The sequence below is a fragment of the Staurois parvus genome, unplaced genomic scaffold, assembly GCF_062004578.1.
Source record: "Staurois parvus isolate SC_StPar_1 unplaced genomic scaffold, SC_StPar_1.0 ptg000299l, whole genome shotgun sequence".
In the NCBI taxonomy this organism is placed as follows: Eukaryota; Metazoa; Chordata; class Amphibia; order Anura; family Ranidae; genus Staurois; species Staurois parvus.
In genome coordinates, this window is record NW_028318095.1 from 18,714,324 (window position 1) to 18,858,502 (window position 144,179).

A 144,179-nucleotide genomic window follows, 5' to 3' on the forward strand; every position below is an offset into this window, starting at 1 on the left:
TGAACAGCAGTCCATTTAACATGATTTCCTATGAGACAAGTTCACATCTCTGCGTTTTCACCAGGTGCATTTTTTGGAAAGGGTCAGGGACTTTTTTAAATGCAAAATGTTGCATTTTTGGTTCTATAGACTTCAATGGAGACGCTGAAAAAAAGCATTTTATTTGTTTTTTATGTGCTTTTGATGCATTTTGCATTTTAATCTGCCCAGCAACAAGTCGGAAAAAGAAAATGCATCAAAAACGCAGCACAAATGCATGTGCAAAAATGCTAAACTCGTCACAAAAGGCACTGCGGAAACAGATCAAGCGCAAACTGCATAGTTGTGAACCTGGCCTTACTGCATATACAGACTAAATTTACGGTTGTGGTTTAGGAACATTATTATTATACAGTATTTATATAGCGCCAACAGTTCGCTCAGCGCTGTACATTACAATGGGAGACAATACATGAGACAGTACAATAACAATACAATGTGATACACGAGGGGTTCGGGAACATTAAGTCAAATGGCTTGGTCAGCTCACTGCATTTAGCTGCTGATTGGACAGTGAAGGAGCATCAGCGGATGGAAGAGGTCATCCCTCTTCTCTCTTCTTCTGCCAGCATGACCCTTCTCATACATGTGCATGAAACAAACCTGATTGGTCCAAGTCTGAGTTCTGCAATTTACGAGTACTTTCACTAACTGCGTTTAAGAATACACGGAAGCATTCTTAATGAATATATCATTGATTACTATTCTTTTATATGACTTGGGCTGCTGCAAGCTTACAGATAACACATGTGCACTAGATAACGTTTTTGTAATGAAAGATGTTGCACATGGTACCATTGTGTAGGGATGACACACCATGCACACCCAGCGCTCACAGTTTCCTTCTTCAGATACTTTCCTGGTCTGCAGAGGATGTTCCACACAGCCAGAGAGGAAGTCTATATTTGTTCAGGGTCCCCAGAGGAGAATCAGCAGTGGGAGAGTGACTGAATGAGCCTCTGAACTCCTGTAACATTCACATCTCACATGTTTCCCATGTCCTGGAACCAGTAACTTGGAGGAAGCCGTAAGCCCCATCAGCACAGAAAACCCCAGGATGTGGCTCCGGAAAAAATAGATAAATAATCAAACTGTTTAATCCTTCTTTCCAGTGGTTGGGGGTGCCTCATTTCCTGCTGCTCTGTTTTTGTACGGAAAGTGAAATCCATTTTCAAAGGCATCCTAAAAATAACGAATCAAATACATTTCTAGTTGGAGAAATCGGAGAGCCACATGGGACACGATGATTGTATGGAATATTCACAGAGAGCCATACTCAATCTTTTACAAGATGATCTATAACTGCAACTATAAATGGAAAAACTGATTTTAAAGTGAAAAAAGAAACAAAAAAGTTCAATTAAAAAAACAGAACACTTCGTAATGATTTTTCAAGTGAAACAATTTGCTTTGCATGTGCATTGAACTACACACTTAAAGGACAAGTTCACCTTTTGGACGAAAGTAATAAATAAAGATACTAACTTTCCAGCACCTCGAAGGGGTCAATGCCAGGAAGAAATCAGGGAATCAGATGTATTCATGGCCTTGGAATAAAATCTTGGTGATGCAGCCCTCCTTAGACTGGGAGATCAAACCAAAACTGGGAAAGAAGTACACAGGTGGTGCAAACACCTAGTGCATTATCCAAGGGTTACTTAAAATGTTACAAACAGAAAACATACAAAATGAGGTACATAAAAAAACCTATAAAGCCACTGGGATGGCCCAACGTGATGGCAGAGTGTCTGACTGGTGGTGAGGTTGGCCTGTTGATGCATTTCGGGGATGTGACCTTGAAACTCAGAGCTGACCTCTGACGAAGGGGACACGTCCCCAAAACGCATCAGCAGGCCGACCTCACCACAAGTCGGACACTCTGCCATCATGTTGAGCCAGCTCTAATGACTCACAGATACTGCAGTTTGACAGTGGGGCTGTGGTTTGAAACTGCTATTAATCAAGAGAAGAGGGATGGGCGGGGGGCGTGGCTCCAAACAGACTACGGCAAATATAGGCACACTCAAACTCAAGCAAACTGATGCTAGAACTCAACCTGCTCTCTTCCAATGATCAGACTTCTGCTCACACACCACCTTGCGCAGCCATTCACTGGGAAGTTCAGTGTGCTTGTGTTTCTCCTCCTCCATCTCTCTGTTTACAGTAACATACAGAGCTTAGAGGGTATGTATAAGGAAAGGCATACCAGCAGACAGGATGGCTCTTCTGGATGATGTCCTGTGCATAGGTACAAGCTAATTTGTGTTCCTTCACATGCACATAGGAAATGTGCACGTGCTCATGCACAAGCATAATTGTGCACACGTGCTCATATCTGATGCTCACATTGGTGCCAACCGGGCTATTTAAACTGAGCCTGTGCTATGCTTCAGTGCTGTCTTGTCTACAGCGTTCCTATACATACCTGCAACCTGTTACTCTGCATCTGGCTATTGTTACCGCCCCAGCTTGTCTTGACCAGGGGTGGATTGACCATTAAAGCACTCGGGAACTGCCCGAGGGCCCAGGGTTAGTAGGGGGCCCCATGAGATGCCCCTGGTACCTTTCAGAGGCTTTTTTGGGTGTGGTTTGAGTCTGTGGGAGGATATAGGGGCCCCAGGATCCCCTATTGCCCGGGGGCCCCATGATTTGTGAGTCCACCCTAGTCTTGACTACTCCTGAACTCTACTTGCAGTGATCCCAGATTGCCTCTGACCTTCTGCCTGTCCCCATTGCTGCTGCTCCACTGATCTGTTACCAACTCGGCCTGAATCCTGACTTTGCTCCTGCCTATGCATCTGCACCTGATCTGTCTGCCTGTGTATGACACTGTTCATCTGCCTCTGTCCTCTGTCCTCTGTGCTGCTGGACTGCCTGCTTCAAGCTTCTGTCTATATTCCACTGGAGTTGCGCACCACCTGTCTGCTACCAGCCTGTGCCTGTCTGCTGTCACCACTGCCAGCCTGCTCCTGTCTTCTGCTCACTAATGTCTATCCGGCACTCCTGCTCTGCTGTGCTCTACTGACGTTCTTCCCCTGCTTGATCCAGAGTCCATCCAGCCCTGCTGCTAGCAAGACCAACAGCCACTCGTACCACTCTGTAGTCCTGCGCCACCTGTCTGCTCTATCAGGGGCCCTAAATCAGAGGTGTGACAGAGGCTTTCTGCATCATGTCAGGCTCTATGACCAGGTACATGACAGTATGCGATCACTTATAAAACGGGAAAAAAGTATATATAATGGTTTTTATAGCTATACACAAATGTTTTGCCTTTCATTTCTATTTTAAACTGAATAGGTTGTTTTACAAGGTGAAGGTTTATATATATTTTAAAGTTAACAAATGCTTTATAAGTAAACTCTAGTTAACCGCTTTCCTGCACATCCATGTTTTAGGATCCAGGTGTAATCCAAAAAGCGTGATGACCTGTTGGGTCACTGATTGGAGGTGAGCAGGCATTTCAGCCGTTTCTGGGATCCCTTGGAGTGCACACCACATAACACCAGTTCCTTGTTTGGAGCGGAGCACTGTTTGTTTTTAGTGTGGAGGATTCCTACAGCACTCATAATTGGACTCAATTAGGACTTTTCGCTGTTTTTGTGATTTCACCATATTGTTTCACTGTATATTTGATGTGTGTTCACTATATCTAAGACTTTATTTGTCTCACTATTTATAAGATTGTGTTTGTTCTCTCACTGTGTGCATAGTATATACACTAATGTGTATTTTGATACTTGTCACTTTATATTTATCCCATTTGTAGGGATTCTATTTGTTTACACTATTGGTGTGTAGTACCCCTTATTTGTGATTTGGGTTCTGAGGTTCTTTCACAGTATTTGGGGTCTGTTTTCTATGACCTATGTTTTATTTTATTTATTTTATTTATTGTATTACACTTTATGGATTTTTTTGCACTTTTCTAGTTCCCTGTATTGGGACTTGTATGGTGATATTTGATTTATATATTCAGTACACTTTTTATATTGGCACGTAGCGCTGCACCATTTATATAACAGGAAGTAGAACTGCTTTATTTTAACACAAACACAAGATATATACATAGGGCGGGGAAACACAACCAGAAACAGGAAACACATCAGCAGGCCCTCCCATCCAGGGCAAGGGCTGCCGGAAACACCCCCCACCAAACCAAGACACACAATAGAACAAAGGGATACACCACGTGGCAGGAACACATACATCCCATAATAGTTTGCTGGCAAGCAAGACACAATAGAACAATGGGATGCAGCACTTGGAAGTGAACAATGGACAACCCCCCACCCCACCTATACATGTCTACACAATATCAGGACAGACCACCCTGTACCCCTAACAGGCACAGGGTGGGCTACACATAAGAGGAATCTGGGGAGCTGATACAGGGGTCCCCCCACCCCCAAAAGTCACTCCCGTCACAGGCTCCTTTTTAAATCATAATGATAACAGAAATCACCCAAATGGCTCTGATCAAAAGTTTACAAACCCTGGAATGTTTGGCCTTGGTACAGACACACAAGGTGACACACACGGGTTAAAATGCCAATTAGAGGTTAATGTCCCACATCTGTGGCTTTTAAAATTGCAATTAGTGTCAGTGTATAAATAGTCAATGAGTTTGTTAACTCTTACGTGGAAGCACTGACTAGGCTAGATACTGAGCCATGGGGATCAGAAAAGAACTGTCAAAAGTCCTGCGTAGAAAGGTAATGGAACTTTATAAAGATAGAAAAAGGACATAAAAAGATGCAGAAAATTCAGGGACCTCTTGATACCAAGCCAAGGTCAGGTAGACCAAGAAAGATTGCAGCCATAACTGACAGAAGAATTGTCCGGGATTCAAAATAAAACCCACAGGCAACTTCAAAAGAAATACAGGCTGCTCTGGAAAAGGATGGTGTGGTTGTTTTTAAGGAGTACAATACGGTGATACAAAAATGAGATGTTTAGTTGAGGTGCCAAAGACAAGCTTTTACTGCACCAATGCCACAAAAAAGCCTAGTTACAATATGCCTGACAACACCTTGACATGCCTAACCGGGCCTTTTTGTGTCATTGATGTAGTAAAGGCTTCTTTCTGGCACCTCAACCATGCAGCTCATTTTTGTTCAAGTGTCATATTGTGCTCCTTCAAAATAACCACACTGTCTTTTTCCAGAACAGCCTGTATTTTTCTTGAGGTTACCTATGGGTTTCCCTTTGTATCCCGAACAATTCTTCTGGCAGCTATGGCTGCAATCTTTCTTGGTCTACCTGTACTTGGCTTGGTTTCAAGAGGTCCCTGAATTTTCTACTTCTTAGTGGAAGTGATGACTGGCATATTCAAGGGTTTGGACATCTTTTTATGTCCTTTTTTATCTTTATAAAGTTCCATTACCTTGTCTTTTTTTGTTTGACCGTGCAATTGTCAGTTAAAGTAACGCAGCACCGTATCGCTAAAAATGGCCTGGTCAGGAAGGGGGTTAAATCCTCCGGAGAGCAAGTGGTTAACATGCACACTTGTATTTAGAGTGGTAGTAAAATCTGTTTTTTATTTTTACCTACAGGTAAGCTTATAATAAATCTTACCTGTAGGTAAAAGGAATATCTCCTACACGTGCACCTTTTAGGAGATATTCTCTCTTCATTTAATCTGGCTCATGCGCTCTGAAGGAATGGTAAACCCGTGCCATTCCTTCTGAGCTGTGTGCCGTGGCGCAAGAGTGATGCCATCATGGCCCGGCCTGTCAGAATGCCGGAGCTCGCGAATCCGGAAGGAAGACCAAGTGAAGATGGAAGCCTCTACAGCGGTGATAGCGCGCCTATAGAGGGCTTTGTTTTAAGGTAACTTTTACATAATGTGCTAGTATGCGATACGATGCGATGCACACTAACACATTATGACATTACCTTGCAGGGGACTTATTTTTTTATTGTCTGCAGTTTACTACTGCTTTAAAAAAACTTGTATTTTGCACATTCAGATCAAAGCCACAATTTTACTATAGCGAGAGACAGTAAGAAAATACATACTGGCACATTGCATGCACTGTTACTCTATCTCATATAAAAGTGCTGTGTAAGTGTGTAAGTGCTGTGCTGTCTAAGTTCAAAGCTTAGAAGGGGCTAAGGAAACCCACTGCCAACTGACAGTGCTTGGCCTGGTAAATGTGTGTTCAGGTATGGAAGAGTGGGAGACATCATATGCAGCTTACATTCCCATACCTACCAGGTTATAGAGCTGGAGTAATGCAAGTAGTGATGAGAAGGTGTGTATGTGCAAAGTACAGAGCTGCTATAGCCCCGGTTCACATATATGCGGCCGTGCGGGCTGCGTTCTCCGTGGGCACGAGAGCCCATTCATTTGAATGGACTCCCATGCCCCGTGACATGCAGAGAAGAAGTCCCTGCACTTCTTCTGACAATGCAGCCCGCATGGGAACCTCAGTTCCCAGTACGGTTGCGTTTTCCAGTGCTGGCGGCGTACCCACGGGTCTGCATTTCTCTGGGCGGGTGGTGTGGCTGCACATATTTTCGTGCGGATCCGCAGTGGAACCACCCTCACAAATGTGAACCTAGCCTGACAGCTGATATCCAGACAAATCATTAATCCTTTAAGAAAAAAACAAAAAAAACTGTGTACTTCTGTCAAGCGAGAACAGCTGTAGATGGATTGAAATTTGTCTGGTCGCTGATTGGGCAGCTTTAGTCACCTTTGGCAAAACCATCTCTCCATCTATTCTCAGCCAAGCTAATTCAGTAAATGACACATATGAAGAGCTACTTACATTGTATAGACAAACATAAAAAACAATTACTTCCAGCTTTATTTAAGTACTCCCTTAGAAATCTATTAAGAGAGGCTTTAGTTTGGATATACAGTACATCAGTCCCTTTATCTGTTAATGTTTTCAGCAGTAGACACGGGAATCTTGTGAAAGGTTGAAAAAATAAAGTGGATAACAAGGATGAAATGAAAATGTCTGACCTCATAACATTGTTGGAGAGTGTCTAACCTTTATGATCAGACTTGTTGCAGTTCTATGTCTATATCTAGTTTCTACTGACCTTTAACATGCTAATTATTTTCTCTGTATCCCAGATACTAAAAATAGGAATAAAAATCAGTATATTTCGGGTAAAAAAAAAGTGTCTGAATTAATTGCCCAGAACGATAGGAATTATACACTAATGTGAAATAAACATATGTTTACAGATTACAAAATCTAGTTTATGTATAATATATATAAACCCAGTTTCTAAAGTCACATAATGTACAACGTGGTAAAGACATTTTAAAAGTTAATATGAGTGGCAAATGAAAGGCAAACATTTGAGTATACATATAAAAAATATAAATACCTTTCTATTCCCTTTTTAAAAGTGATTACTACCCTCAGTTTTCAGCTGTTTAAGGAGCTCAGGCAGCTGGGGGGGGGGGGAAGCAGTACACTTGTCTTCCTAGTAATTGGCTGTGCTGGGGGGGGTTGGGTGCGTGTCGGCACAAGTCTAATAACTGGAGGAGAGCAGATTGAGCTCCCAGCACAGCCAAAAAACTAACCATACTGTGCTCTTGTGCGTAGTGTGGTAAGCTTTTAATAAGAGAACAAACAGAGGGAAGGGCAGGAACACCAGGGATTTCACACGAAGGAAGCAATGCAAAGAGAATAGGATACTCTTTCATACAAGTACATGGTACAGCAGGCACATGTCAGGATTATCAAATGTTAAGGTAACATATTCTTTAAAGTAGTACCTGGTGGTCCAGCCAAGAGGATCAGTTTTCAGGCACTTCCTGTTATAGGGTGACCCCTTCTCCCAGTTGTGCTCCTTTATTGTAACCTGTCACACAGGCTATAGAGGGGGAATACAATTGTTTGTTTCAGCACACATTACCTAGGCATGTGTGTAGGCAGGTTGCTTACTGTAGGTTAGTTAGTGTTGGCTGCTGTAGCCAGGGGGAAGGGGTTCATATTTTCCCTGGGCTTAGTTTGCAGGCTTTTCTGGGTCTTGTGTTATTATAAAAAGGACAGGGATTTGGATCCCCAAAGAGAAGGGGAGTAGAGAGCCGCCAGAGAGTCTGCATAATGATACCATGTGAAAGGGTCCACACTGAAGACATCAACTTTTCGGGACATCATCACCAAGGATCGCCGCCACTTTGGACTTACAAGTATTGGTCTTTACCCATGTAACTATGCTGGGGCAGCCATAGTTAGTATTAGTTAGGGAAACTGGTATACTGCGTTTCGTCAGTAAAGTCTTTTAAACCATTATTCTGCCTGGTCTGCAGTTATTCTAAAGGGGTGTAGGAAAGTAACCAGCAACCAACATACACGACAGACAACAACAACCAACAGACACTTGATGCTTAGGTCAGTTAAAGCACATTGGGGTATGAAGTCAGTCTCTTCAAGAGTCAACATGGTTTGGAAGAGAAGGAAGTGGTTGTCAAGAGTAACTAGGGGCTAGTTTCTAGTAGAAGCATCCTGTCATGAAGCATGGTACCTGCACTACGTAGCGTGTCGTTTTGTAGTGAGGGGGTTGCTTCTAATAGTATCACAGAAGCCCTTGGCTTAGCCATTGGGCATGGAAGAATAAGAGGAACTAAGTGCACGCATGAGGTCTGTGCGGTAGGACTCCATTCTGTTACTGGGAGTGAGGTAACAGAGGTACATTGGATGGGTGGAGTGTGCAAAAGCTCAGCATGTCCCTCCTAAATGCAACAGTTGCAGTCAAGTTTGCACTAGCTAGAGACCAGAAGGCTAGCTGAAATTCGGATTATCCACTCAATGTGCACAGTGTTCAGCCCATCTCTAAGTTGGAGGGACAGTTTAACAGATTGACTTTCCCTGAAAGCGGTCCCATCCTTGTCCTGGGACACTGATGAGTGTGACATGGCAAAGGTACCCCACATGCAGGGTGAGTAACCCCACCCACAGTGCTTAGCAAAGCCCAGAAGAACTCAATAACTCCCACCTTGCCCTCATGTTCCACTGTTGTCACCATCAGGAAGTCATCCTTAGGAAAGGCCATGCAACAAGCCCAGGAGTAGACAGTAGACCGTAAGGCTATGTTCACTTTCTGTGCATGTTCCAACACACAGACATGTATTGCCCTATAGAAGATGTGTGGCGGTGCCATTATTCTTCATTCTGCTCAGAGAAGACCAAGAACTGAGCGATCAGCAGGCATGTGATCTCTCAGTACTTGGTCTTAGAGCCATCAGGGTGAGTAAGTTTGTTTGTTTTGCCATACTTCTCCTTTAAATCTCTCACTACACTAATATAACTCGTACATCACAGTAATTGAAAGAGAATGGGCTCCCATCCCTCTGTGATTGGGCAGAGTCAACCAGGCTTGTTTCAAGGCTGCAGAAAACAGCAACAGATATGTGTCGGTTGCCAGTAATTCATCTAAGACCTAATTTTAATTTCATTTAGGGCCGTTTCACACAGGGATTGCACAGGAATGAGCATCCCATGGAGAACATTTTAACAGCACATTTGCATAGGCTGCAAAACGCACTGGACTGTGCAAAAAGTAGTCATTGCACTACTCTTAAAAAATGCACTATACCACAACGCATGGTACTGGGGTACCATTTGATTTGGTGCCCATAAACGCACTGCATTTGTGATCTGCTTCTGGGGTACCGACATGGAGATTACAAGGGTAATGCGTTTGCAAATGCAGTGTGGGAAATTCGCATGGAATGCCCTTTTCTGGCACCATATTCTGGTGTGAACAAACCCTTAGATTTTTATTCAGATTATTACAGTGAGGCGTTTTTGTTTGGAAACAAAGTTGAAATTCTCCATTAAATGAAGTAAAAATGTTACAAACTATCTTAACAACGTATAATGGTCACCAATAAAAAAAATAAGTGTGCACAGCAGGATGGCATGGGAGATCTTTGTCTTTGACACCTGGAACACATTGGAGCAGATTATATTCCTGACCACATCCTGAAATTTAGTCTTGGGATCAGTTTTCCTCTCCCATGCAGTAATTCAGACCCTCCATACACATTTTACTACCGCTGTTAAAAATCGAGGTTCGAAGCTGAACATGAGGAAGTGTCTAAAAAAACCTTTTATATGCCACTGCTGTCATAGTTAACATACAGGTATAAAGCAGTGCCCAACTACAAACAATGGAACTGGTCAAACTAAAAGGAAGTATATGTGTGTGAAAAAATTTAGCCGCTTCAGCATTTGTCAGTTAACTTAATGTAGAACTTTTTTTTCATTTTGGATAAAGCAAGATAAGGTTATAACCCGTCAGACTTTTTTCACCATCTGTGTCCTATTGCGGAGATTTCCCTTCACTTCCTGTCCCCATAGCCAAACAGGAAGGGAGAGGATATCCTTGCCAATTAAGGAAATTCCTTGGGGACCCCCAGGTCACCAGTACTAGTGTCTCCATTGGAAGATTTCCTCTCTATTAGTTTTCTTTGGACAACCCAAAATTTGGGATATTCTTTTACTTTCACTTTCAATGTGAACGGTACACTGGACAAATAAAGAGGGTGAAACGGGGGGCAGACATAGACATACACATACATCTACACTATATTGCCAAAAGTATTGGGACGACTACCTTTACACACACATGAACTTTAATGGCATCTCAGTATTGAATCCCATAGTGTTCAATATTGAGTTGGCCCACCCTTTGCAGCTATAACAGCTTCAACTCTTCTGGGAAGGCTGTCCACAAGGTTTAGGAGTGTGTCTATGGGAATGTTTGACCATTCTTCCAGAAGCACATTTGTGAAGTCAGGCACTGATGTCGGACGAGAAGGCCTGGCTCACAGTCTCCACTCTAATTCATCCCAAAGGTGTTCTATCAGGTTGAGATCACCCCAAACTTACTCATCCATGTCTTTATGGACTTTGCTTTGTGCACTGGTGCACAGTCATGTTGGAACAGGAAGGGGCCTGTCAGCACCTGTGGTAGTGAGCTCTTGATCCACAACTTGGGTTTCCCCAGGGCGCTGAGTCTAGGCCGGGAGAGCAGGAGAAGACACAGGGAATCCAGTAGGCAAGCTGAGGCCAGGACAGGAGGAAGACAAGCCGAGGTCAGGACAGGCGGAAGGCAAGTAGGGTCAGGAACAAAGCCGGGGTTGGTACACAGATAGACTATATAGGATTCACAGTAGTAACACAAGGGAGCTCCTACAACAAGACGTTGCTCAGGTAAAGTGTGACAGACTGAGCATGTCTTAAATAGACAAGCCAGCTAGGAGGCGGGCCAAGAAGTGATAGAAGGGAAGGCCATAAAACCCAGAGGATAGCAGACGACGCCCACAGGTGAGCAGAGACAAACACACATGTGAAGGAATCAAGAGCAGCAAAGAGGTAAGAATAAACACACAAGAGGCTGCAGGCTAACTTGTGACAGGGCCATCCCTAAACTGTTCCCACAAAGTTGGAAGCATGAAATTGTCCAAAATGTCTTGAAATAAGGGGCCAAGCACAACCTCTGAAAAACAACCCCACACCATAATCCCCCCTCCACCAAACTTTACACTTGGCACAATGCAGTCAGGCAAGTACTGTTCTCCTTTCAACCGCCAAACCCAGACATGGCTATTGGATTTCCAGACAGCGAAGCATGATTCATCACTCCAGAGAACACGTCTCCCCTGCTCTAGAGTCCAGTGGCAGCGTGCTTTACACCACTGCATCTGACGCTTTGCATTGCACTTGGTGATGTAAGGCTTGGATGCAGCTGCTCGGCCATGGAAACCCATTCCACGAAGCTCTCTACGCACTGTTGTTGTGCTAATCTGAAGGCCGCATGAAGCTTGGAGGTCTTTAGTTATTGACTCTGCAGACAGTTGGCGACTTCTGTGCACTGTGCGCTTCAGCATGCCCTGACATCGCTCTGTCATTTTACATGGCCTACCATTTCGTGGCTGAATTGCTGTTGTTCCCAGTTGCTTCCACTTTATTATAATGCCACAAACAGTTGACCGTGGAATATTTAGTAGCAAGGAAATTTGACAGATGGACTTATTGCTCAGGTGACAACCTATCATGGTAAAACGCTTGAATTCACTGAGCTTCTGAGAGCGACCCATTCTTTCACAAATGTTTGTAGAAGTAATCTGCATGCTTAGGTGCTTGATTGTATACACCTGTGACCATGGAAGTGATTGGAACACCTGAATCCAATGATTTGGAGGGGTGACCCAATAGTTTTGGCAATAGTAAATATTCTCAAGAATTTGCTGATTCTTGCCACTGGAATCCACTGCATGACCATAATTGCCTGTGTGAAAGAGACCCTAATGACAGTGACTTTACACAAAGGTGTTTACTTCTTCATCCCCCCACTCTTGGCTCATGCTCCTGCGTACTCCATCTTTGTATTTATACACTCACCGGCCTCTTTATTAGGTACACCTGTTCAATTGCTTGGTAACACAACTTGCTAGTCAGCCAATCTCATGGCAGCAACTAATGCATTTATGCATCTAGATGTCATGAAGACGACTTGCTGACGTTCAAACCAAGCAACAGAATAGGGACGAAAGGAGATTTAAGTGACTTTGAACATGGCACGGTTGTTGGTGCCACACGGGCTTGACTGAGTATTACAAAACTACTGATCTACTGGGATTTTCATGCACAACCATCTCTAGGGTTTACAGAGAATGGCCCAAAAAAGAAAAAATATCCAGTGAGTGGCAGCTGTGTGAATGAAAATGTTTTGTTGATGTCAGAGGTCAGAGGAGAAAGGGCAGACTAGTCTGAGATGATAGAGAGGCAACAGTAATTCATTACAACCAAGGTATGCAGAATACCATTTCTGAATGCACAACATGTCGAACCTTGAAGCAGATGGGCTACTGCAGCAGAAGACCACACCAGGTGCAATTCCTGTCAGGTAAGAACAGAAAACAGAGGCTACAATTCAAACAAGCTCACCAAAATGGGAGAATAAAAAATTTGGAAAAATGTTCCCTGGTCTGATGAGTCTCTATTTCTGCTGCACTATTCAAATGGTAGGGTCAGAATTTGGGGTAAACAACATGAAAGCATGGATCCATCCTTCCTTGAATAAATGGTTCAGGCTGGTGGTGGTGGTGTAATAGTGTGAGGGATATTTTCTTGGCACACTTTGAGCCCCTTAGTACCAATTGAGCATCGTTTAAATGCCACGGCCTACCTGAGTATTGTTGCTGACCATGTCTATCCCCTACAGTGTACCCATCTTCTGATGGCTACTTCCAGCAGGATAATACACCATGTCACAAAGCTCAAATCCTCTCAAAATGGTTCCTTGAACATGACAATGAGTTCACTGTACTCCAATGGCCTCCACAGTCACCAGATCTCAATCCAACAGAGCGCCTTTGGGATGTGATGTAACAGGAAATTCGCATCATGGATGAGCAGCCACCTAACTGCAGCAACTGTGTGATGCTGTCATGTCAATATGGACAAAAATCTCTGAAACCTTGTTGAATCTATTCCACAAATAATTAAGGCAGTTCTGTAGGCACAAGTGGGCCCAAACCGGAACTAGCAAGGTGTACCTAATAAAGTGGCTGGTGAGTGTACAGTATATGCACATTTAGGACAAAGAGTAAGATGCAAAACTGCTCCTTCCTATGCTGGCCATACACTAGGCAATATGAAGGCTTTCAATCAGCTTTAAACAGCTATTTCAAAGCTTTCACTAGCAGCAGATAATTACAATACAATGCAAATTGATATAAAAAAAATGAATGCTACTAAAAAGGCATTTTCCATTGGTTAGTTTGGTTTGGTCACTTTATTCCAGGACACATATGTGGTTCAAATGCAGCCACAGAGTAAATGTGAGCTGTGACACAGTAATGCCATAGAACACCATTGTTTTTCAGTAGTCAAAGCAGATGCCAGATTTTGCCTGGTGGTGCTCAAAGCTCTAGGCAAACTTTAATCCCTGTAGGGAAAACCTGTTAAATTATTGATTTTAGGGTTTTTTGCAAGCTTTACTTGATTTAGATCAGAGTAGTCAGATATTTCTTCTATAGAAAAAGTATTATTTTAGTTTTTTATGGAAAATAAGAAGTCTGTCTTGTTTCAAGCCTGTAAAGACTCTGGTGGTGGGTGGGTGATGTCACGACAAGGCAGAAGCAGGCTGAGTAATGAGACCTGAAAATCCCACAGCTGGTAACCTAATAATGTCTGACCTTGTGAATTTAACCTTGTAACCAATACGACCATTTGTTTCCCTGGTTTAACCATATGTGCTTTATAAGGTCCCAACTTCCCATAACGTACAAATGTGCCAGAAACTTCTTGATTTAATTTAAATTACATTTGTGTGTATCTTTCTGGAAAAGCTCCTTTCAAATAATACAAAATATAACAGACGTCCTATTTTATATATATATATATATATATATATATATATATATATATATATATATATAAAATCCATCCAGAACACTCTTACTGAACGCAGACATATCAAAGTGCTCTACGTCAAAGCAAACCTGTCCTAACAAAAATAATGGGCTGCCATTGCCTACAGCTCCTTCTGAAAATGCTAATTGCCTAGCTGTCATGCCAGCTTCTACAGTCCATACTTTCAGGATAGGTTCACATCTATGCAAATTGAATTTGAGGTGTTTCTGAATTGCATTTTTGATGCATTTTGTAGGGTTTTTTTTTTTGTTGTTGTTGCTAGGCATACTTAAAACGCAAAACGCATCAAAAGCGTTGCAAAAACAGCAAAAATGCAATACATTCTTTTCTGCAGCATTTCCATTGAAGTCTATAGAACCAAAAACACAACTTTTTGCATTCAAAAAAGTCCCTGACCCTTTCAAAAAACGTACCAGGTGAAAACGCTCAGATTTGAACATGTCCCATTGGAAATCATGTTAAATGGACTGTACTGCGTTTCTGCAAAACACTGCAGAAAACGCTTAGCTGTGAACCTAGGTTCAGAGTCACTGACCCCAAGAAAGCATGAATATTGCACCCCACAGACTACCACTCTGGGCCTCTTAGGACCTAATAGATTGCCACCTAATTCTTATGACAACACTTATCTGGCATCTACTACCCCACTACCCAACAACCTTTAATCTTAGCCTTTGGACAGGGTGAGCACCCTCTCTTTATCATTCAATGAAGAAAGCTTACTTCTGCAACTATGAAATATTTTTTAACATTATTGCTTTCAAAAGCAAATTTTGATGAGACTCTTAGACGCCTTGTCTTTATCTCTCTAATGTATGCTTTGTTAATATTCTCTAAAACTATTGCCCTTAGAACACACCAACAACACTGAGAAAGCAAACATAGTTATTTTTTTATTCTCAGAAGACTGGAGAATTGAATGGGAAGTTACCACCAAAAGCTCTAAGAACATTTAGCCCTACAAAATTCTGTTTCTGTAGAGGCAGTGCTACACTCTGGTCCAATTAGCACAGTTTATCTCAGCATACCCCCACCACTCCCAATCTGGTACAATGGTGCTTCCCTGTTGGTTTTGCCCAAGGTATGTAAATGCAACACATTACTATACATTAAGGCAGCCCATACATTTTGAATAATCTGGTAGTGTACACTAACACCAAACATGACTTTTTTACAGAAGAACTATAAGCAAAACTTTTTTATAAAATTGTGGATAGCAAAAAGGAAGGTTACAAGATTCACCTTCACTTCCTGTCCAATAGCCAAAACAGGAAATGAGAGGAAATCCTTTCAAATAAAGGGAATCTGTTGGGGCCCCCTCAGGTCACCAGAACTAGTGTCCTCATTGAATGATTTCTCCTCTATTACTGTTCTGGGGACAACCCAAAATGTGGGACTTTCTATTACTTTTGCTTTTGATGATAACGGTAAATAGGACAAATGAGAGGGTGAATCTCCCTAATAGGGGAAATAAAAACCAACAGGTGTTCTAGCCCATCTCCACTCTAGAGAAAACAAAAAAAAGTTTTGCCTATAGTTATACTATAACACAGTGCATTGATGTGCCATTAAAAATAAACAGGATGGAAATACTGCACTTTGCACCTTACCATGTGCTACCACATTGTATAAATGTGAATGTGCCCTTAACCTGAAATTTCTTTAAGTCATTTAACTGGCTTTCCCTAGTACTTATTGGTGGCACTGCAGCATCTTGACAAGGGTTTCTTTTCGACTTTTCTCTTTGAACTACAAGGGACAGTGCATATAGCCTGAAAACATTTGGCTGTTTTTTCTCATTTAGAGACACAAAAAAGGATTCAATTGACAGCTAACAATAGAAGATGAATGTCAAGAAGAAAATTAGAGCCACTTAGTGGTGGCTCCGACATTAAATACAAAAGCTTCCCAACTGACTGGAGGGTAATAAGAGGGTAATAATTAAATAACTAAAGTAGTTAGTATATTGTAAGTGCAGGAAAGTCTGTCTGCAGATTATCAACTTATGGCTGTCACTTGATAGAATCAGAAAGACATAGTCTGGCTGAAAAAATACAAAAGTCCATCCAGTTCATCCATAAAAAAAAAGTTATAATTCTTCACCCACATTTGATCCAGATGAAGGCAAAAAAACGAGCAAAGCATGATCCAATTTGCTCCTGCAGGGGAAAAAATTCCTTCCTGATCCCCCGAGAGGCAATATGATATTCCCTGGATCAACTTTACCTATAAATGTTAGTATCCAGTTATATTCTGTGTATCCAAGAAAGAATCCAGGCCTTTTTTAACCTCCCTGGCGGTATGATCATGTCAGGAATTTTGTGCTGAAAGCGGTACCATTTTTTTGCATGGAAATATGTAGTTTTTAATTGTAGGCTGTAATTTTTAGGAATAACTCACTGAAATCTGTCCGAACAAGAGTCTATTAAACATTCCGGATATGATAAAACTTGAAACACAAAATATTAAATTATAATTTAATTAATAATCATAAAAAATAATAATATAATAATAATCAATTTAATTCAATAATATAATCAAACCAAAAACACTGAAATTTGAAATACAGAGGCAAATTCGCACATCGCTGAGCAAAGTCGCAAAATCGTTTTCAGTGTCTGATGACGAATTTCCCCACAAATCATTATCACTCAATTCTGCAAGTGGTTCTGATTTACTATCGCTGTTCTAAAACCGCTTTTGATGTAAAGGGACGCTTTTTGGCCGCCATGGACTTTTCTAAGTTTCCAGGCAGAAAGTACAGTCAAAATGCAGGCAGGGCACAGGACAAAGCAGTGGGGACAAAATGTATGTGAAATGCAGTGAAAAAGCAATGACAGCAAAAATGTCATTTTTTAAAAATTTCAAATTTCCCGCCGGTTCCGCCGCCCGAACGTTCCGACGTCACGGGGACCGGAACACGGAAGTCAGATACCAGCATCCGCCGGAGGAGATGGACGGGGACGCTGCAGGGGACACATCGTGGGAGCGAAGGACAAGGTAAGTGCTGCAGGGACCCCCAGAGAACGCTGCATGGTAAGCCCGAGTGTAGCTCGGGGTTACCGTTCTTGGTATAGAAATTCTACCCCGAGCTACACTCGGGAAAACCGCCAAGGAGGTTAAAGAAATCCACTGAGCTGGACAGAACCAACTCTTGAGGGAGTCTATTCCATATTTTCACAGCTCTTACTGTGAAGAACCCGTTCCGTATTTGGAGATTAAATTTCTTTTCCTCCAGACGTAAAGAGTGCCCCCTTGTCCTCTGTGATGACCTCAGGATGAATAACTCTACACCGAGTTCACTATATGAACCACTGATGTATTTATACATGTTGATCATATCCCCCCTTTAATCTCCTCTTCTCAAGAGAGAATAAATTCAGTTCCTCTAATCTTTCCTCATAGCTGAGCTCCTCCATGCCTCTTATCAGTTTGGTTGCCCTTCTCTGTACTTTCTCCAGTTCCCCAATGTTCTTTTTGTGAACTGGTACCCAAAATTGAACTGCATATTCCAGATGAGGTTTTACTAATGATTTGTACAGGGGTAAAATTATATCTCTCTCTCTCTGGAGTCTATACCTCTTTAATACAAGAGAGGTTTTTGCTTGCTTTAGAAACCCCAGCTTGTCATTGCATGTCATTATTAAGCCTGTGATCTACCAGGACTCCCAGAACCTTTTCCACCATTGATTCCCCCAGTTGTACTCCCCCTAGTATGTATGATGCCCAATTAAACAGTGCATTGAGGTCGGCTTGTAAGCTGGAGACATCCTGTAAGGACGATATTCCACTGCACAGCTTGGTGTCATCTGCAAAGACTGAAATGGTATTTTTAATCCCAAACCCTATATCGTTTATAAATATATTAAAAATAAGGGTCCCAACACTGAACCTTGGGGTACACCACTAACAACCCTAGACCATTCAGAGTATGAATCATTAACCACTACTCGATCTTTAACCACTACTTGATCTTTTAGCCAGTTTTCTATCCATGTACATACAGATTTTTCCAAGCCTGTAGACTTTACCTTACACATAAGCCATGTGTGGGGAACTATGTGAAACGCTTTTACAAAATCCAAGTATACCACGTCCACCGCCACCCCTCTGTCCAAGGTTTTGCTCACCTCCTCATAAAAAGAAATCAGATTTGTTTGACAACTTCTGTCTTTCATGAATGCATGCTGTTTGTTGCTTAAAATATTTTTTACCAGCAAGAACTCATCTATGTGGTCTTTTATTAAACTCTCCAGTATCTTCCCAACTGTAGAAGTTAGACTAACAGATAATTACTTGGTAAAGATTTTGACCCCTTTTTAAATATTGGCACCACATTGGCCTTACGCCAATCCAGTGGTGCTATGCCAGTCATTAAAGACTCCCTAAAAATTAGAAACAATGGATTTGAATGACAGAGCTCAATTCTTTAAGGACCCGTGGGTGCATGCCATCCGGTCCAGGTGCTTTATTCACCTTGATTCTGTCTAAATATTTTTGGATCATATCAATTTTGAGCCAATGTGGATCATCTGGAGCTGTGTCAATATCATTCCCATTATGGACAAGAGCTCCCCCATGCTCCTTTGTATACACAGAGCTGAAGAAGGAATTTAATAAATTTGCCTTTTCTTTGTCCCCAGTCACCCACTCTAGATTATTTTGTAAAGGGCCTACATGCTTGGACCGGACCTTTTTATTATTAATATATCTGAAGAATTCTAGGTGGTAACATATACAGAATAAACAATAATCTCCAGTCATCCTAAAATAGCATAATACAATACATACAACTGACACTAAGCCTATGTTTTCATATGGAAGGAAAAGACATATCTCGAAAACTAACTTGAAATGGGAAAAGAACATATAGATATACTACTCATTGAGATTCCTAAAACTACTAAGTCCAAAAAAATAATTGGGGTATCAATCCACCTCTTCAGAGAGAAGTGGTTAAAAAAAATCCAGAAAAGGTGGGACTTTACAATGTGCCAAACAATGAGAAAGTACAAATTACAACAAATGTAAAAGCAAAGTTAGTTTATTTTACAAAAATATGGTTGAAAAGCCATCAATATCTTTAAAAAGATCAACATTTTCTTCCACCATATATTGTATTCTCCATGGATTGAACTTTCCACAACACATATATTAAATTTATAACATCAAAGTGATATACATCAAGGAAAATTACCTGAAAAGGACAAGGTTGTAAAGACATGATAGCATGATAGGGCAGTTGTACAGACATGATAACTCCTGTGCAGGGATTTCACCAGCAAAGTCCATGAGAGATATAAGAAACCCTCAAGTGGAAAAAAAATCCTATCTTCTCTAACTGAAAAAAAAATCTTTATATAAGAATATGTTCCTGTCCAAGGTTCCAAAATTTATAGATTCAAGGCATACAGCTAAAACATCCTGAAAAGGGTTTTAATTAGAGCCCTTTATCCCAGTTTTGGTGGGCTACTCTGCCTGTTGTCCTGTATAATGGTCTTCAATCTTGGGCTGGATGCCAATAACCTCTCTGTGTGATGGAGAGTCATGACATGGGCTGATCAAACTTCTCTGTAGTTTTATTACCAGGCAAGATGCTTATCCCTACTGCTGATACTAAGTGCATTGGAAGGTTCTACATGTCAGGCCCAATTAAAACTTCAAAGTACCCGCTGTGGGTCACAGCTGCAATTAAAAAATATATTCGGCCAGGCAGCCCTCTTTAAGTCTCCAGTATCGTCTCAGAAACATAAATATCGATTGTCCTGTAATCACTATAGTGCTTATTAGTAACTATTTTTGAATAAGATCTATCTCCCTTCCCCTCACTTCTCTGTCAAGATTGATGGCACAACTATTATCCCGTCCCCACAAGCCAGGGTGCTAGGTGTAATTCTAGACACAGGACTCTCCTTTAAGGTCCACATCCAATCACTGTCCACAGCTTGCCTCCTCAACCTCCACAACATCTCCAAAATATACCCCTTCCTAGCCAATTACACCACAGAGCTTCTAATTAACTCTCTGGTCATCTCTAGCTTTGACTACTACAACTCCCTCCTCGTTGGCAATCTTTAAATAGGCTATCCCCTCTTCAGTCCATCATGAATGCTGCTGCCAGACTCATCCACCTCACCAACTGTTCATTGTCTGTTATCCCTCTCTGCCAATTCCTTCACTGGCTTCTGCTCACCCAATGAATTAACTTCAAAATACTCACAACAATTTGCAAAGCCATTCACAACTCAGCTCCCAGCTACATCACTAACAAGGTTTCAAAATACCAGCCAGATTGTTCTCTTCATTACTCCCAAGACCTCCTGCTCTCTAGCTCCCTTGTCACCTTCTCTTATGCTCACCTCCAGGACTTCTCCCAAGCCATCCTATGGAGCTCCCTACAAATCTGCCAGACTATCTCCTACTCTGTTGTCACGTACCTGATTGGAGACTGAAATGACGAGGTTGGCCTCACTTGTGTCACTAGTCCTGACTCCACTGGAAGTGGAACAGAGGGTGTCTAGAGACCAGGGGGACAAGAGCGCCAGCAGATGTTGTTTGCAGCTCTTGCAGCTGGAGACTTTGAAAGACTGATGAACCTCCGATTCAGGAACAGAGTGATATGCAGAGCTGGTATGGTAGGTCACCAGGTGTGCACCAGAGTAAGACAGGAAGCTGGGATGGGAGACAGGAGCAATGTCATAGGAATAGCGGGGGGTCATCAACAGGCGGACAGCGAGGTACCAAATCATAAGCAAGCCAAAGTCAGGAACGAGTATCAAGCAGGAGAGTAATCAGAATCAGGTCAGGAACAAGCCGGGTCAGCAACAAGGAAATCACACAAGAACGAGCAGGAAACAGGGAACAGCTGAAGACCAGTTAGCATTCAGCACAGGCAGAGGCACCTTTTAAATAGTCCGTCTGGTGCCAATCTTCGCCGTGCGCGTGCAGGATCGCGCATTTCTGTGCACATGTGCACATCTATTCGCCAGCCGTCTCACGGGAATTCCCTTACATCTGTCCACTTTTAAGTGATCCCTAAAAACCCCACTCTTCAGAGAAACCTCTCTGGCCTCCACCTAACAACTGTACTTTCACTTTCTCCATCGGCTCATCCCCCACTGCTGTTACATTTTGTATCCCTTGACTCTCCCTTTTAGATTGTAAGCTCTAACAAGCAGAGCCCTCTGATTCCTACTGTATTGTATTGTACAGTACTGTCTGCCCTCGTGTTGTAAAGTGCTGTGCAGACTGTTGGTGCTATATACATCCTGTTTAGTAATAATAAATAATCACTAGCCGAGTGTGTGGGACCTACAATATACAAGAAACATGACTGTGGCTGTCACTTCTCCCCGAGCCCTTCCCCTTTGGGCTTACTAAGGTTCAGTAAGAATGCATAGCTGTGATATGAGATAACATCTCATCATTTTCTTCGGAATTACAAGCTCTCTTCACAAAGGTTTCTCTGATTGGATAAGTTTGATTACTTCAACTTTATTGTTCCCAAAAGAGAAGTAAAGCATATGCAGCATGAATCTATTAAAGTGACAAAGTCTGCTATACCTAAGCTGAGACCAGAGCCTCCATCATTTTGGTTTCATTCAGCTTTTCCCTAAACATCAGATATTCCTACAACGCTTGCACATGAACTAGTGACGTCGGCCATGCTATTTACAGCATTGCTGTTTCTTTTTATTGGGCTAACGATCAGAGTCTGTTCTTCATTCAACAGACTTACAGAATGCTGACTGTCAGACTAATAATGTAATTGTCTCTGAGGTGTGATTATATTTGACAGATCAAATACACAAGTGCCAGATGATCCTTTCTATTAAAGACAGTGACAGACAGATGAGAAGTGCCAAGTGACAAGATGAAAGAATGTCATGGAAGGGAAATGAAAAGAACAGAAAGGTCTCAGGATGTAGGAGAAGCAGGGGAGATTACAAGGGTATAGGAAGGGAAGTATAAAAAGGCAAAGAGAAGACCGTAAAAGGCAGTCAGGATTATGCATGGCGGTGTCACACAGCACCAGGGATTGTGAGGCTGCTTATGGAGGCTAAGATGACTTATTGAGAATGTTGGGTGATGACACATCTGTCCATCATCCAGTGACATCGGCTACAGGAACGCTGTGTGCTTTATGTACAGTTTAGTGGATGGATGCACTGCACGTGTGATGAGAAATTTTGCAAAAAAAAGAAAATATGTGGATATCACCTGAAAAGAGAATTTACAATCTAAATGGCCCAGTTATTGTAAGCGATCTTCAAATATTCGATGGCATGCTTTAACTGGGCCATGTATTGACAGTTTTTTAAAGCAGATCTAAACCTAATCTCTCTGAAGAGGTCTGACACACCCCATGCTGAGTCAGACCTATACATCTGCAGTCAGCACAGCTCACGACTACTGCTGATTACAGAACTATAGCTCTGACTCAGATGGGGGTGTGATGGGCATCTGCAGAGAGACCACTGCTTCCACACAAAGGGAAAAAGTCATTCTCTGCAGAATGACGGCAGGGGATAGACATTTTTATTAAGTTGTGGCTGCTTTCTAAAGACAACAAACTGTAAGACTTTGCACACCTTTTGTTTTAATGTTTTTATTCAGCTGATTTAAATTTAATGATCAGTTGGTCTGTAACTGCTTCCTGCCTGGCCTATAGACAAATGACAACTGGGCGGGAGCTCTGTTGTTCTGGGTGGGTGTCATATGACATCCTCCCCAGAACCCACCTCATGTGGGCCCCATGGGCCACGATGCAGCGTAATCTATCATCCAGATTGTGTCCATGACAGATTAGTGTACCATCCCACTACCGGTACCATGTGATCACTGGGACCAATCACAAAAGATCACAGGAGAGTTGTACACAATAGATGGCTTCCATTCATGCCACTCATTGTGTACATTTTTGTTGCTCGCTGTGTTCACAGCAATACACATTGAATGAATCTTTTTCGTTCAGTAAAAATGGTGTTTTATGCAAGTGATATTCACTGTTATGAGTGATCATAATAAAAAAAAATCCTGATCACCTCCCCAGAGTAGTACAGTGTTACTGTGGTACCACTGTATTGCTCTGGTCACAGGATGTACAAAAAAAATCATAAAAAAAAAAAAAAGATTTTAAAACATTTAAAAAAATTATTCATTTTTTACATACTGTCACCAGTCAGTGTCCCTGGTCGCCGTCACACCAGTTATATGATGACTCTGAACTGCACAGTTGTTTACATACTGACAGTATGTAAAAAAAATTTGAAAAATTTAAAAAAAATGTTTGTTATGACTTCATTTTCCAAATAATTGTGACAAAAAACTTGAAAAACTCAGCATGCCTCCTAATAAATACCTTGAACTGTCTACTTTCCAAAAATGGGTCATTTGGGTTATATTTGTCCTGTCCTGGCATTTTTGGGCCTCAAGAAATGATATAGACTAGCAGTACATCGGGATTGATCGATTTTCAGATATATATAGCATAGTTTGTGGACTCTATAACTTTCACACAAACTTAATAATATACACTGATTTGGGTTATTTTTACCAAAAAAAGTAGCAGGATACATTTTGGTCGTACTTTATGAAGAAAGATTACTTATTTGCAAAATTAACTAGTTGCCGATCGCAGATAGCCGAATGACGGCTGCACTGCGGCCGGCCAGTTCTGAGTGGACGTCATATGACGGCCTCCCAGAACGCGCTCTGCTGCGCGCCCCAGGGGGCGCGCACCCGGCGATCTCCGTGATCGCTGTGTCCTACGGACACAGCTGATCACGTGATGTGGTAAAAGGCTGATCCCAGCGGCCTTTTACCACGTGATCAGCGGTGTCCAATGACACGCTGATCAGAGGGAAATGCAAGTGCCGGTTCTCGGCTGCACTTTCCTCACGCTGTCAGATCGTGAGGAAAGTACTGCCGAGAACTGGCAGTTGTCAGAGCGGGGATCGGCACCGATCATCAGGGCACTGATGATCAGTGCCCTGATGATCGGTGCCCAGCAGTGCCACCCGCAAGTTCCGCCCACCTGTGCCCAGCAGTGCGCCCACTAGCTCCGCCCACCTGTGCCCAGCAGATCACCCACCTGTGCCCAGCAGTGCACCCACCTGTGCCACTCTGCAGTGTCACACACCTGTGCCCAGAAGTGCCACCTACCTGTGCCCAGCAGTGCCACCCACCTGTGCCCACCCACCTGTGCCCACCAGTGCCACCCACCAGTGCTGCCCACCAGTGCCACCCACCAGTGCAGCCCAGCAGTGCTGCCAGTCAGTGCCGCCAGTCAGTGCCCAGGGGTTGTGCCAGTCAGTGCCCAGCAGTGATGCCAGTCAGTGCCATCTATCAGTACCCATCATCAGTGTCACTTATCAGTGCCGCCTATCAGTGCTGTCTATCAGTGCCGCCTATCCGTGCCACCTCATTAGTACTGCCTATCAGTGCCCTTTAGTGCTGCCTATCAGTGCCGCCTATCAGTGCCCATCAGTGCTGCCTCATCAACGTACATCAGTGAAGGAGAAAAAAATACCTGTTTGAAAAATTTTATAATAGAAACAAACTTTTTTTTTTTTTTCAAATTTTTTGCACTTTTTTTATTTATAGCGCAAAAAGTAAAGCGCCCAGTGGCGATTAAATACCACCAAAAGAAAGCTCTATTTGTGAGAAAAAAATTATCAAAATTTCATATGGGTACAATGTTGCATGACCGCGCAATTGTCAATCAAAGTGTGGCAGCGCTGAAAGCTGAAAATTGGCCTGGTAAATAAGGGGGTATAAGTGCCTGGTAGGCAAGTGGTTAAAAAAAAAAGATGGGTTTTGTTTTTCAAAATGTTAGGTCTTTTTTCATTTATGTAGCAAAAAATAAAACCCCCAAGTGATTAAATACCACCAAACAAAAGCTCTATTTGTGTGAACAAAATGATAAAAATGTCATTTGTGTACAGTGTTCCATGACCGCACAATTGTCATTCAAAGTGTGACAGTGCTGAAAGCTGGCCTGGGCAGGAAGGGGGTAAAAATACCAGGTATTGAAGTGGTTAAAGGGTAACTTAAAGAGAAAAAAAGAGCAGTCCTCTATACCGACTTCCACCCAAATTAAAGAAATGGATGATGTGGTTTATGTCCAATGAAAAACTTGCTGCCATCCTTCACGATAAATCTCATACATTTGAGAAAATCTGGTCTCCTTGGATAGAATCCTATCTTCCAACAGATTTTGATAGGTCCTTGTTACGCATATAAAACAAAAAAAGTACTTATATTAGCATCCACATGCTCATTCCTCATGTCTCATGATTTGCCTCCCTAGATCCTTCCCCATTTATATTCTCTCTCTTTCCTACTTTTCCATTCTTCTCTTTTCTTTTCCATCTCCTTAATTTATCTCACATCAACAATTACACATTCATCTATACTAAAACAGTACTATAAAATGTATAATTCCACTGTTGATATTCACTTTGAAGACTTTATTACCAATTATACTGCACATTGATTTATGGTTGGTAACATGATAAGCATCTTATCTCTATTCATAGCTACTATTGTATAAATGTCCTCATATACATCCTTTTTTCCCTATATTATTGTTTAAAATTTTAACAAAAATGTATTGAACCCAAAAAATAAAAAAATAAAATTACCTTTTCTTTTCAATCTGAAGCACTGTAATTTTTTGTAACATTCAATGTAATATGGGCAACACGGAGGCGTTCTGTACACAGCTGTTATATGGAACACCCCCAGAAATGTAATTTCCTGCTTGTGTGATTGGCTCCCTGATTTTCCCAGAAGTCAGATTTTAGGCATCTTCTACAACAAAAATTTCATTTTTGGTTAGCTGCTACTAAAGGGTTAAGCACTTCTAAAGCTATGCAGGCCCTGCTAGTTTCCTCACTGAAGCCCTGCAAGTGCATCAGCTGATCAATAACAAAAAAGGTAATTCCCACAGAAAATCAGTATCCAAAAGACATAGAAGAACAAACAGCTATACCTTCAGGTAGCAACCCGCAACAAAGTTTGTTGAAATCCCTGCAATGTGCATTGATCACCCAACGGGAGTGTTTTTTCTCAACAAAAGTGGAGTTCCTCTTTAAAGAGAAAAATAGAGATTATAATGGTTTTCAGTCCATCCTGTAATTTTTTTAATACATACATTTTTAATTATGTTTTGTATGTTTGTCCTATGTGCAGTATATACAATTTTTATTTTAGAAAAAAAAAATAATAATACAGGGAGCATTCATATGTCCTTCAGCCATAAGCTTGAGATATTGTGCTCCATAAATACGTTTTATTTATTTTTTTTAGCAGAGCAGCTACAAAGGGGCAGGTAAATGTGAAAGTGAGCTTAGAATCCATACCCTAGCTGTGAATGTATGAGCTATTCATATGCAATATTTAATATTTCTCTGACTATAAAAAGTAAATAGATTTTTTGTATTGTGCGTTCTAAACCTAATAAAGAAAGAAAATTTAGAAAACACATAGCATGGCCTTTAAATGTAAGTGCACAAAAGTCCCATTGTAAATGCTGTGAATAGTAAATTGCAGGCTTGGTTTTCCCTGCGCTGCTCTTTGTCAAAGAAAAAAGGTTGATCTGTGTGTAGGAATCCACCAACTTTGAGTGCTAGATAACTGCTGCCAAGGAAGATTTAAACTGCCCTCAAGCACCTAATACTGGTTTAATTAAGCAATAAATTGAACCGGTTATCATAGAGGTCACCATGGACATAGACCTGCTGATTTCTCTTTATCATTTTACAGCCATGTCTGTCTCTGCTGGTAATAGCACAGAGCAAGCACTGATTGTTCCATGTCACAAAAGAAGACCTGAAATATTTCTGTGACATCACAAGCCATGCTGACCTCTCTGATTATGTGTTGTCTGTGACATTCAAAGGTCAGGGGTCGCAGAGGGCAAACTATGAAAAGGCTATTGTTGTAGAGTGGAAAGTCATTGCTGTCTCAAAATCTAAATCTTGAAGACGGAATAATTTATTTCAAAGGACTAACACATAGGATTGTATTACTACTTTTAGTCAGGATGTATCTATTATTACAGGTACTTATTTAGTGCCATTAATTTTTGCAGCACTTTACACATATTATCAAAAGTATTGGGACGCCTGCCTTTACACGCACATGAACTGTAATGGCATCCCAGTCTTAGTCCGTAGGGTTCAATATTGAGCTAGCCCACCCTTTGCAGCTATAACAACTTCAACTCTTCTGGGAAGGCTGTCCACAAGGTTTAGGAGTGTGTCTATGGGAATGTTTGACCATTTTTCTATTTGTGAGGTCAGGCACTGATGTCGGACGAGAAGGCCTGGCTCGGCAGTCTCCTCTCTAATTCATCCCAAAGGTGTTCTATCAGGTTGAGGTCAGGTCTCTGTGCAGGCCAGTCAAGTTCCTTCACCCCAAACTCACTCATCCATGTCTTTATGGACCATGCTTTGTGCACTGGTGCGCAGTCACGTGGGAACAGGAAGGGGCCATCACCAAACTGTTCCTACAAAGTTAGGAGCATGAAATTGTCGAAAATGTCTTGGATGCCTTAAGAGTTCCCTTCACTGGAACTAAGGGGCCAAGTGCAACCCGTAAAAAAAACAACCCCACACCATAATCCCCCCTCCACCAAACTTTACACTTGGTACAATACAGTCAGGCAAATACCGGTCTCCTGGCAACCGTCAATCCAAGACACATCCATCAGATTGCCAGACAGAGAAGTGTGATTCATCACTCCAGAGAACACGTCTCCACTGCTCTAGAGTCCAGTGGCAGCATGTTTTACACCACTGCATCCGACACTTTGCATTGCACTTTTTGATGTAAGGCTTGGATGCAGCTGCTCGGCCATGGAAACCCATTCCATGAAGCTCTCTATGCACTATTGGGCTAAATCGAAGGCCACACAAAGTTTGGAGGTCTTTAGTTATTAACTCTGCAGACAGTTGGTGACTTCTGCGTACTATGTGCTTCAGCATGCGCTGACCCCGCTCTGTCATTTTACGTGGCCTACCACTTCATGACTGAGTTACTGTTGCTCCCACTTGCTTCCACTTTGTTATAATACCACTAACAGTTGACCGTGGAATATTTAGTGGCAAGGAAATGTCACAGATGGACTTATTGCACAGGTGACAACCTATCACGGTACCACGCTTGAATTCATTTAGTTCCTAAGAGCGACCCATTCTTTCACAAATGTCTGTAGAAGCAGTCTGCATGACTAGGTGCTTGATTGTATACACCTGTGGCCATGGACGTGATTGGAACACCTGAATCCAATGATTTGGAGGAGTGTCCCAATACATTTGGCAATATAGTGTATATTGCCCATTCATATCAGTCCCTGCCCTCAAGAAACTTATAATCTAAGGTCCCTATCTTACATTCATACATACACATACTTGGAGTGTATGAGGAAACCGGAGTACCCCGAGGAAACCCACACAGGCACAGGGAGCACATTGCTCTCCTTGCCTGGCCTGTCAGTTTAGGTGGATGTCTTGGAAGGTTTGCAGTTGTGCCATACTCTTTCCATTTTCGGATGATGGATTGAGCAGTGTTGCATGAGGTGTTCAAAGCCTGGGATATTTTTTTATAACCTCACAAGCGGACTCTATTTACTGATTAGATGACTTCTGAAGGCAATTGGTTCCACTAGATTTTAGTTAGGGGTATCAGAGTAATGGGGGCTGAATACAAGTACATGCCACACTTTTTAGAAATGTATTTGTCAAAAAAATGTGAAAACCATTTATCATTTTCCTTCCACTTCACAATTATGTGTCACTTTGTGTTGGTTTATCACATAAAATCCCAATAAAATGCAATTATGTTTTTGGTTGTAGCATGACAAAATGTGGAAAATTTCAAGAGGTATGAATATTTTTCAGGACGCTATAAGTATCAGGTACATGACACGTCACAGGGAAATAAGAACATCTTTGGTAAACAACTCCTGAAATAACAAACAATGGCAAGAAAAGTCTTCTAGAGGGTTTATTGTTGTCAACAAGCCTGTTTTGACCCATAGACTTACAGTGGAGTAAAGATGGAACTTTGCAGGATTACTGGAGACATTTAAAAAAGTTTTATTTTTTCAGCAAGAGATATTTAAATAAGAAGTAAATAAATATACAAAATATATGAAAGAGTTGTCTTGCCCTTTTTTTTAAAAGCCACGAATGGCCACTCCAACTACACTAGAGCCTGCACAAGTGCTTCACACAGCCTAAAGACGTATAGTCAAGATGGCAGGACTCTGCTATGGGTCACAAACTGAAAACTCTAACTTGTACCTGTGAAATGCCGAAGTAAAAATACATTTCTTCTTTAATTAAAGCACATTTTTAATACCGTGTGATACAGATTAGTGTCACGGTACTGCTATTTATGTAACACAAATTGGGTTTTGAGCTTAGTGGCCAAGAGCAACACAGGTCCATGGATGTCAGAGAAGAGCTTGTTAGGTTATGATTGTCAGGAGCTCATGGTGTTGTCTAAATAATGTCAGGCTGTCTCTCCTTGTTAGAAACAAGAAGGATCCTGAATACTATCAGTACAAGACAGAAAAAACGGAAGAGCTTTTTCTTCTCATTGACCTAGATACTGGCAGCAGCTGAAGTAGTGGAACATGGGTGGCTCAAAGCGCCAAAGGCAGTGCGATAGCCTGTTTGTGTGCTTCGTGTCTTATATAAGCGCCAGAATCTCATGTTTGCTCCTCGTGTAACACTAGTCACTGCGTAATTCCAGGAGATGAATATTTACAGTCACATCAGAGAATTTTGATGTGAAATTGGATGTTATGGTGTTATAAGCACATATAAAAACCCAGATGTCATATCAGTGCACCTGAACATTTTGGACCTACATACAAGTGTGGAGTGTGCAGATGGTGCAATTGCTTTGGGGCCCAAGGAGTCAGGTGGTCCAAACATAACAGTTACCCACTTCTATTAGCTGTGTCTTCACATTATATGCTCTACAAAATAAAGCAGTGTTTTTTTATTTTCTTATCTACTATTGGAATTTCTAGTAGGGAACACAGACTGATAGAAGAAAAATTATACCCAAATGCATATTTTTATGGTAAAAGAACTAAAGCCACACTCAAAGCAGAGTTTCAAGGAAGCTCAAATAGAAATCAGATGATCATATAGAAAAGAAATCAATGGCGGGCAGCATCACCAGTACACCCAGCACAGCTGGTACTGAATGTCTTACGTTTATGGAGCACAGCCAATATTTATGGTTAGGAGATCGTTAACTGGTTGGATCAATGACCATATGAGCTGCTATGGCAGAAATATCGCCATTATTGGGCTAACATACAAGCTGCAAAATATGAAGATAGTTGGCTTTTCTTGTACACCATGCTTATTTATTTACCATATACTCAACTTACTGCTGGCCTACCTTGCTATGAAAATTATTTGATGTTGTGAGATGCTTTGAGTGGGCCGACCTCAGTCAAACTCATTATTAGAAAATAAGAAAGGCTTGTCTTAGCTTATACACTGGCTGGAAAGGATGCGGACTTCAAAAATCTCAAAGAAGGTATTGATCTTTAACCTTTTCATGACCGCCTGTCCACCACGTACTGCAGGTGCATGGCTGCTGTACGCAAAGTGACTTATGGGTTTGTCGCTGCCTACTTTCAGGTTTCGTGCGCACACATTCAGTTTTCTCATGGGATGAGAAATTGATAGATCTATTAGTTAAAACAGCACAGATTACCAATAGTTAGGCACACATTTAACACCTGATTGCCCTAGATTTGAACCCTTTCTCAGCCAGTGTCATTAGTGCAGTGACAGTGTATAGTATTATCACTGATCACTGTATTAATGTCACTGATGATGTCAGTTGCAGTTAATCAGTGTCAGTTAGTGTTAGATTGCCTGCCGCACTATCACAGTTCCATTAAAAATCCGCCGCCATTACTAGTATTAAAAAAAAATTCCAGTATATATCCAATAGTTTAATCGATATACACTTATTGGGAATTTCTTCTATCAAAGACATGTAGATTTTGCCCAAAATTTATGAAGAAACCTGATTTTTTTAATGTTTGTATTGGATATGTTTTACAGAAGAAAGTAAAAAAATTTTTTTTCAAAAGGTTCGGTCTTTTTTCGTTCATATCGCAAAAAAAAAAAGAAACCCAGCAGTGGGTGATCAAATATCACCAACAGAAAGCTCTATTCATGTGAAATAAATTATACAATTTTTGTTTTGGTACAGTCTTGCATGACCGCACAACTACCAGTTAAAATAGCACAGTGCGGTATAGCAAAAAATGGTGTGGTCATGGGGGTAAAATCTTCCAGAACTGAAGTGAATTAATTATGTGTAAACCATACCAGGGGTACAGGACTGTGATGACGGAAGAAACAATCATCATAACGGCAACCCAGTACAAGTTGCCTATGGGACACATAAGTAAATCACTCTACCGAATACAGAGATCCTGCACTGGGCCTGTGCACTGCACCTAGGGTTGCCACCTCATCCCTTTAAAACTGAACACATATTAATTGCACAGGTTCTGTGGCTGATTAAGGTAGTCATTAAATTCACCTGGTGCCTTATCTGCATTCAATTCGCCCCAGAACCTGTGTGATTAATATTGACATTGAGACAAAGACTCCAGATATGCTGTAGTATCTGGCACCAAGCTGTCAGTAGCAGGTCACTGCCTCCTCCTGCTCACCTTCTTCCCATACTGCATCTTGCTGTCATCTTTTCCCCAGGCAAGCGACACACACGCACCAGGCTGTCCGCATGCTGTAAAAGAAAAAGTGAACCAATCATCAGACCAGGCTACCTTTTACTATTGCTCCACGGTCCAGTTCTGATGCCTTTATTGGTGGTTTTGACTGCGGTCAGTGTGCTCTGACATCTTTCTATCAGAACCCACATTAGCTTTTTGGGCAACTTGAACTACAATTGCTTTTCCATCGGATTGGACTACATGGACCAGCCTTCACTTCCCAAATGCAACAGCGAGCCTTGGCTGCCCATAACTCTGTTGCCAGTTTCTCATTTTTCCTTCCATTGACCACTATTGGTAGGTCTTGACCAACTGGAACATCCTACAAAAGCTGCAAATTTGGAGTTGCTCTGACTCAGTCATCTAGCTATTAAAATTTTGCTCTCCAGGTCACAATTACACTTAGACCAGGAGCATCCCACAAGAGCTGCAGCTCTAGTGATGCTCTGACCCAGTTGTCTAGCCATTATAATTTGGCCCTTGTTAAAGTTGCCCAAATCCTTACACTTGTTCATTTTTTCTGCTTTCAAGACAACTGCAGAGACAACATGTTCACTTGCTGCTTAACCGCTTCTGCTACTGCTACAGGATAGAAGGGCTGCACAAAATAACGTCTATATATGTGATTTTGTATTTTTGGGTAGGAGGCGCACGCGCGCCGCTATTGGCAGCTACAGCTGTCAATCACTGTGTCCCGGCTGGAGATTCCCTGCCGACACCCGGCAATCACAGAGTAACAGTGACAGAGGAGAGGTCTGTATGTAAACAATACAGATCTCTCCCGTCAGCTTCAGCTTGCTGCTTTTTTATTGCTCTGCATAGCAGAGCAATACAAAGCAGGGAGCTTACAGAGTAAAGCACACACAGACAACACAGTAAAACAGCACACAGCACAGAGTTAACCCTTTGATTGCCCCAGATGTTAACCCTTTCCTGCCCAGTGTCATTAGTACAGTGTCAGTGCTTTTTATCAGCACTGATCACTGTATTAGTGTCACTGGGGATGTCAGTGGCAGTTAGTCAGTTCCCCCCCAGTGTCAGGATGCTTGCTGCAGTCCCACAATAAGTCGCTGATCACCACCATTACTAGTATAAAAGAAAAAAAAATCCCAGTAAATATACTGCCATTTGTAAACACTATAACGTTCACATAAACCATTTAATTTACACGTATTGGGATTTTTTTTAGCAAAGCATGTAGCAGAATACATTGTGGCCCAAATTCATGACAAAATTTGCTTTTACATTTTTTTGGGTGAATATGCTTCACACCAAAAAGTCAAAAATATTTATTTTTTCAAAATTTTCTGTCTTTTTTTGTTTATAGAGAAAAAAATAAAAACGCACAGGTGATCAAATACCACCAAAAGAAAGCTCTATTTGTGGGGGAAAAGGACATAAATTTCATTTAGGTGCAGTGTTGCATGACCACACAATTGTCAGTTAAAGTAATGCAGTATCACAAAAAATGGCCTGGTCAGGAAGGGGGGTAAATCTTTGGGGGGGCAAGTGGTTAATATATCGCACCCACTTTCAGATAACATTGTTAAAAGATAATCAATGTTATTCAATGTACCTGTCAGTTGTCATATGTAATGGCTGATCGGTGTATATCAGGAAGGCTTTTAGAACGTCACTCTCTCAATCAACATTGACTATTTTTAATCCTTATGCTGCTGACATTAGTAAATACTGTAGATAGAAAAGTATATCATATTTACTGGTTTTAAACTATTTTTGTTTTATGTTTCTTCTGTTACTTCCTGGTTTCCTGCCTAGGTAAATGATGTCCAGGGGCGGACTGACCATTTGGAAACTTGGGCAGTGCCCGAGGGCCCGGATCAGTAGGGGGCCTCATGAGATGCCCCTGGTACCCTTTTCATAGGTTTTTTTGAGTTTGGGCAGGGACACAGGGGCCCCATGATCCCCTATTGCCCAGGGGCCCCATGAGTTGTCAGTCTGCCCCTGATGATGTCATACATCCCAGGAGTCTTCTGGAGGGGAGGAGGGATTTTCTCAGCTAAGCATGTCCTCTTGCTTGTATACCTGAACTAAGGGCAGATGGATTCCAGGAAATCAATGCTATATAAATCATCTGCCTTTACTCAAGATGGCCACGGCCAGAAATGCTGTAGGGTGGCTTTCAGAGTGATTTCTCAGCCAAACAAAGCATGAAGACACGGATGGATGGGGGAAAAAATGAATTAAATAGCATTTTTGCTTTTTGGTGCTCAGATGCAGTGTAGTTCCGCTTTGAATTCTGCTGTCTCACAGCTGAGCATTAATTTGGTCTGTTCATTTTACAATATAGGCTGTACACATGGAATAACATTTGCCTAGGTGAACGGAGTATGTTCGGTATGTACTTGAATGAAGAAGACATAACTTTAGACTGCGGCCATCTAACACACGGAGCTGTGACTGATAGGATAGAAGTGACTTTTTCCTGCACGTCCATGTCGCCCCGAGGTCTAAACAAAGGAAAACACAGAGCTTTCACTGCTCAAGAGATCCTGAGAATAAATTCTACAACACACAAACTACACAGCTGTCCTTGTTTTTAATTATTGATATCTACCGACCTTTCACCCCTCCTCTACACCCACTCAGCTGCAGCCCATTTAAACAGATCAAACAGATCAGATTGCAGCAATGTTGTCTCCAGTTATAGATTAAAAATGGAAGTGAATGTTCATGTAAGAGAACACCAGGCATGACATGCATTAGACGGCTTTCACACTGATCCGCCTTTGCATTAAAAAAGAAGAAAAAAATGCATGACCATTAAATCCTACGGAACTCTTCACACTGGTCAGTTGTGGGCCCATTGCATGTTTCAAAGTTCTGCTTGCTACATTTTTGGTGCATGTTTGGTGTGATAAAAAACACTCACCTTCCCATTGAAATGAATGGAAAATTCCTCAAAAACGCACCCACAGGCTTTTTTTCACAGCTGCAAAACACGCCAGAAATGCAGCAAAAACAGTAAAAATGTGTCAAAAACACATATGCCTTTTTGCAACTAACCAGTGTGAAAGTAGCTTAAAGTGGAGTTCCACCCAAAAGAGGAAGTTCCGCTTTAAGCCTTTGTCTCCCCATTAAGGATTAAGGATTGGCACCTTTGGGGAGGGGGTACCCGAATCTGAAGGCAATCTGAAGCGGAAGTTGTCCTCCCTCTCTACCCGTAGTCTTCTGGGACACGTGACAGGTCCCAGAAGACTACAGGGCCATTCACAAAGCGCACATGCGCAGTAAGCACCCGGCTGTGAAGCCGCAAGCTGTCACAGCAGGGTGCCTACACTACAGATGTCGGCACCAGGGAGAGAAGACGGCCGGAGAAGCCAGCAGTGGTGAGGACACCGCTGGACCTAGGGACAGGTAAGTGGCTGTATTTTAAAAGTCAGCACCTACAGTTTTTGTAGCCGCTGACTTTTATTTATTTTTTTTTCAGCTGGAACTCCACTTTAAGGCCCCTTTCAGATGGGTGGACTCCGTCAAGTGGATCCGCCTACTCAGAAGGGGATCTCTCCGCTGATCCCCAGTGAGCAGGCATATGACAGGTCTGTGCCTGCTCCACTATGTAGAGCAGAGCGGAAATGATTTCTATGGGGTAGTCAGATGGAAACAGACTGCCTTTCTGTTTCCATCTGACTGTCATCCAATCTGATCTGCCGGATGGATGGGGAATGATCCCCATCTGTCCGTTTTTAGTGGGCAGGATCAGATTAGATGCCGGTGGGTGTCAGCAATAGGGTTGCCAACTCATCCTTTTAAAACCGAACACATAATAGTTACACAGGTTCTGTGGCTGATTAAGGTACTGATTAAACTCTCTTGGTGCCTCATCTGCATTAAATTAGCCCCAGAACCTGTGTCATTATTATGTGTTCGGGTTTATAGGGATGAGTTGGCAACCCTAGTCAGTGGACACATGTCCACTGATACCCACCGCTACAGAGAGCTATGGATGGTCCGATCAGGTCCACCTGAAAAACTGACAGGTGGACACGATCGGACTGTCAAGGTGTGAAAGGGGCCTTAGGGTGGCCATAGGGTGATACTTCCTATTTAGAACTTATTTTGGGACTATCAAGCCATTTCTGAACACACAGAGGTTGATACCAAGCAGTAAGAAAAGAGAAAAAGGCCTCTCTAAGTGTAAACTGTAAAACTTGCTTTATTGCCCATAAAGACAGCAACTTACAGGAGCATAGGTTAAAAAAAAGGCACTTCAATGTCTATGACCCGGTGACATCATCGCGCACATGCTGCGCTCCACGGTGCATTCCATGCCTCGGTGCCAGACCTCCTCTATCTTGCCGGCCGCTATGCCTGACACTGACAGATGACAGATCATCAGCAAGAACTTCACACCATGCCGTTCACTGTGGCGGATTCCCATTGATGGACATTGAAGTGCCTTTTTTAACCTACCCTCCTGTAAGTTGCTGTCTTTACGTGCAATAAATCAAGTTTTACCGTTTACACTTAGAGGAGCCTTTCTCCTCTCTTTTCTTACATGTCTTCCTCTGGACCAAAGCTTCAATCCAGTGAAAGGCTGCCATAAGTGAATAGAACTACATTTGTTTTGCTGGCTGTACACCTGTCATTGACTGTTTGACAGAACATTGCCTAATTCCTCACTTTTATAACCATATTTGGCTCCATCTGTATGGTATCTATATACTGTATATAGTGTTTTATTATACTTTGATGTGTTTTTATTTGCTCCCATTTTCGTTTTATGCCACTTTCTGATTATTTATAGGTTGCACTCTTCGTTTGTTTTTTTCAGATAACAAGCAGTACCTTATTTTTAATAACATCATGCAGGAATAGTACATTTGGGCACAAACATAATTCACACGCAAGACAGCCAAAGAGGACCCATAAAAGGTCAAATATCACAAACAAAATAAAAGTATGATTTAATATTACATTTGCATGAACCTAACCTAAATCTTAACCTTAATCAAAGTGGTATTAAGTGCAAAAAGAAAAAAATGCATTATAGCTTACCAATTCTTAGGCCTCATGTACACATGAACTCACCTAGTCATTAAACTCTTCTGGTAGCAGAAAAACGCTAAGAGCGGCAAAAACCTGTGTAAACGCGGTACCATGTTTAGCACTTGGACGTTTATTCATGTGATTGGCCAGAGTATTCTTCACTGACATGGCATCTAGCGTTTAACTGCGTTTAGACGTGTTTTTGCTGCAATTTTTTGGCCAAAATGTTCCTCTCCTAAACGCGATTATTCTGCATTCAGAAGAAGAAAATTTACCTGCCCGTAAACTCTGCTGCTCCTAAACTCTGGTAAAAGCCTATGTGTACATGGACACATAGGCTTTTATTGAGTTGAGTTCAGGGGTTTTGGCAAAAAAACACCAAAACCTCATAAACTCATGTTTAGGAGCAGCAATGTACATGAGGCCTTAGATGTGGTGGCTGCATTAGTTTTCTGGAAGACACAGGGGCAGTTGGAGGGAGACTTTACAAGTGGAAAGAGTGTGTGGGAGTTCGTGCCAAGCCGCCCTGTTCTGTACAAGATTGGGTTTGGCCGGAGTGTACAGGGCAGCCAGGGAAGCTGAGGAGAGTACTCTCAAGCCAAGCATGACGTGAAGAAGGCTGTTCTGGGGGGACCTTCCAGCCTCAGGAATAACCACATCTCCAGTTAAGGTTGGGGCCCCACCAGGGGCGGACTGACCATTTGGAAACTCGGGCACTGCCCGAGGGCCGGGGTCAGTAGGGGGCCCCATGAGCTGCCCCTGATACCTTTTTCATAGGCTTTTTTGAGTTTGGGCAAGGACACAGGGGCCCCATGATCCACTATTGCCCGGGGGCCCCATGAGTTGTCAGTCCGCCCCTGAACCCCACCGCAGGACACCCATCGCTTGTCTGATTGCTACATAAGAACAGGGCGAGAGGGTGACTGACCCACGCATCATTGTATCCAGTTACAGTTAGTTTGTTGCCAGCCAGGCTTTTCAAGGTTATAAACATTCTTCTGCATTGGCCTTTATCAATAACAAATAGTCCAGTGCCCTTTACTGTTGCAAACTGCCATCCCTCATCTGCCTTTGTGATCCTTGCCTGCAGGCTGCTGAACTGAGTTAACTCCTTGCTCCCTGCCTGGTAGAATCTTTTCCATGTGGCTGTATCCACTCTATTCTTTTAAAGTGACTTTTTCCAACAAAATTATATCTTAAAGCAAATTTTGCCTACAATTTTTTTTGTATGGTTGAACTAGATGGACTTTTGTCATTTTACAGCCAAACTAACTATATAACTATATGTAATTCCCTATCCTAAAGTGAATAGTGCCAACAACCTCATCTCCTTTAGTGATCTGTGCGGACAACAAAGAGAGCTATCCTGTTCATTCCACAGCTTAATAGGAACAGCACCTTGCATTGCATGCCAACATAAGGGCCCCAACTAAGCCAGCAGAGGAACCAATTTTTTGACTGTCTCACACTCAGGGTTTATCCTTTTAGTAATATTGGTTTACAAGCAGCCTAACAGATCCCTATGTTTAAACCTAGACTCTCTTGACTGAAGGCCTACAAGTGAGATAACCAGTTTGTTTCCTTGTTCCCCCTTACACGTCTCACTTGGGGAGATATCGCTTATTCAGAGGGCTACTGTTGATGCCCCTTGGTGCTACAGGCCATAAGTGGCCACATTTTAAAGGGTATTCACTGTACTGTACTGTTACTGTGTTGATGCACTCTGTCTATCGTATAACCTCTAAACGTTTGCATTGCCTTACCATTTTATTGCTACCAATACAACCTGATCATTTTTATTACAGTTGGTGTATATCATTCTTGTGTAACTGCTGGAAGACTCCCCAGCCAAGGTATTTTGGTGGTGTCAGCAGGAGTAGTTCTCCATGTAGGGTCAAGAAAAGAGCAGAGGGTCTAAATCTATCAGTGGCTCCTATGGGGGTACATACTACATATGCATGAAAACATAGAAACTGGGGTGCAGAAAAATGGCAGCAGGTGTTCTGCTCAAACTCTCAAAAACAAAACAAAAATTAAAAACAACTATAGATGCTTAGCTCAAGTGTGAATGGGGCCTGGCTGAGCTTCCTCTCATTATCATACAATAAAGAAGGCAAGTTTCTAAACATTTAATCCTTTGTTATTACAGTATTACAATTTAGTTTACAACTGATAATAAAATCTGCCAAAATAGTACAGAGTTTATCATATAAATTTTAACTATAGAATGTCAACAATGGCCTGAGATTAAAACATTTTTGGAACAAAAACTTTATACCCAAAATATCGAGTCAAAAACAAATTATTAAAATAAAGCTGGCCATAGATAGTAGAAAATCATTTGAATATGTGTTCGCATTTGATAAAGATCTATTGAATGAATGTGTAATAACGCCATCATTGATACAAATTGTTTTCCTCTCACTTGTTGACATATTGTCATTCATGCACAACATAAAATGTACATTTTTTTGTCAATCGATTACAGGATAAATACTTGTGCTCATGTACACTACAGTTTATTGTGTGATTCTCAATCTATTCCGCTACTCATGCTTTAAAAATTGTTTCTTCATACTAAAAAATTCCAACATGACTGTTTGTTTTTTTTGTCTTAAATCTTTGCGTTGCAAGAATCACTGTGAGCTCGCTAACATTTAGAAAGTTGAACGATTGGGCGTTTCAGTCGAAATTTTGAATAATTTTTGCACTCATCTGTGACCAGCTTAATAAGCCCCGGAGCAGTTGGAGGCCTTGTGTTCACTCAGGGAACGCCTCAGCCACAGGTTTGCTTTAAGTCAGACAGAAGGAACTCCAACCATGCCACAATGCTGATGCTAATGAAAAATGCATCATGTGCAAGATGGTTTAATTAGGGGCCTTCAGAATACATTTTTTTTTTCATAAAAAGCACAGATGTCTGGACAGCATAATGTAAAGGATATTGCGTAACTGGGGAAATCAGCTCCCATTTGTATCATGTCTGACTAATTGGTTTTTTTATAATCACCAAAGAAAGAAATTGCAAGAGTTGTATTATATTGAAATAAATGGTCACAGGAACTGCTGAGTGCTCATGATGTTTAGCAGCCATTATTATTAAGAATATACGTTTTAAAGTAATAAGGATTGTGCGTTGGAAAAGTAGATAGAAATTCCAAGCTGGTTCTGTCGCCTGAGCAAAATACTAGAGATGTGTTTCCCATTCTCTTTAATACAAAAGCTCCCTTTTCTGAGCACAAGGATATATACAGATAAAGCACCTTTATACATCTGCCCCCATAAAACCCCAAGTGACGGGAGTCAATTTGGGTGGGGGTCCCCTGGGACCAAGCTCACTTTAGAGAGGTGGAGAGACCCCTGTCTCAGCTCCCCATATCCCTATTATGTGTAAGTCACCCTGTGCCTGTTAGGGGTACAGGGTGATCTGCCCTAATATTGGGGTGGGGGGTTGTTGATTGTTTAATGCCATATGGTTGCATCCCATTGTTCTATTGTGTGTCTTGCTTGGGAGCAAACTATTATGGGATGTATGTGTTTATGTGTATTAGCTTAGTGGGGGGTGTCTCCAGCAGCCCTCCTGATGGGACTGTCTGCTGGTGTGAAGTTTGAATACCTGTGTGTCTCTTGTTACTAAATGTAGATTGCCCCGCCCTGTGTCATTATGCAGGGAGGGGGGACTGTCCCTTGAGTGTATAAAAAGCCAGTTTGAGTTTCAAATAAAGAGTTCCATGTTCAGACAGACTGGTGTCATCTAGTCTTGTATGGTCTGCTGTGGTGTCTGTTGTCATTGTTCGGACGGGGAAGCGGTATTATAACGGAAGTACCCAAGTGCAGACTGGGTCGGTTCCGTTACAATATATATATATTTATGTAGTGTGAAAATCTGATTTCAGGTCCCTATATATATATTACTGGTGTGAAAATCCGATCTCGGATCCCTGATACCCCTGGACACATAGTCTAAAGTATTCTGAGCCCAAACGAAGGTCTCTAGGAATGTCAAGGTTAAATGATCACATATAAAAGTACTTCATATTGGTCAGAATACACACTTTCCATTCAGATTGCTGCCCCAGATATTTATAGGGGTGTGAAAGCAGGGGATCCCTTTTGATTATATGGTGGGAGATAGCATTAGACCAAACATTTTGGAAGGAAATTTAGACCTTCATAAATCAAATGGTGGCATTATATTGGTCAGCCATACCATTATTACTATTACAGGTAAAGTGAATTGCTTATCTTGTTACTGCAGCACCCTCCAAGATAGGTGCTAGGATTTGTAGAGTTAGGATACTATAGCTTAACAGAGAGAGCTGCAATTGTTTAGTAGTGGCTGTTCAGTGTGTTCAAGTGCTTCTAGAACTGCCTCTGTTTGCCTCTGTATTCAAGCAACCTAAGAAGGTTCTGGATGTATAGGTGAAACGGATGCAGAAGATTGCATGAATATTAATGCCACTCCAGCCAATCACAAGGAATGCAGCCCTGAGGAATGCTGAGAGAAGGTATTTATTATTTGGGCATACTGACCCCTGTGTCTTTCCAGAACAGGGGAGTGCACTCTGCCTCCCCTGGCACCTGATGCCGTGTAGCCTCAGGTGGGTGACCTGAGAGCCTGAAGTAGGAGAGAGAGTGATCCTGGGTCTTCAGTATGCTGACTGAGGGGAGCTGTCTGGTATCACAGAAGGGCATCATCTGGAAGTTTGGAAGTGGGCTACCATTCTGTCCTTGGGCCTTGTGAGTACAGACACTGAGTGATCTTGGGGAATCTGTGTACTTGGCTACACCTCTGGTGCTTTATAGTCAGCGTGGATCTTTAAAAAGCGGATACTGGCTGGTGTTCTGAAGAGCTCTGTCTAGTTACTCTTTGCTGCATGGGACTTTGCTCTAACCTGAAGTTACTGTTACTGCGAAAGAGACGTCTTTAATTTGCTCCAGCAAGGACTTCACCTAAAGCTCAACCAGAAATCAGATAGTGTACAAATAACTCCTCAAATTCCTGTGTTTACCAGTGCTGCTGACACTTACATGCGTTTCCACACACAAAAGATATGTCATATAATAGTGCCGCGCATATATCTCTATAACCTCATATATGAATTAAAGCATCCAAACCATGTGATTATGCAACAATGGTGAATACATTGAATACAACTTTAAAAGTCCATAATGTGTGCTTGATCTGTGCCTTCATAATTTGTTCACAAAACAGGTGCTCTTTATTGCTTATATCCACATATATTCCTATAGGTGCTCCTCCACCAGAGACATACATATATGCTCTCACCTCCTTTTATGACCCAAATTGCATAGGTCAAATACCGCCTTTTCCTTTTAACCCGGGTAGGTATACTGTATGGATGGTTCCACTTCCATCTCCTCTTTATCCCACAAATCCTCCGCATATGTAAACAGAAATGCTTACCATAGTGTAGTATAAAAATATAGTGTGATTTATTGAAAAAACAAAGTGCACTCACATTCAAAAGTGTCCTGATGTGACATCACAGTAAAAAAAACCTTGTTATAATGTATTTTTAAAGTGTTCAGGAATTTCCAAGATGGCAGCTCGTAAACGTCCGGTTTAGCGGCTTGACGTCATCGGCCCACCCTATGCGTTATGTCACATCATGTGGCTTCCTCAGCAGCAGCTCCTATGGGGGTAGCACTACATTACAATGGCATCTGAAAGTGTGTGGGAGATGTTAAGCAGCAAATGAAGATAGTGTGTGTGAAAAGGATTTCCAATATCCCAGTCAGCCCATGAAGCTTGAAAGTTTGGAGTGGTTGCACCCTGCATTGCCAACCTGTCATTAAAGTGCTATCCATTCACAGATGCCAAATACCTGCCGCTGCCCTTCTCACTGGTGCTAGTTGCTTGTGCAAATGTAATCTTAAACAGGAGAAGCCAAACAAGGACCTTCATGGAAGGATCGCCAATATTATTTTAGTGTACATTTAATAAAAATTGAAAATGGTTTTTAAAATTGTATAAACATTATTAACCTCATGTGATATTTTAGTGATTGGGTTTACACCTATTTTAAATGTACTGATTTTTTTATTGAATAAAGTTTTTATTGTTGCACCTTATTATTGTATGTATTGTATTGGTGACTGCAGACCCACTTCATGAAAGGTCATTGGCTATCTTAAATCTTTAGAAGAAAAGTCTTTGAGATACCATTCTGTTCAGGAAATCTTGTGCCACTTTTTAAAATTTCCAGAACACCTTCTATCAGTACAACACTTTTGGGTGGAATTCAGTTAGAAGATAAATTATTAATCAGAAGATATATGAATGAGTGTAAAAGAAAAGAAAATCCCAAGAAGTTAAAAATCTCCAGCTATTTGAAGAACTGGGTGTGAAATATCCCTGCCCTGATGTTTTTGTAGCAGATGATGTTGGTTTGCCATTAGGATAGACTGAACTATGAAAATTATTCTGCTTACAAATATAAAGCGAACCTACAGCAAGGTTATGAGTTCAAGTGTTTACAAATTAGTAACAAGCTGTAGAGAGCTTTAAAACAAGTCCTCACTGGCCTCATTAGCTGCAGGCATTGTGGAGTAATTCATCCAGAAAATTTCACAGCAGAAACACTGAAGAAGTTTCCTCTCAAAAGCTTGGCTTCCCTTCCTAGTGCACATGCTGTTGTGTTTACATTTAGCGCTTGTTTACACCACATTTCTTGCTTTCACTGTGCAATTCTGTAAGTGCACTTACATGTGTGTTTTCAGTAAATTTTCATGAGTTTTCAGTGCATTTGCAGTTCTTTTTTAGAATCATTTTTAAAAATTAAAAACAAATAGCATTTACATGCATTCGTGTGTATTTGCAGTGCTTACAGTGTATTCTGGTGCAGGTAAATTCAGCATGCTGTACTTTTCCTAAACGCCCATGAAAACACTGCAATGGTGTAAACTAGGCTCACTGAAATGTATTCATTTTTCTTGAATTCATGTATTCATTTGTACTACATTTAAAAATGCACCTGACTGCATCTGGTGTAAATGCACCCTAAAGATTAGACTGGAAGGGGGGGGGGGGTCTACATTGTGGTGAGCTGCTGAGAGAACAAATTGTTTCTGTTGTGAACTTTGAGGATGAATATCTCCACAATGCCTGCAATCACACAAGTCAATAAGGGTTTTAAAGCTCATTTACTGCTTGTTTACTTGATAAGTAAAATTTGGTTGTTCATAGCCTGACCAAAAAATTAATTTATAATTGATTGCATTGGACCACATGTAGGATCTGGTATTCCTGCATTTTAGAGCTGCTCTCCAGCCATTTTCTCTCTCACTCTTTAGCACAACCTCAGCTAATTGCTGTGTTAGTTTTAACAAGTCCTAATTAAACAAGTGCGGTTCATTTAATTCCGAAATGAAATTCAGACAAATTTTTCGCTATTCAGAAATTCGGATGTATCAGAATTTGAATGCAAAAGAATTTAAAAGAATTCGAAATAGCGAAACAAAATTTCGGACAAAATTCGAATCAAATTCAAACTTCAATTTGAAAACAAAGTCAAAATATAAACATCGTTCAAAGACTGTGTGTAATAGTATTAGAATATAGCCGTCTTCAGAAATTTGAATGTAAAAAATAGTTGAATAAAACAAAATAGAATAAAGAAGAACAGAATAGAATATAAAATAATATAATAATAATAGAATAATAACAGAATAGAAAATAAAGGTATAGAATAGAAAAACAGAATAGAATAAAATAGAATGAATATAGCCATCTTCCGAAATTCAAATTTTGAAAAGAATAGCATAGAAGAACACAGAATAGAATAGAACAGCATAGACTAGAACAGACTAAAACAGAATAGAATAGAACAGGACAGAAAAACATAGAGTTAAATAGAATAGAATATAACAGAATAGAATTTAAAAAAATAAAGTAAAACAGATTAGAATTAAATAGAAAATAAAAGAACAGCAATTGAACAGAATATAAAAGAATAGAATAAAATAGAAAAGAATAGAACAGAATGGAAAAAATAGAATAGAATACAATATATCTGCCTTCCTGAAAAGCTGCCTATTCAAAAAGAATAGAATAGAATAAAACAGAATAGAAAAGAATACAGTAAAACAGAACATAATAGAATAGAAATTAGAAGAATAGAATAAAATAGTAAATAAAGGAATAGAATAGAAAAGAATAGAATAGACAATCAAATAATAGAATAAAATATAATAGAAAAAACAATAGAAAAGAATAGAGTAGAAAGAATATAACCGTCTTCCAAAAATCTAATAGAACAAATTCTAATTCTAATGCAAATTCGATACTTTTTCGAAAACGAATAAAGGAAATGAAGTTAAACGAATTCCGAAAACGAATTAAATGAATTTAATGAAATTAACTAAAATAAATTATTTAAATAGCGAATCGAAAAACAAAACACATTTTCTGGTTCTGTATATGTCTAGACCTAATTTAAAAGAAGCCCCCTTTGATTACCTAAATCCAGGGCTTTTTCTCAGAGAATAGGTGCAGGAACTCGGCCTTTCCAAGTCACCCCTTGTCTCTGTCTCTCACTGTCCCTGCGTTACACCCCTTACCTACCTCCCCGTAACACCCTTTTAGAGGAATTTGTAATAATAACAAGAAAAGCAGTAAAATTTTCCTCTGCAGCCAGCATCAATAGACTCCCCCAGCAACAATGGACCACCTGCAATAAAATAGCCCCCCAGCAGCAATAGTCCCCTGGCAGCATCAACAGACCCTCCAGCAGCTAGCAATGATAGACTCCTCCCTCAACAGTAGATCCCTCCAGGGGCATCCGTAGGCAGGTGCGGGGGGTGTGCGCCTACAGCACAGGGTGACACCGGACCCGCTCCACGAAAAGGTAAGTTGTAAAGCAAGCTGAAGATCCCCGCAGGATGGATAGGATCTGCGGACTGAGCATAATGGATCGGAGTCCGATCCATTATCCTCCCCAATCCACAGATCAGAACCATCCTGCATGGATCGCCGGCTTGCTTTACAACTTACCTTTTCCTGGAGCGGGTCAAGTGTCACCCTGTATAGGTTGCATGTCGACGATCCCCGCAGGATGGATCGGATCTGCGTATTGGGGAAGATAATGGATCAGACTCCGATCCATTATGCTCAATCCGCAGATTCGATCCATTCTGCGGGGATCGTCGGAGGGGGTGTCACCAAGTGTTATCACACCGGGTGACATCAACCCTAGGGACACCCCTGGATCCCTCCCAGCAATAGCTGACCCCCACAGCAACACAAGATCCCCCTAGCAACAATAGATCCCCCATGATCAACAATAGATCTTGCCAGCATCAATAGACACCCCCCTCCCCACAAAAATAGATCCCCGAAGGGACAATATATCCCCCAGCAGCCAGCATCAATGGACGCTGCAGTACACCCCACCACCCCTTGCCATTACATACATTCAGTGCTGGAGGTGCAGTAACTGCGTTCTGCCGCATTCCCGCTGATAACAAGCCTTGCTTAAATGACACAAAGGGCCCCTACTCTTCTCTCTTCCCCCCAGCAGAGTGGAAAGTGCCTTCTTTAGTGTCCACGTGTCAAAAGCCACTCCTGGAGGAGATGCCAGGAAAGTCACATAACGCTGGACATAGGTGATAAAAAAAGGGGTTTCCAGAGAATTTACTCCCCTTCCTGACCAGGCCATTTTTTTGCAATACGGTCCTGCATTACTTTAACTGACAATTACGCGGTCATGCAATGCTGCACCCAAATTAGATTTATGTCCTTTTTTCCCACAAATAGAGCTTTCTTTCGGTGGTATTTGATCACCTCTGTTTTTTTTTTTTTGTGCTATAAACAAAAAAAGACTGACAATTTTGAAGAAAAAAATATATATATATTTGCTATTAAACATGCCCAATAAAAAAGTTTTAAAAAATCAAATTGTGTCATAAATTTAGGCCAAAATGTACTCTGCTACATCTTTGCTAAAAAAAAAAAAAATCCCAATATGTGTAAATTAATTGGTTTACGTGAAAGTTATAGCATTTACAAATGGCGGTATAGATACTGGAATTTTTCTTTATATACTAGTAATAGCGCTGATCAGTGACTTATAGTTGGACCACGGGACTGCGGCGGGCATTCTGATACTGGATGGGAACTGACTAACGGCCACTAACATCCCCAGTGACACTAATAAAAAGCACTGACACTGTACTGATGACACTGGGCAGGAAGTAGTTAACATTTGGGTGATCAAAGGGTTAACTGTGTGCTGTGTGTGTTTTATCAGGGAGCATGTCCTTGCAGGCAGGAGAGAGACCTGTGTTGTTTACAAACTGGACTCAAGCCTGCCAGCTTTTCACCGTGATTTCCGAGTGCCAGCAAGGAATCTTCAGCCGGGACCTGGTGATTGACATGCCTAGCCGCCAATGGCAGTGCGAGTAGGGTGGCGTGCACGCATGCTCCCTACCTGGAAATGCAAATCACATATATATATATATGTGCTTTTTCGCTGCGCTGCCCTGCCACCCTATAGCAGTACTTCTACTATAGGGCAGTGGGGAAGTGGTTAAAGAAAAAGTACTGAAGGAGTTAGGGGGGGGGTAAAGAATGGGAGGCAAACTAATGCAGGCCATAGATGGGTCGAAAATCGGCCGATTTTTCGGCCGAAAATAAAATCGGCCGATTTTCGGATCGTTAGTGGGCGATTTGGTCGGCCGTTTTTCGGTATTTTGGCGGGTTTTTTTTTTTCGGTAAAGTTGGAAAAAAATCGGCCGATTTTGCCGATCGGCCGATTTTCGCGGCAATTAGTGGGCAAATTGGCCGATTTTTTACCGATAAAAAATCTGCGCATGAGCAGTGACCTGCAAGAGGAAGACAAAAAGAAGAAAAAGAAGAAGAGGAAGACGATGAAGAAGAGGATGAAGAAGAAGAAGAGGAAGAAGAAGAGGATGAAGAAGAAGAAGAGGATGAGGATGAAGAAGAAGAAGAGGATGAGGATGAAGAAGAAGAGGATGAGGATGAAGAAGAAGAAGAGGATGAGGATGATGATGAAGAAGAGGATGAGGATGAGGAAGAAGAGGATGAGGATGAGGAAGAAGAAGAGGATGAGGAAGAAGAAGAGGATGAGGATGAAGAAGAAGATGAAGAAGAGGATGAGGATGAAGAAGAAGAAGAAGAGGATGAGGATGATGATGATGAAGAAGAAGAGGATGAGGATGAAGAAGAGGATGAGGATGAAGAAGAGGATGAGGATGAAGAAGAAGAGGATGAGGATGAAGAAGAGGATGAGGATGAAGAAGAAGAAGAGGATGAGGATGAAGAAGAAGAAGAAGAAGAGGATGAGGATGAGGATGAAGAAGAAGAAGAAGAAGAAGAAGAGGATGAGGATGAAGAAGAGGATGAGGATGAAGAAGAAGAAGAAGAAGAAGAAGAAGAAGAAGAGGATGAGGAAGAAGAAGAAGAAGAGGATGAGGATGAAGAAGAAGAAGAAGAGGATGAGGATGAAGAAGAGGATGAGGATGAAGAAGAAGAAGAAGAAGAAGAAAAGGATGAGGATGAAGAAGAAGAAGAGGATGAGGATGAAGAAGAAGAAGAAGAGGATGAGGATGAAGAAGAGGATGAGGATGAAGAAGAAGAAGAAGAAGAAGAGGGTGAGGATGAGGATGAAGAAGAAGAAGAAGAAGAAGAGGATGAGGATGAAGAAGAAGAAGAAGAAGTAGGATGAAAATAAGAAGAATTCCAGTCCAGCAAAAAGTGTCTCTGCAGAGAGCTCCGCTATTTCTGACAGTTCTCTGACAGTTCCTTGACATTTACAGCGGTTGAAACATTGTATCTATTTGTTTCCGAATAAAAACATCTGTATCCTAAATGGAAACAAATAGATACATTGTTGCAACTTCTATAAATGTCAAGGAACTGTCAGAGAACTGTCAAAGAAATAGCAGAGCTCTCTGCAGGGACACTTTTTGCCGGCTCTAGACGGGTAGAAAATCGGCCAATTTTTTTTACCATTGATGGTAACGTCGGCCACTTGAACAACCGATTTTTCGTTTTTTAAAAGAAAAATCTGCAGTTTTTCTCCCCATCTATGGCCTGCATAAGTTTGCCCAGAGAAGCACTTCAACAACAAATGAGAAGGACCAAAATGCTCCAAAATAGGAATGAGCCTTAACAGAGTTTGTGGCTCTAAAAGGATGCAAGACATGCAACCTATTACAACGTCCTACCTTCACTATAGTCTGCAATACGTACAGTGAAGGAAATAAGTATTTGATCCTCTGCTGATTGAAGGTTTGCCCACTCACAAAGAAATGATCAGTCTAAAAATTGAATGGTAGGTGTATTGTATTAGACAGAATAGTAACAAAAAAATTCAAAAGACATGCATGTTTAACAAATTATGCACTGATTTGCATGTTTATGAGAGAAATATGTATTTGATCCCCTTCACAAAACATGACTTAGTACTTGGTGGCAAATCCCTTGTTGGCAATCACAGAGGTCAGACGTTTCCTGTAGTTGGCCACCAGGTTTGCACACATCTCAGGAGGGATTTCAGCCAACTCCTCTTGGCAGATCCTTTCCAAGTCATTAAGGTTTGGTGGCTGACATTTGGCAACTTGAACTTTCAGCTCCCTCCACAGATTTTCAATCAGATTAAGGTCTGGAAACTGGCTAGGCCACTCCAGGACCTTAATGTGCTTCTTCTTGAGCCACTCCTTTGTTGCCTTGGCTGTGTTTTGGGTCATTGTCATGCTGGAACACCCATCCATGACCATTTTCAATGCCCTGGCTGAGGGAAGAAGGTTCTTACCCAAGATTTGACAGTACATTGCCTCATCCATCGTCCCTTTGATGCGGTGCAGTTGTCCTGTCCCCTTAGCAGAAAAACACCCCCAAAGCAGAATGTTTCCACCACGTTTGACAGTTGGGATGGTGTTCTTGAGGTCATAGGCAACATTCCTTCTACTCTTTCAAACACGGCGAGTTGAGTTGATGCCAAAGAGCTCAATTTTGGTCTCATCTGACCACAACACTTTCAACCAGTCCTCCTCTGCATCATTGTCAGTGTAGTGTGTTACCAATAGTTTTCTTGGTGACTGTGGTCCCAGCTGCCTGGAGATCATTGACAAGATCCTTACGACGTGTAGTTCTGGGATGATTCCTCACTGTTATCATGATCATTGACACTCCACGAGGTGAAATCCTGCATGGTGCACCTTGAACTAGGGAGACTGGCAGTTGTTTTGTGTTTCTTCCATTTGCGAATGATTGCACCAACTGTTGTCACCTTCTCGCCAAGCTGCTTGGCGATAGTTTGGTAGCCAAGTCCAGCCTTGTGAAGGTCTACAATCTTGTCCCTGACATCCTTGGACAGCTCTTTGGTCTTTGCCATGGTGGAGAGTTTGGAATCTGATTGTTTGATTGCTCCTGTGGATAGGTGTCTTTTATACAAGTAACAAAATGAGATTAGCAACACTCCCTTTAAGAGACTGCTTCTAATCTCAGTTTGTTACCTGTATGAAAGACACCTGGTAGCCAGAAATCCTGCTGAATGATAGGGGATCAAATTCTTATTTCCCTCATGAACATGCAAATCAGTGCATATTTGTTGCTATTCTGTCTCTCGGTGTTACAATACACATACCATTCGATTTTTAGACCGATCATTTCTTTGTGAGTGGGCAAACATTCAAAATCAGCAGGGGATCAAATACGCATTTCCTTCACTGTACATCCTAGCTCCTCTGGCTGTCTGCTAGAGCGTTGACATTGCGTAAAACACGTCATTCATTTCTGTAATACTAGATTTCACCCTAGCCTTGAAAGACTGGCAAGACTTGGTATTTCGTTACACATAAGGACAGTAGGGTTGCCACCTCACCCATTAAGACCCTGGTCACACTGGGTGCGACTTGGCATGCGACTTTCAAATCGCATGCCAAGTCGCACCCTATTGTCCTCAATTACAGTGGTCAGAACAGCATTGATTTCTAAAGTAGTACATTTGGTGCGATTTGCATAGACATCTGTGTCAGATGTCTTGCAACTTGCACCTGAAATCGGCATGTCCCCTGACTTTGAAATCGTGCAACTTCACTGTTAGTCGCACGATTTCAAAGTCGGGCTTGATGTGAATGGGGTGTTAAACCCGGACACATATTAATGACACAGGTTCTGTGGCTAATTTAATGCAGATAAGGCACAAAATGAGTTTAATTAGCACCTTAATCAGCCACAGAATCTGTGTCATTAATATGTGTTTGGGTTTAAAGGGATGAGGTGGCAACTCCAAAGGACAGTTAGAGACCCTTTTTAACATCATGTTACCCCTTTCTGTGAAACAGAATGAAAGTCCAAGAAGTTGGTATCTATGAAGTTGTTATGGACTTTACAAATAACTTACATAGTTTTCTTTAATCTCTTTTAGTGGTCTTAGTGCTAGTTACAAGTTAATCCCTTAAACCCCCCTGCTATTCCATTCACTGACTTTCCTCTCTCTGAGTTATCCTGACCCAGTCCCTAACTGGTCCTCTAATTATTCTCCAATTAGCTGCAATACGGCGAGAAACTAATTCTGGGCGAGACTCTGAACTGTGAGTTAATTTGAGCATCTCCAAGGACTGAGAGTGAGTCTTCGTTGCTAGAATTTCCATACATATCATTATGCACAAATAAGGCAGTATAAAGAAATTCCTTTAGAGGAAACTTTTAATTAAGCACAGTGGGGTCGATTTACAAAGATAATCATTTCGGTTTCTACTCCTTAACCCTGTCACTGCCTGATACTGCTATCCATTTTGCACCTGGGGGGACCAAACCACTTCTGCTATTTTTCACATGCATATTAAACCCTTGAAAGTTTGCAAAACATCCCCCAATCTTTATAGTTGCTGAAACTGCATGGCCAGGGCTGCTGTGAGAAACCAAGGGGTCCCCTACAGCCATTGTGACAGGGCCCCCAAATAAACACTGTTTACTAAGCTTCAGTTATGATTGAACACAATGAGTGATCAGTACAAACCACTCATTGTATTCTTTCAGGAAAGGAAGGGCTTGATAAATGTGACATATTCATCCTAAGGATCCTATAGTGTGTTTGCAGCGGGGAAGGAGAGGAGAAAAGCCAGCAGCATTGTGGGGGGGCTTGGGCAGCATGGGGAAATGTATGGTGCTCTGGGAGGTGCTGCAAAGAGAGACATACAGAGGATCAGTTCCAGTAAATGCCCCCCTCCCCCCAATGTGCCGATCACCCTCCCTACCCACATCCGATTCACCCAGCTGCCTGGGCCCCCCTGCTGGTCTGGGCCAGGAGGACCAGTGGTACCCCCTTATCCACGGCCCTGTGCTTGGCCCACATAGTTTGTATGGATATGGATGGTTGTTTTGTATGGTCTCTAAGGCAGCGGTTATCAACTTGTGGGTCGTGACCCCTTTGGGGGTCAAATGACCCTTTCACAGGGGTCGCTTAAGACCATCGGAAAACACATATTTCCGATGGTCTTAGGAACCGAGATACCGCTCCTCTATCCGTCTCCAGGCGGGTCCCGTGTCTTCATTTCCCCAGACCACGATGTGTGGGCAGAATGACATGCCGTCCCTGTCATCTGGCCTCACCCCCAGGAACACTCAACAGCCCCACCTCCTCGCCGGTGATTGGCTGCCGGAACTGTAGCTCAGGAGAGGCACACAGGTGGCCAATCACCAGTGAGGAGGTGGAGCTTGGAGAGGAGGAGCGGCAGCACGAAGATCAAAGAAGATCAAGTGAGGGAGCTGCCGGAGTGAGTGAAGAGGAGGAGAGTGACCGGAGAAGGAAGACAGCTGACCGGTAAGTGTCTGTACCGTGCAGATGGTGCTGCTGCAGCCAGGTATGCTGGCTGTAGATGGGAGGGAGCGAGCCCAGGCTGGAGCAGGGGTCAGCAAGGTAAGTATCATTGGTATCAGTGGGAGGAATAGTGCCCCATCATTGGTGTCACTAATATCAAAGATGGGGCACTATTTCCCCCCCACTGACACCAACGATGCGGCACTATTCCTCCCCCACTGACACCAACGATTGGGCACTATTCCTCCCCCCACTGGCACCAACTATGGGGCACTATTCCCCCCCCACTGACACTAACAATGAGGCACTATTCCTCCCCTCACTGACACCAATGATGGGGCACTATTCCCCCCCAACACTGACATCAATGATGGGGCACTATTCCCCCCCCCACAACCGACACCAATGATGGGGCACTATTCCTCCCACTGATACCAATGATGGGGCACTATTCCTCCCACTGATACCAATGATGGGGCACTATTCCTCCCACTGATACCAATGATGGGGCACTATTCCTCCCACTAATACCAATGATGGGGCACTATTCCTCCCACTGATACCAATGATGGGGCACTATTCCTCCCACTGATACCAATGATGGGACACTATTCCTCCCACTGATACATGCTTTAATTATGTTCAATTTGTAACAATGAAAATACATCCTGCATATCAGATATTTACATTACAATTCCTAATAGTATTAGCAAAATTACAGTTATAAAGTAGTAACGAAAATAATTTTACGGTTGAGGGTCACCACAACATGAGGAACTGTGGGCAGCACAGTGGCTAAATGGTTAGCACTTCCGCCTGGCAGTACTAGGGTCATTGGTTCGAATCCCAGCCACGGCACCACCTGCCTGGAGTTTCCTCCCACACTCCAAAGACATGCTGGTAGGTTAATTGGATCCTGTCTAAATTGGCCCTAATATGTATCTGTATGTATGAATGTGAGTTAGGGACCTTAGATTGTACACCCCTTGAGGGTTAAGGACTGATGTGAATGTACAATATGTATGTAAAGCGCTGTGTAAATTGATGGCGATATATAAGTGCCTGAAATAAATAAAGGGTCGTGGCATTAGGAAGGTTGAGAACTACTGCTCTAAGGTCTTGTTCACAGACTTACTACAATGTAATCCGGTGCTAGAGCTGCGTTTGCCCAGACAGAGATAGTCATGTGTTCCATGCAGTCCCATTCATTTCAATTGGGACGCTGCATGGACCAACTGCTACTTTAGGGTTGCCATATCATCTCTTTAAAACCAAACACATATTAATTGCACAAGTTCTGTGGCTGATTACGGTGGTAATTAAACTCACTTTGTGCCTTATCTGCATTCAGTTAGCCTTAGAACCTGAACCTATGAAATGTATATGTGTTTGGTTTTAAAGGGATAAGGTAGCAACCCTATGTTGCTTCCAATTTGATAGCCCTGTAGGTACACTACTTGTTGAACGTTTCCTGAAGTCTGCTAGCAACTTGTGTAAAGTGACAATCAGCACTCCCTTTAAAATCTGTGTATAACATTTCTAACATTTCCTCAATGCAGGCAGATACTTATCCATCATGCCATACCATCAGGGAGGTGTGTGATTGGCCCTACATTTATTCTGTAACAGGACAAAGACTCCAAACACACAGTCAATTTCATTAAGGACTATGTGTAAAGAAGAACAAGGAGTCCAGCAAGTGATGGTTTGGCCCCCACAGAGCCCTGATCTCAACATCATGGAGGCTGTCTGGGATTATATGAAGAGACAGAAGGATTTCAGGCAACCTACGTCTACAGAAGATCTGTGGTTAGTTCTCCAAAATGTTTGGAACAACCTACCTGCCGAGTTCCTTAAAAAATTGTGTGCACAAGGGTACCTAGAAGAATTGGTGCTGGTTTGAAGCCAAATTTTTTTTTCTGTTTGGACACTTTGCATTTTGTAAATTAATACAAAATAAACAATTAAAATATATATTTTTGAAAGCATTCTTTTAGGAGGGGGGTAAAACCTCATATGATCAGAAAGCTCCCGATCGCAAGCAGAGATCGGGAGCTTTCCTGAAGCTAAGTAAAACATGCACATTACTACAGTGCATGTTAACCCTCCAAGCAAGGTGCAATGCCTTGTGGCGCCATTCATTTTGAAATGTACTACAAAACATCTATTGTGTGCATCTGTGCTACATCTCACTACAGTACACCACAACCAGGGGCAGACTGACAACTCATGGGGCCCCCGGGCAATAGGGGATCATGGGGCCCCTGTGTCCTCGCCCACACCCAAAAAAGCATATGAAAAAGCCAATGAAAGGTACCAGGGGCATCTCATGGGGCCCCCTACTGACCCCGGGCCCTCGGGCAGTGCCCGAGTGCTTGAATGGTCAGTCTGCCCCTAACCACAACTCACATTGTAAAGCAATGTTAACTGGTGTGAACAGGCTCTAAGGTTTACTCTAAGGCAGTGATCTCCAAACTGCAGCCCTTTACTTGCTTTTATCCGGCCCTTGGGGCACTATTTCATCCACTGATACCAACAATGCGCCATTATTCCCCCTGCTGACACCAATGACGGGGAACAATTTCTCTCAAAACACCAACAATGGGTCATTATCCCCCCCACCACCACCACCACCTGAAACCAATTATGGGAAACAATCCCTTCCAATGACACAAATGATAGGGCACTGTTCTTTCCACTGACACCAAATATGGGGCATTTTTTCCACTGATGTTGGGACCTTATTGACTCCCAATGGCCATAGTCCAGCCCCCCTAAAGTCTAAAGGACAGTAAACGGGCCCTTTGTTTAGAAGATTTGGAGACCCCTGCTCTAAGCCATAATAATATTGGTGAGCATGAGATTAATTTTTCCTGCTATCCCTGCTCATTATAAAAACTCCTACACATTCGGTGCTTTCCAACTCTGAGAGGGCATAGCCATGACATGACAACCCTAGCAGTTAATGGGCTAAATAAAATCTGTAATGCAAAAGTACTGAGGATGCCATTCCTGACCTCTTTTTCTACCATCTGTGTAACTGCCTCAAACCAAGTAGTCAGATCTCTGGGAGTTCAGCCAATCTAAATGCAGAATTTTCCTTGAATCGAAGTTACAAAACCATGAGGACCTTTGCTAGCTCCCAACCTTCCCTCTTTTGGAAACTAATCGCTCTGTCCCTCCATCCTCCTCAAACGTCCTTCTGTTTAGTCTCAATGAAATTGTACTATTTAACTACCAAAAGATGTTGTACTGCACTAAACTGCTTATCCAACCACTGCAAATGTTATTTTGAAAGTATAAAGCAAAAGAATTGTTTAACAAAAAAAGCACTTGTGGGTTTCACCAATCATTTTTTTTGTCATTCTTCTTGGACAACCTTGGAAGCAGGTGGCGGGATGGTTTCTTTGCTTACATATTTTCTGCTTGAAGGTGTCAGTTATCTCAGAAAGTTGGGAGGTACACAAAGGACTTACAGGCCAGGATCCTAGAATAGCATTTTCATGACAATTGCGCGGTCATGCAACACTGTACCCAAATTAAATCACACAAATAGAACTGTCTTTTGGTGGTATTTAATCACCACTGGGTGTTTTATTTTTCGCTAAACAAATGAAAAAAGACTGAAATTTTTTTTTTTCGTTTTTCTTAGTTTCTAATATAAAATTTTGCAAACAGGTCAATTTCCTCCTTCCCTGATGTGCATCGATGAGGCTGCACTTATGGGTACTGATAGGCAGCACTTATGGGTACTGATAGGCAGCACATATGGGTATTGATAGGCAGCACTGACTGGCGCTGATAGGCTGCACTGATGGGCATTGATGAGGAGTCACTGCTGAGGCTGCACTGATATGCGGCACTGATGGGCACTGATAGGTGGTACTGAAGGGCTCCAATAGGCAACACTGAAGGGCACTAATAGGCAGCACTGAAGAACACTGATAGGCAGCATTAATAGGCAGGACTGATAGGTGGCACTGTCTGGCAGCACTCATGGGCACAGATTGGCAGCAGTACTGGGCACTGATTGGCATTGATGGGCACTGTTGGGGCTGTAGATGTGTAGATTTGTCCTTTCACACGCGTGAGGAAAGTACTTCCGATAACCTGCAAGTGTGTTTACATCGTGATCAACTGTGATTGGACGCAGTTGATCACGTGGTAAACAGCCACTGTGACTGGCCCTTTACTGTGACATATGATCAGCTGTGTCTGAAAGACACAGCAATCTCAGAGAGTGCCGATTACGTGTTGCAGCGGGCGCGCGGGGGATGCGGTTCTGGGAGGACGTCACATGACACCCGCCCAGAACTGGACGACCGCACTGTAGCTGTCATTCGGCTATAGCACGGTCAGCAAGTGGCTCAATTACAAAAACTACTCAACTGGTGGGAGACGATCTATCTGGTGCTAAAAACTCTGTTCAGTGTATGCCCAGCATTAGAACTAACAATGCAGAAAATGAAGACTGCTATGGAAAATCATCCCTAACTTCTCTTCTGGGCAATACAGAGTCATCATCTCCGTCCAGCAGTGTACTGATTTATGAATTCAAGAGTACAAAGGGAGCTCTACAGGCAAAGAGGTGGCATCAGGACAGAAATGCACCCTCATTGTCACAAGCCCAGGGCACAACAAACTGTTCATAGTGCAAGATGTAAGATTGCAGTTTTGATGCAGAAGAGAAGGCTCCAAATTGTGCAACACACCTAGAACACATCCAAAATTAGAAAAATGGTCACTGAAAAAAGACGCAGTTGGCTTACAAACAATTTGTAATGGCAAAATCTGTAATGCTGGTGAAACCTGCTTGGTTACTATATTTGAATTGAGCTCTGCTAACTAAACCACAGAAGCTAAAACCACAAATCCACAATCGTTGCTAGGAAGCACCGCTAAACAAACAGTAAAATTAATGGAGACTACACACATCTATAATACGTTGTACTACACCCACATTAATGTTCAAGAAACATTTACAGGTCTTGACTTGGAGCTCAATGATCTTATTTCTGTTACTTACATAATACCAAACTTTGTATTCCAGACGTACCTCAGACTCGTCTATCTGAAAGTACAAGTGCCTCTTTGGAGGTCATGCTCACATACTGGTCCCTGGTGAGTTGTAGCAGGGGTGCTCAGATGGCTCTGGGAATAATAATTAATACCAGTGATCGGATTATTGGATGGCAAGGGGAGGGCCCCGAGTCACCCTTGTTCCCAGAACTGTCAACACTCCATGAGACTGAAACTTGAATCGGTAGAAAACTGCAAGAAAAAAAAAATGACCCCCTGCAGGATAATGGCATAATGTGCTAGCACGCACGCATCGCATACTAGCACATTATGAAAGATTTACCTTAGAACGAAGCCCTCCAGCGGAGTGCTGTCACCACTGAAAGGCAGAGCTGCGATGACGTCACTGCGCGTGGGAATAACGGCTGAGCCAATGGCTGGATCTCTAATGGAACAGCTGAATTCTTGATGGACGAATGCCCAAAACTACCTGTGATATATGGTTACCTAAAATTCACAAGGGTACAAACTCTTTAAAATTTAGGCCAATTGTTTCTTGTACAGGGTCAATCACTCAACCTTTGGCTTAGCTACTGGACTTTCATCTTCATCTGTTGGTTCAGAACCTGCCGGAATATGTCAGGGACACAGGATTCTTTTGGATAAATTTGGGGGATTCTTGGCATTCAGTGAGTCACATGCCGGATGAAGGGGTCCTGCGAGACTCTAAAACGTTGCCTTGCTGTAACTATGTGATCCTTCATTAAAACTTTTGGACCCATACTGGTGATCTTAAGTGTGCTGGTGACATTCTCCTTTGTGGAATCACGGCGGAGGCACGCCTCGCTCAATGAATGGCATGCTGTCCATTGAGAGTGCAGTGTATATGCGCCGATGACACCACTGGCTGGTACTATTGTAAATATCTCCTAAATGGTGCACGATTAGGAGATATTTACTATATCTACAGGTAAACCTTATCATAGGCTCACCCAGGGCTGCTGTCAGAAACCACAGGGCCCCATACAACTAACCTGACAGCCCCCCCCCCCCAAAAAAAACCCCTCTGTTTTCTATGCTTCCATTATGAATGAACACAGGGAGTGATCAGTACCAATCACTCATTGTGTTCATTCAGGAAAGGAAGGGCTGGTAGATGTGACATATTTACCGGACCCTCCCCCACTCTCCATCCTGAAGGATCCCATTGTGTGCTTGCACCTGGGGGAAGGAGAAGAGTAAAGCCGGTAGTGGGGGTGGGGGCACACAGGGGAGCCGGGGCAGCAGGGAGAAACCTATGATGCACAGGGAGGGAGATGGATGTGGCAGAGGGGCAATTACTGGAACCAATCCCCTGTATGGCTCTCTCTACGGCAGCTGAAAGCCAGGGGGAGGGAGAGGAAAAGAAGCCAGCTTTAAGCTGCTGCAGAAAGAGCCATACAGGGGATTGGTTCCAGTAATTGCCCCAATGCTGTGCTGATCACCCTTCCTGCCCATATCTTATTCATCTAGTTTCCTGGGCCCCCCTGCTGGCTTGGGTCTCATGCAGGAGGACTGGTGGTACCCCCTTATAAGTAAACAAAGTGGGCATTACTACCACTTTAAAGTGTAAGCTCAGTCAAAACTTCCTTTTGAGTTTTGAAAGTGGAGAAGGATCAGAACCCCTGTATGTTTTTTTCTGCTTTTTGGAGCTCCATTAGAATGATCTCCCCTCCTTTACTATCCCAGTGACCAGGGCTTTTTTTTCAGCGGAAACGCACAGTTCTGGCACCTCCAGCACTGAATGTATGTAATGGCAGAGGGTGCTGAGGTGTGCTGCAGTGTGCTGCAGAGACTATTGATGCTGTCTGCTAGGGGATCTACTGTCCTTGGAGAGATCTATTTTTGCTTGGGCTATTGCTGCTGGTGAGGTCTATTGTTACGGTGGAGGATCTGATGTTGCTGGGGGGTCAATTGTTACTGGGAGGGATCTACTGTTGAGGGACGGGGTTTATTGATGCTGACTGCAGGGAGGTTTGCTGTTGCTGTCATATGTCTATTGTTGCTGACGGGGTATTTTGTTGCAGTTGGTCCATTGTTGTTGGGGGAACCTATTGTTCCTGAGGGGAGGTCTATTGTTGTAGGGGAGCCGCTGTTGCTGGGGGGGTCTAGTGGTGTGGGAGTCCACTGTTGTTGGCTGCAGGGAATCTATTTTACTGCTTTTCTAGTTCTCATTAACAAATTTCATACAAATTACTTCACACCACAAAATGATACCTGATTCTATATTCTCTAAAAGAGGTGATGCTAGGAGGTGGGTAGGGCTGGAACCAAGGGAACGATGCCTGAAGGTGAGTAGGAGTGGAACCAAAGGAACAATGCCTGGAGGTGGGTAGGTGTGGAACCAAGGGAACGATGCCTGGAGGTGGGTAGGTGTGGAACCAAGGGAACGATGCCTGGAGGTGGGTAGGTGTGGAACCAAGGGAACGATGCCTAGAGGTGGGTAGGTGTGGAACCAAGGGAACGATGCCTGGAGGTGGGCAGGTGTGGAACCAAGGGAACGATGCCTGGAGGTGGGTAGGTGTGGAACCAAGGGAATGATGCCTGGAGGTGGGTAGGTGTGGAACCAAGGGAACGATGCCTGGAGGTGGGTAGGTGTGGAACCAAGGGAATGATGCCTGGAGGTGGGTAGGTGTGGAACCAAGGGAACGATGCCTGGAGGTGGGTAGGTGTAAAACCAAGGGAACGATGCCTGGAGGTGGGTAGGTGTGGAACCAAGTGAACGATGCCTAGAGGTGGGTAGGTGTGGAACCAAGGGAACGATGCCTGGAGGTGGGTAGGTGTGGAACCAAGGGAACGATGCCTGGAGGTGGGTAGGTGTGGAACCAAGGGAACGATGCCTGGAGGTGGGTAGGTGTGGAACCAAGGGAACGATGCCTGGAGGTGGGTAGGTGTGGAACCAAGGAAACGATGCCTGGAGGTGGGTAGGTGTAAAACCAAGGGAACGATGCCTGGAGGTGGGTAGGGCTGGAACCAAGGGAACGATGCCTGAAGGTGAGTAGGAGTGGAACCAAGGGAACGATGCCTGGAGGTGGGTAGGTGTGGAACCAAGGGAACGATGCCTGGAGGTGGGTAGGTGTGGAACCAAGGGAACGATGCCTGGAGGTGGGTAGGTGTGAAACCAAGGGAACGATGCCTGAAGGTGAGTAGGAGTGGAACCAAGGGAACGATGCCTAGAAGTGAGTAGGAGTGGAACCAAGGGAACGATGCCTGGAAGTGAGTAGGTGTGGAACCAAGGGAACGATACCTGAAGGTGAGTAGGAGTGGAACCAAGGGAACGATGCCTGGAGGTGGGTAGGTGTGGAACCAAGGGAACGATGCCTGGAGGTGGGTAGGTGTGGAACCAAGGGAACGATGCCTGGAGGTGGGTAGGTGTGGCACCAAGGGAACGATGCCTGAAGGTGAGTAGGAGTGGAACCAAGGGAACGATGCCTGAAGGTGAGTAGGAGTGGAACCAAGGGAACGATGCCTGGAGGTGGGTAGGTGTGGAACCAAGGGAACGATGCCTGGAGGTGGGTAGGTGTGGAACCAAGGGAACGATGCCTGGAGGTGGGTAGGTGTGGAACCAAGGGAACGATGCCTGGAGGTGGGTAGGTGTGGCACCAAGGGAACGATGCCTGAAGGTGAGTAGGAGTGGAACCAAGGGAACGATGCCTGAAGGTGAGTAGGAGTGGAACCAAGGGAACGATGCCTGGAGGTGGGTAGGTGTGGAACCAAGGGAACGATGCCTGGAGGTGGGTAGGTGTGGAACCAAGGGAACGATGCCTGGAGGTGGGTAGGTGTGGAACCAAGGAAACGATGCCTGGAGGTGGGTAGGGGGCAGAGACAAGAGGTAGCGCTTGGCACTTTATATGAAAAATAAAGCAAAAAAAACCCCATATCTTTATTGTGTAAACTACTAATCTCATCAGTCCAGCATGTAAGAGGGATTTACATAGTTACATAGTTAGTCTGGCTGAAAAAAAGACAAAAGTCCATCTAGTTCAACCATAAAAAAACAAAGACAAAACAAAAGACAAAAAAACAAAAAATCCTACACCCACAGTTGATCCAGAGGAAGGCAAAAAAACCAGCAAAACATAATGCAATTTACTCATGAAGGGGAAAAAATTCCTTCCTGATCCCCCGAGAGGCAATCGGATATTCCCTGGATCAACTTTACCTATAAATGTTAGTATCCAGTTATATTCTGTGTATCCAAGAAAGAATCCAGGCCTTTTCTAAAGCAAGAAACAAAGGCAGACATGTTTGAAGCCCAGCTTGTGTAAATCCGGCCATAGATGGTTTGAATCTTGGCTGGTTCAGCTGGGACTGGCCAAGATTCAAAACATTTATGGGCAGGCTGATTGTACCCAATTTGATTGTTGTATGACTTGGATATAGTCAGCCTGTTAGATTTTTCATGTATTTATTGCCAGTGGTTATAGCTGCTAACAATAACCACTGTATTCTCCCAGCAGGGATGGCTCCCCCTGCAAGGAGAGCACAATAGTTCTGTGGGGGAATCAACTTTAAAGACATGCTGGTAGGTTAATTGGCTCCTGTCCAAATTGTTCCTATTATTTATTTATTTCAGACACTTATATATCGCCATTAATTTACGCAGCACTTTACATATATATTGTACATTCACATCAGTCCCTAACCCTCAAGGTGTGTACAATCTAAGGTCCCTAACTTACATTCATACATACACATACTAGGGACAATTTAGACAGGAGCCAATTCACCTAGCAGCATGTCTTTGGAGTATGGAAGGAAACCAGAGTACCCAGAGGAAACCAATGCAGACACAGGGAGAACATACAAACTCCAGGCAGGTGGTGCCGTGGTTGGAATTTGAACCAACGACTTTAGTACTGCCAGGTGGAACTGCTAACCATTTAGCCACTGTGCTGCCCATATGTGTATGTATGAATGTGAATTAGGGACCTTAGATTGGAGGCTCCTGGAGAGTTAGGGACTGATGTGAATGTACAATATATATGTAAAGTGCTGCGTAAATTGATGGCGCTATATAAGTACCTGAAATAAATAAATAATAACTGATTTTCTTTCCTGCATCCCATTGTTGCAGGAAAGAAAATCGCATCATCTATGGCCACCTCAACAACCATGGCTACCTTCCATGGATACAATGAAGAAGTAAATGTAGAGGCAATGGGACCTAAATTGTGTTATTTGCAGGATCACCAGATGAAAATAGAGAAAAAAAAACCTGAAAAGAAAAACAATGTAGCACATCATCTAAGGTCAGGTAAATTACAATATATTGCAGTTTTGGTTTTGGTTGAGTTTAAAATGAATGTTTTTGCTGGCCATATGCTTAACCAAGATAAAAAGACTAGATTGCAGCAGCCTACGTAGGTCACCTGCTATCAGCATGAATCACATTCTTGTTACTCATGCTGCAATGATGTGACACAACGCACACCCTCCACCCCCAGATACCTGAGATCACCTGCAGCCTACACTCCTGGCTATGCTGGCGTCCCCCTCCCTCCCTACGCAGCATTCTAAGAAAACTGTTTATTCACAGTACCACCACCCTGCTCTCTTGAGCTCAATAGAATGGCAAACAATGTGAGCAATAGGAATAAGGAATAGCTGTATACACCAATTAGACTGATAAGCTGTCAGGAGCCACTGAACAATGCTGGTTAATGAGTTACTTTGGGGTTGGTAAGACAGCGCCTAGTATATGGATCTTATGCAGAAGCAAATATTACTCCTATCTAAATGATGTCATAAACTGTATTTGATCTAGTAACTTTTTAAGTGTTATTGTAATATTGCAGGGAAGACTGGTAAACGTATCATTGGCACGGCCTGATTAAACAGACGTGATCAGCCGTATTGTACTCCGCTTCCTTGTTGCTTGTAACCAGGCGTCCCTTTTCTCTTTTCATGGAATCTCCTGCAATAGGAAAATAAAAGGAAAAATCTGATTAATTGTCAGAGGCAACTACGGACATAGGGGTTGATTTACTTAATGCAAATAGACTGTGCACTTTACAAAGTGCCAGGGATATAGCAAGTGCTCAAAACAAAATCAATAAATAATGATAAATTAATGAGGCACACCCCTTTTGATAACGTGCTTGGTACGAAACGCGTCACGGAGGAGCCATAACGTCGTGACGTCACGCCGCTGGAGCCGCACGAAGGTCCGGCAGCCATTTTGGAGAGTGGCTGATCATCCACATGTGCTTTTCATATTAGAATAATTATTTTACTATTTTCCTCCTGTCCCACTGCCCCCCCCCTCCTGTCCAACTGTCCCCCTATTGTCACACTGCCCCCCTCCCAGTCAGATTCTCCCTTCCTGTCTCACTGGCAGGTGTGGTGGGAGGATGAAGGTGGTGGTGGAGGGATGGAGGGAGGACGGGCGGTAAAATGCCTTGCCTGTATAGACAAAAGTCCTTGCACCAGTCCTGCTCTCAGCACAGAAACATTGGCCACCCAGTGGGAATGTGGATGATAAAGTCCACCCTGGCTGCACATATGTGTTAGGGGGTTGTAAAGGGGTCATATAGATTAGAAATATGCCACTGCCAACTTAGTACAGGCTCTGGCTACATCACCTTGTGAGCCACCGACCTAATCAAGTATGTATAAGGCAGTTTATGAATTTTCAGACTTCACTGCCTGCATGCTTGACCCCGTGTCTGTGATTCATTAGGTAGGTTGGCCAGGACGAAGATAGCCATGCTTTTATAAATAAGTCTTCAATGACAACTCCCATATCTCTAGGCTCCCAGAACCACATTACTGTCCAGATCACACGTGGCTCTGTGTACCTTTATTCAGGAGTAATGTTAATAAGCTTTTTTTTTTTTTCATTTGAATGGCAGCTTTTAGTGGCCATTTTATAGTTTTGGTAAACATGGAATCCCTTTGTTTACATCACAACTATTGTTTTACAGCTTTCTTTGTATGAACATATGTTGTTGGTTAAAAAATGGTTTTTTTTTTCACTTTTCTTGACTTCTTTGTGTCAACACCATAAATATGGAGCATCACTGTTGGGTAGCACAGACTGAACAATATGCCTTGTTTGCTGACATCAAAGGCAGGAGCTGTAGGAGTTATCTGTTGCACAGCTGCTCCTTTTGCTATACAGGGCCGGATGGTAGGGCCTACAGGGTGTAATGGTTATAAAAAGCACATATGTATTATATTTATAATGTAGATGAAAATCCTAACTGAATGGCATTTAGTTTCCATAAACGCCATGTATCCTGCCATTTAAAAAAAATGCAATGCTTGCCGCCACCATATTTCACCCTTTGTTGCATCTCAGTGCTGTTGATTTCCTGCAATTTACATGGTGTGGCTCCCCTGGAGATAAAAAGAATGGACCATGCCTGCACATACTATGTGTTGAAGTGGCCACTTGAAGGCTCCATGGAAAGACTATATAGCTGTGTGAATGACAACACAGGAGAACAGCTAGGAGACTGTTGTCACCCTATTAACAGGAAGTGCCTGAGGTATCAGGTATGAATGAAAAAATGTTAAAAGATTTTTTTCCCCCAAATAATACTTACCTTGGTGGATGCAGCATTGTTCTGATGCTGCATCTGTCCCCCGCCGGCTCTAAGTATGAGAACTCAGCGATCACATGACGGCTGATTGCTGAGTTCTCACAGCCGCTCTGAGCAGAGAGTGGTGACTGTCAGTCACCACTCTCTGCTCTGCCCCCCGCTCTCAATGGAGCGCTAGGCTGTGGGGGGGGGGGGGAGCTGCTGGCTCAGACTCTCAGAGGATTGCTTTGAGCCAGGTGCTGTCCCAGACTCTGGGGTGGATCCAACTTTAAAGTTGGGATCTTTCCCAGCCTGGACTGGCTGAGTGACATCAGCCAACAGCAGGGTTCAGCCTGCTGTCAGCTGAAAACAGGCCACAGGAGTGCAGAACAAACTGAACTCCTGTGATCCACAGGAGAAGTACAGACAAAAGAGCTTTGGCTGTACTTCTCCATTAACACTCATATGAGATTTTAGTGATCGGGTCTACATATACTTTAAAGCAGAACTTATTCATAACAATTTGATGAAAAAGAATGTTCTTTAGCAATGAACATAACGTACATTCCAGATTAATAATTATGCTACCAAAATAAGTATGTGTGGTACATTGCCTCCAGAATTGTTCCTGTTTCTTCTTGCCAGAGGCTGCCATTTTGTTGAAGCCCAGAGCCCCTGAGCAGCTGTAAATCTTTAGCCTGTCAGCAAATCGGCCTCTACATTTTGGGCACAGTGCCGAAAAATAGAGAGCAACTGAGCTTGTGCAGAGCAGGGTGAGACAGTATATTACAGGATTTTAAACAGTCTAGGCACTTATTTATAATGATTTACATATCTAAACCTAAAAAAGGGACCAGTTATTTTTTAACTAAAGTTCCACTTTAAGGAAAAGAAACAGTAATTTGTTTATTTCGCATTATTAACCCCTGATCCACATCTGTGCAGGTGGTGCCGTTGTGGGACCCGCACAAATATCTGCAGCCGCACCACCCACACAGAGGAATGCAGGACCCACAGGCGGGTGCCATTAATTCTGCCTGCACAGGAAATCGCAACCTTAATGAGAACAGAGGTTTCCATGCAGGCTGCGATTTCCAAAGTTGTGCAGGGACTTCTTCCCTGAGTGTTCTGGGGCACAGAAGTCCATTCCAATGAATGCGCTCTCGTGCCCGCGCAAATTGCAGCCCGCATGACCGCACAGATGTGAACCTGGGCTACAAGGCAGTTTGTTTGATAGTAGTTTGTTTATTCGGCATTGGGCTAATCAACAAATCTAGAGGAGCTTATTTGTAATCATACCTTTATTCTTGCTTTGCTGATCTCCTTTCCAGTTCTTTGCAAACCATCCAAAATGAAACGATGTGAATGTGATGAACAGCATAAAGAATGGCTGTAAAATGATATATAAGATGAATAATTGGGGAAACTGCCAACATCAGAGAAGTGGGAAGACCGTCACCTGCCTTCAGGAAAGATCACTACAATATCTTGTTTCCTTGGACTGAATACTGATAATAATAACATTAATATACAGTCCTGAAATTTCCTAAAAAGACAAGAAGCCTATGATCTGTCAAATACCCCGAAGTAGTCGGTGAATGTCACTGTCTTGCAGAGTGCCTGGGAGCCTGGAATACAGAGCTTGCTAATATGCAAATACTGACTTAGGAAATAAAAGTCAAGGTCTGGATCTCACCCTAACAGCTCCTGTACATTTGACTTTGTCACTGGAAATCTCGAAAATCTGTTGCATTTTTAGAGTTGTCACTGTATCAGCCTCACTTTTATCAGTATTGTTTCTTGTGGGCAGCACAGTGGCTAAATGGTTAGCACTTCCACCTGGCAGTACTAGAGTCATTGGTTTGAATCCCAACCATGGCACCACCTGCCTGGAGTTTGCATGTTCCTCCTGTGCCTGCGTGGGTTTCCTCCCACACTCCAAAGACATGCTGGTAGGTTAATTGGCTCCTGTCTAAATTGTCCCTAGTATGTGTATGTATGAATGTAAGTTAGGGACCTTAGATTGTACACCCCTTGAGGGTTAGGGACTGATGTGAATGTACAATATATATGTAAAGCACTGTGGAAATGGACAGCGCTATATAAATACCTGAAATAAATGAGCACTTGGCATAATCCCCGTCCATACAACTGCATCTTTGTACTGTGCTGTTAAAAAAAAACTAAAATCTTGAAAAAATCCTCTGAAAAAAAAAAACAAGCCCTGCTCAAAGAAAAAGAAGGTGGAGCTTCACTGATCCTGGAGTAAGAGTGTGTACACGAGTGCGCCCCCTGGCTTCTGCCGTCCTCCTAACAACATGGCTTTAGTGTACGCTGGTTCACAGTGAGGGGTGATGTCGGTTTGGTACTTTACATGCCTGTTGCTCCGGCTCTTAAATGTTAGTGCATTTTATGCTTTTCATTAACCGCTTGCCCTCCAGAGGATTTACGGCCCTTCCTGACCAGGACATTTTTTGCGATACAGTGCTGTGTTACTTTAACTGACAATTGCGCGATCATGCAATGCTGCACCCAAATTAAATTTACGTTATTTTTTTCCCACAAATCGAGCTTTCTGTTGGGGTGTTTGATCACTTGTGCATTTTTTGTGCTATATACAAAAAAAGACCAGCAATTTTGAGAAAAAAACTATATTTTTGACTTTTTGCTACTAAGCATGTCCAGTAAAATATTTTAATAAATCTAATTTCGGAAAAAATTTAGGCCAAAATGTATTCTGCTACATGTCTCTGCTAAAAAAAAATCCCAATACGTGTTAATTGGTTTACATGAAAGTTATAGCGTTTACAAATGGTGGTATATATACTGGAATTTTTTTTTAACTAGAAATGGCGGCGATCAGCGACTTATAGCGGGACTGCAGCAGGCAGTCTGACACTGGGGGGAACTGATGTGGTGTCACTGACATCCCCAGTGACACCAATACAGTGATCACTGCTAATAAAAAGCACTGACACTGTACTAATGGTACTGGGCAGAAAGGGGTTAACATGTGGGGTGATTAAAGGGTTAACAGTGTGCTGTTTTTCTATGATGCTGTTTTTCACTGCTTTGTATGGCTGTGCTATGCAAAATCATACAAAGCAGTGTTCAGGAGCTGACAAGGGAGAGATCTGTGTTGTTTATACTCAGCAATCACTGGGTGCCAGTGAGAAATCACCGACCATGCACCAGATTTTGCACTCTCTAGCTTTAGTAAATAGTGTTCTTGCAGCTCAATGGTATTTTTTATGTGCAATATTTTTATTCACTGCATAGGAAATAGCCTAACAACATTGTTTTTTACCCCACTCGTATGTGATAAAAGTACATGCACTTTTACTAAGCGAATTGCTATGAAAATGTTTTCCAAATACACCCCTTAGGCAGGCCATAGACGATGTGATTTTCTTTCCTGCAAACACGTTGCAGGCAAGAAAATCACTTGATTCCCCCATCAACACAGTGGAGCCTATCCAGAGCTGTTGTGTGGTGCGGGGAGGTGCAGTGGAGCTGTTGTGTTGCGCTGGGAGGTGCAGTGGAGCTGTTGTGTTGCGCGGGGAGGCGCCAGTGGAGCTGTTGTGTTGCGCGGGGAGGCGCAGTGAAGCTGTTGTGTTGCACGGGGAGGCGCCAGTGGAGCTGTTGTGTTGTGCGGGGAGGCGCCAGTGGAGCTGTTGTGTTGCGCGGGGAGGCGCCAGTGGAGCTGTTGTGTTGTGCGGGGAGGCGCCAGTGGAGCTGTTGTGTTGCACGGGGAGGCGCAGTGGAGCTGTTGTGTTGCACGGGGAGGCGCCAGTGGAGCTGTTGTGTTGCGTGGGGAGGTGCCAGTGAAGCTGTTGTGTTGCACGGGGAGGCGCAGTGAAGCTGTTGTGTTGCGCGGGGAGGCGCAGTGGAGCTGTTGTGTTGCACGGGGAGGCGCAGTGGAGCTGTTGTGTTGCGCAGGGAGGCACAGTGGAGCTGTTGTGTTGCGCAGGGAGGTGCAGTGGAGCTGTTGTGTTGCGCGGGGAGGCGCAGTGGAGCTGTTGTGTTGCGTGGGGAGGTGCAGTGGAGCTGTTCCTGTTGGGAGAACACAGTGAACATTGCTAACGGCTATAGCCTTTGGCAGTAATCACATCCAAAAAATCCAGCATGCTGATTGTGCCCAAGCCGATCGATGGATCAACTTGGGTACAATCAGCCTGCCCATACGTGGATCGAATCTCGGCTGGTCTCTGCTGAACCGACCGAGATTCAAACCATCTACAGCTGTCTTTAGAGTCAATTATTAGGCACAGGAGGTGGGAGTGATCAGCAAGACCTTGACTTTACTATGAAATCTGTACTTTACTACACTAGTTTTTAGCAAACAACAGCTCTAAAAGCAGCTCTATAATTACAGGCTTTTGTGCTGTGTGCACTGGTACTCATTGCTAACTATTTTTATGTTTAATCCCCCGGGAGGTGTCTGGCATATTGTGGACTGCAGCTATAAAGAAACACTCAAAATCATTTTAATAAAATCTTCAATACATGGACTTTTGTATCTCCCATAAAAAATCATTTAAAAAAGTTATTTGTAGTGAACAAATTCAACTTAAATATTGATGTGTTCCAGTGCTACAGATCTGAATGAACGAGCAGCTAAAGGATTAAGAAGGCATGTTTCCCCTCTCACTCACACAGCAGCTGCAAAATTTGGCACACACTTTTTTTTTTTTAATTCAATATGCTGAGTTCAGCAATTTTACAGCATGTTTTGATTGCTCACAGGTGGGACTGATTTCTGCACGTCCAAGAATTTCTTTTTTATATAACTATGCATGTCCTAACAAAAAAAGGTACATTTAAAAGAGCTGATGTGTAATCTGTTCATTAAAGAGAAACAAACACAGCACTTAAAATGTATGATAAAATGCAGTATATCTAGAGAAATTCTTGTTTTCCAAAATTATATTGTTTATTAAATTATAGCAAACCTTACGTAGTGAAATAAAACATATTCTAAAGCCACACTGCTAAAGTATGTTAAAAAATGAACATTTTTCTCCCTCTCTGCCAGAGCCGTTTTTGTATTTTTTTGCACGTGCATTAAAATGCGAATTTTAGGCCTGAAGATTAGTTAAACCCCCGAACATTATCTCTGGAATTCATAATGACTGGTGCAGATTTTGCAAAGGTGTCTTGAATGAGTTCTAAAAGTGCCAATTTTGTGTACTTAATTAGACTGCAGGTGTTTTCACACCCCCCACCAGGGGCATTAAACCAATGGTGTCGATCCTCTGTGGCTGTTCTCTCCTTTAAAAGAGCATGGAGTGGCGCGTGTTCGTGCCCCTGATGACGTCATTTATGATGAAATGCGTAGGACGGAGCTACACACGCTGCCATGCATGTGCAACGGACGGCAGCCATCTTGGATACTGGAAAGACCTGTTTTAATGTTTGTACATCCCGAATTGCCTTATGAATATCACCACAAGGCCACGTCCAGATCAGGAAGTAGCATGGGATCCTCTGTCACTAGCAATCTCAGGTCACACTCCCCACAGAGCCATAACATCAAAGATATAAGAACAGAAGATCCTCCACAGTGTAAAACCATTTATTTGTCATCAATAAGTAAATTAAAAATGCCCACTCACATGTAGGAAATGATAAAACCGCATTGCCACCACTTAGTATGGGTGTACTGCATAGGTCAGATGATAGAGCCCAGAAAGGCGTCCAACCGGAAGTGGGTCATCGGAACTGACGTACGTGAGGTATACCCTGAGGAAGTCACGTGGTCGCGACGCAACGCGTCGGTACACTCATTTTATATCTATTTGTGTATGCTCATTTTATACCTATTTTCATTTGTGTCATATTGCTAGAGCTTCACCATTATTTTGAACTATTACATTTTACCTATTGGAGTCAGGTTAGGTGACAGCAGCTTTTTGTTTATTTTTTTTATTTATTATTCTTTTCCCCATTTAAGCGCAGGAGAGCATTACCTTCACATGCCGAATTGTGCCTTTTACCACGTGAGTACCATTTATATTTAATACATTTCAGACCTTTGATGGTTTTACACTATCTGGACAAATATTTTATTGCATGCATTACGCAAAGAGTTTTTAGTCTAAAAACTCACCTTGGAATGGTTGGAGCTATTGGTGGATCGTTTGCCATTTCCTTGGGTGTGTTGTGTATTTCCCCAGATGTAAGCCTTGCACATGAGTGGATGGTGTCTCATTGGCTATCCTTGGAAGTCTTCTGATCTCACTACGGTTTTGGGACTGTTCTATCCTGATTTCACTATATGATTATATCATTTACGAACACTTTTTGATCATTTATTGTTATGTCTTACACATTATTATCATTATAATTATCATTTTTTTTACATATTTTCAGAACTGCACTTTATTTGAATATTGTATATGAGGTGCCTGGTATCAAGGTATGGTGTCCAGCTGCTATATATATTTGTTTATTTGTTTTTCTAGGCGCAGATTTTGGATTATATTAAAATTTTGTGTACCTGTCTAAAACATGTACCTGAGTTTGCCGCAAATTGCGCCACTTTTAGAATGCGCGTAAAACATTTCCAGAAAATCTGTCAGGGTCTTCTTCTATATGCAAAGAGAGTTGGTCTTTGCTCCACTTTCATAAGATATGAACTGTTATTGTAGAAGTGGAAAACCCAGATACTCCTGTGCTTGGGGATGGACTCAATGTTATTGGGACCCAGGGGCGGACTGACCATTTGGAAACTCGGGCACTGCCCGAGGGCCCGGGGTCAGTTGGGGGCCCCATGAGATGCCCCTAGTACCTTTTTCATAGGCTTTTTTGAGTTTGGGCAAGGACACAGGGGCCCCATGATCCCCTATTGCCCGGGGGCCCCATGAGTTGTCAGTCCACCCCTGTTGGGACCACATAACGAAATTCTTGGGATATGCACGCCTTGCTACCCTCAAAGGACCGGGGAGTCCAAATATACTGAATAGAGAAAAACAAACAGAGGGCTTCTGAGGAAGATGCTAGCCCTCAAAATGCGTGAACCTTTTGGATGTCCAGAATTCTCATCATAAGACAGATATGCAGTGCGAATTGGACAGCTGTTGCTTCATTATTATTATTATTATTATAAAGCGCCAATAGTTCGCTCAGCGCTGTACATTACAAAGGGGGACCGAACATGTGACAGAACAATACCAATACAATGCAAAACATGAGGGGTTTGAGGGCTTCATGATGTGCCTTTTATTTATTGACTATTGTGAGTAGAATACTTATTTTTTAACATTCAATAAACATACTTTTAAGGTAATGCACTAGGCCGGTGCGCCCTCTGTTTGTTTTTCTCTATCCAATGAACTGTTAGTATTTTATTTTGAATTTGGCGCAGGCATTGCATCACAATGTAAAAGTGGAACATTTTAGAACTACCTGATTTGGGTCACGGGCAACTGTCAGAACCAAAAAGTGTCACAGATACATCTTTAGTTTGGTGCAATTATTGGTAAAAGGGATTAACACCAGAAAAGTGTTGCAGCAGCTTTACTGAATTCTACATTTTCCAAATGTAGAGCTCCTAGAGAATACAATGGTGGTAGTTGCAATACTTTGTTTCACAGTTGGTTACACAATTGTTGATCAAGCGCATATTTTCAGTAAAAATACATTAAAGTTAATTATATTGCACACAACCCCATATATCACCCTGTTGGAAAAAAAAAAGATGAGATAGCGTCAATTAAATAGATACCAAACAGAACAAGCCTTAAAATCATCTGCACCTCTGAAATAACTACAGACTTTGGTACCCAAAATTTTCCATAGTCAATGTTTGAAAAGCGCTTACAGGGCATCAGTTATGAGTTAAGCATAAATAATGGCCCTATACCTATTGCTTCAATAGTGGCCATACATGCTTTGATCTTTTTATACTCTAGATGTTTTTCCAATCAAAACAATCAAATCTGCAAACAAATGAATAGCTATAACTTCCCTTTTGATTTATTTAGACTCAGATTTGATTAAACCGAGCCAGGACGGAATATTATCAATCACTTTGCATCAACTGGTAGCACTGAGACACTTTGTTGTGAATACCATTCAATCAATCGCATCATGAAACTACATGGTGGAAACATAGATGTGATCAATAACTTTTTTTTTCATATTGATCAAATGAGTTGTCAACTATAGATCGATTATTCTTTACGGAAATGAGCAATCAGAAAATAAATTGATTGTTTATTAAAGCATGTATTGCCACCATTACTCCAGCATGCACAGTGATATGTAACATGCGTAGTGCAATCCTTGTTTCATATTTAGACACCCTGCAATGCGTGCCTTTAGGTATGAATGTGCATGTACATGGAGGCTTTTGCATACTTTTAACCCCTGCACTCTGTACGCAGGATCAAAGTTTAAGCCCCCCCATACCCTTTTTTTCTTTTTTTTTCTTTTTTTTGTACACACTCACCATTCGCTGCAGAACTCTTCTCCATCCCCATTCTGAGGAATTCTGATTTTCATAAGCTTCCAGGTATGATGATTTACAGAACTGCCACTTGCTATTTGAACAACCAGATTAGTTCTTCTTTCAGACACTGTTGATTGAGGGTATTTTTTGTAGACCTCTTTTGCACCTAGTAAGCACCTGCCTTTTCAAACACTTAAATGTACCCAGTAATGAGGTAATCATAGAGCAGATTTCCACCACTGCACATGATAGATACTTGATTTTCAAACTCTGTATGATTTCATACATCAAACCATTGCCAGTCCTGGGAGGGAGCTGTGATGGGTTGTCTTTGTTAGTGAGCTGCGCCATCTATTGGAGAAAACTGTAAAAACGATGTAAATGATACTAAAATACAACGCTCAAAAAAATGAAAGGAACACTTTGAAAACATGTCAGATCTCAATGGGGAAAAATCTCATGCTGGATATCTATACTGATATGGACTGGGTAATGTGTTAGGAACATAAGGATGCCTCATTGTTTGATGGAAATGAAAATGATCAACCTACAGAGGACTGAATTCAAAGACACCCCGAAAATCAAAGTGACAAAATCATGCAGCAGGCTAGTCCATTTTGCTGAAATTTCATTGCAGCAACTCAAAATGGTACTCAGTAGTTTGTATGGCTCCCAAGTGCTTGTATGCATGCCTGACAACATCAGAGCATGCTCCTAATGAGATGACGGATGGTGTCCTGGGGTGTTTCCTCCCAGATCTGGACCAGGGCATCACTGAGCTCCTGGACAGTCTGAAGTGTAACCTGGTGGCATCGGATGAACATGATATCACAGAGGTGTTCTTCTGGATTTAGGTCAGGCGAGCGTGGGGGCTATTCAATGGTATCAATTCCTTCATCCTCCAGGAACTGCCTGCATACTCTCCCCACATGAGGCCGGGCATTGTCGTGCACCAGGAGGAACCCAGGACCCACTGCACTAGCGTAGGGTCTGACAATGGGTTCAAGGATTTCATCCCGATACCTAATGGCAGTCAGGGTGCCATTGTCTATCCTGTAGAGATCTGTGTGTCCCTCCATGGATATGCCTCCCCAGACCATCACTGACCCACAACCAAAACAGTCATGCTGAACGATGTTACAGGCAGCATGGCTTCTCCAGACCCTTTCATGTCTGTCATGTGAACCTGCTCTCATCGATGAAAAGCACAGGGCACCAGTGGCAGACCTGACAATTCTGGTGTTCAATGGCAAATGCCAATCAAGCTCTATGGTGCCGGGCAGTGAGCACAGGGCCCACTAAAGGATGTCAGGCCCTCAGGCCACCCTCATGAAGTCGGTTTCTGATTGTTTGGTCAGAGACATTCACACCAGTGGCCTGCTGGAGGTCATTTTGTAGGGCTCTGGCAGTGCTGATCCTGTTCCTCCTTGCACAAAGGAGCAGATACCGGTCCTGCTGATGGGTTAAGGACCTTCTATGGCCCTGTCCAGCTCTAACAAAGTAACTGCCTGTCTCCTGGAATCTCCTTCATGCTCTTGAGACTGTGCTGGGAGATACCGCAAATCTTCTGGCAATGGCATGTATTGATGTGCCATCCTGGGTGAATTGAACTGCCTGTGCAACCTCTGTAGTGTCCAGGTATTGCCTCATGCTACCAGTAGTGACACTGACCCTAGCCAAATGCAAAGCTAGTGAAAAACAGAAAAGATGAGTAGGGAAAAAAATGTCAGTGGCCTCCACCTATAAAACCATTCCTGGTTTGGGGGTCGTCTCATTGTTGCCCATCTAGTGCACCTGTTGGTAATTTCATTAACACCAAAGCAGCTGATTGAAAAGTGTTCCTTTAATTTTTTTGAGCAGTGTATTTTGTTCCCCAGGTTATTAAGTTTCATTCACCCTTAGGGGCTCCTTCACACTGCCTGCACTCTAAATGCCCTGTTTTGGCATGTCGGCAGCTGTCAGTTTTTGGCTGCAGTGAGCGCAGTTTTTTATGTGCCCTAGCTGTGACAGCTGTGTGGCATTCATCCAGTGTGGAAATACAGCAGTCACTGCACTGTGTGAATGAACCCTAAGTATGAAACTCTCATTATTATTTTTTTTGTTTAGAGAATGCATATGCATTTCTTCCAGTTTAGAAAGTTTTGGCTATGCCTCCTGAAAAATGCAGACTTGAAAAAAAATTAATTTTGAAAGCTGCAAAAAAAAAAAAAACTCCACACACTTCCTGTCCACAGTATGTGTATGAGTTGAAATTTTATATTAATATTTGGTCAATATACTGGACATTAAACTATAAGTAGTTAGCACATCTGCTTTGCAGCAGGGGTCTCGATTTAAATCCTACCCAGGACGCTATCTGCAGGGAGTTTGCATGTTCTCCCTGTGCTTGCATGGGTTTCCTCTAGGTACTCCAGTTTCCTCCAACACTCTATAGACATGCTGGTAGGTTCATTGGCTCCTGTCTTAAGTTTGCCAAAAATAGATTTTTTTTTTCAGTTTAGCCTGTAGCCTGAATAGAGAACGTCTAACAGGTTCCCTTATCCACACTACACAGCTCAGGTGGATGAATCTCTTGTTGAAGCTATCGTATTTTGACCGTCAGCCCCACCAGTTCTCAAAATACCCAAACAGTGCAGGCACTATTTGGCCAACAACTTTCTGCCTGGCTCCTTTGACTTTTCTATTGAGGAATTGTCAGGCAAGAAGCAGCCAGAACCAAGAACCAGAAGAAATTCAAACACTGTATGGCCAACCTAAATTGGCCCCTTTATGTGTGCATTTGAAATAGGCACTGCAAGCTCCTTGAGAGCAAGGACTGATGTTAATCAATAGTATGTAAAAAGCTGCTATTGGTGGTGCTATAGAAATTACTATCATAAATGATCCTAATAAACAATGCCCTATAATACATCTGAAATGAAAAATAAACAGAGGAAATCCTTCTGTAGTGTGTACTTGACTCAATCTATAGCGCCTTTTTTGGCTGCCCTCTCCTTACTCTACTATCTGTATCAGTCACTTCTGACAGTTAATGCGGATACCAGGGAGTCCCAGGAGAGGGCCGCACCCCCCTTCAGTGTATAGCAAGTGATTGACAGTCTCAGATGTGCATGTTTCCCTATGAGACTGTGTAAAGGGGGGTTATTATTCCATCCACTCATGTCTCAAATTACACTTAGCTCTGTGCTGGGTAGTGTGTGGCATCAGATCCCTGCCCCCTGACACCTACAAGCTGAAAAATACACTTTGATGTGTGTGCTTTAGAAGGCTGTAGAGAAGAGAGAGCTACAGATAAACAGGAACAACGTATGTAGAAGAATTTCATTCATCTGTGTGTATCCCATGAGGCCACCCACATGGAAGAAAAATATGTTTTAAAAATATTCTTCCCAAATATATTGACATATATTTGAAATACTAAAATGTTGGCCGTATTTAATATATATATATATATATATATATATATATATATACACACTGTGTGTTGAAATGCATTTTTTAGATATTACAAATTATATGAAAAATAAATTAAAGACACACAGTATATTTGAAAATGTATTTTTAAAAATATTTTTCATATATTTTGTAATATATAAAGAAAGCATTTCAACATACAGTGTGTGCGTATATACAGTTGCAAGAAAAAGTATGTGAACCTCTTGGGATTATGTGGAGTTTTGCATGAATTGGGCATAAAATGTGCTCTGAACGTCATCTAAGTCACAACAATAGAAGAACACAGTCTGCTGAACATAATACTACACAAACATTAGATGTTGCCATGGTTTAATTGCACATAACATGTAAACATTCACAGTGCAGGGAGGAAAAAGTATGTGAACCTTTGGACTTAATAACTGGTTGACCCTTCTTTGGCAGCAATAACCTCAACCAAACATTTCCTGTAGTTGTAGATCAGACCTGCACAACGATCTGGAGTAATTTTGGACCACTCCTCTTCACAAAACTGTTTCAGTGTAGCAATATTCTTGGGATGTCTGGTGTGAATCGCACTCTTAAGGTCATGCCACAGCATTTCAATCAGGTTGAGGTCAGGACTCTGACTGGGCCACTCCAGAAGGCGTATTCTGTGCTGTTGCAGCCATTGTTTTGTTGAATTACTTGTATGCTTTGGGTCATTGTCCTGTTGCATCACCCATCCTCTGCGGAGCTTCAGTTGGCGGACAGATGGTCGTACGTTTTCCTGCAAAATGTCTTGATAAACTCTGGAATTCATTTTCCCATCAATGACAACAATCCGTCCAGGCCCTGAGGCAGCAAAGCAGCCCCAAACCATGATGCTCCCTCCGCCATGTTTTACAGTAGGGATGAGGTTTAGATGTTGGTGTGCTGTGCCTTTTTTTCTCCACACATAGTGTTGTGTGTTCTTCCCAAACAACTCAATCTTGGTTTCATCTGTCCACAGTATATTTTGCCAGTAGTGCTGTGGAACATCCAGGTGCTCTTTTGCAAGCTTCAAACGTGCTGCAATATTCTTTTTGGACAGCAATGGCTTCTTCCGTGGTGTCCTCCCATGTACTCCATTCTTGTTTAAGGTTTTCCTTATTGTAGATGTGTCAACAAAAATGTTAGCATGTGCCAGAGATTTCTGTAGGTCTTCAGCTGACACTCTGGGATTCTTCTTTACCTCATGCAGCATTCTGCGCTGTGCTCTTGCAGTCATTTTTACAGGACGACCACGCCTAGGGAGAGTAGCAACAGTGCTAAACTTTCTCCATTTGTAGACAGTCTGTCTTACCGTGGACCCATGAACATCAAGGCTTTTGGAGATACTTTTGTAACCCTTTCCAGCTTCATGCAAGTCGACAATTCTTGATCGTAGGTCTTCTGAGAGCTCTTTTCTGCGAGGCATGGTTCACATCAGACAGTGCTTCTTGAAACCAGTAAACCCAAAACAGGTGTGTGTTTTTTAAGGGCAGGACAGCTGTCAGCAACACATCCCATATCATCACACTGATTGGAGTCAAGGTTGGCTCACTCCTGGCTCCAATTAGCTCTGGGAGAAGTCATTAAGCTAGGGTCTCACATACTTTTTCCTCCCTGCACTGTGAATGTTTACATGTTATGTGCAATTAAACCATGGCAACATCTAATGTTTGTGTAGTATTATGTTCAGCAGACTGTGTTCTTCTATTGTTGTGACTTAGATGACATTCAGAGCGCATTTTATGCCCAATTCATGCAAAACTCCACATAATCCCAAGGGGTTCACATACTTTTTCTTGCAACTGTATATTTATATATATATATATATATATATATATAAAATATATTTTGAAATATATTGAATACGGACAAAATTGTAGTATTTCAAATATATGTCAATATATTTGGGAAGAATATTTTTAAAATATATTTAAAATATATTTTTCTTTCATGTGGGCTGTCACTTAAAGTGGAACTTTACTCATAACAATTGATAAAAAAAATTGCGTTCTTTAGCAAGGAACATACATTCCACATGAATAATTATGCTACCAAAATTAGTGTGTGCCTCCAGCATTGTTCCTGTTTCTTCTTGCTGAAGGTTTCCATTTTGTTGAAGCCCAGAGCCCCTAAGCAGCAGTTAAAGCAGAACTAAACCCTCCTATCCTCTCCAGCCAAGGAAGCTGCCATCTATTTGATCTGCAACTGCCATGGGGCTGCACAGATCAGTTATAACACAAGTCATTTGATGGTTTGGCAGTTTGGTTGAGGACACAAGCACATGTGACTCTTAGCATACCCTGCATATGCTGGGAATGTAACTGTTTTTTTGAAGCTGTTAACTCGATAGGTTTAGTTCCACTTTAATTTTTAGACTGTCAGCAAATTGGGCTCTACAAATTCAGCACAGTGCCTAAAAATGGAGAACTGAGCATGTGTAGAGCAGGGTGAGACAGTGTACTGGATTTTAAACAGTATAGGTGCTAACACTCACCGATCCCTTTATTAGGGTAAACCTTGCTTGTACCGGGTTGGACCCCTTTTTGCCTTCAGAACTGCCTTAATTCTTCATGGCATAGATTCAGCAAGTTGTTGGAAACTTTCCTCAGAGATGCTGGTCCATATTGACATGATAGCATCACACAGTCGCTGCAGATTTGTCGGCTGCACATCCATGATGCAAATCTTCCATTTCACCACATCCCAAAGGTGCTCTGTTGGATTGAGATCTGGTGACTGTGGAGGCCATTGGAGTACAATGAACTCATTGTCATGTTCACGAAACCAGTTTGAGATGATTTGAGCTTTGTGACATGGTGCATTATCCTGCTGGAAGTAGCCATCAGAAGATGAGTACACTGGCACCCGATGTGGTCTTCTGCTGCTGTAGCTGATCTGCTTCAAGGTGTTGTGCATTCAGAGATGGTATTCTGCATACCTTGGTTATAATGAGTGGTTATTTGGTATGAGAAGATAAAACAGCAACAGTAACTCAGTCTGCCCATTCTCCTCTGACCTCTGACATCAAGGCATTTTTGTCCACACAACTGCTGCTCACTGGATATTTTCTCTTTTTCGGACCATTCTCTGTAAACCCTAGATATGGCTGTGCATGAAAATCGCAGTAGATCAGCACTTTTGAAATACTCAGACCAGCCTGTCTGGCACCAACAACCATGCCATGTTCAAAGTCATTTAAAACCCCTTTCTTCTCCATTCTGATGCTCGGTTTGAACTTCAGCAAGTCGTCTTCACCACATCTAGATGCATAAATGAATTGAGTTGTTGCCATGTGATTAGCTGATCAGCAATTTGTGTTACCAAGCAATTGAACAGGTGTACCTAATAAAGTGACCGGTTAGTGTATTTTTAATGGTTTACATAGCTATACCTGCAAAAGGGGCCACTAGCAGGACTTAATTTTCTGACTAAAATTCCACTTTAAGTGGGTATATGTAAAGGTTTACAAGCAGTCTATCATTTCAATAGCAAATACTCATTCAAACCTACAGCCATATTTACCATTACAGGTGGTAGGTATGAATGTTGGGAATAAGGATTATAGGTAATTCCAAAGAGTAAAGGTTCAAAGATAAGCACAATGTAAAAAAAAAAGCTTCTTAGGCAAGTTAGCAGCAATAAATACCATTTGCAATTTCCTTTTATGTTCTTTGAGAGCTGTCATCAGGGGTCCAATCAGCTAAACGTTCTGATACATTCCAATGTCTTCATGATGACCTTATGTTATTGCTCCATTCATTCATGCAACCCTGCTGTTGACAGGGGGACTTGTGATGCTATAGAGAGCAGACAAGGATTTATGTTTGCCTGTCTTTTAATGGCTCTGAATATGGAAAAAAAAAGCCAAAAGAAGCAACTCATCTGCCATCAACATCATATGCTGAGGTTACTAAGCACTGATTTCAGCAACTTCCCTACCAGCCCCTACAGGTTCCTCTACATGGTACTGTCATGAAACATGGAAGGAGTTGTAGTCTGACAGTGATCACATGTCTGTTAGGTGGTGATGTAGGAGATTAATTTATCCCGGCTTCACACCAATACATTTTTTAGTGCTTTTTGCAGAAATGCACTACAATCAGTGTAACATGGTTTACTGTGGGATATGTTCACATCTATGCTTTTTTGAGCTGCTTGTTTTTGGAAAGGGTCAGGGGCTTTTTTAACCACTTTCCGCCCAGCCAATAGTAAAATTGATGGCATGGCGGGGCTCTCATCGATCCGGGAGGGCGTCATATAATGTATTTCATGCCATCCATTGTATACAAGTGTGTCTAGCTGTAATTGGTCACAGCGATCACATGCACAGGCTGGGCTATTCACAGCCCATCTGTGTCATGTGATTAGCCATGGCCAATCACAGCTAATCACAACAAAAAAACCTGAATGAATCAATTTCATTCAGTTAAATGCTTGCTTATGGCAAAGAAATTATTTGCTATAAGCAATCAAAATTGTGTAAAAAAAAATACTGATCACTTCCCCAAAGTAGTACAATTTTACTATGGTAATATTATACTACTTTGATCATAGTGTAATATGAAAAGAAAAAATGTAATAAAAAAATTATTAATAATAAAATAAGAAAAATTATATTTTTTTTCTTTTTTTTCATATTGTCATCAGTCAGTGTTCCTGATTACCACCACACCAGTTATATGATGACACTGTACTGCACTGGTGACAGTATGTTAAAAAAAAATTGTGAAAATTTTTTCAATTTTCTAATTTTCCCAAAAATGATGACAAAAAAAATTACAACTTCAAAAAACTCGCCATGCCTCTTATGAAATACGTTAGGCTGTCTACTTTGCAAAAAGGGGTCATTTGAGGTTTATCTGTACTGTTCTGACATTTTTGGGCCTCAAGAAATTAGATTGGCCCTCAGTACTTCAGGATTGATCAATTTTCAGATATATCCCATAGTTTGTGAACTCTATAACTTTCCTACAGACTATATAATTATAATTATTATTATTATACAGGATTTATATAGCGCCAACGGCTTGTTCAGCACTTTACATTATAGTGGGAGACAATACAGTAACAATACAGTTCAATACTAGAGGGATTTGAGGGCCCTGCTCCTTGGAGCTTACAATCTAGGAGGGAGGGGTGAATGGTACAATAGGTAATAACTGTGGAGGATGGAGTGGTTGGAAGAGTAGAGGTTTTGCAGTATTAGCAGAGGGCGGGATAGGCTTCCCTGAAGAGATAGGTTTTCAGTGATCGCCTAAAAGTAAGTAGAGTAGGCGATAGTCTGATAGATTGGGGTAGGGAGTTCCAGAGGATGGGTGACGTCCTGGAGAAGTCTTGGAGACGAGCATGGGAGGAGGAGATAAGGGAGCTAGAGAGTAGGAGGTCTTGCGAGGAGCGGAGAGTACGGTTTGGGTGATATTTAGAGAAGATCGGTTATGTAATTTGGGGCAGTGTTGTGGACGGCTTTATATGTCATTGTTAGAGTTTGGAATTTTATCCGTTGGGCAACTGGGAGCCAGTGGAGGGATTGGCAGAGAGGGGTGGCAGATACAGAGCGGTTAGTGAGGTGGATGAGTCTGGCAGCAGCGTTCATGATAGACTGGAGTGGGGATAGCCTGCGATGAGGTAGGCCAATGAGGAGGGAGTTACAATAGTCGAGGTGAGATATAACAAGGGAGTTAATAAGTTGCTTAGTAGTTTCAGAGGTTAAGAACGGTCGTATCTTGGAGATGTTGCGGAGGTGAAGTCTACATGATTTTGTCAGCGATTGGATCTGGGGCTGGAAAGACAGATGGGGGTCTAGGAATACACCCTGGCATGAGGGGATGGACTGATGATTGTGTTATCGATATTTATGGAGAAGTCAGGGGAGGGGGCATGGGCTGGGGGGAATACTAAGAGCTCAGTTTTGGAAAGGTTGAGTTTGAGGAAGTGGAATGACATCCATGCTGATATGTCACTTAGTAGGCTAGCGATGCGAGTGGAGACTGAAGGTGTGAGGTGAGGAGTAGACAGATAGATTTGCATGTCATCAGCATAGAGATGGTAATTGAAGCCATGGGAGTTTATCAAGTGACCAAGGGAGGATGTGTAGATGGAGAAGAGAAGGGGTCCAAGGACAGAACCTTGAGGGACCCCTACAGAGAGGGGGAGTGAGGAGGAGGTGGCAGCGTTATAGGTAACACTGAAGGAGCGCTGCGATATATAGGAGGAGAACCAGGAGAGAGCGGAGTCTCTGAGGCCAAGAGAGTGTAGTTTTTTGAGGAGGGGATGGTCAACCGTGTCAAGAGCCATGGAGAGGTCGAGAAGTAGGAGTATTGAATACTGGCCATTGGTTTTAGCAGTTAGTAGATCATTGGAGAGTTTTAGTAGGGCAGTTTCAGTGGAGTGTAGAGGGCAAAAGCCAGACTGTAAAGGGTCGAGAAGGTTGTTGTCGGTGAGGTGGGAGGTCAGGCGGTTGTAGACTAAGCATTCTAGGAGTTTAGAGGTAAATGGCAGCAGGGAGATGGGTCTTAAGTTGTCCAGGTTGGTGGGGTCCAGGGAGGGTTTTTTAAGTATGAGAGTGATGTGCGTGTGCTTTAGAGGGGAGGGGAAGGCACCTGTAGAGAGGGAAAGATTGCAGATGTGAGTGAGGGAGCATAGGATGGAAGAGGAGGGTGACCAAAGGAGTTGTGAGGGGACAGGGTCCAGGGGGCAAGTGGTGAGGCGGGATTCTGAGAAGACCTTAGTGACCTCCTCGGTGGTAGCGAGGTCAAAGGGGGAAAGTGTTGAGGGAGGTTTGGTATGAGGAATGCTAAGTGGGGTGGGTGTCTGTGTAGTGGCGAGGTCCCTACGAATTGCGTCAATCTTGTTTTTGAAGTGGTTTACAATCTCGTGGGCAGTGAGTGAGGTACTGAGTGGAGGTGGAGGCGGAGAAAGTAGAGAGTCAAAAGTAGAGAGGAGCCGACGAGGACTGGAAGAGAAGGTATTAATGAGAGTGACAAAGTAGGCTTGTTTAGCAGCGTGAAGGGAGGAAGTGTATGTTAAGAAGGCAGATTTATAATGGGTGAACGGTTGCTGGGATTTGGTTTTACGCCATAATCGCTTCAGCGCGCGACTGTGTTGTTTGAGATTTCTGGTGTGATCAGTCTGCCAAGGTTGTAGCGGTCGGGGCCTGATGCTTCGTGTTGTTAGGCGAGCAAACGACTCTAAAGCGGATGAAAGCGAGTTGTTGTAGACAGCAGTGGCCAGGTCAGGGCAGAACAGGGGATTGATGCTGTCATAGAGTTGGTCAGTTGCAGAGTGGAAGGGAAACGGGTTCAAGTTTCGGATATTTCTGCTGGTAATTGTTTGGTGGGATAGGTGTTAGAGGATGAGGACACTGTGAAGGTGATGAGATTGTGATCAGAGAGGGGAAAGGGGTGTTTGTGAGGTTACAGGGAGTACAATGGTGAGAGAAGACAAGGTCTAAGGTATTTGGGTAGCAAGTAATAAATACTGATTTGGGTTATTTTCACCAAAGAAATGTAGCAGAATACATCTTGGCCTAAATTTATGAAAAACAATTATTTATTTGCAAACTTTTATAACAGAAACAAACAAAACGTGTTTGCTTTTTCAAAATTGTTGTTTTTTTTTGTTTATTTAGCAAAAAAATAAAAACCCCAGTGGTGATTAAATACCACCAAAAGAAAGCTCTAGTTGTGCGAACAAAATTATAAAAATTTAGTTTGGGTACAGTGTTGCATGACTGTGCAATTGTCATTCAAAGAGTGAGAGCGCTGACATCTGAAAATTGGCCTGGGCAGGGAGGGGGTAAAAGTGCCTGATATTGAAGTGGTTAAATACAAAAAGCAGCGTTTACGCTACAGTAGAGCTCAATGGAGAAGCTGCTGAAACACATGTAGTGCGTTTTTTCCGTGTTTTTACCGCATTTTGCATTTTTGTTTTCTGCCCAACAACAAAAGAATATCCACTTTAACAAAAAAAAAGCTGCAAAAATGGGCGTGTAAAAACGCAAAGCACAATGCAAAAACAGATCAAAAGCAAAGAGCATAGGTGTGAACCAAGCTTTAGTATTCTCCTCAACTACTTATTTTGAAAGATTATCATGTGCAAATGAATAACATCTATTTAGAAGGATCTTTTTTTAAAGAGACTCTGTCATGGGAAAAATCTGCTACAGTTATAAAGTGTAAGAAATTAGAGGTGCTCACACATACCTGCAGAGACAGAGTCTTTTTAACCACTTGCCTACTGGGCACTTTTACCCCTTCCCGTCCAGGTCAATTTACAGCTATCAGTGCTGTTGCACTTTGAATGACAATTGCACGGTCATGCAATGCTGTACCCATATGAAATGTTTGTCATTTTTTTTTTCTCACAAAAAGAGCTTTCTTTTGCTGGTATTTAATCACCACTAGGGTTTTTATTTTTTGTACTTTAAACTAAAAAATAGCAAAAAAAGCTTTTCTTTGTTTCTATTATAAAATTTTGCAAACATCTAATTTTTCTCCTTCACTGATGTTCGTTGATAAGGCTGCACTGATGGGCACTGATGAGGTGGCACGGATATGCAGTACTGATGGGCACTGATGAGGTGGCACAGATAGGCAGTACTGATGGTCACTGATAGGCTGCACTGATGAGGAGGCACTGATGCTGCTGCACTGATATGCAGCAATGATGGGCACTGATAGGCGCACTGGTGGGCATTGATAAGGAGGCAATGATGCTGCTGCACTGATATGCAGCAATGATGGACACTGATGGGTGGCACTGATATCAGTGCCCTAATTATCAGTGCATATGTCCTCTGTGACAGTTGCCGGTTATCAGCAGTACTTGCCTCACGTCTTTTTGTCACATTTGTGGTCAGGGGAGTGCAGAAAACAGGCAGTTGGTGCAAATTTTTACCTCCACTCGTCTGGCAGCTGACAAGTGGACATGGTGCTGCTTGAGGTGCAGCAATTTCAATGCTGCATACAGAGTTTCGTGGGAGACAGCAGCATCACCTCCTGGAAGCCTGCAAACCTTCTTCTGCCATTCTCTGAAACGCGACTCCCAGTGGATTAATCTTCAGGGGGATGGTAGACACATCTACAAGTGTGAATGGAGCCTTAACCACTTCCCGTCGGCTGTACGGATCTATGCGACGTCCCGGTGGGTGGGCTTTAGAGCTAAGCGTCCGCATATACGCATCACTATGTAAATACGTTCCTGTGCTGAGAATGCGCTTCCAGCACAGTAATCGGCAGGTACCGGAAAGTTCCCAATTCATACTTGTGATAGGGAGCTTTCCAATCATGTGACCACTGTGGCTGCCAATCACAATGGTCACGATCAGAATGCCTGCACCGTTCGACATTTAGAACCTGTTAAATGGCTGGGAGGTGTCAGTGGGAAGGGGTTAAAGGCCACTGTGGTGTATGCCAGGGTAAGGAAGATGACATCACTGGAAGGCTCCTTTCATACAGGGCCAAATCTGTACTGATCAGCAGGGGATCCGTTCACAGAGCAGGCAAATCTGCATCATTTTACGCAGAGCGGACACGGACACAAACCACTCTGCTCCATGGGCGGCCAGGAGTAAACAGAATCTGCTGTCCATTTACACCCGACTGACCTCTGATCCAGTCTGCCTAAACAGAAGGAAATAGATCGCCTTCCATTTTTTTTTGTTTTTTTTCAGCAGACCTGATTGGATAGGGATTGGTGAGTGTAAATAGACACAAGTCTGCTTACACCCACCTGTCCATAGGTGTGAATGGACATCCAATCAGGTCTGCCTGAAAAACTGAAAGACATGCCTGATTGGATCCCCTGTGTAAAGAGGCCTTATATTGAGTGTAAACCTAAAAGTCCCAACACAAACCAGAGGACTAGTAGCAGTGTGAAGGGATCAGTTGTGGGAACACGTGTGTTGTCACACTTAGTCACTAGGTGGCGGCAGAGACAAAGAAGTTGGACCTTTAGCTGTAGCGTTTGGTTTAGCTAAGCAGCACAAGTATTTCCCAGCCTAGTCCTAGTCTATGGGTGCCACTTCCACAATGCCGAGTCAGATGTATACTGCCATTCTGTCAACGTTTGTTGCTGGCCTCTCTCGGGCTCCAACTAATTAGCATTGTTCAGGAGGCTGTAAATGGTAGATATTGCCTTTGCACGTGTATAAACTTTAATGGCATCTCAGTCTTATATTATATCACAGCTAATATTGAGTCGGCCCTCTAGTTAGTGTGTCTATGGGAATGTTCAACCATTCTTCCAGAAGCGCATTTGTGAGGTCAGGCACTGATGTCAGATGAGAAGACCTGGCTCACAGTCTCCAATTCATCCCAAAGGTGTTCTATCGGGTTGGGGGTCAGGATTCTGTGCAGGCCAGTCAAGTTCCTCCAACCCAAACTCACTCATCCATGTCTTTATGGACCTTGCTTTGTGCACTGATGTGCAGTCATGTTGGAACAGGAAGGGGCCATCCTCAAACTGTTACCACAAAGTTAGGAGCATGAAATTGTCCAAAATATCTTGGTATGCTGACACCTTAAGAGTTCCCTTCACTGGAACTAAAGGGCCAAGCCCAATCTCTGAAAAACAACCACACACCATAATCCCCCCTCCACCAAACTTTACACTTGGCCCAATGCAGTCAGGCAAGTACCGTTCTTCTGGCAACCGCCAAACCCAGACATGTCCATCGGATTGCCAGAGAAGCATATTTTTTCACTCCAGAGAACACGCCTCCACTGCTCTAGAGTCCAGTGGTGGCGTGCTTTACACCTCTACATCTGACACTTTGCATTGCACTTGGTGATGTAAGGCTTGGATACAGCTGCTCGGCCATGGAAACCCATTCCATGAAGCTCTCTATGCACTGTTGTTGTGCTAATCTGAAGGCCACATGAAGTTTGGAGGTCTTTAGCTATTGCCTCTGAAGACAGTTGGTGACTACAGCGCACTGTGCGCTTCAGCCTGCGCTGACCCTGTTCTGTCATTTTACATGGCCTACCACTTCGTGTCTGAGTTGCTGACCGTGGAATATTTAGTAGCAAGGAAATTTCATGGATGGACTTATTGCACAGGTGGCAACCTATCACGGTACCACGCTTGAATTCACTGAGCGACCCATTCTTTTACCAATGTCTATAGAAGCAGTCTGCATGCTTAGGTGCTTGATTTTATACACCTGTGGCCATGGAGGTGATTGGAACCCCTGAAGCCAATGGTTTGGAGGGCTGGCCCAATACCTTAGGCAATATAGTGTAAATGTCCTTTGGTACAGGTTTCCCAAATCAGACACATTGTATAATTTGTGTTATGCATTAACGTGATCAAGAACTCTGTAAAGTAACGCTGGCCTTACACAGATCATAATTTCCTGCTGAATCACCCAAAATTGTATCTGTGGGAGGTCCTGCTGGTGCCACAAACAGTCCCTGTTCAGGTGGCAGAATGTTTAGGTAATTTTCAAAATTTGCTCAGTATTATTTACTCTACAGGTTATTAATGCCATGATAGAAAAAAACACAAAATTCCCTAAAGAGCTGCTGTGCTTATTTTATCAAAGAGATAATGACAGATACTAATTAAAAAGTGCACTGTACTATACTGCAATATATATATATAATAAAGAATATATCTCTTAGCTAATAATAATATCTGTACAAGTACCACCACGCTACTAGGATAAGTATGATCTTGCAATGTATCAGACTGCTATATTATTGGGTTCCCACACCAACTGAACCAAATAAAACAAAAAAGTGTAGTGCTGCCTCTTTCCAATATGTGTGAATAATGTTGGAAACCTCCTGATTATTAGGTAAATTCTTTACTGATGCATGAATAATGGTGGAAACCTGCTACGGAGAATATCAGCTTACCACTCCTATTTTCAATTATATATTTTATAAGCAGGTTTCCACTGCTCTTCACACATAAAAACATTGAGGTAGCGCTACACTTTTTTGTATTACATAATACCAAAATCCAAAAAAGTAAACTTGAAATACAAATATAGCTCCCACTACAATTATCACATATAATGTACAATATCCCAGTTGTCTGTTGGCATCAGAGAAATGATGCAAATTGAGAAAGTTTAAACCAGTATAAAGAAAATCCCACTTGTACCATTCTTGTGCTCAAAATAGACAAACTGTGCAGCTTGCCAAAGTGTGTTTCCCCACAGGATTTCACACTCACCGAATATTAATGCACCCCATCTATGAAAAATTAAGGTAAAAAAAGACATGAAGTAATAGCATTGGCAGTCCACCCTGCAGCTACGCACATATCTAACATGCCACAAAACTCTTCAGTCACTTGTCCAGCTTATTTTATCATCGGGCATTTAGTGATACATATTTATTCATTTTCATTGTTTTATACAGTTATGAAATATACACTCCCTGGTGACTTTCGTAGGTACACCTGTTCAATTACTTGGTAACACAAATTGCTAATCAGCCAATCACATGGCAGCAACTCAATGCATTTAGGCATCTAGATGTGGTGAAGACGACTTGCTGAAATTCAGTATCAGAATGGGAAAGAAAGGGGATTTAAGTGACTTTGAAGGTGGCGTGTTTGTTGGTTCCAGATGGGCTGGGCTGAGTTTTTTAAAAAACTGCCAATCTACTGGGATTTTTATGCACAACCATCTCTAAGGTTTACAGAGAATGGTCCAAAAAAGAGAAAATATCCAGTGAGTGGCATCTGTGTTGGTGAAAATGCCTTGTTGATGTCAGAGGAGAATGGGCAGACTGGTTGTTGCAACATCCAGATGGTAGGGTCAGAATTTGGCGTAAACAACACAAAAGCATGGATCCATCCTGCTTTTTATCAAGGCTTCAGGCTGGTGGTGTTGGTGTAATGATGTGGGTGATGTTTTCTTGGCATTAGCAAGGTTTACCTATATTTCCTGTTTTGATACCTGGAGTTGACCTGAATATTTGAATATTCTACACAGAGTTTAATTGCATTGTACATTGATATGTTGTAAGCAGCTTTTTGCTCTGATCTGTCCACTTGCCATCAGTACCTGTCTCATTTTGGTATTGTAACTTGTATGCCAATTCTCTGTTAGTATTATGTCTACCTGCTTTGGTTGTAATTTTGTTGCCATCCAATAAACTGTTAGAAAAAAAAATATGATGATGATGGCAAGTGGTCCAGGCCCTAAGAACAAATCACAATGTTCGCTCCACCATACTTCACTGTTGGGCTGATGTTTTGACATTGGTAAGCTGTGCCCTTTTTTGCTCCATACATAGGGCTGAGTTTTCTTCCCAAACTTTTGTTTCATCAGTTCACAAACATTTCCCGGCACCATTGCAGTTTGTCTGTGTTCTTTGGCAAACTTTAGGCATGCAGCAATTTTTTTTTTTATTTGGAGAGCAAGGGCTTTCCCCATGGTGTTCTGCCATGGACATCATGATGGCTCAAATTTACACATGGTAGAATCATGAATCGGGATATTCACCAGTTCCAAGGATGTCTTCAGGCCTTGTGGGTTCTACTTTACCTCGTTGAGGATTCTGCTTTGTGCCTTGGGAGTCATCTTGGCCAGGCACCTATTTCTAGTAATAGTCAGAGTACAAAACTGTCTCAATTTATGGACAACTTGTCAACACATTTCCTAAATACTTGGAGAGTGCTATGTATATTTTTCCAGTAGATCAACTACTCTTGATGGTATGTCTTCAGAGAGCTCCTTTGTGGGAGGCATAATTCACAGCAGCTGATGCTTCTTATGAACAGCAATCTTAAAATGTTTGCATGCCTTGTCAGTCAAAGTAGCTGTAAACCACACCTCCAAACTCATTTCATTAATTGTACACCAGGTGTGCAAACTACTGACTCCAATTAGCTTTTACTGAAATAATCTATGGGTTCGCTTACCTTTTTTTTTTCCCCTCCCCCAGCACTGTGAATATCAATGGGTGTGTTTAATAAACACAGAAATATGTTTGTGTTATCAGCTTAAGCACTTTGTGTTTGTCTATTGTTACAACCTAGATGAGGATCAAATCATATTTTACGACACCACACTTTTATAATTAGCAACTCTTTATTCTGCATCACAAATTAGGTCTTAACATATTCCCAGTAGCTCATAGGTTTCTATCAGTAATAGATCATAAGCGATTGGTAGCTCACAGTTTTAGCTACATATTTCTACATAGTTGGCAGATTTATGTCATTTGAAGTATGCTGTAATATAAGGAGACTCCATGTACACTGGAATGTTTTTCTGCTGGCAGCAGAAAACCACTTAGGCCAGGTTCACACTAATATGGTACATCGCACTTAATTCGCACAGGAACCGCACCACATTCCTGTGCAAAGCACATGCCATTTGTGTGGGACAACTGGAGCCATACATTTTGTATGGCTCGAATCGCAGTGCACCAAAAAGCTGCAGGTTTTTTTATTGGCTCCACACTAGAATCAGATTGCATGGGTATTCACATCTATACAATCCAATTCTGCGGCCGATTTCTGGGTGTTAACTTACCATACACACCCACATCGTTTCAGATGAAAGGGGTGCAATTCTGATGCAATGCAGAATTCCCACAGAAAACACTGCGAATTCTGCACCGCAGCAGTGTGAACCCGGCCTAAATGGGGCAAAAACATGTGGTAACACGTTTAGCGCTTGGACATTATTCATTTCATTGATCAGAGTACTTTCCATTGAAATGAGTAAACACTCAAGTGCTAAATGTGGTTAGCGCTTAGGGAGGTTTAACTTTTGGTCAAAATGTTCCTCTCCTGAATGCGATTCTTCTGCGGTCAGGAAAGGGATGTTTAACTGGCCCTAAACTTTGCTGCTGTTAACTCTGATCAAAGTCTGTGTACGTAGGCTTTTATTGAGTGGAGTTCAGGGGCTTTGCCGCCCCCCCTAAAAAGTGCCAAATTGTCTTGAACTCACATTGGACAACAGCGAGCCCTTAATGTAGCACCATTGCAGGAAACATCTCCCGTAGCCTTAAAGCATTTCATCTAACCATCAAATAACAGCTTGGCTGTGACCATTGTATTCCTCAGACTGCTGCTTTCAGTGTCATCATACAAATAAATACCATTTATTCCTACTCCAATAGTTATACATGACTTTACTTTTGCCAGCAGTCTATCAGAACATTTAAACGATGTTTTGGTTTGTGTGGGTTTTCCTGTATTTTCACCTGATGATCCTAAGACTTCATGTTGTAGGATGGTTCTGCTCTGACTGGAGGAACAAGGGAGATAGCTTTGGGCATCAGCATTGTCAACCTGGGGAGCGTACATGTCACAGAAAACTGAGGGAGGGAAGTTGTCTTTGTTGCAGAAGAGACATTTTATATCTCTTCTGCCTTAAAGAGCCAGCCTGTTTGTTAGAAAGTGGGACTTTAGTTAAAGGCCAAGTTTACCTTTAAAAAAATGTTTTTACAGGTTAAAAAAAAAGTGCATTTATTATTATTTTTTTTTTTTTAAAACAGGAGACTGCAAAGTGTTGCACCTGCTATCAGCAGATGAGACTCCTATACATTCTCCTTCCAGCCCCTACCTCTGTACAGCCTATCAGGTTGCAAGCTGGAGGGAGTGTGGATGGACTACTTATAAGCATGCTCACAGCCCATTTAAACTTCAAGTCCTTTTGCTGTGGTGGCCAAACGGGACTTGTAGTTTATTCGTTCAGATTCCTGTGAATGCATGATGAAGCTGTGTGAGGGGAGGCCCAGATAGCACTGCCATGTGCAAAAAGTGAAAGTGGGAGGGGGCTACTCAACATGTATAGAAAGGTGAACATATCCTCAGCTCCTTCCCACTGGCCATATGTATATATGCAGCCTCTCAGCTGGTGGGACTTAACACCAAGAGGCTACATATACAGGTGAAACTTGAAAAATTAGAATATCGTGCAAAAGTTCATTTACTTCAGTAATGCAACTTAAAAGGTGAAACGAATATATGAGATAGACTAATTACATGCAAAGCAAGATAGTTCAAGCCGTGATTTGTCATAATTGTGATGATTATGGCTTACAGATCATGAAAACCCCAAATCCACAATCTCAGAAAATTAGAATATTACATGCAATCAATAAAACAAGGATTGTACATAGAACAATATCGGACCTCTGAAAAGTATAAGCATGCATATGTACTCAGTTTGGGCCCCTTTTGCAGCAATTACTGCCTCAATGCGGCGTGGCATGGAAGCTATCAACCTGTGGCACTGCTGAGGTGTTATGGAAGACCAGGATGCTTCAATAGCAGCCTTCAGCTCTTCTGCATTGTTTGGTCTCATTTCTCATCTTTCTCTTGGCAATGCCCCATAGATTCTCTATGGGGTTCAGGTCAGGCAAGTTTGCTGGCCAATCAAGCACAGTAATCCCACGATCATTGAACCAGGTTTTGGTGCATTTGGCAGTGTGGGCGGGTGCTAAGTCCTGCTTGAAAATGAAGGCAGCATCCCCATAAAGCTTGTCTGCGGAAGGAAGCATGAAGTGCTCCAAAATCTCCTGGTAGTCGGTTGTGTTGACCCTGGACTTAATGAAGCAGAGTGGACCAAAACCAGCAGATGACATGGCTCCCCAAGTCAACACAGACTGTGGAAACTTCACACTGGACTCCAAGCATCTTGCAGTGTGTGCCTCTCCATTCTTCCTCCATACTCTGGGTCCTTGGTTTCCAAATGAGATGCAAACGCTGCTGGTGCGGTGATCTACGTAGGCTCAACATACGCTCAACATGGAATTCGGGGGGTGGGGCCTGAACATGGCGGCACTGGAGAGTGTAGAGTGAACACTCTCCGTTAGCCTCCCCCGACTATCTCCTCCTCAAGTGTCCCAGCTTGTGGACCGGCTGCTCTGGAGAGAAGTGAACCCACCTGCCTGGCTGATGAAGGTCTTTGGAGACGGTGGAGAGCTGAGCCTGGAATGAGACAGCGGAGTGCCTGCTTCTCCGGGGACATCTCGCGGTAGTGGCGAGACAAGGAGAGCGGTTGCCGGGAGACAGGAAGGTGCAGTCACGTGTGCGGCCGCGGAGGAGCACTGGGAGACAGAGTAGCCGGCCGGCCGGCGTTTTGGGAGGTCGGAGCAAAGCCGGCTTTCTGTTGGACGGGTCCGTGGTGGCACGGGTAAGTGCACGTTAAGCACCCCATGCCAGTCTCCCCGGACCTTGAGAATCTCCAGGCTTCCATTAGATGCTCTTGAGAAAGCTCCTGCTTCCCTGCGGTCAGTTAGCGGTGGTGGTGCGACGAGGAGTGCGGCTGCCAGGAGACGCTTAGGACGGCGCAGCCACATGGGAGAGACGCCGCGCTCCGGCTCACACTCCGGGAGGCACAGGCAATAGTAGTGGAGAGGTCTTACGAGCCCTGTGAGGAGAGAAACCTGCGACCTGGCATTCCGAGATACATCTCAAGCCTTTATTACTCCACACCATTGGGAAATAATATATTGTTACTAGAAGAAGAAGTTAACTTCACAAAGAATAACCCCCCTAGGAGAAGATTGCTACAGAAGAGATTCACACCCTGAAGGACATCTCAACTTGGAGGGTGAGTGATAATAGTGGTTTTATTGCAGGGTTGTCTAAGGAATTTGGACTTTGAACCTGGAGAGTCCTAGGGTGGGTCTAAAGACCTGACAGACTGTAAGGAAAGGAGTAGGAATAAATCTTCAAAATAAACATGAAAGGCAAAAATACCAAAGGGGTTGGGTCTAGGAACCCCCAATCCGGGACAATCAAAAAATTTGCGACACAGGGAAATTTCACGCCAGAAAGATCCCAGGGAGTCAGTGAAAAAAGTGAATTGGAAATAAGCCTGGATAACAGTCCGAGACTTTCCTTGGGCCCGGTGTATAATAGTCAACAATTAATGGAAGGCATTGAGTCGAGAGAAATTGAAAGGGACCTTCAAATACCAAATAAAAAGGAAATGGCGGAGATGTTTAAAAATCTGGAAATATCAATAAAGCAAGAGATGGGTACAATTCGGGAAGATCTGGAGCAATTGTTATCTAGGGTGGAGGAAACGGAGGAAAAAGTTCAAATACACGCCCAAATCATCCCAAACTTGAAAAAAGAGATAATAGACAATAGAAAGGACCTAAAAAGATTGCTTTATATGATGGAACAACAAGAAAACAGAGCAAGGAGAAATAATCTAAGAGTGAAAGGAGTCCCAGAGTTGACCCCGGGGGAAGATTTAAAAGAGTTAATTGGTAAAATTTTGACCTTCATAATGGATAATCAGGACATGGCGATATGTAAACTGGATGGAGTATATAGGATTGGGAGGTATCAACGAGAAAAAGGAGTAGAGAAACCAAGAGACATAATTATCAAATTCCATAACCACGGTGATAAAGAAGAGATATGGAAAAAGGTGAAAGGAAGAACAAGTATTGTATATGGAGGGAAAAACATCCAAATTTTTGCGGACTTAACAGCAGAGACTTTGAGGAAAAAGAGATCACTGAAACCCTTATTAGAAGTGCTGAAAAAGCATAATGTGAACTATAGATGGGGTCGTACAGCGGGATTAATTGGTTGGAGGGAAGGAATTACAGCGGTCTTGAGGTTCCCAGAAGATATGGGGGATTTTTGTGATAAATTTGGCATACAGAAACTAGAGATCCCGGGTTGGGAAGTGGAGGAGGGAGAGCCATATAAATTGGAGGAAGAAACTTGGCAGCCGGTCAGAAAAAGAAATAGAGAAGTAATGGATAAAGGGACACGAGGGAGGGGGAGGGGGGAGTGCGGTCATGGGAGGAGCTGAACCCCTAAGGTAGGGATCTGAGGTGGAATATGATCCAAAGGCGGAGGAGGCCTGGAGGGGAGGGTGTGGGGGGGAGAGGAGGGGTGGTGGGATGTGGGGGGAGGAGGGAGGAGAGATGGGGGGTGGGGGGGGCCGGAGGGGATGGGAATTGGGTTGGAGGGAGGGAGGGGAGGGGGTATTGGGTTAACACTCTGCATGATAGTAGGGATAAAGAGGAAGAGGCAATCTGGAAGAGAGATCGAGCGAATTAAGAAGGATGGAAGAAATACAGTTTATAACCTATAATGTGAATGGGTTGAGTTGTCCGGGGAAAAGATTTAGATTGTTTAGGGAGTTACATCATAGGGCAACGTCAGTGGTATTTTTACAGGAGACACACTTTGAGATAGAGGCAAATGTGAAATTGAAATCTAAATATTATCCAACATGGTATTACGCAGACTCTCCAATTAAAAGAGCAAAAGGGGTTGCAATAGGATTGGCAAAGAATATGAGATTTGAGTTGGAGGATAGAAGGACCGATCCGGAGGGGAGATTTTTATTCTTGAAAGGTAAACTTCAGGGGATCGAGTGTACATTAGCCAACATATATTGCCCTAATAAGAAACCGGAGATGTATATGAAGGGTCTGTTGAAAAAATTAATGGAATTTAAAAAAGGGCGTTTGATAGTAGCAGGAGATCTAAATTTCTGTATGGACCCACAAAAGGACGCTACCTCTTCTGTGCAAAGAGAGGGGGGTAGGTCTCTGAGAGCTTTGAAAAAAGTGATTCACGAGTATCAACTAGTGGACACTTGGAGAATAATGCATATGAAAGACAGAGACTATACCTTCTTCTCTAATGCTCACGAGACATACTCGAGATTAGATTACATTTTAATCGACCATCAACTTATAGAATTTCTGGTTAAAATTGAAATAGAGACAAGAACGTTCTCGGATCATGCCCCTGTCGTAATGAAAATGGGATGGGGAAGAAGGTGGACTGGAGGTTTAGGATGGAGGTTAAATGAGGCCCTTCTTCTGGATGAGGATATAGCTCAGAAAATCGAGAAAGAGATTAAGGTGTATTTCAAGGAGAACGAAACAGAGGAAGTATCGATAGCCACAGTTTGGGAAAGTCATAAGGTATTTATAAGAGGAATCTTGATTGCGGCAGGAGCAAGGAAGAAAAAAGAAAGAAGAGAGAGGGTCAGTGGGCTTCTAAAAGAAATACTGGACTTGGAGCAGATCCATAAGAAGAAAATAACAAAAGATACAAGTCAGAGGTTAACGGATAAAAAAGATGAGCTAGAGATGTTGATGGATGAGGAGAAGAGAAGAGTATATAACAAAGTCTTAAATGAGAGATATAGATGGGGTGATAGACCAGGAAAATACTTAATGAGAGCCTTGAATAAAAAGAAAAATAGGAACTATATAGAAAAGATAAAAAGTTCTAAGGGGGAGTTGGCCCACTCAACTAAAGAGATTATTAAAGTGTTTACGGAGTATTACAGAAAGTTATATAACATTAGTCCCCAAGGTTCCCCAAAAGAAGCTCGAGAGGGAATTAATGAAAAAAGGATGATATATTTAAAAAATGCGGGATTACCAAAACTAAGTGAAGCTCAGCTGAACTCCTTGGACGTGGAAATTTCCCAGGAAGAAATTAAAGCAGCATTAAGAAGTACAGGGGGAGGAAAAAGCCCAGGCCCGGATGGCTATACAGTTAAGTACTATAAGAAATTTAGTGAAGTGCTGTTACCCAAACTGGAAAAGTATATGAATGCTCTGGGAGGTGGGATGGAAGTGAGGAGAGAATCTTTACAGGCCCATGTAGTCCTTATTCATAAGGAGGGAAAAGACCCATCTCAGTGCTCCAGCTATAGACCTATTTCATTATTGAACACAGATACCAAACTGTATGCAAAGGTTTTAGCAAACAGGTTGAAAGATCTAATGCCTGAATGGATCCATGGAGATCAGGTGGGCTTCGTACCTGGGAGAGAGGGTAGAGATAACGGCCTGAGAACCCTGATGCTTATTCAGAAAAATAGAAAAGGGAAAGCCCCGGTGGTGCTCTTGTCAATTGATGCAGAGAAGGCATTTGATAGAGTGGACTGGGGCTTTATGATGGACAACTTAAAAGTGCTGGGGATAGGTGATAGAATGCGTGAGTGGATAAGTAAATTATATAGGGAGCCTACTGCAATCATCACGGTAAATGGGGAGAGATCAGAACCCATTGGAATGTCTAATGGAACAAGACAGGGTTGCCCACTGTCCCCTTTACTATATGTGTTGTCACTCGAACCTCTGTTGTCAATAATAAGGAACAGTGGAGCGGTAAAGGGAATTCAGATAGAAACTATAGAACATAAAGTAGCGGCCTTTGCGGACGACTTATTGTTCTATGTGGGGAATCCCCGAATAACTCTCCCAAATATAATGAAGATTCTAAAGGAGTATGGTGAACTATCAAATCTAAAAATTAATCCAACGAAAACAGAGATCTTGAATATTAATATATCAAAGAATGAAAAAGAAAAACTACAAAAAGAATTCCCCTTTATATGGAGAGAAAAAGAGATAAAATACCTAGGAATAAAACTCACTGCCTCATCTAAGCATTTGTATAGATTAAACTATATTTCTTTGATAAATGAGATCAGGGAAGATTTAAAAAGATTAGAAGGAGGAAACCCATCCTGGATAGGACGTATAAACCTAGTCAAAATGGTAATTATGCCTAAAATATTGTATAGATTTCAAATGGTACCAATTAAAATTCCAGAGGCCTTTTTTAAGATAATAAAAAAAATGTTAACAAGATACATATGGAAGAATAAAAAACCTAGAATAGCATATGAAACATTGAGTAGGACTAAAGAGAAAGGGGGATTGGGTCTACCAGATGTCAAGAGATACTATAAAGCAGTGGTTTTAGCAAGAATATATGACTGGACATTTAACCATAAGGGGAAAAGCTGGGTAACAATTGAAAATGATCTTAGTGGAATTAGATTGAGTCAGATGATATGGGTTCCAGCACAGTTTAGAGGAATTAAAGAAAGCACAAGTATTTACACTTTAAATGTTTTAAGGGTATGGGACAATTTACACAAAAACATGAAATGGGAATTTAATTCTACACTAATGCCTCTCACAAATACTGAGTACTTTCCCCCGGGACAGGATAAGATATCAGGGAGATGGTTTAGAAATCAGGATACCCAACTGAGAGATGTTCTGGTGGAGGGGGAATTGAGATCACTTAAAGAATTAATGGAGAAGAAGGGAGATATCTTTTTTAGAATAGATGAGTGGAAATATCATCAATTGAAATGTTTTATTGGAAATCTCCCGAAACCCCTGAGATTAAAACAGGAGTGGAATATGTTTGAAAGGTTGTTAGAAACACGAAGGGATGGGAAGCACGGTATATCAAAAATCTATCTAATACTCACAGAATTAGACACAAACATAAAGTTAAGTTTTATAACAAAATGGGAAAGGGATATGGAAGTTGGGTTTGACGAGGACAAACAGGGAAAGATGTTTAGATTGATACACGAGAATGTTAGTATGAGAGAGGTTGAGATTAATTATAAGTGTATGACACGATGGCACATTACACCGAGTGTTGAGCACAAGATGAATGGGGAAAATTCAAAAATGTGTTGGAGAGGATGTGGAGAGATAGGCACGGTGTTTCACATATGGTGGGAATGTCCGAAAATCCAGGTTTTTTGGAAGGTAATAGTCAAATTGATTGAAGAAATAACTGAAATTGACATAGGGTTAGACCCAACGACGTGCCTCCTACATAATGTGGAGACATCTGTAAATAAATACAAAAACTGAGGCGTATGGTACTTCTTAAATGCGGCGAAAGGGTTGATACCCAAGTTTTGGCAGAAATATGAGGTACCGAAGAAGGAAGACTGGATTAATAGAGTAAACCAGATAGGTAGAATGGAAAGATCATACCATATGCAGGAAGATAGGATGGGAGTTTATTATATGAGATGGGAAAAGTGGGAAAAAGGAGGATTGAAAGAGAAATATAGGAAACTATGAACTAGGATGTTAGCTAAAAATTAATAATGCCTCGAGAGATTAGAAAGGTTTAGAGTCTGCAGAGGGGGAGGAGGGGTGGGAAGGGTTGGGGTGGGATGGGAAAGAAAAGAGTTTTTAGAAGGGGAAATGTAGAAATGTTATAAATGCCTATTTATATGTGAATTGTTTCCCTTTTTGGGTATTTGTATTTATATGAAAAATTTAATAAATATTTAAATTTAAAAAAAAAAAAAAAAAGAGATGCAAACGCTGCTTTCATCAGAAAAGAGGACTTTGGACCACTGAGCAATAGACCAGGTCTGTTTTTCTTTAGCCCAGGTAAGACGCTTCTGACTTTGTTTGTTGTTCAGGAGCAGCTTGACAAGAAGAATACGACATTTGAAGCCCATGTCCAGGATCCGTCTGTGTGTGGTGGCTCTTGTTGCCCTGACTCCAGCCTCGGTCCACTCCTTGTGAAAGTCCCCAACACTTTTGAATGGCCTTTTCCTGACAATCCTCTCCAGGCTCATCCCTGCTGCTTGTGCACCTTTTTCTTTCACACTTTTCCCTTCCACATAACTTTCTATTAAATGTGCTTTGATACAGCACTTTGGGAATATCCAACTTCTTTTACCTTTTGAGGCTTTCCCTCCTTATGGAAGGTGTCAATGGTGGTTTTCTGCACAACTGTCAGGTCAGCAGTCTTTCCCATGATTGTGATTCCTACTGAACCAGACTGAGAGACCATTTAAAGGCTCAGGAACAATTTGCAGGTGTTATGGCTTAATTAGCTGATTGGAGTGGGACACTTTAAGCCTAGAATATTGCACCTTTTCACAATATTCTCATTTTTTATGATTGTGGTTTTGGGGTTTTTATGAGCTGTAAGCCATAATCATCACAATTATGATAAATCACAGATTGAACTATCTTGCTTTGCATGTAATGAGTCTATCTCATATATTAGTTTTTAAGTTGCATTACTGAAATAAATGAACTTTTGCATGATATTCTAATTTTTCGAGTTACCTGTATATGCATACCTAAACAAACAGAACCGTGCTGAGAACATACCATACGTGCTCCCAGCACAGTTACTGGCAGCCAATGGAAAGCTCCCAAACTATTTGCAAGTGGGAGCTTCGCGATCATGTAACTGCTGTGACAGCCAATCATGATCAGAAACCCGGCCCCCCCACCACCCAGCTTTTGAAAACCCTTAAAGAGCAAGCCAGGAGGCACCAGCACCAAGGGTTAGGGATTGATAAGTTGCTTTTGTCTAAAGTATATTTAAAAGCCAAATATTTTATTTTTTTGGGGGGCTAGACCAGTTACATACCAGGATGATGCCTACAGCTCTCTGCACAAATTCTGCAATGTCAAAACTGAGAGAACTCTCATGCATGCGCTGGAGTGATGTCAATGACTAGCGATTGAGACTTGGAAGCTGGCCAGCCAAAAATGTCAGCAGCAAGTGCCAGGGAAGGCACATCACTGGATTCTAGGAGAGTATAGTTCCGCTTTAAGGAGATTTCTCTTCACTTGCTTTCCTTTAAACTCCACAGCAAAATCCCCTTAATTGTCATGGGAACAGGTGTCCCCACTAAAGATTTCCCCGACATTCCTTTTCTGGTAGCAACTCAAACTTTTGGGTTTACCTATTCTCATTCCCAGAGACATTGTCTCATTAGGAAGATTAGCTTTCTTCAATTGTCCTGATCATCAGACAGCAGTAAAGACCTGACATTGGCTTTTGTGACTTCAGCTCAGTAAGTGAAAACTGAACAGATGTGGGACAGACCAGACCAATGTTAAGTTTATGGGCAGGCAGATGTAAAAATACACATCGCAACATTTAACCTCCAACTTTTAATTTTTAGGTCTGAAAAAAAGTGGAAAAGGGCACAGACCCTTTTCAGGCGCCCAGGCCTCTGCCTCTCTCTCATTCCCCCCGTAAACCCAGACACTGTATATATAACAAAACAGAAAAAAAAAAAAGTAGCTGGATGCCCCCACAGGCTAAAGCCAGACATAGATGGATTGAAATTTGGCCGGTCACTGCTGAACTTCAATCCATCTACGGGCAGGCTGGTTGTACAGAAAGTACCTGATCAACTTCTGTACACCTAGCCTCTTTCGCTCAAATCAATGCCGCCAGCAACACTGACCATTGCATTCTGATGGTGGGTAACTATCCCTTCTTTGAGAACACAATAGCTCTGTGAGAGGATTCCCCCATCAACACCAAGTGTGTTGATGGGGGAATCAAATCATTTCATTGGCTGTGATCGACTCCCTCTGCTGTCTGAGCCTATGAGGAGCAAGAGAGCTGCTGCTCTCATGCACAGCACTGGACTGAGATCAGGTTCAGGTAAGTAAATGGGGATGGGGGTCACTGCACACAAACATTTTCTTTACCCTAAGCCCTGGTTCACACCAGTGCGACTTGACAAAGTCACATGACAAGCTGCACCCTCTTGTCAGCTATGAAATTGTTGCAACTCCAATTCAAGCAGACTTTGAAAAAAAGGTTTCTGTACTATTTTTTTGCACCTTTGAAATTGCTCAATTTCAAATCAGCATTCAGGGTAAACTAGGGCTTATGCATAGACTGCATTAAAAGGTAAACACCCTTCAGCCTTTTGAAACACTTTGGGTTTGATTTACTAGGGGAACATGCAAGGAAAATAGAAATGTAGTTTGTTTTTTTTGTTGTTTCCTTAGTGATTGGATGATATAAATCTGCAGTGTTTTACCGCATTTCAGAGCTTCCCCTCAAATCTAGCGCAAGTGCACAGACCATTTGCCTTTAGTAAGTCAACCCCATTGTCTCTTGCCTACTTGTTCACTGACATTTGGTTTATGGTCATCTCTAGGCAGTTACTCAGGCGTGCTATACTTTTGATTAAAAAAAAACGTACTAAAACCAAGGATCTAAAGTATCTTAACTAAACCTGACTAGGATTGTCCAGAAAAAAAAAAAAAAAAAAAAGTGCATTTATGAAGGAAATTCCACATATCCACACACTGGTGTATAAAAAGGTTAGAATTACCCAGAAAGTTTCACTAAGCTGCATTCATTAATATTTAAATTGGTCAGAAATGATGGGCAATACATTGACAAAGTCTTAAAATTTTTATTGTAAAGAACTGTTCTGCTCATCAAAATTTACATTTATTAAAGTATCCTCTGTAGGAATTATAGCATTGTAGATTGTTGGCATTCTGGGTGTCAGTCTGGAGATATTCAGAAGTCATTTCAACCCACACCTTCTGTAGCTCTTCCCAAAGATGCATCTGGGTTGTAGAGTTTTATTTTTCTGACTTTCTGTTTGTAACGCAACATAAGATTTTACCATTTGAAATTATACAACACTAACGTATACACCAATGCAGTCTGATGTACTGAAATACACTATAGCTCCCAGGCATAAGAACATATTTTACAGTGTAAACCCATATGTTTGACTTCACAGCCATGCACTAATATTTTTAAAGCAAACCAAAACCTGCCTATATTTTAAAACCAAGGAAATTGCCATCTTAACCTTTGATCCGTTATAACACCAGCCATTCCATGACTTGACGGTTTGAGTGGGAGCACAAATAACAGTTTTCATTCAGGGAGTGCCTTGGATTAGAATTTATGGAAAACAGTTAAATCAAAGCAGTTATGTTTTGGCTATTTTCAAATCTGGCATGAAGGGCCCATTCACACCATGGTACAGAGACATCAGTTTTTCTGCACGCATTCTGCAAGGGCATAACAAAATCAATTGTTCTGTATGTGCCCTGTTCACACCACAACACTAGTATCATGTGCAGATTTTTTTTCTGCACAGGAATCGGGAACATGTATAAAACTCCCTGAAGGGTGCATGAAAACTGAGGTCTCTGAAAGTGAAGTCTGCACGTCAGTTTCCACCAGTTTTTCTGCACCTATGGTGTGAAAGCCTTGAGGTCTAAAGCAGAACTAAACCCATCGATTTAACAGTTTCAAAAACTGAGCTGATTCACACATGTGCATTGCGAATTGAAGCTCCAGTTTCAGTTATTTGATACAGTAGTTGTTCACAGGTTCATGTCAGGTTTACATCAGGTTCAGGACAGGATTAGGTCTCAGGATTATCCTGTGCACATACATATGCGGTTTAGAAAAACAGTTCCCATAGAGGTCAATAGCCTGTAATCCGCACCTGAACGAGACTGCACTGCTTAAAAATTGTACACAACTTTTCAAACTGCACTGAATCCGCACTGCCAGTGCAGCACACGTGAACAGGCACCATAGGAAGCAATGTTTTTTCACATGATGCAGATTGGATGCGGTTCAAACTGCATCCAATACACAGACAGCACTCACCTTCTCTGCCCATGCCAGCAATGTAACCATCACATTTGCATGTGCTTTCACCCAAACTGTCAAACCATCAAATGTTTGTCATAACGGACCACATGTGCGGCATAATGGCAATTGAAGATCAGAGGCCAAGATGGCAGCTTCCTTAGCTGAAAACGATAGGAGTATTTCGTTCCACTTTAACCAGTTGCCGCCTGGCCTATAGCCAAATGGCAGCCGGGCGAACAGCTCATCCCTCCGGGTGGACGCCGTATGGCGTCCTTCCAGGCATGCGCATTGCGCTTGTCCGCGCAGCAGCGCGCTCTGTCACCGGCCGTGTACCACGGACACGGCCGATGACAGATCTGTATACCGGCCCCATTGCCAGTACCATGTGACCAATCACAGCAGGTCACATGACAGTTGTATACAATGGATGGCTTCCTTTCATGCCATCCATTGTATACAAGTGTGTCTAGCTGTGAATGGTCACCAGCTGTGTCATGTGGTTCGCTGTAGCCAAATCACAGCCAAGAAAAAAAACAAAAAAACAAAAACCCTGAATGAAATAGATTTCATTCTGGTAAATGCTTGCTTATAGCAAAGAAATTCTTTGCTATAATCAAATTGTGTAAAAAGAGAAAAACAATACTTCCCCAAAGTAGTATAATGTTACCATAGTAGCATTGTACTACTTTGGGCATAGTGAAATATGAAAAAAAAATTCTTAAAAAGAATGTAAACAAAAAAATAAATATAATTTTTTTTCGTACTGTCACCAGTCAGTGTCCCTGATCACCGCCATGCCAGTTATATGAGGACGCTGTACTGCACTGGAGACAGTATGTAAAAAAAAAAAAAAAGTGAAAATCATTAATATCTTAATTTCCGAAAAATGAGAAAAAAATTACAACTTCAAAAAAACTCGCCATGCCTCTTATGAATTACATCGGCTGTCTACTTTGCAAAAAGTGGTCATTTGGGGGATATCTGTACTGTTCTGACATTCTTGGACCTCAAGAAATTATATTGGCTGTCAGTACTTCAGGATTGATCAATTTTCAGATATATCCCATAGTTTGTGAACTCTATAACTTTCCTACAGACTAAATACTACATCCTAATTTGGGTTATTTTCACCGAAAGACATGTAGAATACATTTTGGCCTAAATTTATAAATAATTATTTGCAAACTTTTATAACAAAGAAAAAAAAGTTGTTTTTCAAAATCTTCAGTCTTTTTTTGGTAATTTAGCAAAAAATAAGAACCCCAGCGGTGATTAAATACCACCAAAAGAAAGCTCTAGTTGTGTGAAGAAAATAAAATTTTAGTTTGGGTACAATGTTGTATGACCGCGCAATTGTCAAAGTGTGAGAGCGCTGAAACCTGAAAATTGGCCTGAGCAGGAAGGGGGTAAAAGTGCCCGGCACGGAAGTGCTTAAGACCCAAGAAAAGACTGAACTAGATTTTTAACCATCATAAATAGGTCTCAGCTGTACAAACACAATGGACAAAGGATTCAGAAATAACCATTAAAGCATGTGCCCAATTTACCATTTAAAAGGATAAGTTCACCTTCAGAACATGTTCCATCTGTTTTTAGGGTGAAGTAAAATGTTCCAGCATCTGCCTGTACCCCCCCCCCCCCCATTCCAGTGACAGCAGGCAGGGGATGTTCAGTACACTTATTTGAAATTAACGTGGCTGTTTGGGGCTCCGCCCACATCTTTCAATCACAGTTTCCTGTGAAATGCCTACAAGTACCATCAAGACCTTTTAGGTTGGCTGACAGCTTGTAGTGGTCAACAAACTGTGCTGGTGAGCACTCTGGTAGTTCATGGATTCTTAATGAACTACCAAGCAGGACTCTGGGATTGCACCCATGGTCTGCTGATCGCAGGTACAATGCTCTGCAGGCTCCTTAGAAAAATACATAAATGCACTTTTTTTTCTACCTGCAAAAAAAAAAAAAAAAAAAAAAAAAAAAAAGGTGATATTCTCCTTTAATGACACTAGAGAAATGGCTCCTCAGAGAAGGGCTATGTAGGCATACGTGTAGAATACATCATAGCCAAAATGTCTAAGGTTGCCTTTGGCTCTTTATTAAAATTACTCATTTATAATCAATGTAAAAGGCACCATACATCCCCCAACCACTGTTCCTCTTCAAAAACAAAAAAAAAAATTTTTTTTTTTTTTTTTATAGATCCCACCTTTCTTCCTGCCATGTACCCGTAAAGAGAGGTTTTATCTATGCAATAAAAATAGTTACCCTTACACACTGGCGACTGAGAAACTCTAGTGTCAATACCAATTTTCAGCTCTAAGCTATATTCACACTAACCTGAGCATGTTTTAAAGCAGATTTGCAAATATTATAGGTGCCTTCATTTAGGCATTTTTGCTGTGGCCAACAGAAATAGAAATAGTTGCTGTCTGAGCTGAAACTGCCTGAAAAAAAACACACTTGAAAAATGCTCATTCCCACTGTTCAGTTTTTCATTCAAGTCTATGGAGGACAAAACGCTCAGATCTGCCTGAAAAGTAGCGCAAGTGCTTTTTTTTTTAAGCAACAGGCATTTTGCTACAGGCAACAGAACACTCACGTGTTAACAGGGGCCACTGGAAATAATGGGATTTTACTTTATATATTTACATCCCCAAAAATTTTATCTTAAATATTAGGCTTACCAGTGTCCTGGAGTTCAAAGAATCTTTACCTGTTTATAGACAGCAATTCATCAGCAAAACCATATTACACACAGTAACGTCTCATCCAAGGACCAAAAGTAACCGTGATCAGTAAAAAAAAAAAATATTCTAAGTACAGAAAAGAAATTATACAGATGGCAGGTGTATTGCAGAGCAGAAGAGCAGGTCCTAACCCATTAAAAACCTCTCACGTTTCTTTGTGCTGGAGATTCTCTCAAAATGTCAGATGTGTCTTGGAGTACCTCTTAACCTTTCCGTAGCCTAATGAGTACATTAAAACCATCGTAACAATAAAGAAGTACATTAGACCAACCTAAAAGGGCTGTGGGGAAAAGATAAACCCGCTGTTCTAATACCAACAGGATGTTCATTTCACAAAAAGGGTCTCTTTAACTTGCGTACCAAAATGAACTCTTTGTACTCCAGGCTGACTGACTGCCACAGCACTGCAAGCGTTGTTTGGTGGAACATTAGCATAGGAACCATCACCAATTTTGAACAGCAACTCTACTAACAAGTACTAACCTGTCTTTACTAAATTGTGGGATATGCAAGAGACAACTTCCTAATGTCCTTACACAGGATTGTCCGTAAAATATATAATGTAAATCCTAACAATTAACTGCTTTGTGTTTTTTCAATATAATATTGAATGCACTTGTTAAAATTAAAAAAAAAAAAAAAAAAAAAAAAATGTTGAACCTGGTAGAAACCAATTGCTGTTCTGTCTTGTACAATGCAATGTTATCTCAGGCATTGAGATTATCCCCCAACAAATTCGGCTTGGTGGACTACAGAACTCTTACCCACCATGTTATGGAGAGGGAGAGAAGTTCTATAGTTCTAAAGTGTGTTACTGCCAGGGTCGCCAGATGAAAATGAATGGGGGAGCCTGAAAGAACCATCAAGGACCGCTTTAGCTCAATTTATTCCATTTTTGTTCTTGGGGTTAAAAGGGTAATTCCACCTAAAAAAAATTTAAATTCACAAAAAGAACATTGGGGAACTGGAGAAAGTGCAGAGAAGGGCAACCAAATTGATAAGAGGCATGGAGGAGCTCAGCTATGAGGAAAGATTAGAGGAACTGAATTTATTCTCTCTTGAGGAGAGGAGATTAAGGGGGGATATGATCAACATGTATAAATACATCAGTGGTTCATATACTGAACTCTGTGTAGTTATACACCTTGAGGTCATCAGAGGACAAGGTGGCACTCTTCGTCTGGAGGAAAAGAAATTTAATCTCCAAATATAGAAAGGTTTCTTCACCGTAAGAGCTGTGAAAATGTGGAATGGACTCCCTCAAGAGTTGGTTCTGGCAAGCTCAGTGGATTGCTTTAAAAAAGGCCTGGATTATTTCTTGGACACACAGAATATAACTGGATACTAACATTTATAGGTAGAGTTGATCCAGGGAATATCAGATTGCTTCTCGGGGGATCAGGAAGGATTTTTTTTCCCCTGCAAGAGCAAATTGGATCATGCTTTGAGTTTTTTGCTTTCCTCTGGATCAACCGTGGGTGTAGAATTATAACTTTCTGGTTGAACTGGATGGACTTTTGTCTTTTTTCAGCCAGACTAACAATGGAACTATGAACCAAAACCCTCCTCCAGCTGTTCCTGTTCTTGCTGCACCAATCTGCTCATGCTAAAGAATCATCCACTGCCCACATCTACTTGTGTGCCACTCTGTTTCCAACCCGAGGCTGTGTAACAGCATAATGTGGGCAAAGACTCACGTCATGTGACAGCACTGACCAATGAGTCTTCTGTCCCAGGAGGAGACTCATTGGTCAGCACTGTCATGTAACTGAGCTAAACCAATGACCACATGCCACTGCCTGCATTATGCTGCTACACAGCATGTGTACAGAGCTTAGAAGTGTATGGATCGGTAATCCAGCAGATGTGATCGACAGATGATGCTCAGCACAAGCAGATAATGGCAGCAGAGACAGGAGTGTTAGAGTGTATTTAAACTCAGTGAATTCTTAAGTAGGTATCCAGTCCGGACATAAAATTAGTAATGACAGTACATAGGTTTTGTGTGTTTGGTCATTTGAATTAGGACTGGCGCATTATCTGACAAAATGCTGTGACTCAATCACTTTCTCTGATCAAAAGGTAGTAGCTGAGGAAGGAATCAGCAACAAAGAATTGTATCAAGTTCTCAGTTGCTAGACACAGGCTGAATTCAATATTGGCAGCAGGCCCAAAACCTTACAATATTTTATTTTTTTAGCTGTACATCCGTCAGAAAATACCTTTAAACATTTATTATATACCTAGGAGATCCAACAGCCTTCTAAATCTTGGATAGCTGGTCCAATCACATGAAGTCCCAATCATCCCTGCTTTGCCAAATTTAAAGCACAACTCCTGGTTCAATTTCACTTCAAGTCATTTTTTAGGACTAGACTACAGCCAGTATTCAGCACTATGCCGAACAGTGGTGCAACGCCTTCCTGGCTCCTGCCGTAACAAATCAATTTGGGCTGAGGGCTTCTCAGCCAAAACGCAGGAAACCTTATTTTTCAGTGACTACAAGACATCTTTTGATTGGCTGAGGTGGGGGGACAGATTAGGTCATTGAAAACAACATTGTGTGATTGATCTTAAGTTTTATAAGAGGCCATGACTATATTAAGCCACTGAAAACTAATGGAGAAGCTACTATAACATTAAAAAAGCATCTGAAAGGGCCAAAAAAACAAAAAAAAAAACAAAACAACCAACCAGGGATTCTGACATACCTGTAAATTCCATCTTACAGTACAAGACGCAGGAATGATTCTTAGACCAATGGGTTATATGCTGCTATCCTTGACGGAACACTAGCAAAAGCTTCACTGGGACGGACCCCAGTGTATCCATATAGCCCCACCCAGGCCACAAGGCTCCGGAGATCAGAGTAAGGACATATGGCTAGATGAAGTAAAAAGCCCAATAACCCAGAAAGAGAAGACAAAGATGGCATCATTTGTACAAGAGACCTTTTAAGGGAATAACCACATTGAACACACGGGGAGGGCTCTACATTGGCCAAAGCACCCAAAGACGTCCCCAGAAGGACATCAAAAAGGTTGCAATGGGAGACAAGGAAGAGAAACATCTTGATACAAGAATGCACAGGAAGTGCAAGAGCAAGTGTGTCAGGAAGATGCTATACAAGAGCAAACCAATACCTCCAGGATAACCAGGAATTGGCATATAGCAATATTAAAACAGAAAAAGTTGCAAGGAAGGAGTAGTACTCAACCCAGAGGTTGAGATGTGCCCAACAGATCATATCCCTGAATTAGAGCTGTTAGATGTTTGGGGAAAGGTCCATAAAGCAGTGATTTACTACAGACCGTGGCGAAAAACTCAAAAAGGAGAGCACTGAAAACCGGGGCAATGCAGGCCTTTCCAGTACTAAGCCAGCAAATTGAGTTGACAGTACAAAAAGCTAAGTTTTTGATAAGGCAAGAGCACAATGGCTTCATAGCCATAAACAGCTGATTTGGCAAATTACCAACACTGATGAAGGGAAAGAAGAACATATCAGCACTAAGGGTCTGAGGGATGTAAACCAGGGAGAGATGTATAAGGCCTTGCTCACAGAGTAATACAGCATACACCCACCCAGGGATGCACAGGTGTTGCGCACACACGCTGATGTCAAATTGTATGCAGTGACCATGTCCATGCAGCTGTTGTAGCCCAACTGACAATGTGACTGCCTGCACAAGGATACACAGAACACCTATGCATCCTTGTCCATGTAAACATGGCCCTTACACTAGAATACATGTGTATGTCTTAAGCACTGTGTTATTAGGAATAATAATAATAGGAGGTTCAAGGTAGTAGTGCTAACCTCCCCACATAGAGAAGAGTCCCAGTGACCCTGCAGGGAGAAAGCAGAACACAGGCTGTATCGAAAGAGTCCCATAACCTGAGAAATTCTCATGGAGGGGCACCCCCGGGGTGCCAATGACTGTTACCAAACAAGGAACCAGACAGGATAAAAAAGGTCATGCTGAAGGAGTTAGTATTTAATCCAGTTACCCTGGACAGTAAAAGGTCGGTGGAGGAGCCCAAGTTGTAAGAGGGATCATCCAAAAAGGTTAAAAAGTGAGCCTCAGCATTTGGCCATGCAGTTCAAGAATTATGCTCAGGATCCAGGTGGCAAAAGGTCTCCAAGGCACCATGGGATAGACAAGTTTGGTTTGTGATGAAGGGTCTAAAATAGAATACTTAAAAATTTAGTTATTTTCAGCAATGTATAATTACCTTGATGTGTGAAAAGAATAAGGGTAAACCTCACTTAGTGTTTTGCCATTAAAAAGAAAAAAAAATCTCTTGCATGATGGATATCTCTGGAGACCACGCAGAAGTCTAGCTTTTACAGTCGATAATAGTGAGGGGTCTATAGGAACCCTTACAGGATCCTAACCACTGCAGCAATATGAACTGATGTAAGACCGTGATGGGAAATGCATCCCTAAAATGGACAAGGGTCATTGTGTAGTATTTGGAAGGTCCTTGTAATGTTTCCTAAAAGGAAAGAAAATGATGACCCCCTGTGACTTAAAGCTGCAAGGAAGGGTTGGGAAAAAGTTTATGAAGCAGCAAGTAGGAATAGGTAAAAAAGGAACAGAGAAAATTATAGCAATGTAGACTCTGTATACCTCTCTAAAAGCTGGGTGAAATAAAAGGCCAGTACATCTGTCAAACTTGAGGAATGTTAGATGATCCCCCCCCCCCCCCCAGCATTGAAATAGGTAGAATAGGCCCATTCAATAGAGTTGTGATTGTGAGTTAGGAACTCTGTAGCCACCTCAATGCATACTTCAAAGGATACTTCCAAAGAGAAGAAGGGGCAAGTGCCAAAAGCATCTTTCCTGAGTCGGGTCAGCAGGCCAAGCTCTAAACTCTAAAATGCAGCACATATACATAGAAGGGTTAGATATTTTGGAGATCTAATACTCCCCACAGCATCAATGTAGACTACTAGATGCTGGGGGCAAAATTGCAATAAATAGGATTATCTACAATGAAAGAAATAAGTATTTGATCCCTTGCTGATTTTGAATGTTTGCCCACTCACAAAGAAATGATCAGTCTAAAAATCGAATGGTAGGTGTATTGTAACAGACAGAATAGCAACAAAAATTCAAAAGAAATGCATGTCTAAAATTATGCACTGATTTGCATGTTCATGAGGGAAATAAGTATTTGATCCCCTGTCATTCAGCAGGATTTTTGGCTACCAGGTGTCTTTCATACAGGTAACAAGCCGAGATTAGAAGCAGTCTCCTAAAAAGGGAGTGCTGCTATTCTCATTTTACCTGTATAAAAAGACACCTGTCCACAGGAGCAATCAGATTCCAAACTCTCCACCATGGCAAAGACCAAAGAGCTGTCCAAGGATGCCAGGGATAAGATTGTGGACCTACACAAGGCTTGACTGGGCTACCAAACTATCGCCAAGCAGCTTGGTGAGAAGGTGACAACAGTTGGTGCAATCATTCGCAAATGGAAGAAACACAAAACAACTGTCAGTCTCCCTACGTCTGTGCACCATGCAAGATCTCACCTCATGGAGTGTCAATGATCATGAGAACAGTGAGGAATCATCCCAGAACTACATGCCTTGTCAATGATCTCCAGGCAGCTGGGACCACAGTCACCAAGAAAACAATTGGTAACACACTATGTAGACAAGCATTGAAATCCTGCAGTGCCCACAAGGTCCATCTGCTCAAGAAAGCACGTCTTGGCCCGGCTGAAGTTTGCCACTGAAAATCTGAATGATGCAGAGGAGGACTGGTTGAAAGTGTTGTGGTCAGATGAGACCAAAATCGAGCTCTTTGACATCAACTCAATTCGCCGTGTTTGAAGGAGGAGGAGGAATGCTGCCCATGACCCCAAGAACACCAACCCAACTGTCAAACATGGTGGTGGAAACATTCTGCTTTGGGGGCGTTTCTCTGCCAAGGGGACAGGACAACTGCACCGCATCAAAAAGGGACTATGGACGGGGCAACGTACCGTCAAATCTTGGATGAAAACCTTCCCTCAGCCAGGGCATTGAAAACGGGTTGTGGATGAGTGTTCCAGCATGACAATGACCCAAAACACACGGCCAAGGCAACAAAGGAGTGGCTCAAGAAGAAGCACATTAAAAAGGTCTTGGAGTGGCCTAGTCAGTCTCCAGACCTTAAATCAGATTGAAAATCTGTGGAGGAGCTGAAAGTTTGAGTTGCCAACATCAGCCACCAAACCTTAAAGACTTGGAGAGGATCAGCCAAGAGGAGTGGGCCAAAATCCCTCCTGAGATGTGTGCAAACCTGGTGGCCAACTACAGGAAACGACTGACCTCTGATTGCCAACAAGGGATTTGCCACCAAGTACCAAGTTATGTTTTGTGAAGAGGATCAAATACTCATTTCCCTCATGAACATGCAAATCAGTGCATAATTTGTTAGACATGCATTTATTTAGAAATTTTTGTTGCTATTCTGTCTGTTACAGTACAGATTCGATTTTTAGACAGATCATTTTTATGACTGGGCAAACATTCAAAATCAACAGGGGATCAAATACTTATATCCTTTACTGTATACCCTGAGAAAGTTTACTAGAATACTCCAGTCAAGTTTGCCATAGTCTATCCAGCAGACAAAGTGGCAACAGCCAGCAGCAGGGCTGGACCTGCCAGAGCAAATGAAGAACTTTAAAAAGAATCTCCAAATGCCTATCAGCTGAATCCTCAAAGAAGGGAATCACTTCAATAGAAAGATTTAATGCAAGAATGGCCAGGTCCACACACTAGGTGTGTCTAATCCAGTGTCTCAACCTTTTTTCAGTCCAGGCAACCTTTAAAATTATGGATATTCTCAAGGCACCCCAATTTAAAATTTAAAAAAAAAACAAAAACTATTCTACACACATCAAGTACACTAAGCGTTAGAGGCAATTTATTCTTCCAAAGCAAATACACCTTTGCACACTAGTACCGACTGGTATTCCAGTGTGTGCCATTTTCTCTCCCTCACTCTAACATGACTCCAGTGCTGACAGAGGGGCAGGGAAGGGTCAAACAAGGATGATGTGCATGCAAGCAATGGCCTCCTTATCAATGGATTATGTCATTGGGTGTTAGGATGCTGGCAGCTAGAGGGTCATAAAAGTGCACAATGAAAACCTGTGGCTGTGTGTACTAAAAAGGCATAGTTGAACCACCTGCTGGCCTGTATACAATTTTTGGACATTTTGCCAAGGCAACCTTGAAGAAGCCTGAAGGCACCCTGGTTGAGAAAGGCTGTTCTAATCAAACACTAGTACACCCTCCCTCAAAAAGTCTGTAGTAGCAAGAAGCTGAAAAACTTCACAAAAATTCTGTAGGTGAAAAAAATCTTCAGCAACCTCCACTAAAATGTTAATGCCCTTGTCTTTTGCAAATGGAAGTGCGCCAGGCATTCCAGGTTGTGACCCATTAAAAATGTGGGGAGGAGATACAGAAGAACGTTTACAGCTTTAGCACCCTCAATCCTGAAGTGGCAATAGCATTTGGAATAGATCAGACACAGTAACAGAGATGTTTTTGTGCATGTTACACACATGTAAGCAAGCCTGTATCAAGGAACTGGAAGAGTGTCACATAAAACCATGCCCCCCAGCAAGAAAACAGCTATTAACCTGAAAGGTACTTTAGCTTTCTCAGGGCCTAGAAAGGAATACCTGCTGACTGATCCCACTCTCAGTCTATAGTCCCACCATTGATAAAGGGAAGATTCCTCCTCAGTGAGGTACTCATAGAATGGATGCCTACCCAAGGGGTTTAGCGTGTCCAATATGAAGGATTCACAATACCTCAGGTGCATACAGATCCTGTGGTTGCATCTCTGTGGTATCAGGCAACCAGTGAGAGAGCCAATGACCTGCATTATTGATGGAAAATGGCAGCTGAAATGCACAGTTAGGGGACTTCTAAGCACTAGGTCACTAGCCAGAAAGGAACATCCGATAAAAGGTTATCGATGCCACATTTAAATAGAGAAAGTTATAAATTTATGTAACATTTAAGGCCAAAATAAGCTCAGAATCTAGGAAAGAAAAAAAAAAGAAAAAAAACACTCAGTGTAGATTACCCCCACTGCACCTTCCAATTCACCGTGGTGTGGTCTTCCACCCCTACTACCTATGTGTCAGGTAGGCAGGACTGACTCCACCACACAGGGTGAAACTGAGGGGATAAGCAGTAGCCAAAGTGTGCAGTAGAGATGTCATCCTTATGGTTTTTTATTACTACGAGGCTGATGTTTACTTGCTGTAACACGAGTGCATTTTTTCTGTGCTGTTAATAAATTGTGGAACATTCTACACTATTAGTGCCCTTTATGTAGCAACAGTTCCTGGCAAAGTGGTAAGTATACATCAGCACTGAGATTGCTATATTAGACCTCTTACTGACTGCAAAGTCCACCCTAGAAGGTGAGGGCACACCTATTAAACATGTGGAGGAATTTAATGGACACTTGGAAAAGTTGTGATCATTTAACTGGATGAGGAACTTTGAAGATTCTCACTTGTGGATGTTCTATAAATTTTAATTTATATACGGGACCTTAGCACATTTTCTGTGGAGGATACTCACTATATGAATTTGATATCAAACAGTGTTTTGATTTTCGCACTTAAGTGGAATTTATGGTGTACTGTTTTAGCACTACATTTAGGGATACGATATGAATAATTTTAAGATGGTGATAAAATGATAAAACTGGGTGAGAGCAGCTTTTCTACTGGTTAGAGGTAATAAAGGTTAGAGCAGTGTGGGGATATATCCGTATTGTATAAATATACTGTACAGCTTGGAGCTTGTATGTAATGGTACAGAGAAACATCAGCCTGTTGTCTCTCCCTTCATGTGAATAAAAGCACAAGAATATTACTTTACTAAGGCTGGGCATAGATTGTTTGAATCTTGGAACCTGCCGAGGTTCGAACCATGTGTGGACAGGCTGAACGTACCAAGTTGATCGACTGATCAACTTGGGTACAACCAGTCTGTCAAATTCACTTGCAATTATCGCTAGTAGCTGCTATAGCCCCTAGCAATATTCACCATATTTTACTGACAGGAATGGCTTCCCCCGACCACCCCACCGCAGGGAGCAGATAATTACTCGTCAGGAATAGTGTTGATGGGGGAATCGTGCAACTTTCTTTCCTGCAACTTCGTGCAGTGTATGACCGCCCTAAGTTGTGCTGGACCAGATTCCCAACCCCCCCCCCGAATTCAGTGTGCAAAGCAAACATTACACAAGTGGTCCTTAAGATATACACTGAGTGTAACTAATCTGGAAACGGATAGTGAGCCAGAAGGTAATAAGCAGATCGCCAAACCTGTCTGTTGAACCAGGTAAGAATTCTGGTGGGGGAAGAAAAAAAAAAAAAAAAAAAAAGCTCCACAGGAGACTGGAACCATTACCTAATGACACCAACAGAAAATTGGAGCCTCACAAAAACGAGTGGGGTTATAGTTACCTGGGGTGCTTCGAGCAAACCTTTTGCCAGTGTAATTAGCTGAAGATACAATCCATGGTCTAAGAATCAATTCATTTAGCCTGTACATATAGAAGATTCATTTTAAAAAATTACAATATGTCAATTAGTGCTATAACGCCTCACAAAAAGGCATCCAGCATTTCCTTTATTATCACTCTAGTGCAGCTTCTGCAGGTAATTTACCAACCAGAGTAAAAGCTGAAAAGTAATATTATGATCATATACCATTTAATGGGATTACAATGCAGTTGCCTCCATGACTTTGTAAATTGGCCTGTGGGTAGACAGATTAAGCCCCATAAAACTATTAGAACCAAACAGATGTTTTTGGGGTGTGGTTACAATTTTTGGGCAGGTCATACTATAATATTGCTCTGTTAATGGAAAGTCAATCAAACCAAAGTATAAATATAACCACATTTTTAATACAAAACATTAGTAATCCTCTCTTCAGTCAAAAAAAAAAAAAAAAAAGCCAATCTAATGAATTCTTACCATAGCCAAATCATGCTTCCAACACTATGGCTTTGCATGTGTGTGCCAATCTCTTCATGGCTACAAGATGGTGATAACAGGGGATATTGATAAACCCATTCCTGAGACACAAGACTTTAAACAGCACAATGTATTGAGAGTTGGCAGACTGTAAAAGTATTGTGCAAAACCGATACATCTTCAAAAAGGTAAGCATTTGTATTGCCATTTTTTTTCAATGGCTGCTGAGACAAGTGCAGATGTAAAGTTTTAATGAACATCAAGATATACTAAAAACAGATTGCATTTAGCCATTTTGCAGCTGATCAGTCACTTTCACTGATGAACAACACTTCACATTTGGCAATAATCAAGGCAGTTACACATTACCTGAGCAAAGTCTCCAGCACAGGCAGTTTTACTGCATCCAATAAGCTTCCATTGTTTCAATCATAAAGCCAGGAAAGTAGTGATCTTGGCTTTGATTTTTTACAGAGCTGAAACTCATGAAAAACAAAGTCCAAACTGAACTGATAAATACTGTATGTTCAGCACAGATTTACTAGTCAGAAATTCCTCCATTAGAACACCACCAAAAAGCATAATTCCGGAGATTGACATATGCATGAGATGCAGTGCCCTAAAATGTTCTAAACATGAGCAGGCAATGACCATCTCAGTGAAGTACCCACAGACAGCACCAGCCAAGGCTTCCCATAGGAAATGGGAATTGGACAGGTTAAAAAGGCTTTACCTGATCACTACAAATTTCCCCTGATATGCTGGTACAAGGTAGTGTCTGCGTGCACTAATTATGAACAAGGGTCCAAGCCACCAGTTGTGTAGGAACAGATTGGCAGACTTTGTTGCTCGATGGCAGTCCATTCATCCATGCATGCATATTTGACTGCTCTGTTTACAGGCACCATTTAAAGGCATAGTTCACCTTACCAAAAACTGCCTACGCGGGTAAGAGGCACCTGTTGATAAAACCTGAAGCTTTGACCAAGGTTAAATAATGCTGTTGCTATATGTGTAGGCCCTTTACATACATCCCTAAGCACAGCCAAGAACCTTCCAGAGATGGCATCATTCTTTCCTGTCTTGCTGCTAGGATGCTGATAAGTCACTCCAAAATAATTTAAACCCCCTTGTGTGTATGCTCCCTCCAATGTCACAGTAGCTCTAAACTCAGCGATGCTGCGAAAGAGGAGATAATGGGCTGCACACGTGTGGCAGCTTAAGCGCTCGCTCCTTTTATGGTGCGGGTGAGCAGTAATGGTTGGGAGTATCTTAGCAATGTCCTAGCACTAAGTTAGGACAGGAAGATGCCATCTGAGTTTTTCAGCCAGGCTTCTTGAGGAACATAAATGGTCTACACCTATAACAAGGCCTTTTCCAACTTAAGTTAATGTTGAAGTTTGTTTTCTTGAACAGGCAAATCTTACTTGCATAGGAATGTTTTTGTAAAGGTGAAGTAACCCTTTAAAATTGATGTGTACACCAAATGCAGAATATCCTGACAGTCACTGGACATGTAAATGAATCCCCACCATTTTTTGTAGACACCGCCAAAAAAACCCTCACTGGCAGTAATTCTACATGGACTGCGGTGTACCTTTGGTACAAAGTATATATATTTTTCAGATATGTAGTCTGGACACTGCTTCTAAATAGTTTCAATGAGGCAACCAGCACACTACCAGTTAAAGGTGCAGTACCCAGTCTTCACAGACTAGTGGATAGAAAGTATTCTTAATAGTTACTATAATTTCAAACAGGGAAGTACAGCTATAGATTTTACTGAGAAGCAGAGGTCATAGCAATCTAAAGGAATCTCAATGCCGAGAGAGTGGCAGAAGCAGAGTCTATAAAAAAAAGGGCCCTCCTACTTAAAAGTGTTAGTTCACCTTTACCAACTTCTACAAAAACCTCCATATGCATTACACTGCCCCCAATATATTAAAGCAGAGTTCTACCCGAAAGGGGGAAAGCTCCACTTGTCTGCCTCCCCCCTCCCCTGCCACATCTGGCACTTTGAGGGACAGGGGGGAGCGGGTACCTGGTTTTGACAGGTATTCGCTCCCACCTTACTTCGCTGCAGCAAACTGAGCAGGAAGTTCGCCCTGCCTCCTTATCCCCGCAGTCTGCTGGGACACTTAACAGGTCCCAGAAGACTGCAGGACCAATCTCAAAACACAGCGCAGCTCACGCAGTAGGATATTGGCTGTAAAGCTGCAAGGCTTCTCTTCCAGTTTCCCTCAACTGCAATGCTGGTGCCAGGAACCTAGAGGACAGTGAAGAACTAGACCAGATGACAATGGCGCTGGACCCGTGAACAGGCAAGTGTCCTTAAATTAAAAGTTGGCAGCTAAATTATTGGTAGCTGCTGCCTTTTAATAATTTTTTTGTTTGGGGGGGGAGCTAGAGCCTGGAGATCATCTTTACCATGCAATACTGCTTTGTCACAGAATGCTTACTTTTTCAGGTGCTCATGCGACTGCCCTTCCCTTTGTCCTGCAGATGACAAGGCAGAGAGAGAGGGCAATGAAATGGGCAGCAGAAAACATAAAATAGAGCACTGCATGTTAATGTATTGGAGAGTAATGCATATAGAGGTTTTTGGCAAGTTTGTAAATGTGAACCAACCTTTTAAAGCTCAACTCCAGGCAGATAGAGGCACCCAAATACAGCACAATCAAATACAGATCAATATATCCTTTAAATGTACCTGAATTAGACCTGGTGTAGGCACTTTGCAGTCCCTGAACATAGGTGACGCAGTAGAAAAATAAGTTGTGCTGCAGTGCATGGAACATGTCAATTGAGGAGTGAGTAGCGCTAAGGGGTTTATTCACCAAAACTGGAGAGTGCAAAATCTCATGCAGCTGCCCATGGTGGCCAATCAACTTCCACATTTTATTGCTAAAGCTTGAACAAGCTGAAGTTAGAAGCAGATTGGCTACCATGCACAGCTGCACCAGATTTTGAGTGCTCCAGTTTTAGTAAACCCCCCATCATCCAGTGTGTTTTTCCTTTCACAGTTCAGTTCTGAGAAGTATACCTGCAAGTGTAGCTGAACGTCAGCCTAGTCTTCTGCTCTGCCATAAGAGCCATGTAGCAAGGTAGAACTGTAAATCTTGGAAGTAGATGTACAAACCCTTTGGCAGGTAAACTGCCCCCTCACATTCCATTTCCGTGTATTCAGATGGCGTTCAGCTTAAGAAAAGACCATGTCAAGTTAGAAGCATGGGAGCTGGCAAAGCTTCAAAACGCCTTTCTTCTACTTCATAAGGCAAGGACTTTGTGTATCCAGTACTCTGAACCTAGCTGCATTATTGTTGAAAGTCAGGGGCTCATAGGGCACTTAAGCAAAGCCAAAGACTGCAGCTGTGCACCTTTACCAACTCAACAATGGCAGCTCACATATTTCCATCTTGCCAGAGCCCTTTTAGGCAAGCAAATGTTTCTTCTGTGAACACAAGTCCTCAGACTAGAAGAGAAAAAGGTCATTAAAACAAGTGAAACAAAGCAACAGTAAAATTAAAACCACAAAACCAAGTTACCTCAGCACAAAGGCAATAAGACCGAAAAACAAGGATTCCAATGTTTTATTAGAGGAGGTGGATTGTATTTGGATGGTAAAATACAGTTTACAGGGTCCAACATAGCAGGATATCACTGTAAAAGTAAGGGCCCAGGCAAGGGATGGAATGAAAGCAGTAGGGGAAACTGGGGCTTTTGGGAGAGAACATGTATGGGAAATATTGCATGACGCAGCAGCTTCCATCTCACTTATGCTTTTCAGCACTGGAAACAGCAATTACTTTAGACACAAATTTCAAATAAATTAGAACTTCATTGTTTTGCTGTCATTTGGCAGAACATAGGCAAGTTTACATTACTTGTGGGTATTGTTTAAATAAGGCAACACCAGCCAGCACACAAGTCTTAAGTCCAATGTTCCTTACTGTGCTATGGATACTCTGACACTGGCCTTAGCCAGGAGGGCAACCAGCAGAAGCACTCTGGCATGGAAATAGTTAAGTCAAAATACCTTTCAATAGACTAACACAGATAGGAAATAAAGCAAAGTACTTGCTCCTGGGAATACAGATATTTGGAAAATAGATAATATAAAACAGATATTCTTGGAAAAAAACTAATTAAAATTAAAATGGGGAACTTTAAGATCTACATTGTTTTTAAAGAAAAATAAAGCTTAAAAAATGTATTCTACCCCCTTCCCCCCAGCTACTATTAACAAATTGAAGAATTCTACCCACCTAGGAGCGTCACTTCAAATCTTCAGTTTATTTGTCCTATTTTCTGTTTCGTTATAGCTTTGTGTTCTCTACATGCTTACAAAAGAAATTAATAGACTGGTATTTTCCATTCACAAAAAAAAAGTGACAATGGGTGCAATTTCACGTTTGGGGTTTTGGGGCCCATTAGGAGTTATAGACAAAATTGATTTTAAAGTCAGACGTGAGTAGTAGAACATACCTGCAGAAACACAATGTATGAACAGAAGACTAAATCAAGTCCCCCTACCAAAGCAGCATCGCCATTTAGTAGTGTTGACATAACACCTCAACCCCTTTTATTTTGGTCCAGATTTATATAACTTATGTCTAGAATGAGACCTTTGGTTGCAATTTAATGTTGCTAGCCGTGTGCCTGCAACAGCCCAATATGCAAAACATTTGATTGCAAACCACTTGTATCCAAAGAATCTAAGATTTTTGAAGAGCAACAAGATGTTGAGTTTGGACACTCCATGGTGGAACAAATGTCTAATAATTCCGTAAAAAGAGCAACAGCCTACAGGTCTGTCAGCCAACCAGTAGCCCTTGCTTCCATTTGGGAGCAGCCACAAAATACTCAATAGCAAAAGTTTATTTTTGCCAAGGGCAATGTAAACTTCTTAAAAAGAGAAAAACACAGGAAGCCACACACACAATGCTAATATATTAATAGTTATTAAAAAGAAAAAATAGTTGGCAGAGTTATTTCTATTTTTGGTTGGGCTCACTGGTTGGTTGATGTTAAGGCTGGGGATCACAAGTGAAGCCCACAGTGGCCAATTTGGAATTTGTTTGTTCCCAAAACTAAGCCAAAGGAAAAAAAAAAAAAAATTCAGTAAGGCAATGCTCTTTGCACGTTGTTATAAAAATATGCTCAACATCTTCACATGCTGAATCTATTTTGCTTGTAGACAGTGCTCAGGTGAACATGCCTCCCTCCCCTACACAAAACAGAGGCAACCATTGTACAATACAAGATTTATGAGCTTTCAACATTGGCAGGAACTGGTGCCACAGGCCACTGTAAAGGATTAGGGCAGCAATGTTTGCCATCATAGAGCATAAGTACTGGGTCCGAACACGACTGGGACTATAGAGTGTCAAAGCTCTACTCAGTAAGTGGCTGGGATCTAGCATTTATGTGCATGCATCTACTGGAATCAGTAGGATTCAAATGAAAATGATAGGTCGGCAAACCGAAGAAATTAAAAAAAAAGTCTATAGAGGCAAATACTTAAGGCTTTTTTTGTTTTGTCTATCAGAAGGTCGGTGAAGGACATAGCCAGTGACAGTGGTGGGTTCACTCATACCAGTCTACTCAAACCCACACTAACGAGCAACATTCATACAGAAATATTACACTTAATTACAGTAGTATAGCATTAACTTTTTAGCCAGTGTACATAGAAAGTGTTACATTTTTTCATTCCTGCCCACCCCAGATTTTTAACATTCAACCTCAAACTTCGTTGTGATCATTATACTCTGTTTCACCAAACACAATGCCAAACGGTCCTGGAATTCGTTTGCACAGAACGTAGTGTGCCTTGAGGAAGTAATCTGCATGGCTGTCCAGCAGCAATTAAATACCTTAATGAGGAACTACAGTGCAAAGCAACACCCAGCACCAGTTTCCATTTCGATAGACTAGTAAAGAAAAAAAAAAGTAATCTTTATAAAAAGGAACTGAAAAGATGGTGCTTAAACCTGTCAAAAATCAATTGCACATGTCTACTAAACACATTGGAGTCAGCTAATTCTTGGTTACAGGCACAAGAATACACATTTTATAAATCATAGTACAAAGTAATGCAAATCAGCTAATTTGTAGATGTAGCTCATTACCGTACTGTTAGCAACCCCATTAGCCGACTTCTCATTAACAAACAGCTTCCTCCATTGTGTAGGTAAACATTTATGGAATTAACAGTCTCCTTATATATATTTAAAAAAAAAAAAAAAAAAGTGTACCATCCTCAAAGGTTTTGAAGAGGTTGTGTTTTTATATTTCCCCCAGTACTGACTTTTACAGAGTTAGAGCCAACAGGATGATAACTATGCAAAATGTAAAGGAAATAACCCATAGCTCCAAAACAGTGGCATGCGACTACGTAATGATTAGAAATTGAATTTGGAAGAACATACAGCTTTAAAAAAATGGAGTATAAAAACACATTTCACAGTCGACAAAGCCTTACAGCCTTTAAATTTACATAAATACAAAGCCCCGGTTATTTTCACTAGTATACTTTATGTAACCCTTTGGTTCCCATGGGGCACATGCCGTGTCAGCACTTCACAGTGTAATCCACAAGCTCCTTAAGCTTCTAGAGCTTTTGTGATCAGTGAAATTAAAAGTTTCATGTAAACATATTAAAGAGGGAGGGAAAAAAAAAAAAAAAAAAAAAAAAAAAAAAAAGCTTGTGTGCCTTATTTGTAGAGATCTCAATGTAAGCTGTATTTAAACAAGGGGGCAAATTTGTCAGTTTTGACATTTAAAAAAAAAAAAAAAAAAAAAAAGCATTCAGTTGGCATAGTCAGGTTTAACCCCCCCCCCCCCCAACCAAAACAATACACTTTTATTGCTGGCTGAATTTCTTCACCACTATCTTTAAAGGCACAATATGCATTTGAGATAAAGCTGTTATGTGGAAAGCTAAGACTCTGCAATCTCCATATCCTCAAAACAGCCAATTTACTTTTCCTCCAGTGAATGTGTACCAAGGCTATCCATCCGATCTAGTCATTCTAGTAAGATTGTAGGTACAATAATGGCTATAGTCACTTTGTGCTAAACCTATGTATAACACTATATGGCTCCATGCAAACTAGCATTAAAAAACAAAACAAAACAAAAAACCCGGAAAAACGCTGAATAAAAAAAGCAGATAAATAGCGTTTTTTGGCAGCATTTCAGTAGCATGTAGAAGTGTTAGCGTTTTATTAACCTTTTGTACAGTAAGAAAGAAAAAAAAAAAGGGGGGGAGCTTGAAAAAAGTGGTTAAGAGCATCTTTGTAGTGTTGATGAGCATTAAATTTTTTTTTTCTGCAGGGAAACACTCCCAAAGACAATACAAAAGTAATTTTTTTCTGCTCGTAAACACTGAAACTTACAAAATGCTTCTAACATTAAAGACTGTGTATGGACACAGAATACAATTATTTAGCTTCTAGGAGCAGAAGAAAAATACTGATTACAGCTTCTAGGAGCTAAAAATAAAAACAACCTAGTGTGCATGGAACCAAAAACAACCTAGTGTGCATGGAACCAAAAACAACCTAGTGTGCATGGAACCAAAAACAACCTAGTGTGCATGGAACCAAAAACAACCTAGTGTGCATGGAACCAAAAACAACCTAGTGTGCATGGAACCAAAAACAACCTAGTGTGCATGGAACCAAAAACAACCTAGTGTGCATGGAACCAAAAACAGCAGACACCTCTCCTAGACACGTGCAGAGATGCCTTCGGATGTTCTTCTACCCGAGCAGCAAATCACTTCCAGGGCCACAGACTTTGGCTTCACCCCCCTCACGCACCTATCCAGTTGTGACAAAGCTTTACTAACAGCCAGTGAGGTGTGGGAGGGGACAGGCCAGGACACAACAGGGCACCAAGTGTACCCAACTGTTCTGATTTCTACGATGCTCTGTAGAACCTGGAGATACATGCATGTAACTCACATGCATGTTAATAAGTGTTCAAACCTGCATCACCGCTACAAATGAAAATAGCACCCCAATGAACATATACAGTGTCAACCAATGCACCAGCACTTCAGAGCATTGAAACACATGTACATGAAGTGCAAACAGTTTTTTGTGCAGAAAGGCTTTTTAAAGGGCCTATTCAAAGTGAAACAGCACAAAAACTAAAAAAAACACCAAACAAAACAAAAAAAGTAAACAAGGGGTAAATGGGCCATCAAGGACATTTACTAGATTACCATTTAACCACTTGCCCTCCTGAGGATTTACCCCCCTTTCTGATTAGGCCGCTGTGCACTTTAACTGACAATTGCGCTGTCATGTAACGCTGCACCCACAAATTTTTCTTTCGGTGGTATTTGATCTCCTGTGAGGTTTTTTGCGATATAGATATATATATATATATATATATATCTGACATTTTGCTATTAAACATCTCCAGTTAAAAAAAAAAAAAAAATCAAAATTTAGTCATAAATTTTAGGCCAAAATGTATTCTGCTACATGTCTTTGCTACAAAAAAATCCCAATATGTGTACATTAATTGGTTTATGTGAAAGTTATAGCGTTTACAAATGGCAGTATATACACACATTGGGACTGCGGCAGGCAGTGACATTGGGGGGAGCCGACTGTGTCACTGACATCCCCAGTGACACCGATAAAACCTGCTTAAAAAAAATAAAAATGACACTACTAATGGCACTGGGCAGGCAGGGGTTAACATGAGGGGCAAAGGGTTAACTGTGTGCGTTTCACTATGGGGCCCTGTGTTTGCATACATACAAAGCAGTGTACATGAGCTGACGGAGAACAAAGTAGTGTGAATGAGCTGACAGGGAGAACTGTTTAGTTTGCAAACAGTTCTCCTCCCCGGAGATCCTCGGCAATCACCGGCTGGAACCCAGTGATTGATAGTCGCGGATGGCGGCGTGGGTACGATGCGCCCCCTATCTGGAAATGCAAAATCTCGTGTGTGTGTGTGTGTGTATACACACACACTTGATTTTGCGCACCCGTGCCGCCCTGTAGCAGTATCTGTTACAGAGCGGACAGGAAGCGGTTAATAAACCATTTAGTAACACTACTGGCCCCACCTATTACAAACCAAATGTTAACAGAAAAGGGGGCTGTCATAGCGGCAATATTTGCATGGAGAAATATACCCATTCAGATATTCGTGACTACAGAATGCTTTGATGTAGTATCAACGTTTGAATTCAGATGTTGGTTGAGGAAAGAAGATGGTAAAGAAGCTGACCTCCAGTAGAGTATACAGATTTAGCTTAACGGTGGGAAAACTCTTTAAAAGCAAAAGCTGCAAAGACCAAAACAGAATTAGTCTTTGACCCCCACCACTGTCATAATCTTTTAAAGGACCCTGCTGGTGAGACATCTGCATACAGCAGTTCCTAAAGCTGCCCCAAGCACCTGTATTTCCACCTGCATTCTCCCTATAGTAAATGAGGGACCCAACAGCAAGTAAACGTTGGGCAAAGAAACATCAGTATAGGCAGGACTACGGTACTCATTGAGAAACAAACACACTATCTCATTTGTGCATTTTAGGTCTAGTGTCCCTTTAAAGCGGTATTCAACCCAAAAAAGTTTATATCGCAGCTTACCACTTAGATGTGGTGGCTGTATCAGTTTCCTTTTTTGTTTGGCTTTTTTTTTCCCTGGTTTTTCAACCTGGTAATTTGGCCAGTAACACACCTGTATTAGCGAGACACCACTTTGGAGGAATGAGCCAGGACACAGCAGCACTTTCAGTTGGGGGGACTGGAATGCTAAACGTATTGGCAGATTTGAATACAAATAAATTGAACCCAAATTCCTGTTAAGGATAGGTGCACACAGATAGGTTGTGTCATTCAACCCAGCAGACTGGACAAAAAAAAAAAAAAACCTAAGAAGGGTTCCAATCTAAGCAATGCTTGTGCAGCAATCTCCTCCGCTGAGCTATTGTGTTCTGACAGAGGGACTGTATCTCCCCCATCCCCCCCTTCCCGCCAGAACACACTGATAAGCACTCACAGCCATTGGCTGCAAGTGCTGATAGGATGCTGGTTTTCTAGCATGCCTGTTCAATAAAAGCCAGTCATTGGATTGGCTTGACGTACAGGATGCTGTACACACAGGCCAAAAGTCGGTCAGTTTCTGTTGAACTGGCCAATATTTGACTTGTGTGTACCAGCCTTAGCACTTTATCCCAAAAGAAAAAAAAATATTTTTTTGCCATAACTGATTACAAAAGGTTTTACACAAATTAAAAAAAACTGATCATTTTAATCACCCCTGCCAGTGGTAAATAACTGCTCTCATTCATGCAGGCTAATACATTCTGCTGGAAAGCTTGAGCTTCTGAAACACAGCAGACTTGCTAGCTGAAACACCAGATGAAAATAAAAAAGCAAGCCAAAAAAGGAAACTAATGCAGCCATCTAAGAATTGGTAAGCTGCAATATAATAAAGGTTTGCTTTTATAATACTGCTTTAACTTCAAGAGAAAAAAAAAAAAAAGTGGGAATCTTTTTCTTTTGGTGACTTCTGATTATAGCAACCTGCAATCCAGATTGATCACTGTCCTATTTTACCAGCAACGGTTTCTCATGTCATTCTTTAGTGATCACAAAGGTGACTATGCTACAAACATGCAGGCTGAAGTTTTATTTCATAAAAGAAAACAAAAAAAAAAATAAAAAAAAACTACAGAGAAAAACACAGAAGGAAATCTAGACCATCTGCATGCAAGTACACAACTTGCTATTTTAAGAGCTATAAAAAGGAAAATCGTACTGAAATATGTAAGCTACCAGTGTGATTTTCTGAAAATACTGACTCAAGTCACGGACCCAAAACATACATGACACCAGAACACCTCAGTCATGCTATGTTCTAGAGCCACAAATTTTCAGGAGAGCACAGCAATGGTGGTAGTCTGCAGATCCCTCTTTTGTATACTTTTATCAATTTGGAACTTTGAAGCACACTTAAGGGTCAAATTGACACTTCGTGATATTACAACAAGGGTCAATTCACTAGTGGGATTACAAAAACATGGAGAAGTTTAGACTTTAACCTCTTCACCCCAGCCGAACGCAAATGTGCGGCCTCCCGGCGTCTGGGCCTAGACGACAAGCGGCCACATATTTGTGTTCTATTGAAAAAAGAAAAAAAAAAAAAAAAAAAAGTGCTGAGAGCACATGCTCCTAGCACACATGTCCGGTACTCAAGGAAAGGTCCCGATCTCCTCTTTCGATCAGGACCTTTCCCGATCATGTGACAGCTGTGACTGCGTGTCACATGACACTAAACCCCAGCTTCTGAAACCCCAAAGGGTTAAAGGCTCAATTCTGAAGTTTTCATCCTACATCCCAGTCCTTTTCCTACAAAAAAAAAAAAAATGAATACTGTAAATGCTTAAAAGACAAACGACTCAGTCACAACATTTTCATGGCAGAATGTGGTGGGTTGTAGGTAATATTTCCTCCCCCAGACTTTCTCACATTCATGCCCTTCAACGTGTTAATCTGACCATACACTGTATAAATGTTAGGCTGCACCTGATGAACTAGATACAATTCTCTCAGTGGGTGGTCCTGACTGCCATCTCCTGCCTGACATCCCTTGACTGAAAAATCAAAGAAGCCAGGTAAGAAATGGTAGCCTGGAAAGCAGCTGCATCCAGTTGTCCCGCTGGCTGACAAAATGATAGCTGCAAGGGAGAACATTCGTTCCTGTGATGTTGGCAGAATCTAAAACAGGCAAAGAATCACAACATATTTGCTGGGATGGGCAGATTGGGAAGGACTGTAGTTTTGGGCCAGGCTTTGGGGGAAGCAGGGCTTCGCCTACCAGTATGTCCTGTAAGCGAACCTCCATTTTTTTTTTTTTTTTTTTTTTTTAACACTACTGGGGCCCTTTGACTGCACAGTAATTTTTTTCCCCAATGATGAACGATCCCTTTAAACCTGAAAACCCAATTCCATTTCCCATCCTATGACAGCAAGACAAGAAATGCAGAACGGTCATCACCGAGTAGGAAGTCAGACAGTAATAACTTCACAAGTTCAATCCCTTCCATAATTTCATTTTGTTTCAGTCTGTGCCACCATTGGAGAGATTTCCTGACAGCAACGGAAGGGATTTCTTCCCTGTCAGTGATTCAATGCCCTTCTACTTTGTTCAAAATGAAAGGAAATAAAAACAAAAAAAAACACAAATCAGACTTGTTACTGCAACAAAGCCGAGTATACACTAGTAGATTTTTAAAGGAATGTTTGTAAAACATGCATATGAAAACTCTTAGTACGCTTTAAGGCTTAACAAATGCCATTAAAAATTTAGTTTGCCTTTGACAAGAAAAATTCTCCATCCTGCTCCTTCAAAATGTTCTAGTCACCGACACTGAAAAAACACTGATCTGACCCCACTAAGGATCAGAAAATTGAACAAATGTTTTTTAAATCAAAAAATTTCTAATGAAAGTCTGCATTTTTTATAGTGTATATCCAGCTTCAGGAGAGCCCTTTCAGACTAAGCCGTTTATTAGGACTACAGTCACTAAATGGGGGTATATTAATAAAACATTGAAATTTGACATTCACCAACCATACACTGCAGGTAAATGTTCCTGCTACATGTTTTGAATAACATGGACTGAATAACCGCCAGTAATTGTTTGGTGAAAGTCACATTAACAGCTTTATAAAACATACCCCCAATTTTGTAGAAATTCTCAAATGCTACTGGACATATACACAAATTCACTTGATCAGGTAGATCTTGGAATTCAGTTCTTTTGATAAGCAGGACTATAAAGGAATGATGGTTAAGTGTGGGTGAATGTAATGTAAAATTGCTCTTAGCTTTATGTCAATTGTGGCAGCAACACGTATCCACACTTACATTATTAAAATGTTGTGTGCATTTGAAATGTTCCTCTGGTCTAAGCAGAGGATATGAACCGATTTGTAATCTAAACTTGTCAGGTGTGCATTTCTCCTGGATCCAATAAAAAAGGACAAAAAAAAAAAAAAAAAAAGGCATTTCTTAAAGTGTCATGAACTTGGACATTCAGGATGCCTCTGTACCAAAGACAGTTGCCGAACATGTCAGGGAAATTATGCAAAGTTAGTAAATGTGCCCTATAACTAAGCTGGTACTGCAGTCGTCCACATGCATGTCATCCACCCGTGCTTAAGGACGGTCAGCTTGTGCCTGCACATCCAACCATTCTCTACAGCTTATGGCCCAATCAGAGTGATTTTATTTGCTCTGGTGAGCCATTTTAGACTGCCAAAAATGGCTGCTTCAGCTACGAAATAATCTGTTACCAATAGGATTAGTGTCTATCATCCCATCTTTAAAGCAAATATACATGTTAAAGCAGCAAATCTACATGCCAACGGTGTCAAGCTGTATTTTCTGCAAGGTAAAATAAATGGGAAATCTAGGAGGAGAAAGAAAGATACTGCCAGTGGATGACTGACAAAGTACAACTTACCTACAGGTCATGCTGCTGGTCTCTATTATACACGAGAGACATTTAATTGAAATAGTAGGCTTTGTACTTGATCCAAAAGTGTACCACCCACTGATTTAGTAACATCATAAACATGTAATAATTAAGCATATATAGGCAACCTAAAGTTAGGTTGCCTTTATATACGACAAACTTTAAGAGCTACTACTATTTAACATGCCTATGTCTTTAAAATTTAGAAGCTAAACTGTCGCACTGTGTAACGGTTCTGTTTTGTTGCAAGTCAATTTAAGGCACCATAAAAGCTAGGTGAGAAAACGGATGATAAACTCAAGTACTAAAAACTGCTTTACTTCTTATCCAGGTCCTTAACACAAAAAATTGTATACACAAAAGATATCTGTGCGCATTTCAAAATGCAGGAAGAACAGAACTTGGCTGATACTACACCCAGAATTTACTAAACCCTAAGGCCTCGTTCACACCATACATTCAGAAAAACTGATGGAAACTGATGCGCAGATTTCACTTGCAGAGACATCTGTTTACATCAGTTTCCATGTGCGCTCCAATGAGTTTTATACACATTGCAAATTCCTGCGCAGAAAAAATCTGCACATGCTGTGGTGTGAACAGGGCACATAGCAAATTGATTATGCCCTTGCAGAACGAGTGCGCAAAAATGGACATGTCTACACCATGATGTGAACGAGCCCTAAGAGAAAACATAGAAAGCGGTGTACACAATTGCAGCAAATGCCTGTCTGCTTTTATCCTTTTCCCAACCTGGGGTACAATGCTCGTTCCCTGAAGCATTCAAACAGCCATCCAAGCAGCAGAGTTGTTGAACCTTTGGTGAACATAAATGCATTCAAATAAGCATTTGAACCAAGTGTCCATATATGCTAACCCTAGGCAGTTAGGACATTTGTTTTCACCTACACTTGTTACTTCTCCATGGCAGGACACCAGTAGCCTCTGATTCCAGTGAGAAGCCAACATGGAAAACCAGCACATAGAGATAAGATATTGTGTCTGATGTGCACAGAATAAAAGCTACCAAGCAGGGGCTGCAAGTCTGTAAATCATTGTAAACCAGAAGGACCTTTGGGTTCTTAGCTTAAAAGTGCCTAATATACAACACTGTTGAAATACACTCTTTTCGGCTAAAAACAATGACATTTTAATGGTTTCTCTAAATTTGTGTGCATTCCGATTGCATTTCTTGGCTGCACAGTAGTCAAATATGGGATACAATGAGGTTACTTTTCCTCAATGGCACAAAGATACCAGTAGATTGCAGAACAGAGGTACATCGATATTAGGATCTGTGGATCCTGCGTATCTAATTCCCTGACAGTGCTAAAGAGGAGATTGACCTCTCCAACCTGTATTGCCTGAAGCAAGAGTTATGGGGGAAGGGGGGGGGGGGAGAACAAGGCATAACACGAATTAGGGCTTAGTGTTCCCAAGATAAAAACAAAGCAGCATATAGAAGCCCCTCAGTGTCAGGAAGATAAAAAAAAAATTGAAGGCAACACAGTTTCCACAACCACTGACAACAGTACTGTAAGGGATACAAAAAAAGAAAATAAAAAAAAAGTACACTAAACCTAAAGAATTGCAGCACCAATTGGCTTGCATTGCATATAATGATCACAACAAGTTTGGCAATTGAAGAGGATACAAGAGCCTTGCTAATCACTTAAGACTAAACCCTCTCATTTGCAGTCTGACTGTAGCCTACCTATACCCTGGATGCTGAATATGAATACTTCGACTATCAGCTGGCTCAGGAGCTCTACTCATTTGGGTTCTCTGAACCTTGCCAAGGGGGGCCATGCTCTGATCTCTAAAACAGGACTGCTGAAAGTCCGCTCCAGAAAGGTAATCCATGGTCTGCATCACGTTATTCTGGCTGGAAGATCCGCCCCCAACTGCTCTATAGTGAGTACCACCAGCACAATCCAAGGGTGCACCAGCAGCCTGTGCTCCATGGAAAGGCATGGTGAGGTCCTGTGATCCAGAACTGTCGCTGTTTGGAGTAGGCAGAATGTTATTCCATAGGGGCTGAAAATAATGTCCATTAGTATATGGCAGAGGACCCGGCAAGCCATTCACAGGAGGGGAAGGGGTAGGTTTATCAATGGGGGGTTTCAGGCCAAAAGACTGGCTCATGCACAGTTCTTGAGGGTAGTTCTGCTTGCCGGGAAAGCCCTGCGCAGCAATCTCTCTCTGAGTGTGTTTTCCAGGGGGAACTGCAGATTCTCCACACATTTGCTGCAGATGTGCCAGCTGATGCTGGTTCCATGACATAGGTTTCAGGTCACCAGGGTATGAAGAGGGAACTCTGCTCATGTTCACCATGGGGACATTCCCAGAGGCAGCAGAGGAAATAGCAGCAGCAGCAGCATGGTCTACAGCTGATCCAACACAGGAAGGCATAGGGATGCTGTGAGTAGAGACCCTGGTGCTTGCATTGATAAGCAGGTTACGACTAATAGGGCTGGGGTTGGCAATCTGTCCCTCACAAACCGAGGTAGTGCCTATGCCAGCCCTAGCCTGACAGAACTGGTTGATCTGGTGTACAATGCTTCCAAGGTCTGGTGGTCTATTTTGCTGCAGGGTTGCAGCCATAGAAAGGGGGATGGTTGAGGTAGACACTGTCACATTCGGAGGGGCATCTGCATCAGGCATCTTTCGAGTTCCATGTAAACCAGGCTGCAGAATGTTGTTAGCAGGGTGTGGCAGAGTCTGGTGTGCAACACCAGGGGCATGCTGTAAAGTTGACTGCTGGGGCATGCTTTGGGCATGTTGTGACCCTATGTTCTGTGGATGCTGCATTCCCTGTGAATGCTGCAGCGCTTGAGACATATTCTGAGAGTGCTGCAGGACCTGAGGGAGGTTTTGTTGGTGCTGCAGAGTCTGTGGCATGCTCTGCTGACGTGGCATTGTCTGTGGAATTCCCTGCGCATGATGCAGTGCCTGTGGCTGTGGTATGCTCTGTGCATGCTGCACACTTTGTGGATGCTGAAGGGTCTGCGGCTGTGGGATGCTCTGCGTATTTTGCAAACCCTGAGAATGCTGCAACCCCTGTGGCATGCCTTGGGGGTGCTGCAACGTCTGAGGGTGTGGCAGACTATGTGGGTGCTGCAGTCCAGGAGGCATGCTCTGAGAGTGTGACAAAGTCTGTTGTTGCATACTCTGGGCATGTTGCAGAGTCTGAGCATGCTGTAGGGCTTGCTGGGGGCGGGTAAGCCCCTGAGGGTGATTTAAAGTGCTAGGTGCAACATATGGAGCAGAGGGAGGATTCATCATGGAGTCTGGCAAGAGGCGGGCACGGTTGCCGTCAAAGCCCTTCAAAACACTTTTAGCAGGGGACTTGACAATTGCAAGAAGTCCAGTCTTTGTGCTGACCTGTGATGGATACGGACTATAACGCTGCCCTGATGTATCCAGTCCGTTCACGGTGCGACGTATATGTTTTCTCTGTGGAACCTTGACGCTGTTTGGGAAAATTTTTATTGTAAGGGGATTATTGGCAACTGTCTTAGCATAAGCATCCAATTCTGCTGGAGTAGGATGCTGAGCAGATCTCATCTTCTGTGTAGTATCCCCTGCCAAAAAATAACAAAAACAAACCAAGTTAAGGATTATGAAGCTTTTAAGGGGGGACAAGAACAAAAATTAACACGCTGAGAACTATATATACTTGACACACTTTAGCCTGATATACAATGGTGTAATTTTTTTTTTTTTTCAATTTTCATACAATTCTCAGGACTTTAATATAAACATTTATAGCTTTAAAGAACTAAAATCAAAATTTAGCTACAAGAGGATTCTGTACATGCCTTATGCTTCTTCAAAAAGGAGCCACAAAGTTAGACAAATTTTGTTAACTCCCTTTCTGTACTCCACCATCAAGGCCAATAGGGAGGCATAGAAAATGCCACAAGTTTAGGGTTCCTGGAGCACTCACAAAAGCTTTGAGAGGAATTTAACTTCCAAGTGTCTAATTTTCAGTCCTATTGCCTGCCTAATATTCTTGAAACACTTGAGAGCAAACCGAAAAAAGTGATGCAAAACTAAGTCAGCTTTTTAAAAAAAAAAAAAAAAAAAACTTTACAAAAACAGACCACATTTAACCACATGACTTCCGGAAGGTTTTACCACCTTCATGTCCAGAGCATTTTTTTTTTTGCCATTTAGCACTGCGCTATTTTAACTGGCAATTGTGCGGTCATGCAACAATATACTCAAATTAAATTTATTTATTTTCACACAAATAGAGCTGATCACCACTGGGTTATTATATATACATATATATGAAAATAGACCAAAACAAATTATGGAAAAAATATTTCTAATCTAATAAAACATCAAAAGAAAAAAAAAAAAATCAAATTGCTTCATAAAATTTAGGCCACAATGTATTCTACCAGAACTACTGGCACTGATCACTATATTGGTGTCACTGTTGACATTACTAGAGTAGCATTGTAGCTGCATAAGTTCCAGAATATATACCATAGTTTATAGACGCTATAATATATATAAGTTATAGCTTCTAAAACTATGGTATATATTCTGGAACCTATGCAGCTATGATGCTATTCTAGTAATGGCAGTGATCAACGACTTAGGTTGCAGCCAATCTGGTGCGGACACTGGCTGGGAGGTACACTGACATCAACAGTGACACCAATAAAGTGATCAGTGCCAATACTGTACAATTTCACTGTACTAAATCAGTGGCTTGGAAGGGGTGAACATTTAGGGGCAAAGCGTTAAACATGCGCCTAACACTGTGCAACGTGTGCTGCTATTACTTTACCATCTGTCAGTTTTACTGCCAGATCACTGTTGCCTGTACAGAGTTCTGTGTTTTTGTAAACACAAAAAAAACTGATTGGACAGAGCCGATTGGCTGAAATCAGATGCTAAACTCATGCGGTGTCCAGTCACAATATGGGTCAGCAGCAGGCACACATGCGTGCCCCCCAAACCCAGCAGGCGGCCAATCACGTACATGTATGTGATAGTACTTGCACCTGCCTGTCTGTTCACAGTATGTTTACTGTGAGCAGTCGGCAGGTGGTTAATGTTCAATCCTGACTGGTTGCTGTCTTGGTAGTCCTTTGTACTACCTATTTAGATACAATAACTTGCCTAACCACAAAATTACAATTATAGTTTTTCAGCCACAAAACATCTGCCAGTGTCCTATAAACACTGTAGTCTGACCGTGTAGAGTTGATTTTACCCAATATTTACAATCTACAATAGGAATTACAGATACCAAAGTCAATATCAACTGTATAACAAAAAAAAAAAAAAAAAGCACAGAGGTGGTTCTTATTGCAAACAAACCCAGTAATTAACTATAATAACCCAATATGGCCATGCATTTGTCAGATAATGCGCCATTTCACCTAGAATATTGTTGCAACAAATGTTTAGGCATTTTCATGTTTATTTCTTTTGTTTGTATTGGAATGACAAAAGAGTGGAGAAACAAAAAGCCAAATCTGACACATTCCACGCAAAAAACCCAAAAAATGGACGGGACAAAATTATTTGCACCATGTAAAAATGTAAGCAATTGCATTCCAAGTTTGTGACGCTCCTGTAATTTGTAACTAAACTCACCTGTACTAACAGGTGCTGAAGTCACACCAGGAACTAGTTAAAATGGGGAAAAATTGACTCAATCTTTCTGGTTTGTCTCTGTGTGCCACATAGAGTCTAGAGAAGAGAGAGCAGCAAAGAATTGTCTGAGGATTTGAGAACAGAAATTGTGGAAGAGCATTGACAATCTCAAGGTTACAAGTCCATCTCCAGAGATCTTAATGTTCCTGTGTCCACTGCGCGCAGCACTGTCAAGTTTACAGCCCATGACACTGTAGCTAATCTCCCTGGACGTGGACGAAAGAAAAACTGATCAAAGACTGCAACAAAGAATTGTTTGAATGGTGGCTAAAGAACCTAGATCAACTTCTGGACAAATTCAAGCTGACCTTCAGGCATAGGGTACAACTGTGTCAGTTCACATTATATGTCACCATTTGAATGAAAGGAACGCTATGGTAGGAGACCCAGGAGGACCCCACTGCTGACACAGAAGCATAAAAAAGCCAGATTGGAGTTTGCCAAAACGTACCTGAGGAAGCCAAAGTCCTTTTGGGAGAATGAAGTGGACAGATGAAACAAAAATTACAGCTTTTTGGTAAAGCCCATCATTCTACTGGTTTCAAAAAAAGCAATGATACCTTTAAAGAAAAGAATACAGTCCCTACAGTCAAACACGGTGGAAGTTCACTGATATTTTGGGGAGGATTTGCTGCTTTAGGCACTGCACATCTTAACCATATGCATGGCGTTATGAAATCTGAGGACTACCAAAGAATTCTGGGGTGCAATGTAGGCCCAGTGTCAGAAAGCTGGGTCTCAGTCAGAGGTCATGGGTCTTAAAGCAGGACAATGACCCAAAGCACATGTCAAAAAGCACCCAGAAATTGTTACAAAGTGCTGGAGAGTACTGAACTGGCCAGCAATGAGTCCAGATCTCAACCTGTGGAGAGATCTCAAAACAGCAGTTTGGAAAAGGAACCCTTCCAACCTGAGATACCTGGAGCAGTTGGTGAAAAAGTGGTCCAAAATTCTAGTAGAGGTGTGAGAAACTCACCGATCATTACAGGAAGCGACTGATTTCAGTTATATTTTCCAAAGGGTGTGCTACCAAATATTAACTTGAGGGTGTCAATTTTGTGCAGTCCATTTTTGGGGTTGTGTGTGGAATGTGTCAGATTTGGCTTTTTGGTTCTCTATTTTGTGTCATAACAATACAAGAAAATAAATAAACGTGAGAATGCCTAAACATTTGTAACTGCAACAATTATCTGGGTGAAGTGGTGCATTATCAGATAAAAATGCAGGGGTGCCAACATTTTTGGCCGTGACTATGTTTAGGCTTTGTGACTTACAATTCATTGCAGCAATTTGCCAAAACATGGATTTGGCTATAAATTCATGTGGTTAAATTAATCCTCTCAAGTGACTACCATGTCATATTACATTCTGAAACCTTGTGCATAAGGCTTGAAACCCCTAACCTAAACTATAAAGAGCTACTACCATGTGTCAGTTCAGAAATCAGCCTGAAAAGGAACAGTATCAGGATGACACGTTGTGGAATTTCACCAAGGGATGCTAAAACAGCCAAAAGGTGGAGGACCAATCCCACAGAGAAGAGGTATCAGTAGGTCCTCTAGACAAAGACAGCTGTGTATAGTACCTGCAAAAATAGAGGGCTAGGGTGTTTTGCCTGCTACCAACCCAAAAGACACACTGGGCTTACAGATCTCCATGGTCAAGAATTTGAGGTGCAAGCAGGCTCACAAGTTGCTCTTTTCAGTGCAGATGCTACCGAGGACAGCGAGCTTCCAAGTCTGCAGCCTTTTGAAGAATCATCCAAGGGGGGCCACAATTCTCTACATCACACAGAACAGGAGTCTGGCAACTTCTGTCACAGGGAGGACTCCCACCTGGAGACAAAGGCATTGCAACACCTGCATGGTGTTCAACAGAATCCAAAGCAGGAAACTGTCAAGGTAGGGTCCCCAAATATGAAGGGATCCAATGACAGGAATGGGTTACTCCAGAAATTGGAACTCCTCTGGGACAGCAGAAAAGGCTGCCCTAGTCACCCAAAGAGGCTTGGGGGCTGAAGGAAGCTGGGCAGGAATTGTAGGAAAGGCCATCCTGAAGGGGTGTTCCCTCTAAACTGCACATTCTCTTAATGAGAGAAAAGATGGACATCTTCCATGACATTAAGGAAACAGAAGACTTGTACTCCAAGTGTAGGGCTTTTTTCAAGGATGACTTTAGGTGAACCACTACCCACTGGAGACAGGTGGTAACCAACACTGGAGCCCAACTTGCCATACCTGACAGATAGTACAGGAGTCAGGCCTTTCAAAAAAGTGTACTGACTACAAGGCTCCATAAAGCAAATTGACGTGCATAAGCACGTCACAGTGAGGTGCCAGGAGAGGACACTGGGCTGAGCCCAACAGGCAACAGGAGTCCCCAAGTAAAACAGATGATCTGGAACCTTGCCCAAACAGGGGAGCAGATCAAGCCTACTCTGGTCAACCTTGTGGGTCAGGGAGTCACTCTGGAGAGAAGGGGACCCCGAGGATGATCACGTACAATGAAAGGCTGTTCACTTTTCAGAGACAGGGAACATTGGAGGAGGAAGGCCAGCCCCACAAATTATAACAGCTGGGACAAGGGGACCGATGCTGAAATGATCACACACACATGCAGAAGGTGAAATGTCATTAGCCAAAACGCAGGGAAATTAGAATAGGCTACCGAAGGGTCACCAGAGGCAGGCGGCAGGTGAGAGGGGTGGAGAGGAGATGGCTTTGAGCACTTGAGTGCCAGAGAGGGAGGTCACCCAAGAGCCCTTTTCCACGATGCATATGTAGTCCCTACACAAAGAACTGGTGTGCATGTTATTCAGAGGAATTAGAAGATCTACAGGCTCAGTCAGGTTTCGGAGGCCACCTACTGCAGAGGAAGATGGAGAGGGGGTCAAGGAAGAAGATGATTGAACCAATCTGTATAGGGCCATAGCACGCTCTGGCCTGCCAAGACCTTACAAATCCTGGTATCTAGTGCAGGATCGAGGAGATGCCATGCCTTGAAGGCCAAGTAAGATGCATTTTGGGATACGCCATCAGCATTCCAGCAGTACAACCAGAGTCCTGCACATCTGTGTGGAGATCAGGCCAAAGTAGGACATGAGCTTAAAAGCTTGTAACAAGCCATCGCAACTGAAGCATAAGGATCCAAATATTTACTCCATACACGGTCTAAAACAGGCATCCACTGTTAGAGGGAATAACCATGGAGAAAGTTTTATACATTTGGTTACTGCCAACACAGGAAAGAGGGCAGAACCAAGGGGTTCTACTGGTCAGTAGAGGTCTTTGAAAGTAAGCATACGTTTTACTTCTACTTCTGACTGGTCATGGTCCTACTTTGGTTGTAAACTGGCTGATCCACAGCAAAAACAGTCCACCATTTAATAAATACTCTCTCAAAGGGCTGGGGTCACTGGTAGCAACAGGACTATCCCTTAAATGCCTCATGCGCAGACATGTTGTGACTTTGTATCCGTAATGCAACTAACCCCAATTACTGACAAACCCAAAAGGCAGTTGTTGCTGAGGAGGGTCAGGAGGCCAAAGGTGACCTGTAGATGGGCAACAGCACTGGAATAGAGTTCCACAAGGTCACATGCAAGTAGAAGCAGCAGTGGGATAGTACTTCCTCTTAGGCTGACTAGCAAGAAAAAGCATCTAACACTTAATTTAGCGGATGACATCAACACCCATTTACTCAGTGTTGGGAATTTATAAATGGCACCCAACAGTGTGGCTAGTGAAGAAAGCTCCCAATGCTTCAGTCCAACTGACTATATAGAGTCTTCAGACATGGGGTCGCATTTGACCTTAGCTTTCACTTAACCAGTACACTCCTGGGTCTTGAAAGCACCATAATTCAGAACAGAGCGCCCAAAACACCAACTGGGATTTTTTTTTTTTTTAAATCAAATGTCCAATCCTTATATAGGCAGCAGTAAAGACCAATGGTATCCAAATTCCTGCATCCTTCAATGAACAAGAAAAATGCCATATGCAAACTAGGCAATCAAGTTTTCCTGTAAATTGGAGGCTGACCTAGCAATCCAGTGCTAGTCCTCTTCCTGGGATATATAGATATAGAGAGAGACACACAGACATTCCTTTCATTTATAATTTAAACTCAATGGGTTGTTTTACAAGGCAAGGGTTCATATATACTTTAAAATCACCTTAATGGGCAAGTCCACTAAACCCAGATTTTAGTGAGTAAACATGAAGTGAATCATACATTTTTCCTGATAAAGATGCCAATGGAAAAACAAAAATATCTGCAGCATTGTTCTGAATCAAAACCACAGTCCCCTGCCGATTCCCCCTCTGTAATTAATGACACCCTCCTCAGATTCTGTTGAAGAGGGAAGGACCTAGCAATACAAGTGCAGATAACACAATGGGGACTTTAGAAGGCGATCACCTTATAATTCAACCTACCAGATCCCATGAATACAATTGTCACATGTAAGCATGTGACTTCTTGATTATTCTGTGCTTTTACCAGCAATTTCAGTTGGTGACAGGGTATTAACCAGGGAAAAAAAAAAAAAACAGAATATTGGGATTTCTAGCATTGTGCTTAAACTTTTCTGTACAAAATACAGTATGTTTGGGCTGCATCTCTATACACCAGACCCTCTACTTGGATAACCGTAAAAATGATGTACCGGGGTGGATAGGACACAAAAACAGTAATTATAGGGTGAGCACAATGTAATAATAGAAATTCTAGCTCAGCTTTGTAGCATTACATCAAATCTCCAATAATGCTAGGCCACCCTTGCCAAGGATTAAATTTATCTCCGTTTTCTATAGAGCATTACGTTTCACCAAGCCTGTGTTGTATAAAAAGAAAAAAAAAAATGTTTAACAGCAAGATTAAAAACAGCATTCTGTTAAGGGTTTTGAATGGGTAACAGTACTGCCCACTTAGTAGTCTCAGTTTCTATCTGTCTAGCACATAACATATGCATGAAGTAAAGAATACAGGGGACAATCCTGGACTTATAGAAGCTACACGCTGAATAATCAAGGTCAGTAATGCAGCAGAAATAACCCACAATGCAAAAAAGTGAAGAAAAAAAAAAAAAAAAGAAATGACTACACCATCCCTGATACTGGTTGTTCAAATAGCAAATTCACAGACAAGGAACTCAAAACATTAGGAACTTTAAGTCTGTCAAGAACAAAAACAAACTACAGCAAAGGATCAAGAATTTGAATTTGTTGAAAACCATCAAACTGCTGAAAACAGACATATGACTGGTGTAGGTTTCAGCACAAGTACTGTTACTAGGTCCATGCAATCCAATGTTTGAGATGCAAATTCCATACTGAAGATCCAGATATAGTGGTATTTGCAAATCTGGGTTGGCCAAAAAAAAAACACTATGGATAAAATGTGAACATAGTACATCAGGTGTCGCTGTGGGCATTTGTATCTGCTGTGTATTATATTTGTACATTATATTCTCTGTGCCTAGGTATCACCACAAAAGGAACATTAAAGAATATTTAAAACCCAACATTTCATATTCCTGATGCGTCTGCTGTACCATGTAAGTTTATGAAAAGTATCCTGTTCTTTGTATGTGTGAAATCCCTGGTGTTCTTGCCAGTCCCTCTGCTTTCCTATTAAAAACTGACTACACTAGGCAAGACAGCACAGCATGGTCAGTTCTTTAGCTATGCGGGGTACTCCGCATAATCTCATTCAAAGATCAGGACCCCCTCCCAAGCCTTTCTCTGGGAAGATCAGTGGGCTGCTGTTTGGAGATTACCACAGATGCCCCTTTCACACTAGTGGTCTGATCAGGTCACCCTGTCAGTTTATCAGACCCGAACCTGAACAGACCATCCATAGCTCTCTATGGAGCGGCAGGTATCAGTGGACATGTCTCCGCTGACACCTGTTAGCATTGGATCTGATCCTGTACGCTAAGGACAGACAGATAACCCCATAGAACAAAGTGGACTGCGTCTGTGTCCGCTCTGCATCAGTTGAATGGACACAGACCTGTCATCTACTTGCTCAGAAGGGAGATCCCCCACTGAGCAAGTGGATCCGCTGACGAGTCCACCCCATCTGAAAGGGGCCTTATAAAAATACATTCTAAATACATTTTTATATATCTATAATGTTCTGCCTTTCATTTCTACTTTAAACTAAATGGGTTGTTTTACAAGGTGAGGGTTTACAATCACTTTAATGCAAGGCAAGAGAGTGTGATATCCAGGGCTGAAGTGCTGCCAGGGCAATGATGTTGCCAAATGGAAATCCAAAAAAGCAGGGAGGATATGAATCTATGGCAGAGCCTCTGGACTAGAAGGAAGTGCTGTCACATAACGCACAGTCATTACAGTATCTGCTACAGAGCAATTTGCAACAAAAGTCCAGATGGCAAAATATTCAGCTTCTGGCTTAGTGCTGGTCCATGAGGATGTCACTGACAGCCAGCAGTACTAGCGCTAGAACCTGCTGGAGGCATTGACCTACAGCCAACGTGATGGGCACCAGGGCTCAAAAGCCATTCCGGACAGATTAATATCCTCAATGGATCATACTCCTATGAGTGGATTGTCTATAAATCACCACACGTATATTCTTCAAGAGCACTACTTCTGACAAAGCTTCCCATGGAGTGTTAGCTCAACAGCTTGGCTCCCCAATCCACCCCACAAATCAGCTCAAAGAAAAGAAAGTGGCTGAAGTCTGACTACTATCCTTCTCATGAGCTATGTTTAAAGCAGTACTAAACCCAAAAGCAAACATATTGAAGCTTACCAATTCTTACATGTGAAGGCTGCATTAGTTTTCTTTAGGCTCTTTCCTTTATTTTCACTTGTGATCTGGTCAGTAAGGCTCAATGTACACTAGTGGTTTTTTTAAGCTCCTAGAAGCTGTTATCAGTGTTTAGGAGCAGAAAAAAAAAATTGTTTTTGGAAGCGTTTTTCCAGCAGGGAAAAAAAAAAAAAAAAAAACAAAAAAACACCCACACTCTCTCTCTCTGCGAAAGCACTCCTAACTGTTTTTTTCTAGCTTTTTTTCCCCTACATGTACTGTAAAAATGCTAACACCAACACTCCCAAAACTCCACTAGGAAACACTATTACCAGCTTTTTTTATCCAGCGATTTTTCAGCCACACGCCAAAAGAAAAAAAAAAACAAAAAGAAAATGCCAGTGTGCATGGAGTCTGACTTTTTTTTTTTTTTTTTTTTTTAAACAGAACAAGCTGTTCTGCAGATTACATCAGTTACAGATATGAGACAAACCACTGACAGACAGGAGTGCTTACAATCAGTTTTTTCTATATAAATCCTTCATAACCAAAAACAAATTTGCTGTAACTTTTTATAAGTATTAGCTGAAGTTTGGCTTCATTTTGTTAGGGTATCAATGTGCCCTCCCCTGACTGACAATGCTGCTGTCTAAAGATGCTCTCTGTGCAACATCTGGAGCGGGGACTTTCCAATACAGGAGGTGTATTACTGGCCAGATCACCAAGTGAAAATAGCCTAAAAAAGGAAAAAAAAAAAAAAATGCAG

At 42.0% G+C, this 144,179-nt stretch overlaps 1 protein-coding gene and 2 long non-coding RNA genes across 3 annotated transcripts; 1 reads left to right on the forward strand and 2 right to left on the reverse strand.

Moving 5' to 3' along the window:
- The first annotated feature begins 36,551 nt into the window (after positions 1 to 36,551).
- On the forward strand, positions 36,552 to 55,031 carry LOC149457942 (uncharacterized). The gene is made up of 2 exons (XR_016313543.1): positions 36,552 to 36,678; positions 54,617 to 55,031. It is a non-coding gene; the product is annotated as an uncharacterized LOC149457942 (long non-coding RNA).
- An 8,820-nt stretch (positions 55,032 to 63,851) lies between these two features.
- On the reverse strand, positions 63,852 to 74,347 carry LOC149457943 (uncharacterized). The gene is made up of 3 exons (XR_016313544.1): positions 74,094 to 74,347; positions 66,941 to 67,031; positions 63,852 to 64,032 (listed from the first exon to the last, which is right to left on the reverse strand). It is a non-coding gene; the product is annotated as an uncharacterized LOC149457943 (long non-coding RNA).
- A 56,909-nt stretch (positions 74,348 to 131,256) lies between these two features.
- On the reverse strand, positions 131,257 to 134,530 carry FAM222B (family with sequence similarity 222 member B). Its single transcript, XM_089682877.1, has one exon. It carries the CDS (start codon positions 134,519 to 134,521, stop codon positions 132,665 to 132,667), a length of 1,857 nt encoding a protein of 618 aa, XP_089539003.1. The 5' UTR covers positions 134,522 to 134,530; the 3' UTR covers positions 131,257 to 132,664.
- Between the last annotated feature and the right edge of the window lie 9,649 nt (positions 134,531 to 144,179).

Coding starts and splice junctions, on each gene's coding strand:
- FAM222B (XM_089682877.1), bottom strand. CDS start 134,521: ATGAGATCTGCTCAGCATCCTACTCCAGCAGAATTGGATGCTTATGCT.